At 39.0% G+C, this 144179-nt stretch overlaps 5 protein-coding genes and 1 long non-coding RNA gene across 10 annotated transcripts; all 6 read right to left on the bottom strand.

The window, feature by feature from the left end:
• Positions 1-862: 862 nt before the first annotated feature.
• On the bottom strand, positions 863-13124 carry LOC130417074 (xylosyl- and glucuronyltransferase LARGE1-like). Of its 5 annotated transcripts, none has more exons than XM_056742377.1 (15): positions 12278-13124; positions 11091-11275; positions 10716-11014; positions 9668-9750; positions 9268-9391; positions 9018-9189; positions 6301-6405; positions 6115-6227; positions 5389-5514; positions 4541-4696; positions 4260-4453; positions 3886-4164; positions 3658-3804; positions 2745-2940; positions 863-2510 (listed from the first exon to the last, which is right to left on the bottom strand). In XM_056742377.1, exons 2-15 carry the CDS (start codon positions 11194-11196, stop codon positions 2313-2315), a joined length of 2298 nt encoding a protein of 765 aa, XP_056598355.1. In that variant the 5' UTR covers positions 11197-11275; positions 12278-13124; the 3' UTR covers positions 863-2312. The 5 variants fall into 5 exon arrangements, with proteins under 5 accessions (XP_056598355.1, XP_056598353.1, XP_056598354.1 ...); XM_056742375.1 differs by having other exon boundaries at positions 12178-13124; XM_056742376.1 differs by having other exon boundaries at positions 12160-13124.
• Positions 13125-14752: 1628 nt separating this feature from the next.
• LOC130417071 (C-type mannose receptor 2-like) lies at positions 14753-30139 on the bottom strand. Its single transcript, XM_056742374.1, has 7 exons — positions 30103-30139; positions 26116-26469; positions 17855-17947; positions 16211-16346; positions 16006-16121; positions 15361-15588; positions 14753-15117 (listed from the first exon to the last, which is right to left on the bottom strand). Exons 1-7 carry the CDS (start codon positions 30137-30139, stop codon positions 14753-14755), a joined length of 1329 nt encoding a protein of 442 aa, XP_056598352.1.
• A 19546-nt stretch (positions 30140-49685) lies between these two features.
• Positions 49686-52861, bottom strand: LOC130417073 (uncharacterized). The gene is made up of 3 exons (XR_008906141.1): positions 50308-52861; positions 50093-50219; positions 49686-50003 (listed from the first exon to the last, which is right to left on the bottom strand). It is a non-coding gene; the product is annotated as an uncharacterized LOC130417073 (long non-coding RNA).
• A 1388-nt stretch (positions 52862-54249) lies between these two features.
• Positions 54250-61324, bottom strand: LOC130417076 (P-selectin-like). Its single transcript, XM_056742382.1, has 6 exons — positions 61305-61324; positions 60962-61000; positions 58264-58629; positions 56702-56755; positions 55090-55222; positions 54250-55000 (listed from the first exon to the last, which is right to left on the bottom strand). The coding sequence occupies exons 1-6, from the start codon at positions 61309-61311 to the stop codon at positions 54934-54936; spliced, it is 666 nt and encodes a 221-aa protein (XP_056598360.1). The 5' UTR covers positions 61312-61324; the 3' UTR covers positions 54250-54933.
• Positions 61325-80589: 19265 nt separating this feature from the next.
• Positions 80590-94485, bottom strand: LOC130417075 (C-type mannose receptor 2-like). Its single transcript, XM_056742381.1, has 3 exons — positions 94449-94485; positions 85630-85983; positions 80590-81105 (listed from the first exon to the last, which is right to left on the bottom strand). Exons 1-3 carry the CDS (start codon positions 94483-94485, stop codon positions 80738-80740), a joined length of 759 nt encoding a protein of 252 aa, XP_056598359.1. The 3' UTR covers positions 80590-80737.
• An 8759-nt stretch (positions 94486-103244) lies between these two features.
• On the bottom strand, positions 103245-125081 carry LOC130417067 (secretory phospholipase A2 receptor-like). Its single transcript, XM_056742370.1, has 15 exons — positions 124862-125081; positions 124593-124646; positions 124344-124476; positions 124139-124254; positions 120525-120863; positions 118206-118535; positions 117937-117990; positions 117688-117820; positions 117483-117598; positions 111988-112326; positions 109669-109998; positions 109400-109453; positions 109151-109283; positions 108946-109061; positions 103245-103315 (listed from the first exon to the last, which is right to left on the bottom strand). Exons 1-15 carry the CDS (start codon positions 125079-125081, stop codon positions 103245-103247), a joined length of 2538 nt encoding a protein of 845 aa, XP_056598348.1.
• Between the last annotated feature and the right edge of the window lie 19098 nt (positions 125082-144179).

The raw sequence follows: 144179 nt of genomic DNA on the forward strand, positions 1-144179 counted from the left end.
TGTTAGCACGGTTTTGTTCTCAAAAACTATTCTTGAAGAAACTTGTTTGCTTCTTTTCGTGCGTAGAACTAATTTGAAACATTCAAGCATAGATATTCAGATCAAAGGGAATCAAAAAGACCCTTAACGTCTTAACGCCCTGATAGCACACAAACATCTGCCAGACGTCTATTTGACATCTGTAAGATATCTGCAACACATACTATGTTCATCTACAACCTAGATAGCACGATCCATCTGCCTAACGTCTATTTGACATCTGCAATATATAGTTTGCTCATCTGCAACACGTCTCAGAGACGTCTGCAATACGTCTGCTAAAGATCTGGAGATCTGCACATCAACTCTAAATCATAAACATCTTACAGACATCTTCAAGATGTCTATATGACCTCTGACTGCAGACATCTCCGAGACGTATTGCAGATGAGCAAACTATGTATTGCAGATGTCTTGCAGACTTCAAATAGACGTATACTAGACGTATGAGTGCTATCAGGGAATACACCTCAGAGACGTATGCAGTCAGATGTATTAAAGACATCTAGAAGATGATTAAGAATGGATGTGAAAATGCTCTTTTTTAGCAGACGTCTTGGGTTGGATTGTGCTGATGTGAAAGAACTGTGAAAAAAACTACAGAACACAACACTGACATAAGATATTCAGACAGTTTGGGCATTGTAAGATGTCTATCAATGTACAATATAATAAACACAAACATTTGTCGGCCTGTTAAGGTATTGTGAGGTATATGGTGATATCCATAGGAGCACTGTAATGAGACCCTTATGATATGTACCAAAATATTACTGAAATATCTCAGCGTTACAAAGCAAAACTCAGACGTGTGTTTCCTGAAATCTTTTTTCATTGTGACTCCAGTATGGAGTTATCATAGCTTTATTTCATCTCTTTATACACAGCCTAAAACATCCTTGACACCAGTGGGTCTGAACCGCCGGGTCACAAGTTCTAATAACAGAAGCAGACTTAATAAAACCAGACCAATGAGAAAATCCTCAAAAACAAAAGCAATGTTCCGTAAAACATAAAATATGCGTCCTGAAGTGAAGCCATTTGGGAAACACTGTTCTCCGTGAAAGCACTTCCAGGTACACAAGCAGCTTATTGTTTTAACTCCGAAACGTGTAGGATATTCGAGGTAATAATCTACAAGAAGAGTTCTGTCGAAATCTCAGAATGTACAGAACGGTATTGAAATGACAATTTTAATACAGAATTATAATCTCGAAGAGAAGAAACAATCGCAGCAAATGATTCTCAGACGTCGTTGGTTTGAGTCTCGAATGACCAACCAAAAAATATACAAAAAAAAAGAAAGAGTTCATACCACACAATATCATTCACCAAAACTCTCTATAATAAAAGTAAAAACACGTACGTCTGTTAAAAAGTGCAACAAAGTTGATTTTCTAAACTACAATTGTGTATAAACATCTTAATTGTGGATGTTTTCTTGTATCCGGGCTGAATATGCAGAGACGATCACAAGGAGGCTGTTAGATGTGATTGTTTGATCTAAACTTCTGACTAAACCAATACCACAGGTTTTGGGGGACTATTATTTTGTCAAACCATGGCCGACGAGGGATTTATTGAGAACCACAACCTAACTTGTAATTCAGCAGAAAATACAGACTTTCAAAGCAGTCAGATTTACAAACATGAACGTCTCAAATACGCTGAATGTCTTTTTCAGGTCTGAGAGTGAAGACTTTAGAGACGATCATTCAGATGGAAGCAAACACCCGTCTGGTGTGGACTGTAAATCTACTTCTGACTTAACAGATAAAGATGTTGTGAGCACATTTACACCCTTTAGTTCTCAATGTGAATTGATTCTGACATGTCTCTGTGATAACATCCTCTGAACAACCGTCTGAAACGCTTGTGAAGTGTTTGCTTTGGCCCCTCTTCACGTTTTATTGCCATTTCAGTGAGTAAAGTTCCCTGTTTATTAAACATAATTCAGCTACTGTACAACACACAACAACATTCATCCTATCGCTGTCTCTTTACATGAGAACCGAACCTTTAATCCACAGACACACAGCAGACAGATTCAAGGCTTCCTTCGGACGTGAATAAATGTCGTTCTTTTCATTTGACAAAAGTTTTTATTTCAAGACAGCGTCCGTTATCGTCAGCTCGGTAGCCAGTAGTGTATTTCTCAGATCCCCGAATGAACGGATGGATCGGGACCCGTGCCACCTCACATCAGTCTCCGTCGCTGCCCGGCCGGCGCTCACGGCTGTCATCGGGACGGAGTTACTCCAGGATTATCTCGGCTAGCTGTTGTTGTCCACTGTCATGTACTTGAGCGCTGCGAAACCGTAGCGCCGGGACATGTTCTGCTGAAACTCCTCCTTCAGCGTCTTCAGACACACGCGATACTGTTTGTTCGAGCGAAACTTGGTGATGTCAAAACTGGGCGCGTGGGGCATGTGGATCATGTAGGCGTTGGGCAGAACCACAAACTCATATTCCTGAAAGTACACATACAGAAAGACCTTCGATTGTTCCCACTGTATTCCTACATTTCAAAACCCCCAAAAATCGATTTACTGCATTATAGATGCATCGCAACAGCAAATTTAACCTGAAGTTTATTTTAAAACAAGAAACAATGTTTTTGAATTGTACATACATGACACAAAGACGTGAGTAAAAAATGTGACAATTCTAGTTTCGATTAAATAAAAGATTTTACTCGATGTTACCTGAGCGTCCAGCTCCATTATGTGAGCCACTTTATTCCAGCCGAACCCAACAAATCGTCGGTCGTACTCGGGACTTTCTCGTCGGACCATCACATACGGCTCGAAATCAGGCTCCCATTGCACGCGATACGCCGTCGTGGCCGTCCGCCATTTGGCGAAGTCTGTCGGAGCGTGACCTTTTGTCCACACGTGGTATCTGTCATGAATATTTGATTTGCATAATATTTTAATTCCTAGTAAAAAGAGTCATTTACACATTTTTAAATTAAAAACTACAAATGTACTTAATAATAATCAACATACTATCAAATAAAACTGAATGCCTGATGTCTGACTTCTCGTTCGTTTTAATGTTTCCGTTCATGCTAATTCCACAGCACTTTAAATAATCAACTAAATTACTAGATACGACTTTTGAGAAATCATTCAAATTTACAGATTCTTTCTGTCAATCAAATCATCCATATCCATTTGTGATCTGTAGATTCGCTCATATCAGATTGACGGATTCATTTAGTGTTACCTAAATATTAACATGAAATGTAGCGGAGCAAGGTAGAACTAGAAACATATTTTCAACAGTAAATTTTCCAGGATTGAAAACAACAAAATTTTTACATTTTCCTGTTACTTACGGGACGATATATAGTGCAATTCTTATGCTCAGTTGCTCAACAAATTTGCGTTACATGCCGCCACATCCGAAAGCTCGCATAGAAACTCCAAATATGGGACACAGAAGAAGAACGATTTACACGTAGCTCCAGGAAATGCCAATGGTCATATTCTATCACTGCAACTTTTTTTTCTTTTTTTTTCGCAAACGTTCCATCAGAGCTACTGCTATTGTGATGTGTGAATCTCTTGCAATGAATCTTTAAAATGTATTTTTTTTTGGAAAACAACGAATCACCTGAACGTAAATAGGGTGCCCATGTCAAGCTGTGTCAGGAGCTCGGCTTTAGATTTGGGGTAGGACAGTCTGTACCGAAGCGTTTCGAACGCAGGGACCACCAGAGCCTTCTTATTGTTCGCCATGTCGAGCTGCACGACCGATTTCCTGAGACACAAACCAAAGCAATGACTCATCACAAACCACACGTTTTGATTGGTTCCTCTGTGTTAGTTTGGCGATTCTCACCTGAGGTACTCGTACAGTCCGTACATGGGCAGAAAGTCAATATCGGACAGGAACATGTAGGGAGTGTTCACCTGTCCCATCGCAACGTTCCTCAGCAGGTTAACGGGGTAAAACTGTCCTTCTTTATAGACGATGTGGTATCCAACATTACTTCTGCTCATCAGGACCTCTGAACCCTGAGCGTAACGCAGAAACTGTTGAGCTTCAGCGTCTGACAGGTAAAGAGCCAGACTGATGGGACCTTCCCAGTGTTTGCAGATGGCCTCCAGCATCTGCAGTCTGAGACACAAACACACACGTGGAACGGCTCAGACGGTTAAACGTGTTTTAGAGAAGCATTAGTACTCTGTCTTGACACATGTAAGAACCGATACCTGTCCATGGAGAGCTGGGCCACCAGCGTGACGTCAGTGTTGTCTGCGCTGGGTTCATACTCATAATGCAGGAAATAAACGTGCGTGCGGTGGACGGTGAAGCGCTCCCGACGAAACTCATAACACGGGTCATCTTCATCCAGCTCAGACAGAGTCTTCTGAAGCTGAGGAGATATCGAGGAGACCGTCATTCTCTAAAGAACCTCAGATGAATGAAAACCTGTAAGATTGCTGAGTGATATTTTGCTCATAGTCCCCAAAAATCAGTTTGGGGAACTCACGTTTTCAGAGTTGTGGTCGGTTTCGCTGGGACAGCCGAAGAGTTCCCTCCTCAAGAGATTCCCGTCATACTCCAGGAAGGTCAGGTAGAGGTTTCGGAAGAACTCCACGTGTTTGTTCTTGACGTGCAGTTTCTTCGGCGAGTTCCAGTGAATCACCTAAACATACAGAGGATCATACGTGTTATGAAACATCCGTATCCAATCCACGTGTATGTTCCTTTTCAAGAAAAAGGTTTTGGATGACACGCCAAAATAAAATAAAAATCGTTAGACAATTCAATACAAATTTCAGTTTTACTGTCTACAATTCATAGGGTTTTAAAGAGAGGAAAAACTGAATGTTTTATTTTTTAAATGAATTAATTTAAATCCTTACATTCAAGGAACATTTAAAAGGAAAATTTAAGGACATTTTTAATAAACTACAACAAAATGAATTTGTTTTCTTTATTGTCATGAAAGGGGGCTTTAAATGAAATGCATAATAATAAAAAATAGCCTACATTTATTTAATTGTCGACATTAAATGCAATGCAATATTGCTTCCTTTAAAGGAGTCATATGGCACGGCTCAAACAAATATTATCGCTTGTATTAGATTATTTAAGGTTAAAAAACGCTGTATTTTCCACATATCGTGCATGTTTGTATCTCCTCTTTGCTCCACCTCCTGAAACGTGCAGATTTTTAACAAAGCGTGGAAAGGTGGATCTGGTCCCTTATACACATTGTTCAAAACATGTTGACCAGCATCTGAGACCGAACTGTTTCTCGGTGTACAGTTAATGTAAGTGCAGATCATGTGTTATACGCGGTTAACAGCCGTATGAACGTTTTTTGGGACTTGCCTTGAGATCAGACACGTCTTTGTAGCACTTTTCAGAGCGCGTGTGATCTGACAGCTGAACGTTCCAGAAGCACGGCAGCTGGTGGACCAGGAAGGGATTCTGTTTGATGACAGCGTTGAAGATGTCCTGCAGACACAATATTATTTTATTGAACATAACAGTCCTACATACATACATACAGAAATATATACCAACAACATCGTTTTCTTTACCCAACATACCTTAAAGGGACAGTTCACCTCTGTCATCATTTACTCCCCCTCACACAGTTCCAAACCTCATTCATTTTTATCCTCATGAACACAAAGGAAGATATTTGGTAGAATGTCGGTCACCAAACAGATCTCATCCCCCATTTACTCTCATAGTATTTATTTTCCCTACTATGGCAGTAAATGGGCGATGAGATCTGTCTAGTTATTGACATTCTTTCAAATATCGTTTCATGTCACAAGACATTTATTCAGATTTGGAACATCATAAGAGCGAGTAGATCATGACAGAATTTGTATTTTTAGGTGAACTATCCCTTTAACTTTAAACATCTAATAAAGTATCAGAGTAAAACCTATTTCTCCTTCATCCTCACAAGCTGTATTTACTGTTAGTGATACTTGCTGTCATAGTTTTTTTGAACCGTAAACAATAGTTTGCATATTATTTTAATAAAGTGATAGGAAATGTAGGAACGGGAAGAGGAACAGAGATTAAAGATAAAGTGTTTACCTGATCAGCGAGTGATGTTGACAACATGCTCATGAGCTCTCGCTCCGCCGTCAGTCTCCACATCTGCTCCCACTTCAGTTTCCTCAAACGATCCAACAACAACAGAATCACACCTGTTACACACAACACAACACATTACATCCGGTTTACACAAGTCCTGTCCAATCAGAAACCTGCGTGACCCACCAGTGTTAAAGCCCCGCCCCAGTGCAGGCCACGGCCGATGGTTCTTCCACAGGTTCCCCAGATACCAGTCGCTCTGATTCTCCACCAAACCCAGAACCTGCTGACCTGAGACACACAAAGAAATAGAGAAAGATCATTGAGGGCTATTACATAATAGACACATTTGGAAAGTGACACGTGTTCATGTGAATCATAAGAACATGAAGACAAAGCTTCAGTCGATAGATCCAGAAACACAGACTAGTTTGTAATTAAAACTGTTTCCAAGCACACCTCAAACACCTCCGTCCAGACGTGAATGCCGCAATAGCATTGACCAGTCAATGAGCAGTATTGATTCTCATCTCTCACAGCTTAAAACGACCTTTTCATGAGGGTGCACGAGGAGACGAGATTCAGCTCAATGTAAACAACACATTTCCATTGTGTGTGATTCCTCCCAACTCCTAACAAGTTCTAATAACCAATAGCTTGGTCATATGAATATTTATTATAATATTTTATAATAATAATAATATGTTATATATACAGTTGTGTTCAAAATTATTCAACCCCCAATGCTGTAAATGGTTTTAGGGAATTTAGTGTAGATTTGTAATTGTATTCAGAATGAAATCCTACAAGGACTTCTTAAAGAACAATATGCAACTAAAATGACATCAATTAGTTTTGTAATACAGTAGTAAATGTTTATTTTGTGAATTCTTCATTGACATAATTATTCAACCCCTTAAAGACTACCACTCTGAAGAACAGAGGTTCAATGAAGTGTTTTCAATCAGGTATTGAAAACACCTGTGGATATCAGGGAGCAGCAATAAAGCCTAATAAGCACCAATTAGGCAGCTTTAAAATGACTGTGATACTCAGCTCCTTCTAGACATTTACTGGTGTGGTTACAAACATGGTGAGGTCAAGAGAATGGTCCAGGAAGACAAGAGAACAGGTGATTACTCTTCACAGGAAGGGCAATGGCTATAAGAAGATTGCAAAGATGTTAAACATACCAAGAGACACCATAGGAAGCATCATTTGCAAATTCAAGGCAAAGGGCACTGTTGAAACGCTACCTGGTCGTGGCAGAAGGAAGATGCTGACTTCGACTGCTGTGCGCTACCTGAAGCGTAGAGTGGAGAAAAGTCCCCGTGTGACTGCTGAGGAACTGAGAAAAGATTTGTCAGATGTGGGTACTGAAGTTTCTGCTCAGACAATACGGCGCACCCTGAGTAATGAAGGCCTCCATAACAGAACTCCCAGGCGCACCCCCTTGCTGTCCCCAAAGAATAAGAAGAGTCGACTGCAGTATGCCAAAAGTCATGTGGACAAACCACAGAAGTTTTGGGATGGTGTTCTGTGGACTGATGAAACAAAATTAGAACTGTTTGGGCTCATGGATCAACGCTATGTTTGGAGGAGGAAGAACAAGGCCTATGAAGAAAATAACACCTTGCCTACTGTGAAGCATGGCGGGGGGTCAATCATGCTTTGGGGCTGTTTTGCTTCTGCAGGTACTGGGAAGCTTCAGCGTGTGCAAGGTTCCATGAATTCTCTTCAGTACCAGGAGATATTGGATGACAATGTGATGCAGTCCGTCACAAACCTGAGGCTTGGAAGACGTTGGACCTTTCAACAGGACAATGATCCCAAGCATACCTCCAAGTCCACTAGAGCATGGTTGCAGATTAAAGGCTGGAACATTTTGAAGTGGCCATCGCAGTCACCAGATTTAAATCCGATTGATAACCTCTGGTGGGACTTAAAGAAAGCAGTTGCAGTGCGCAAGCCGAAGAATGTGACTGAACTGGAGGCTTTTGCCCATGATGAATGGGCGAAGATACCCGTAGATCGCTGCAAGACACTTGTGTCAAGCTATGCTTCACGTTTAAAAGCTGTTATAACTGTAAAAGGATGTTGTACTAAGTACTAAGATTGAATGTCACTTGGGGGTTGAATAAAACTGATAATGATGTGAGCTCAGAAAAGACATTTGTGGTTATTTCATTATAAATGTTATGTTATATTTGTCTGACCTACACGTGCCTCTTTGATTTAATTGTAAGCAGGATGACTGAATGATCATAATCAATGTCAAACCGACCAAAACAATCAATTTCAGTGGGGGTTGAATAATTTTGAACACAACTGTATATTATATTTCCTATTATTTGTCAGACACTCTTTTTTAAAGCGACTAACAGTGCATGCAAGATGTACATTGTTTTAAAACTCGAACCCATGACCTCTGCCCTGCTTACACCATGTGCTTCCAATAACAGGAACGTTAAAAAACATAAATTCCTACAAAGTTTTGATGATCTGTACCTAAAAAGCAAATGTAAAGAATAATATATGAGGGCTGTTGATTTTGTTATTAGAAAAACTAAGGAAGTTCATGGTGCATGGCCAGGGTAATTTTTGTTGCCTTACACTTAAACTATTAAAATATATCTTTTAACCATAATCAAATAAATATAAATTTTGAAAAACTACACTCTACAGACCACAATGATAAATATGCCCTTAAACAGTGTCTATGCTAGATGTGACGGAATGTAGCTAAAAAATTTTTCAATGGTATTTTTATGCTATTTATCGCAAAAGCGATACGACAAAACCTATGTATTCTATCAACTTTTGTCCATAATTCTGTAATTTTTTTCATGGTTGATTTCAGTTTCCTGTCTGACTTGACCATTTTCTTCAGATGAGAGTAGCACCTTTAAACTTGTGGAAGACGACCCACAGCTCCGCGATATCGGTGGCAAACGTGATGTCTGTGTCCAGTACGATGACCTTCTGCAGATCCGAGGGCAAAGTCTTGGTCAGCACCAGTTTCATCAAACCGTGGATACCAGAGTAATGTTTGTTAGGGATCCAGGACACCTCAGACTGACAAACACACACAGAGATTTATTATAAACAACACAGAAACCATCACAAATCAACACAATGTGCAGACACACAAACCTTGAGCTCATCTGCATCGTAGAAGTTGACGTGGATTGCCGGGACCATCCAGGTGTGAAAGAGATCAGACAGGATCTTGTGAGCGATGGAGTCCGTGATGATGTGGAAGTGAAGTGGGTTTCGTCTGATACACAGGGACAGGACACACATTTACACATGTGAAGTCAGACAATGATTTTTGTTCATCCTCTCATTACAGTGCCACCCCGCTAGCTTAGCAACATGCTAAGATAAAACTTTTGACAACTTTGCTGTGGGAAATGCTGCCAATATGAAACAGAATGTGCATGTGTGTAAAGAGAGGTTGTATGAAGATTTTATCAAAGTTTGTGAAGTGTGTTGTGTTGCTAGGCAACGGTCATGAAGTTGCAAGAGGATAAGTGTGTGTCCGTGCATTTACCTGTGAAACAGGACTGACTTGACCAGGGTGACCACATCTCTGCTCGCGTTGTAGCCAGCACACACAATGGCGATGTGAATGGTCTGTAAATGCAAATATTTCACAACACGACTGATGAAAAAGAAATAAACAAAGTTTTATATCATGATCCTCACATGTTGCTTGCTATGCGATTGCAAGGGTGTTCTGGATGGTGCTTTGAATGGTTTCTAAAATGTTGCTGTGCATTGCCATTTGCTTCTGTGTTGTGCCTAGCGCGTTGCTAGGGTATTCTGAGTTTCTTACATGTTGATATGAGGGTGTTCTGATGATTTGTTTTTAGCATTCTGTTCTGTTTTATTCATTTCAGTGCTGTTGCTAGGGTAGTTCAACAGATGTTGCTAGAATAATCTGAGCGGTTTATAGGACATTGTTATGCTGTTGCAAAGGTAATCTTGCAAAAACTAGAGTAAACTCAGGTTTGTAGAATGTACATATGATAATCTCTGTGGGTTTTAGCACGCTGCTATAGGGTTACTAAGGTATTCTGAGGGGTTTATAACACCTTGTTATACTGTTGCTAAGGTAATCTAGGTGTTTTTTAACATGTTGCTATGCAGTTGGCAAGGTACTCTCAGGGGTTCATAGCGCATATCTTTGTTGTTGCTATGGTAATCTAGGTTGTTTTAGCATGCTGCTATAGTGTTGCTAAGGTATTCTGAAGGGTTTATAACACCTTGTTATACTGTTGCTAAGGTAATCTAGGTGTTTTTTAACATGTTGCTATGCAGTTGGCAAGGTACTCTCAGGGGTTCATAGCGCATATCTTTCTTGTTGCTATGGTAGTCTAGGTTGTTTTAGCATGCTGCTATGCAGTGGCTAGTGTAAACTAGGTAATTTGTGCACATTTCTGTAGAGATGCTAATATGTTCTGGGGTGTTCATAGCATGTTACTATGAAGTTGTGATAGTAATAAATGTGTTTGTAAGTACGTTGCTATGCACTTGGCAGGTAGATTTTAATCACACTTACATTCAGTTGCTAGGGTCATACAATGTGTCGTACAAACCTCACATTTGTTCACCACAGGCTGACGCACACAGTCTGAGCTGTTGCTGGCGACGTTTCTCTTTTTCGCCTCACTATCACCTGTACCCTCTTCCGTGGAATGAGTATGTAACCGGTTGCCATGACGACCGTTGCTATGATGGCTGCTGTGGGTTGAGACATGAGGCGTCGGGCTAATTTCTCTCCGCTGGTCATGTTTACGGTCCTCAGTGTCTCGCGACCTAAGATCCAGAGCCTGATGTTCTCCGGCCGCTCCGCTCAGTGCCGATGACTGAAGCTCCAGCAGTGACAGAGGTTTCACTGGAAAGTCAAAACACCGGTGAGTGTGATTTAAACGTGTGTGTTTGACTGACATGTGTTTTGCGTGTCGTCTTACCGGTGAAGTTTTCAGATGACAGATAGATCCAGGTGAGGGCCGGAATAAAGAGCAGCGCGACAGAGGCAGCCAGGAACTTCCTGCGGCCACGGCACATTCCCAGCATCCTCTGCTGCCAGAGGGGGTCTGTTCAGAGACGTCTAGGTGGGCATCAGCTGTTTGGCTGGGGGATGCATGACACACTCCTTAAAAACAAAGAACAAACAAATAAAAATATTGTGTAAGCTTCACTCTCTAACAATACTTTACAATAATATCCTCTATATACTGTATTAAGCAAACCACAAAACAGACGACAGCAGTCACATTATCATTATTAAACTTAAAGAATGTTGATAAATGCATTTAAGGTAAAAAAAATCATAATTCTGTATTTTCAATTATTTACCAATTTTATTCAAAACAAGAACAAATGTACCACCTATGTATATGTTCTCACCCACAAATACATTCTTAAGTGAATAAACAGTTTAATGGAAAATATAATAAAAAATAGGAAAGCTATAACGTCCAAGAGAGAAATATTGTAAAGCAGTAAATGCACAAACTAAAAAAATGAAAACTTCACAACTGTATTAACACAGGTCACATGTTGACAGCTCAACCAATAGGAAGTCAAGACGTTCGTCAAAAAAATAATCCATGGCTTTAGGATACATATCCTAATTTTGTCCTTTTTTAAATTATTTCTTTAAATAAATTGATAAACAGATATTATTCTGGGATGCATATTTCAGAGTTTTTCAACTTTCATAAAGACGATTCAAACAAACATATCCAAACTATAAAGACCAATTTATTTACAATGTGTTCGTCTATTTTCACTTATAATTGCCAAGTGTTGTGCTCAAATTATTCCAAACGTGTGTTTTTATTTACTAGCATCACTTACACAAAAGCGAACCGTAACATTAACACCAAAGCAGATTTATTTTATTCAGAAAATGTAATTCCCAGCACAGAGAAGCAGACGGTGACGTTCATTGGCTTAATAATCACGTGGTTTGCACTGGAAACAGTAAAAGCAGTAACTATGGTGATTCTGTACGGTTGCCATGGTGAGACGTACATTTGCATGCGCGCTCACCTTCGGTACAGAAATGACGGCGTGACCGGACTCAAAGGAGACGGTTTATTCTCGATCATTCGATTAAATCCACGGTAAGCGAAACGTAGTCAGATTTTACCATTAGGTGCGCGGCAGTCGCTCAGCTGTCGGCACACAAAAGTCCGTTATGAGGCTCCACAGGCCGCGGGTCTGCAGAAACACGCGTGGGAGAGAAATCGCGGATGTTTCAGTCTCTCAAGACTGTCGTGTTGAATGTCGTTCCATCGCCTTAATTTAGCATCCCGGGAACAGCGCGTGCAAATGCCGCAGGATTTGACAGACATCGTACGTCTTTGACGACGATCCGCTCCTCATATCGTCTCTTGCGCCGCTAGACGCGCGTTATGAAACCACAGTCCGTCAGTCACGCATCTGCTCGACCGCTTGTGCGATATAAAATCAACGCTGAGGCCTGCGGTCGACGCGACGCTGCCTGTTTGTTTCCCAACACACTCCTCCAATCACAACCACAATCCCCGATCCAGACTCCAGTCCGGTCGACTGAGTCATCGCGAAAAGCCGGACTGGATTCTGATGCGGTTGAGTTCTTGTAGACGGCTGACAAAAATGAAGCGATTTGTTTGCATTATTGAAGTTTTTTATTATATTTTTAACGCTTCTGTGTCTTTTTGAACCTTGAGAAGAGGGTCTTAATCCAACTATGATCAGAAAACCCACAACAGCACTTTTAAAAAGATCTGTAACGTTACCTTCTACCTAGAAAGCATAGAGGGTTTGAACAACATGAGTCATATAAATATATTTCAAATATTAAATAAAAAAATACTTATCATTTCTTGACCATTAAAATAAATACATATTTTGAAGGTTTTGAAGGAAAATGTTATGGTGTTAGAAAACTGAACAATGAACAAACTCTGAGCTGTGATTGAAATGATCAGATATATGGATACAAATGAATGTCAACACAATGCTTCTGTTTGTGTAACGTCGGTTAAAGGCATTTGTTAAATGTAATGCATTTGTGTATTTGATCTGTTAAATAATAAATTAGTCATTGCTGTTGAACATGTTTGATCCATTATTGTGTTTAAGGACATTTTGGTTAGCTTGATTTAACAATTATGAACCGTGGGCCGACCGTGGACCGCCAGGATACATTATTGATAAACTAGCGGCTCAGCAGGTGACCGCCGGCAGAAATATGGTGCATATGGTGGACTGCTGGAAGAACGATGAGCAAAAAGCCGGTGGACCACAGTCGGTTGCTGCCCGTGGACCGCCAACCTTGCCACCGGTCGTCCGCCACTGGGCCGCTGGCCTTATGTTATCTGGGTATAATGACTTTTATACGCACAGAGAGAAAAACACACAGGAGATGAAAATGAAGAATAGTTTACATAAAATAAATCTAAACATTTTTAATAACTGTTATGATCGAAGATGAAGTGAAAAGTCAGGAGAGAAAATACTGTCTGTATATTAGAGTTTATTTGAACTGATCCATCACTATAACATGAATCCAACACACACAGAATTAAAGTCAACCTTCACCAGATTTCACTAAAAGTACAAAATAATCTTAAAGAGCAGGTTTAAAGGTTTTAGAAAGTGCTCTAATGTTGTATTAGAGTCCCCCTCAAAATTAAAAACACTTCCATCTATCTCCATAAACCATTCAGATTATTGTTTAGTAACAGTCTACCGCCACATTATTAGGTAAGAGTTGGATTATTAAAACGGTAACACTGTTATATATTATTTACCTGGAAAGCTACAGCTGTACTACATATACAACAAAGATTAGCACAATTACTTTATATTATAAGCACTCAATTCAACATGTACACATAACGTACTTATCATTCTATTTACATACGCTAAATTATGAGCACGTAACACAAGGTTGGAATTGTAATGCAGTGTTATCGTGGAAAAAATTATTTTTTTACCACTGATCCTTACAAATCGCCATCCTTTGGCAGCGAAAACAAAGTAGATTTGCGTTCAAGGCACAAATCACAGCGTCTCCTCGACATGTTGTATAGGCGATACTACCTGAAAATGGACAGGTCAGAGGGTCCCTGTTTCGCGGGAAGGCCGGGATTGTGCTGATGCGTTACACTATGACGTGTCGATGTTACACTCAAAAGAGTGGAAAGCCTAACGATTTGTTTGGGCGGTTCGGAGTCGACTCCTTACTTTGTAAGCCAATATCTTAATTTATCATGAACTTTTTGGATTAACAACTTTGCAGACCGTCAATATTGAAGGAAAGCTACGTTACATGCTGTGATGCCAGTAATTTTATTGGATTCATGAACCTGCTCTTTAAGGAATATTTGAAGGTGCTGTGTGAAGCAGAAAAAACCCTTAAATCATGATTTATTAATAACAAAGCACTAGTCTCAAGTACCTTATTGCAATATTTATATTAAAGCCAACGATGTGTAATTAATGCAAATTTCTTTAAATAGAATAACTTTAAGCCTTCCTTCCCTCTAAAAAAATAGTCCCTCATACCTAACGTTTAAATGCTTCCTATTGCTAAATAACAAAACCAGAAAGTTAACAAAGATACAAAAAAGGCTCTTTATTCCTCCTTTCTTCTGCAGATGAAGTTGAGTTTGTGAGATTCAGGAAGACTGATCCACTTATGATCTCCAGACTGAACCGCTCCAGATCTCACATCACGCTCACAGTCGTCCACTGCTGTTTCCTTCCCTGGAGCCCAATGATCATAACACACGATCTCTCCATTCACCCAGAACCAGATCCCCACAGAGCAGGAGTGACGTAACCCCAGCCACACCTCAGCAGTCCAGGCCTGATGAAGAACTTCAGTCACCATGAGCTGAATCTCCTGTGAATCAACTGAAACCAGATCCACATGATTCTCTCTGCAGTATCTCACAGCTTCAGTCCAGCTCAGATTCTTCTGGATCAATATCAGCTCATCTGAACACACAATAAACACAAACAACTGAACATGAGAACAAAACACAAACACTGAGACTGAACTGAGATCAGTTTCATCATGAAGAAACTTCTGTCGTCAAACACACACATTGACTTTTATTAACTCACCTTCATGACACACAAAAGTGTAAGAGTCTCTGCAAGATACATCATGCCATTTCCCCTCATTATTCATATTGGTCACTGTACAATTTTCAGAATCAGCGTAATTATTCGGTTGACCAGAGTTCCAGTCTCTGAAGGCGGAGTCGGTGTTATCTGACCACTCCCACGAGTCATTGAACAGACCAATCCAGACAGATCTCTGAGGATCATTAATGATGTTGTGGATCAGTTGATTGTCAGTCTGGTTCCTCACACTGATCAGATCAGTATGATACTGTCTGCAGAAACTCTGAGCTTCACTCCATGTTGTACTAGAAGTATTAATGATGTATGATTTACTGCTGTCTGTTGAAGAAAATAAAGATTCAAGTCTCATGATTTTCATTCATTCTCATTACACTTACAGTTCAGATGTCAATCTACACAAACATATTTCTTCTAAAAGTCTTGATAAATGCTAAACTTGTTCAGGTGCCAAAACAAAAACACGCAATGAAAACAGCACACTACTTCCAGTGTATCATCACACAAACTGACTCCATTTAAAAGAAAACAAACAATCACAACTAACCAACAAACACATTAATATAAGAGAACAAGACTCAAGAAGTCCCTGAAGGAAACACTAAACATGATGAGGGATTCTTCATCGAGATTCTTATTGTTCATGTTTTCTTCAGTGATTGTGAATGACTCAATCATTAAACTTTACTCTTGTATAGTGTTTTATAAGGTTTGGTGTCAGTTGGGTGTAAAACTCACTTGGTGGTGCTTCAACACACTCATAAGACACATTCAGGTATTTGTGAGTTCCAACACAAGGATCAGTGAAAACTGTATTGTCCACAACCATAGAACAACTCGTTTCTCCATCACATCTGTGACAATAAACACAAAAAACAGTAAAAATATATAAAGATGATCTGATAATATCTGATAACTCTTTAATAATGTTTTCTGTTCTCACCGAGTGGCCACCGCACTTAGAGATGTGTTCAGACTGCACTGAACATTTGAGATCTTGTTATCTTCTATTCCAGTAGAGCAGGTCTGTCGGTCTGTACGCCCATAATTGGCTGAAAGGACTTTAATAGTTCCCTGATCTGTTGATAAAAAGTCACATTACAGACAATTGTGTTTGACAAATCTTTATTTTCTCATCATGTTATGCAGTGTTGGTAGTAATGCGTTACAAAACTCATGTATTTCAATAACGCCAGTGTTGCCAGGGTCACGGTCTTCCTGCACAATTTGTCTATTTTGAAAATGCAGTTGCGGAATTATTATGGAGGCCCGGGGTTGCGGGTTTTTTGGGCTACTTTCCTAATGCACTGCGGCCGCGAAAATGTTTATTTATATTCTAAGGATACATATTTATTAATTGATGATATTCTTAATGTGTATAAATACTTGGATGAATACCTGGCAACTCCAGGATCAGAGCCATTTTTAAAGTGTTGGGAACGAGCGTCTGACAGGCTACAGTACAGCTCAACCAAAGAGGAAAATAGAGGCGTATTAGACAATGCATCCGAATTATGTTTTTACCAATGTTTCGTACTAAGGTGAATGTCACTTTGCACAATGAAATAAATCACGTGTAAGTGTACAACAGTTTATTCTTCCGGCTGCCAAATATCACGTTTGAGCAGCGCTACACGCAGTCTAGAACAACTAAAACATTGACGTGCTTCTGAATATGCAATACATTTAACCATGTTTATTTCTTAAGCAAGTTTTTGCATTCTCATCTATTTCCGTGGGTGGCCTCGAGGACACATGGGATCTTTTTTAAAGGGACACTCCACCCAACAATTTAAATTCTGTTATGAATTACTCACCCGCTAGTTGTTTCAAACCTGTAAACATGTCTTTGTTCAGTTGAACACAAAGATATTTAGAGTAGAATAACAACTGACAATTCTTTGGCATCATTGAGCAGCATAGCAGAAAAGATTCTAATGGTAGTCAAAGGTGGACCAGAATTGTCTGCTTTCCTAAATCCCCCAAAACATCTTTTGAGTTCAACAGAACAAAACATATAAACGATACCAAAGAAAACATTTAAATAAGTAAATATAGCAACAGTTACCAAAATCTTAGTATTTTTGTAGTTTCAAACTAAAATCCTTTTTATCAGTCAACTTTCTTATTAGACTGCATGGATGGGCAGTGTTTCAAATACATCCATTTGAAATAAAAAAAATTGTAATAGTATTTTGTATTAAAATCCATTTAATCTTAGTATTTTTATTTATTTATTTTTGTATAGCCTAGTTAATTCAAGAAATCAGCAGTCTAATAAAGAGGTTGATCGGCAAAAAAGTATTTTCTATTTTGAAAATGAAATAATATAAATACATTTTGTCATTTTAGAAAGTTAAGTTCTACTTCTGTAGTTATTTTGGTGAAAGTAACTCATAAGTAATACAGGAGTCATGTAACATATTACAATTCCGAGACAGTAATATTGTAAGGTAAGGGATTACTTTTAAATAACAGTAACAAGTAATATGTTATCTATTACAGTTTGAAAGTAACTTGCACAACACTGATGTTATGTGGCCTTTAAATCAGTGAACATGTAAATGATGAAACTTAGAGAACTCACCACAGCTGAGAAGGAAAGTCTGTGATTCACAGATAATGAAATCCTTTGAAACACCTGAAGTCAGAGATGAGAAGTGAATTGGATGTAATGATGCTACTGTGTTACATTGACTGTCTTTGAGTATTTGACTAAAGGGGTCAAATGACATGGCTTAACCCTCCTATTATCCTAGGGATCAATTTGACCCCATTCAATGTTTAACGTCTCTAAACACATAGTTGAAATCTCTTTTTTTGCTTCAGAATTAATGACTTTTCCTCATTTAATGAGGACAATTCAGTAAACCCAAAATTATCATGATGTGACTTTTTCAATGTCCTATACACATTTTCTATCATCAGTGTTCCATGGGATCAATTTGACCCCAGGTTCTTATAGCTGTAAAAAACAAAATAAATTTCAAAATTTCACACAGTATGTTTTTCGTGATATTGTGGTCACTATAACATGCCTTAATTTCATAATATTCCCTACAATTTTATATTTACTTTATAATATTCAAAAATCTAACTTAACATGGTATTGCGAGAACCACTGATTGTTCACATGATGTGGGGGTGGGGGGAATCTGAATTTTTGCAAGAACTTTGATATTTTGCGTGCCATGGGTGAATGGAAAACTAAATTATTGCGAGAACTTTTACATTTCCTGTGGTATGGGGCAGGGGAATACATATAAAAGCTTGGACAGAAGACTTCTAAACCATTTGTTTTTTTGCTCTGTGGACTCTCTTTATGCACTCAATTCAAATATGGCCTCTAAGCAAAGGTATTCTGTCAATGAGGTTTGGTCACAGGTTTTTGGCAGTGAAAGTGACATAGAGGAGAATGTGTCTGAGGTTGATGATAATGTTGAGGAGGACCCTGATTATGAGTCATCCTCCTTAGATGAGAATGAGACTGCTAGTGTTGACCCTCCAGTTGTCTCTCAACCACCTGTAGACACATTACCTTCCAAAAATGGAAAGTTATTATGGTCCCGCTCTCCACTTGAACGTCAGGGTAGACTTAATGCTGCTAATGTCATCAAAATGGTTACAGGGCCCAACAGATAGGCTGTCAGCCATATACAAGATATAAAATCAGCATTTGAGCTGTTCATTACACCATCAATTGAACGGGATATACTTGAAATGACAAACTTAGAGGGAAGCAAGGTGTATCGGGACAGCTGGAAAGACTTTGATGTGACTGACTTGCAAGCCTACATTGGGTTGCTCATTTTGGCAGGAGTAAACTCGCAGCAATACGGGATGTATGGGGCAAGTGGGTCCAGCGATTACCCTTTCTTTATAATCCAGGCCCCCCATCACTGTGGATGAATGTCTGGTTCATCTCTGGTTCATTTCTGTCCTAACAGAAATGACTCCAAGACCAGCAACACGTATCCATCCATCCATTTTCTACCGCTTATCCGGGGCCGGGTCGCGGGGGCAGCAGTCTAAGCAGGGATGCCCAGACTTCCCTCTCCCTAGCCACTTCCTCCAGCTCTTCCGGGGGGACACCGAGGCGTTCCCAGGCCAGCCGGGAGACATAGTCCCTCCAGCGTGTCCTAGGTCTTCCCCGGGGTCTTCTCCCGGTGGGACATGCCCGGAACACCTTACCGGGAAGGCGTCCAGGGGGCATCCGGAAAAGATGCCCGAGCCACCTCAGCTGGCCCCTCTCGATGTGGAGGAGCAGCGGATCTACTCTGAGCTCCTCCCGAGTGACCGAGCTTCTCACCCTATCTCTAAGGGATCGCCCGGCCACCCTGCGGAGAAAGCTCATTTCGGCCGCCTGTATCCGGGATCTTGTCCTTTCGGTCATGACCCACAGCTCATGACCATAGGTGAGAGTAGGAACGTAGATTGACCGGTAAATCGAGAGCTTCGCTTTGCGGCTCAGCTCCTTCTTCACCACGACAGACCGGTACAGCGACTGCATTACTGCAGAAGCTGCACCGATCCGTCTGTCAATCTCCCGCTCCATCCTTCCCTCACTCGTGAACAAGACCCCCAGATACTTGAACTCCTCCACTTGAGGCAGGAACTCTCCACCTACCTGAAGTGAGCAAGCCACCCTTTTCCGGCTGAGAACCATGGCCTCAGATTTGGAGGTGCTGATTCTCATCCCAGCCGCTTCACACTCGGCTGCAAACCGTCCCAGTGCATGCTGAAGGTCCTGGTCTGATGGGGCCAGCACGATGACATCATCCGCAAAGAGCAGAGATGCAATCGTGTGGTCACCAAACCCGATGCCCTCCGGCCCCTGGCTGCGCCTAGAAATTCTGTCCATAAAAATTATGAACAGAACCGGCGACAAAGGGCAGCCCTGCCGGAGTCCAACATGCACCGGAAACAAGTCTGACTTACTGCCGGCAATGCGAACCAAGCTCCTGCTCCGGTCGTACAGCAAAGGGTCCCGAATCCCATACTCCCGGAGCACCCTCCACAAGATGCCGCGAGGGACACAGTCGAATGCCTTCTCCAAATCCACAAAACACATGTGGATTGGTTGGGCAAACTCCCATGAACCCTCCAGCACCCTGAAGAGGGTATAGAGCTGGTCCAGTGTTCCACGAACGGGACGGAAACCACACTGTTCCTCCTGAATCCGAGGTTCTACCATCGGCCGGATTCTCCTCTCCAGTACCCAGGCATAGACTTTCCCGGGGAGGCTGAGAAGTGTGATCCCCGGTAATTGGAGCACACCCTCCGGTCCCCCTTCTTAAAAAGGGGGACCACCACCCCGGTCTGCCAGTCCAAGGGCACTGTCCCCGACCGCCACGCGATGCTGCAGAGGCGTGTCAGCCAAGACAGCCCCACAACATCCAGAGACTTGAGGTACTCAGGACGGATCTCATCCACCCCCGGTGCCCTGCCACCGAGGAGTTTCTTGACTACCTCGGTGACTTCATCCCGGGTGATGGGCGAGTCCGCCTCTGAGCCCTCGGCCTCTGCTTCCTCAATGGAAGACGTGACGGCGGGATTGAGGAGATCCTCGAAGTATTCCTTCCACCGCCCGATGATATCCCCGGTCGAGGTCAACAGTTGCCCCCCTCCACTGTAAACAGCGTTGGTGGGGCATTGCTTCCCCCTCCTGAGGCGTCGGACGGTTTGCCAGAATCTCTTCGAGGCCGACCGATAGTCCTTCTCCATGGCCTCGCCGAACTCCTCCCAGGCCCGAGTTTTTGCCTCCCCAACCACCCGGGCTGCAGTCCGCTTGGCCTGTCGGTACCTGTCAGCTGCCTCGGGAGTCCCACAAGCCAGCCAGGCCCGATAGGACTCCTTCTTCAGCTTGACGGCATCCCTTACTTCCGGTGTCCACCACCGGGTTCGGGGATTGCCGCCTCGACAGGCACCGGAGACCTTACGGCCACAGCTCCGAGTGGCTGCGTTGACAATGGAGGTGGAGAACATGGTCCACTCGGACTCAATATCTCCAGACTCCCTCGGGATCTGGTCGAAGCTCTGCCGGAGGTGGAAGTTGAAGATCTCTCTGACAGGCGATTCGGCCAAACGTTCCCAACAGACCCTCACAGTACGTTTGGGTCTGCCGAGTCTGTCCAGCTTCCTCCCCCGCCATCGGATCCAACTAACCACCAGGTGGTGATCGGTTGACAGCTCCGCCCCTCTCTTCACCCGAGTGTCCAAGACATATGGCCATAGGTCAGATGAAACAACAACAAAGTCGATCATTGACCTCCGGCCAAGGGTGTCCTGGTGCCATGTGCACTGATGGACACCCTTATGCTTGAACATGGTGTTCGTTATGGCCAAACTGTAACTCGCACAGAAGTCCAATAACAGAACACCACTCGGGTTCAGATCAGGGGGGCCGTTCCTCCCAATCACGCCCCTCCAGGTGTCACTGTCGCTGCCCACGTGGGCGTTGAAGTCACCCAGCAGAACGACGGAGTCCCCAGTCGGGGCGCTTTCCAGCACCCCTCCCAGAGACTCCAAGAAGGCCGGGTACTCTACACTGCCATTCGGCCCATAGGCGCAAACGACAGTGAGAGACCTATCCCCGACCCGGAGGCGCAGGGAAGCGACCCTCTCGTTCACCGGGGTAAACTCCAACACATGGCGGCTGAGCTGGGGGGCTATAAGCAAACCCACACCAGCCCGCCGCCTCTCACCCTTGGCAACTCCAGAGTGGTAAAGAGTCCATCCTCCCTCGAGGAGTATGGTTCCTGAGCCCAAGCTGTGCGTAGAGGTGATCCCGACTATCTCTAGTCGGAATCTCTGAACCTCACGCACAAGCTCCGGCTCCTTCCCCGTCAGAGAGGTGACGTTCCATGTCCCTAGAGCTAGATTCCGCGTCCAGGGATCGGGTTGTCGAGGCCCCCGCCTTCGACTACCACCCGTTCCACTTTGCACCGGCCCCTTACGGTCCCTCCTGTAGGTGGTGAATCCACGGGAGGGTGGCCCCACGTCGCTCCTTCGGGCTGAGCCCGGCCGGACCCCATGGGGGGAGGTCCGACCACCAGGCGCTCGCATACGAGCCCCAACCCCGGGCCTGGCTCCAGGGTGGGGCCCCGGCTGCGCCATACCGGGCGACGTCACGGTCCTCGAAATTGTGGTCATCATATGGGTTTTTTTGAACCGCTCTTGGTCTGACCCGTCGCCTAGGACCTGTTTGCCTTGGGAGACCCTACCAGGGGCATATAGCCCCGGACAACATAGCTCCTAGGGTCTTTCGGGTACTCAAACCCCTCCACCACGGTAAGGTGGCAGTTCAAGGAGGGGAGCAACACGTATGTGAAATGCAAACACGTATGTGAAATGCAAAAAAAACGTCTGCAAGGACAAACTTTATGCACATCATGTGCAAAGTGATAAAAGGCTGAAATGTTCCGGCTGGTGGGCTGTTCATATTCATGTTCAAATGCTGTTCATAAGCTTTTTGTATCCTGTCAAACTCATATATTCATACCAAAAAGCACATACTTTTGCATAAAACAATTACTGACACAATGCTCAAATGTACTTTTTTGTGTTTTTATGTGTTTTATATGTTCATTCTTTCTCCCTTGTCAATAAATTATTATGTGTTCCTTAATTATGTGATAATATTAAGGATGTTCTGTTTTAGAAATAATAAATTGACCACAAACATAATGCGTGTTACACTGGCGGCGGTGAGGTGTTGCGGGTTTATTTAAAGGTCTTTTTAAGGACTCACCAAAGATATATATTACCTGACACAAACCTTTTAGAAAAAAGTCCCATTCTGTAGGTTTAAATTGCTGGGGTCAAATTGACCCCAGTGGGTAAAATATGTTATCAGATTTTAGGGTAACAGGAGGGTTAAACGAATATTATCATTTGTTTAGGTGTAATGTAATGTCTATACACAATTTAAGGTTAAAAAACGCTGTATTTCCATATACAGTATATGTTTGTATCTCCTCTTTGCTTCGCCTCCCTGAAATGCGCTGATGTTTTTACAAAGCTCATCGCTCCAAAAAGCGAGGTGTGCTATGATTGGCCAGTAATGTAACGCCTCTTACCATATTCGGAACATCAGGTTCCTAAGCAATTGTACTGACAGATGATAAAAAGTCATCACTTCTTTGAATCAAATCGAGCCCGAATCTGATACATAAAATGAAGAGGATCAAACCGATACATTAACTTTGCCAGTGCGATTTGAGCAGGATGTAAAGGATTGGTAAGGTTTTATAAAAAAAAATGTTAAATAGTTATAGTATATCTTACTGATTTATCTTTTATATACAATATTATAAAGACTATAAACTAACAACCCTATACATTAAACAGACTCTGTGTGAGATAGAAACAAGCTTGCATTACAGCAGGGAATGGTAACATAATAAATGCCCTTCTTGATCAACCAGTGTTGATCAAGCATTTGTTGTCTCTATTTGGAACATTAGGACATACGTTGTCTTTTTTCACATTGCGCGTGTGTCTGCATTTGCAGATCACAACAAACTCAACCCGCTTTAGTCCGTAACAAAGTCTTTTACAATGAAGATTTGCTTACAGGCTGCGAATCTGAAGCTCCTGTCATGAGAAGTTGGAATAGTTGGAATGGCCCCACTTTTTAACCAAAGCTTTCGTGCATTCCCGGTCCTGATATCTTCCAGGTTCGTGAAGCAATTGTCTGTGAAATGCGCTCCACAAACTTGAATATTCGGATTGTACTTTTCTAGAACAGTGTTGTAAATAAAATGTAACCATTCATTTTTAGTCGTCTAATCCTTTGGAAGGGCAAACAAAGAGGCTTTCTTTTCGCAACGAGACACACAGCGTCTCCACGACATGGCTGCAGAAGTGACGATACAATGAGAATTACAAGTACGGCCACCTCACATGCGTTTACATTTGGGCGGTCTAGGTCAAATCATACCACAAAATAACGTACATTTGTGGAAATGTGGTTACACGAGGCGTTTCAGGCAGGTCTGTCTGAGCAATCGCTTTTAGATAGAATGCATCTTCTGTTTCAACACTTTCATTTTTGCAATTTTACGTGCACTGTAAAAAATGCCTGTGAAGTTAACAGTAAAATTCTGTTGTTTTCACAAAAAAAACCTGTTATCAGAAAGTGTCCGTAAAAAATACAGAAAAACACTGTAAAATTGTCTGTAAAATTAACAGGAAAATTTTAATTTTTTTATGGAAAAATCCTGTAAAAAATGCTGTGAAATTAACAGTGAAATTCTGTAGTTTTCACAGAGAAAACTGTTGTCAAAAATGTCCATAAAAATACGGATAACACTGTCAAATTCTCTGGGAAATGAACAGTGAAATTCCAAAATTTTCACAAGGAGTTTTTTTCAAACTCCACAAACACTTTTATCACCTTCACTTACTGACACCACTGTCACTTTATTTCTGTTGCACGTCTACAAAAGTTCTAATTGAAAATGAACACAAGTTTACATGTTGATGGTTTTGTTGAGTCACCATTATGGTGATGAGTGTTTGCTTTAGTTGTGGTCTTGACACTTTGCTTTCCATGTGAAGAAATCTTTCCCCAGTATTGACATCTATGAGTTGAAACACACTGACTCAGGTGGGTGGAAAGCTCAGATGAAGTTAACGCATTAAATTATTTGTGTTGGTGAGTAAGTACATGTTCAAGAGTTTATGTAATGCTTTAAAGTTTAAAGTTTAAAGTTTAAAGCTTTTTAACGGTTCAAATACTTTTTATATTGACAATTACAGGAAATGTGAAATTTAAAAATAGATTCATTGAGGCGTTTGTAACAAAAAATACAATAAATAATTAAACAACATCCCAGATAAAAAGTAAATACCTTATCACACTTTCATTTGATGTGATTTGCAACAAGACTATGTTTTATACAAAACAATGTCATAGCAGCACAAAGATAACTGTAAACTTATTTATGACGGCTGAAAGAGGCCAACTAAAGCAAACCCTGATCACAAAAACGGTGACTTTAAATACACCAATAAAGCATCAAGTCATGGCTGTTATGCTACAGTCCCTGTGAAGCCGAAGTGATGATCGTCTTCAGTATTCTGACGTATTTACAAGATGAATAGTGTGTGTGGCTCATGTTTTCTACTGTGAATTGATTGGATGAATAAAAACAGGATGTTCCCGTAATTTTACGGTAGTTTGCTGGTAACCACAGCTGCCGGTATTTTTCCGTAAAAACTACAGAATTTGTATTTTCTCTTTTCTTTTCTGATATTAAATGTTTTGTGGGTCACCACTAAGCTGAGGAGTGGAGTCTGTGTTCAACTCACGGTCAGGCAAATATATTCTGATGTCATGCTGCATGTTGCTTTGTTTAAAAGTGACTTTAATAATGAATTACAAAGAAATAAATTAAGTAAATGTAATGTTTTCACTTTTATGCATTTGGACCAAGTTTTCATTTTCTATAAAGAAATGTTCTTAATATAAAAGACTCAAATGTATTAAGTTCATTCACAGTTTGAAGTTTGTGCCCTGAAGTTTTAAACTGCAAAGCTGTTTACATTATTTTCCTGTATTTTTTAAGGAATTTTACTGGTAACCACAGCTGCCGGTATTTTTCCGTAAAAATTACGGAACATTTTTTACAGTGTGTCTAATACATGCATGGGCAACTAAAACACACCAAAGACACAGAAAAACACATATTCGCACCATATGACCCCTTTAAATCAGAAGTGTCCCTGTGGAGTTCAGCTCCAACCTGTTAATCTGACCCACATGTGTTCTGTTTCTTAACTGTGATGTTTATTATTGTTGTCTTATGATCATGTTTTGTGAAGTGAAGGTTTGCTGTCACTCACCATTGTAGCAGATGAACTGTGACGGCACATTACAGTTCTGCTGACGCCATTTTTCATTTCTCATAACAGCACAATTATTTGTGTCAGTTGATGGTTCAGTTTCCCAGTTCAGATATTTCACAGGATCACCCAGAGACCACTTCCATTCATTAACACCTGTTTTCTTCAGTCCAATCCAGACATACCCCGGATTGTTATTCACAGTGTTCTTCAGCTTGTTCATGTCATTGATGTTGTTGAGTGTGGCCAGATCTGTGTATTTCTCTCTGCAGTATCTCTGAGCTTCAGTCCAGGTCTTCTCAATGTTTATATAGTTATAGCGGCGCTGAATGCCTTCAGATAATGAACAGAGAGCTGAAAGAGAGAGTTTTTATTCAGACACATTCACTCAGAGCTGATCTAAGCAGGAGTGTGCTGACACCACACAATCATCATTTACTGACACAGAGTTTGTATTGAAGAAGCAGATTCTGACAGATTTTAGTCTGTTAGTGTCTCACAGAGATGAGCGCTCTAGTCAGCGACTCAGAATCAAATCACATTTTATAACATGTCAGACTTGCAATGTAAAAATATTTGAGAAAACAAGAAAAACAAGTCAATCTCATGCAGTAAGATTTCTGATCTGGCTCAATGTTTGATTATTTACCCAATTTAAATTTGTTAAAGTGTGCAATATATTCTGTGCTGTTTGATTTCAATCTCTAATCTATTCAATTTTATTCTATAGTCCACCATCAGCAATAGTAACTCTGCATCACGCACTTTGAACTGAACATTGAAATCACAAACCTCAACCATGATGACATTTCAAAAGCCTTGTTTGCGTTTCGTTTTTTTCAAGTTTTTACTATTTCACTATATGCAATATAATGCACTGACTTTATCTGCTAAAAAAAGTTTTTTTTCAACATCAGATTTCTTACAGTGTGACTGGTGGATAATTTCAAAACAATTTGAGTCTTTTATCCCTAACTCCTGCAACCTCTAAAAAAAAGTGTTTTATTTTATTTTCTAATAGTGTCCCATCACTCTAAAAAACAATGGGTTATTTCAATTGGGTCAAAATGAACAAACCCCACAGTTGGGTTATACATTAGCCTATGCTGGGTGGTTTTAACCCATTGTCTGCCCAGTCAACACGATGATGTCACGGTGATCTCACAGTTATGTCACCATCGGTTTTCAGAATTTTCACGATGTGCTCAAACTGTGATCTTAGAGGTTTAGATGTTATGTTTGTCATTTGAAGTCATCTTTATGTTGATGAGTGTTTGCTTTAGTTGAGCTCTTGACTCTACAGTGTTTGTCTTCTCTTCCTCTGACTTCAGTATCAGTGTATTTACTTAATAGAGTAAATCTGTTACATTGAGTAATGCCAAAGGAGTCTTGATTGTGAATATGGATGAATGTTGTTGAGAACTCTGTCTTGTGTGAGAGTAGAGAGTGAGATTCAGCTGATTTGAAGCAAACATATCTTATTAAGGTCTTAAAAGTAAAATATTCAGACAGAAATACATCAAGACTCAGTGTATGAACCTCAACAATAGAATCAACTGAGAAGCTTCATGCTGCAATGCATGCTGGGAGTCATGAATGAGTATTGAACTATGATGTTACCCAGCATGCATTGCAGCATGAAGTTCTACTCATTCTACTGATTGTCACAGTCGTTGAGTTCAATATGGTGATTCTTGATGTGGGCGTTTTATTCAATACTCTCTTAAGACCTTAAAACTAATTCAAAATATCCCATCTGCCAAACAGCTGATGCAAACATGATAGCCAGAGTTAAAATGTAACTTGAGATCAGTGGATCATTATCACTAGTTAGTCAGTACTCTCAGAGTGGGATCACTTTGGTTTATCTTTGCTACGACAATTGTGATTCACAAACCAACAATGCCAGCAGTCTGTCTGCATTCAGACCGTTCAACTCAACAATCACACTCAATTCATTTACTTCCATTTGAAAACTGAGACTTGTCTGAAAAACCATTGAAACTAGTTTACACTTTGTCCAGAGGTCCCTCAATATTAGACGTTCAGAAGATGTCATAAATAGAAGAAAAAGCTTTCACTTTAAGGGCCCTATTTTAACGATCTGAAACGCAAGTGTCAACCCAGCTAGCAGAAGTTTGTTATAAGAAAGTTCCTTAGATGTTTTTCATGTTTTTGAAAACGTTTTAATAACATTCAAAATGTCTAGTTTTTGTTATGTTTTAAGAATGTTCCCAGCTAACAAAAGTCACCATCATGGTGATCAGTGTTTCTTTGAGTTGGTCTCTTGTCCCTTCATCTCTCGTATATGAGAGCATTTGATGGTTTGTAACTCTGTGCAGGTCATGTACTATTGTCATAGCAATCCAGTCAGAATCTGATCTAAAGGAGATCGTAAATGGGCATTAAAATCGCTGTTATTGGTGGTTAGATTAATGGATCTAATCTGATTGATTGATATGCTGTTGATTATAGAAGAAAATGTTAGATTGTCTACAAGTGTCTGCCGGATGTGTCTACAAATATAAACTTATTCGACATAATGACTTTGACAAACACAGACATCAAGAGTCAGGGTATGAATCTCAACAATGGTGACAACCAACTAAACAAAACTTCATGGTGCAATGCATGCTGGGTAAATTCTTAGTACAAAACTTGTTCATGAAACCCAGCATGCAATTCACTAGATCTTTTTTTCAGAATTGGTTTGTTGATTGTCACCATTGATGAGATTCATATCCTGATTATTTAAGTCTGTCTTTGTCTAGACATTGCTGTGGTTTTTAAAACCCTTTTTACACAAATCTAATAGACTTTGAAACACAGTTTCTTCCCTAAGAGTAAAATATTCTTTCAGGATCAAGAGTACCATTTACAATTGATGTCTATACTGTAGAACGAACTGCAGGAAGTAAACGCTATATTTGGTAAGCTTTCCCATTGATTTGCTATAACTACAGTACATGACCTGCACAGAGTTACAAACCATCAAATGCTCTCATATACGAGAGATGAAGGGACAAGAGACCAACTCAAAGAAACACTGATCACCATGATGGTGACTTTTGTTAGCTGGGAACATTCTTAAAACATAACAAAAACTAGACATTTTGAATGTTTTTAAAACGTTTTCAAAAACATGAAAAACATCTAAGGAACGTTCTTATAACAAACGTCTGCTAGCTGGGAAAGCGCGAAGCGCAAGTAACTTTGTGGGCGGGTCTCGGCGCTGTTGCTATTTTCCCGGCGGGATAAATGGCTCTTGCGCCCGGCGCAAATCTAAAATGGGTTGGTCTGAAGTAGCTTCATTATTCATAGGTGTGGTTTGGGCGTAACGTGAAATAAACCAATCAGAGCGTCATCCAACATTCCCTTTAAAAGCAGGTGCGCAAGTTCCATTATGGATTGCTATTATTATGGCGTATTCACCAGGCGCACGCCAGGAGCGGTTCACAGCCGAGGAGACTGATGTTCTTGTAAGAGCAGTGAAAGACAGAGAAGTTGTGTTGTATGGGGATGGGAGAAACCCACCCAAAATAGCGTCGGTTAAACAGGCGTGGGAGGAAATAGCCACAATTGTTTCTGTCATCTCATGTGTTAATATTTTTTTAGTGTAACAATTTATGATTTGCAAAAATAACTGTTGCATCTGTGTAGATTACATGAGCAAAGTGTATGCGCGTTGTGCACGCTATACATTATGGTCAAGCATGCGCCCTTAAAATAGCATAATGAACAACGCGCAACGCGCCACTGACTTTAGACTAGGTTTTTTCTGGTCAGTGGCGCAATTGTTTAATGGAACAGCAAAATAGCACCAGAGATTGTTTGCGCCGGAACACGACTCCTTTTTTGCGCTGAACCGCCCAGGGAGCGCAAGTTCATTCACTAGTTTAGCTAGTTTTATTAATAGACAGACGGATCACTCTGGTGTCAATTCTCTTGACATTTAAATCAAACATAAAAGCAGAAACACAAACTCACCAATGACAAGAAGACTGAAATATAGAATCTGAGCCATTTCTGAGGAAGAAACACATTGAAAAGCTCAAATGTTAAACTTCTGTTTGTTCAAAATTTTGGTTTCAGAAACAAATTAAATTGCAACATTTAAAATCAAATCAATCTGTGAGTAAGACATAAAAGTTTAAATCTATAAATGTCATTAAAGTTAAAAGTCAACATTTCCATCACTTAGTGTATTTCTACAGTTTATTTCAAGTCAGTTTCTTGATAAAGTTTCATTAGAAGTTATTTTTACATACAATGTTTATAAAACAGAGTCATATCAAAAGGATAATATTAATAGAAATGAGAATGTAATAGTTTTTACTTTTCACGTGTGTTTCTCTCCTGAATCTGCTGCTGTTTCTCTCTCTCTGTGTGTTTATATGTCATTATATTACATCTGATCTTCAGCACCTCCCATCATTTGGGTATTTATCTAGAAAGACTTATTTTCATATTTTACATCCTGCTTATTTGTATAATAGTTTACCTACTGTCCTGTTGTCTATTATGTAATGGAAAAAGGTGTGCGTTCTCTTATTTGCATGTGTGATGTGTGTCAGCCAGCGAATACATGTTTAAGAAGGTTCAACATGTCTCTCCTTCCTCCCGGATTTCGGCACCACTGTAATAAGGTTCAATAAAAGGAACAGGCGAACATTAAATACAATTTTAATAAAATAAACAAACAAATACAGGAAGTTAAATGCCGGCAGCCCCTCACAGACGACTGCCGGCGACACACACAAACCACAACTAAAAGCCAGGCCTGGTCCTCTCTCCTCAGCAGTCCCGTTGCTCGTCCTCTTATGCTCCTGATCTCCTCCGTGAGAAATGTGTGACCGGTGTGCGCACAGCCCAGATAGCAAATTTTTGCGGCCCAAATCTGGCCCACACCTTACTCCCCATACTTTACTCATCTGGCCCACATATGGCGTGGAATGATGGCACTTGTGCGGTCCGCTCCTGTTTGCCAGATTTGGGCCACAGGCATGCCAAAGCTATGCCACATGTCAAACATCAAAACAAATAAAGCAGAACTGACCCAAATATAAACAACAGTTCATTTCAATTCTGGCCCAGATTTATCCCAAAACCAACACCTTTCTGTGCTCCAGTTTGACAGAATTTGTATTGAGTTTCATTATTATTATAGTGATGATTGAGTTATTAGTGATGAACATCTGCTGTTAACAAACAGCATCACTGCAGAAAAGTTCAACAAAAACTACAAAAAAAGTATTTACCCAGAGAAACACAAAAACTACAACCTGAAATACAGCCTGAAATACAACCCAGCTAACAAACATTTGTTATAAGAACGTTCCTTAGAGGTTTTTCACATGTTTTAAATGTTTTAAGAATGTTACCATCATGGTGATCAATGTTTCCTTGGGTTGGGATCTTGACCCCTGAGCAAAGGTATGTTTGACCTGCTGAAACTGGGTGCTTATAAAGTTCACTTGTCATGGCAGAGCAAATAGGAACAAAACCAAATGATATTGGTGAAACCTCTGTGATGTTAAAGCTTGATTCAGTACTCATTTAGGTTGAGTGCTATTTTACAGATCCTGAAAGGACATTATAAAATCAGGAAATATGACTGTTTTTAGATATCTTTAAAGATTTGTGAAAAACGGATGTATTTTTATCAAACAACATTTTAGAATCACACAGATATCAAGAATCAATGTATGAATCTCAGCAATGGTGAGAAACAACCAACTTACTCAGATAAGTGGATCAACCGCAATGCATGCTGGGAATTATTCATTAGTTTTGTGCTATGATGTTACCCAGCATGCATCACAGCATGAAGTTCTCTTTTGTTTATTCTCACCATTGTTGAGATTCATAAACTGATTCTTCATGTCTGTGTGTCTAAATTCTGAGTATTTTTTTATTTCAAAAAAGCTTTAAAGACTGAAAAATGTAATCAAACTCCCAGATGTTTTAATGTAATTTCAAGATCAGCAGGACAGTAATTTATTCAAATGAAAACATGGTAGATATCTCACTGACCACCAAACAACACCATTGCTCAGAGCATCGTTTCAATTTCTTTGACAAATGTCCTTTATAAGTACATCTATTTTCATGTGTAAAGGTCAAGGGTCACGAGCCCAACTCAAGGAAACACTGATCACCATGATGGTGACTTTTGTCAGCTGGAAATGATCTTAAAACATAAAAAACTGACATTTTGAATATTTTAAAAGGAACATTCTTATAACAAACTTTTGTTAGCTGGGTTGTATTTCAGGTTGTAGTTGTTGTATTCGTCTGGGTAAATATCTTTTTTATTTTAAAAAGCCGATGTTCATCACTAATAACTCAATCATCACTATAATAATATTGAAACTCAATACAAATTCTGTCAAACTGGAGCACAGAAAGGTGTTGGTTTTGGGATAAATCTGGGTCAGAATTGAAATGAACTGTTGTTTATATTTGGGTCAGTTCTTCTTTATTTGTTTTGATGTTTGACATGTGGCATAGCTTTGGCATGCCTGTGGCCCAAATCTGGCAAACAGGAGCGGACCGCACAAGTGCCATCATTCCACGCCATATGTGGGCCAGATGAGTAAAGTATGGGGAGTAAGGTGTGGGCCAGATTTGGGCCGCAAAAATTTGCTATCTGGGTAGTACATCACACTGCTTGTGATATCGTGATAAATGAGATGTAAATGAGGATGTGACTTTGAAAGTCTTTGTACATCCGTTGTAAGGACATGTCACTTCAAGACCCCTCTTGCAAATGATGCTTAAGGTGAGCTAAAAGACCTTTCATGCTTTCACATTCTTTGCCACAAAACTGCCAAGAACACTTCAACTGAAAAGCCGTACGTTTAGCTATTGTACGGCTTTGGTGCTAAAAGGTCTGCAACACGAGTTGTGTTTAATGCTTTTGTTAGTTTGTTCAATAAATACCTGTGACTACTTTTATTTGTGTGTTGTGTTTTATATGGCTGAGAAGTGTTTGGGGTTAGGTTCAGTGTAGGGTTACGTACTACAGAATATTTAAACCATAAATAACTCTGAAATGCTAAAAATGGCACGCATCTCGTTCTGGAGCATTTAGTGAACAGCAACGTGGTTCCTTGTTGGTCTAAAAACTACGTCAAAGGGGTCAAAAGTGACGCCGATGTTCGCTGACCGAGCGTCAATGTGTGACGAGTTGGGAGTGAAAACGGGTTGGTCTGATTTCACTCCGCTGCCATGTTGAAATCGAAAAGGAAACCTTACGTGTGTGTATTTCCCCTCTATAGCGTTTGCGTCACACAGTGTCTACAGTTCACTCGAGTCTTTTCCCACTGGAACTTTGCCTCACAGACTTGACAAGTCCCTCTATCTAACTACAGCGAACAGTAGATTATGTAATTAAATATAAAGTAAGTTATTAATATGCAAACAGAGACACAGAGGGCCTGATGTATGCGTAACGTTTAAAGTAACGTTCATTTTAATTCATCTGAAATACACCACCAGCACAACAACTGTCAACCAAACTAATATCGCTATCTTTCAAAGCCATCATTAATTGTATAGTACAATGCAAACAGTAATTTTATATTTCCAATAAATAGTTAACATATCTTTTACAAACCGAGCCGATGTCTGTCACACAGTGCAGTGGGGAATGGGAGGGACATTTCTACCCGCGCACCAAGCAGATAAAGAATACTGACAAATAATCTGTAAATTGATGAGGAGCAGTCATAAACACATAAAAATAAATACGTTAATGCTCATTTGTACACAAATAATCACTCATTGTTCAGTTAAGAAAAAAATCTGTTCTTGTTAACAATATTTAACGAAATTCACTGTTGCAATTTACATGACTGGTTCAGTTAAAAAATAAAAATAGCAGTCGCTTAATTGACATTTCGTGTTGATTTCTATTAACATTACTTACCAGTGGAAACAACTTGGGAAAAAATGCTTTGTTGGCTGTGCTTATGCGTCCATGACCATCAAAAGTTGTCGGAGCCTCGATCACGGTCCCAAAATGGAATTCGAAAATGTAAATGAACGGAAAACGTCTCAGGTTACTTTCGTAACCTTGGTTCCCTGAGAAGCGGGAATGAGACATTGCGGAGAACCGCATATGAAACTCCTCCCCTTTCTCACTTTTCCTGAAATCTAATTGGATAACGCCAGTAAAAAAAACAGGCCAATTGTCGCAAGAATGCAACAGTATGCAAATACTGACAAATCCAGACAGTATAACAGTGCATGTGACGACAATCCTTAGAATACGTAAGAACGCCTGCAAGGTGATGAGCGGCGAACACGGAGATCACCGCAATGTCTCGTTCCCGCTTCTCAGGGAACCGAGGTTACGAAAGTAAACTGAGACGTTCCCTTTCGAGAGCGGTCACTTCGACATTGGGAGAACCGCATATGGAACAGTAGTACAATCCCCCACAAATGGAGGGTGTTTGTTAAATGGTGCAGTAGTAACAGTATCGACCTGACGTCCTTCCCCGTGTCTGATATTTTATGCTTCCTGCAGCACCGGCTGGACAACAGCGGCCTCCCGTCAATGCTGAAGGTTTATGTGGCTGCTATCGCATCGTTACGTTCCCCGGTTGATGGGCAATCGATTGGTAGGCACATGCTGGTGGTCAGATTCCTCAGAGGAGCGAGGAGACTTTTTGCCGCAATCCCCTTCGGTGCCGCCTTGGGACTTTTTTGACAGTGTAGTCTGTGCACAAATGTTTTATATTGATTTTATAGTAATCTTGTTGTTTTGTCTAATCTTCTAAGTAGTCATCATCATGGTGATCAGTGTTTCCTTGTTTTGGGCTCTCCACCCTCAATATCCTTTGGTAAGGATTATAACAAAGCGTGTTTTAACTGTGTGCTTTTAAAATCTTCCAAGTTGTGTCAAATTGTTTGCAATAGAAGCGCCGTACCTTTAGAAATCACAACTATACGTCTTTCACAGCGTTTTTCACATAAACCATTGTTCGGATCTACCGTATATCCTCTGTATACCCACTTGTTTTGCTGTTTAAAAGGTCTTCAATCTGCTTCTGTTGTAGCTTTCCTCTAAGGGTTTCCCTTTTTCTGTGTTTTTTGCGATTCTTTGCAATTTCTTATTAAACAAAGCAATATTTCCTGCAAGCCCCGCCTCTCGACAGCCACATTCAGCACAGCATCAGTGTCTCTGCAGCACACCAGAGAGGAGTTTGTTCTGACAATGACTGAAAGAGATACTGGCCTCCTCAAGTCTTTCCTTTATTTTATTGGATAGATTCGATAAGTTTGCATACAGTTTACTACACTACTTCCTATATTTTTAGTCAAAATTGACTGATTTTAAACAATAAAACTCTTTCAGACATTGCATTGAAAAGTAAAGACCTTGTGTAATCTAATGTGTTAAAAAGATATGATGCTCGGTAAAATATATTGTATGTGATGGGTTTGATTGTTTCATCATTAAAGCTGTTGTTCTATAAATGTTGGTAATTTTAATTAAAATAGTTTTGTCATTTTTGAACACCAGGTCTGCACTTCTTGTTGCAAACATTTAATATCTGATGATGATGAACCTCCAATTTCACCGTTCAACCAGACAGATCTGTAAAGACCTGGACAAGACATCCCAGCAGGCACCTTGACTTAAAACTGACATCAGAAAAAGGTCAAATATGCAAATTAAACTAATGTTGTTAACTTGAAACTTGTAAATCACAACACCTTTTGCACAAATGTTCTTTAGGACACACAGGTTGCTAAAAAACGTAATATTAAAGAACAAGAGTCACGAGCCATAATAAAGTTTGTTCGTGATCCGTGTTCATCATGTCTAGAACATGTGCTCTAGGTTGTGAAACTAAGTGCGTCTTATTTAAACTACCAAAGGAAGAAATTCTGAGGAAACAATGGCTACAATTCATTTTCAATGCAGGATATGTTAAAAGACTTTCCTTGAAAGAGGGGAAATACCAATCTTATTTGGACCTGTTAGCTCCACCGAATCACAACCTGTAAGTGTGACTATTTTTTTGGTCTGAACTTCAAGAAATATTTGTGTACCTTATGTCTGTGTTTAGCTAATGCTTATAACGAATATGTTAACATGTACCGTTAATTCTGGGGTATTACAGTTTATTTATCTATGAAACCGGCTAATTTAAGTGTTCAATCTATTATCGTCTATCTATAATCTACTATCGTCTTCGGATGTTTCTTCCACAGACTCGGGCTCAAACTGGTAAAGTGAAATCCCCTCCATCTGTATCTATACACTGTATATATAACCTGTAAATCCTTATCCAGCATTGATGGTAGGCGTTCCATTTGCGACACATGATGAACGCTATAACAAGTTCTTATGACATAATAGTGTTTTTACACCTTCTATGTACATAAACATGTTGTTGGACACTCCATAATCCAAAGTAGGACCTTAAAAATCATACGCTACTTACTCTTTTATAGAACATAAGTTAGAAAATATGCATACATATGAATAAGTGGCTTATTTAACGGTATTCATTTGACATGATACTAGAAAACAAACACCTGACTTTTTTGGCCACCTGGGGTCAGGGATTTACACTTTTAGTTCCTGCTTGAGATCACACACACTTAGATGATAAAATGGAACAAAAATATATGGGAATACACTGCAAAATGTAATGCGATATATTACAAAGTACATTTCCATATATTGGAAGCTGGTGCTAATATTTTTCAATATGCAGCAGTATATGCATTGACAATGTATGGCTAAATATTGAACATATATATTTATTTTGAAACCAAGACAGAAATAAATCTAAGATTCATTAGATTTTCGTATATATTGCTGATAGATGTTCCCATATAAGTGTGACTGTGTAGAATATAAAGAAGTTAATATACTTCTTTATTTAAAAAGTAAAGACTGTGTGCTCTTCAGTTCAGTGAGTGTTAGTTCACTAAGTGCTTTAGTTTGAGTAGGTGTGCTTATGCTATTGTAAACTAGCTACGTTTTAAAATATTTAACATGTATATTGTAAAGAAATATATATTTATATGTATATGTGTTTATATATGGCATTAGTAAATATATTATGGTCAATATATCATTACACATCCAGTACCATATCTTATCACATGTAAATTAATATATTATTAAGTATATTACTGATTATAAAATAACATATATGCGGACATATAAGTAAATATATTGTCATATATTTTTCAATATATGAAAAGCGGCAATTCCTTATGTATTATTCAATATATTTACATAAACACAATATATTATTCTTTATATTTTCTGATATACCATTATATCTTTAATATATTTTAAATTCATATATAAGGAAATACATTTTCTTTCCGTAAGGTAACTCTACTTAATGAAACAAAAAAAAAACATTTGATTCATTTTAAACTATATTTTCAATAAATGCATTTTTAAAGTTTGTTGTGGTTTCGTTTTTGTCTGCATGATGTAATGTTTAGTTTACTGAGTTGTTTCGGTTAATTCCAGTCTAGTCTACATTTATTTAGACAGTATCTAAGATGTCACTGTCACAGTTGTAGTATGTTTTGTTTGCTTTTTTCCTCCCATTGTTAATTTCATTATTAGTTCATTAGTTTTCACTTGTGTTTTGTTATTAGTTAATTGTTCCCTTGCCTGTTTTCACTTGTCTCATTATTAGTTTATTCCCAGCACCTGTTGATCCCTTGTTATATGTTGTATTAAAGTTCTCCCCTAAAGTGTATTCCTTGTCTGCTATTGTTTAATGTCAACGTGTGTGCTTGTTCCTGGTTTCCTGTTAGTTGTGTTTTTATTAAAGTTCATTTTTATTTGTACCCTGGTGTCAGGTGCTCCTGTATCATCTTACACGTGACAGAATAGCAGACCAAAGAAAGTAATGGATTACCTGCAGCTCAACATTTGAGGACATTGGAGGACTATGTGGAGGACTTCAGGTTACTGAGCCGTGAGGTGAGTTTGAATGACCAATCTCTCAAGGCGTGTTTTGTAGACAGACCCGTAAGGGAGTTTATAGATCTTATCTGGTTGATAATGTCTCGCCTATGTGTCAGCGAGGCTATGCCGGATGGGATCAAGCCTCATTTACCTCCATTTGATCACGCGCTTAGAGACCCTTCTCACCTCGCTATCAGCCTGGAGTTCTCCACATATGTTGATGCTCAGTGTAATCCAGAGCTTGTAGTTCCTCTTGAGCCGGTTCCGTCCGACCATATGTTGCTCTCTAAGCTGGTCCCCTCCGGCCTTCCAGAGGCCCTCCAGCCGGTCCCCTCCGGCCTTCCAGAGGCCCTCCAGCCGGTCCCGTCCGGCCTTCCAGAGGCCCTCCAGCCGGTCCCGTCCGGCCTTCCAGAGGCCCTCCAGCCGGTCCCGTCCGGCCTTCCAGAGGCCCTCCAGCCGATCCCGTCCGGCCAATCAGAGCCCGCTGCCCAGCCGCCAGAGCCCGCTGCCCAGCCGGTCCTATCCGGACTCCCTGTATCCTCCCGGACTAAGCCCAAATATTTATTTGGGGGAGCCATATGGGAGGGATAGCCCGATCGGCTAGACCGGTCGGCAGGCTCTCGGAACGACCGGCGCCCTCCAGGCCTCCCGAGCGGCCGGCGCCCTCCAGAGTCCCTGAGCCGGACGTATCGTCCTGGAGGACTCCCACCCTTTCATGTCCAGTGTTCCCTGCACCGGCCTCCAGGACGCCCACCCTCCCCTTCCCCCTTTGGTACTGTTTTGGCATGAGGACCCGCCTTTTGGAGGGGGGGCTAATGTCACAGTTGTTGTATGTTTTGTTTGTTTTTTTTCCTCCCATTGTTAATTTCATTATTAGTTCATTAATTTTCACTTGCGTTTTGTTATTAATTAATTGTTCCCTTGCCTGTTTTCACTTGTCTGATTATAAGTTTATCCCCAGCACCTGTTGATCCCTCGTTATATGTTGTATTTAAGTTCTCGTTCCTCTTCAGCCTCTCCTTAGTGCTAATCCCCAGCACCTGTTGCTCGTTATGATCCTGTGTTTGTTCCCCTATAAAACACCCTCGTGTTCTGTGTCTTGTGCTCGTGCATTGTACCTGTACTTGTATGCTGTGTGTATACCTGGTCCTCGTCTGAGTTGTTCTAAGTGTTCGAAGTGTTCTAAGTAAGTGTCAGTTCAGTGTCTAATCTAGTGTTTGTTTTTGTACCCAGTTTTAGTGAGTCAGTGTTCTTGTTTAAGTTTATTATTTACCCTGTTTTCCAACCCTTAGTTTATCCCCAGCACCTGTTGATCCCTTGTTATATGTTGTATTTAAGTTATCCCCTAAAGTGTATTCCTTGTCTGCTATTGTTTAATGTCAACGTGTGTTCTTGTTTCTGGTTTCCTGTTAGTAGTGGTTTTTGTTATTAAAGTTCCTTTTCATTTGTATCCTGGTCTCGTGTGCTCCTGTATCCTGTTACACGTGACAGTCACTTTCATTTAATACAAGTAAACATAATTCTCTGCGGGGAGACCCGAGGACTGGAGTTAAAACCCCAGACTTAAACTTAGACTACACTTAAAAGTCTACTTTCATAAACTTAGAAGAAGCCAGTTTAGTCCCCAGCAGTATTAAAATAATACACCTACAGGTTTACTACTAGCACTGTTAATTATGTACTTACTAAATAAATAAATAACACTTAAAATACACTTAAACTTTACTCTTGTATAGTGTTTTATAAGGTTTGGTGTCAGTTGGGTGTAACACTCACTTGGTGGTGCTTCAACACACTCATAAGACACATTCAGGTATTAGTGAGTGCCACCACAAGGATCAGTGATGTTCACAACTATAGAACAACTCGTTTGTCCATCACATCTGTGACAATAAATACAAAAAACAGCCAAAAATATACAAAGATGATCTGATAATATCTGATAGCTCTTTAATAACGTTGTCTGTTCTCACCGAGTGGCCACCGCACTTAGAGATGTGATCAGACTGCACTGAACATTTGAGATCTGGTCATCTGGTCTTCCAGTAGAGCAGGTCTGTCGGTCTTTACGCCCATAATTGGCTGAAAGGACTTTAATAGTTCCCTGATCTGTTGATAAAAAGTCACATTACAGACATTTGTGTTTGATAAATCTTTATTTTCTCATGTTATGTGGCTTTTAAATCAGTGAACATGTAAATGATGAAACTCAGAGAACTCACCACAGCTGAGAAGGAAAGTCTGTGATTGACAGATAATGAAATCCTTTGAAACACCTGAAGTCAGAGATGAGAAGTGAATCAGATGTAATGATGCTACTGTGTTACATTGACTGTCTTTGAGTATTTGTTTAAATCAGAAGTGTCCAATCCTGTAGAGTTCAGCTCCAACCTGTTCATCTGACCCACATGTGTTCTGTTTCTTAACTGTGATGTTTATTATTGTTGTCTTATGATCATGTTTTGTGAAGTGAAGGTTTGCTGTCACTCACCATTGTAGCAGATGAATCCCAGCTTATCAATACACTTCTGCTGATGCCATTTTCCATTTCTCATAACAGTACAATTATTTGTGACATTTGATGGTTCAGTTTCCCAGTTCAGATATTTCACAGGATCACCCAGAGACCACTTCCATTCATTAACACCTTGTCATGGTTCCACTATCATGTCATGTTTTATTCCTGTCTCGAGTGGAGCCATGGCATTGCCTGATGGTTTTCTGTGAGAAAGACTTAGTTCTTTCTCGTGTCTCGTCTTTGGCCCCGCCCTTCTCGTTTCTCGTCAGCCTCTCCTTAGTGCTAATCCCCAGCACCTGTTGCTCGTTATGATCCTGTGTTTGTTCCCCTATAAAACACCCTCGTGTTCTTTGTCTTGTGCTCGTGTATTGTACCTGTACTTGTATGCTGTGTGTATACCTGGTCCTCGTCTGAGTTGTTCTAAGTGTTCGAAGTGTTCTAAGTAAGTGTCAGTTCAGTGTCTAATCAAGTGTTTGTTTTTGTACCCAGTTTTAGTGAGTCAGTGTTCTTGTTTAAGTTTATTATTTACCCTGTTTTCCCCATTGTGGGTTTTGTTTTGCCTTTTTGTCTGTTAAATAAATATCTTTGTTAAAACCCCTTCATCCGTCTTGTCTTGTGCTTGCACTTGGGTTCTTCTGCCTAGTCCTGTCTCGAGATTCATGACAGAATGCACGAGAGCCAAAGTCGAACCCAGCAGGCATGGAAGCGAGACGCGCAAGTCAGGCCCGTCGCCTGTGCGAGGTTCGTCAGGGAAACGGCGACGTGCTTGACTTCGCGGATCGCTTCTTCGAGGCTGCAGGGGAGATGGTCCATGATGAGCAGGAACAGATGGTCCTGTTCAATGGCGGCCTCAACTACCCTCTGACGCGGGGGGAGATGCAGACGCTGAGACTGCTGGGCTTCACCGAACTGATCAGGTACGCCATGAATCGGCCGGAGCCCAGGGTCTCAGTTGAGTCCTACTCTCCTTCTCCGCTGGCTGTCATCCCCGAGGGTCATTCCCTACAAATCGGGGTCATGGGCCTCTCCCCATCATCCAGTTTCCGTGGACGGCGTCAACGGAGGGAGTCATGGGACTCCCTGTCCGACTCCTCTGCCACGGAAAACTCAAGAGAGGAGTGCTGTCCAGGCCCATTCAGCAACCCGTGGTCCCGTGTCCGGAGGTGTCAAGCCCCAAAGTCCCGAGTCCGGAGGTCCCGAGTCCGGAGGTTTCTAGCCCCAAAGTCCCGAGTCCAGAGGTCCCGAGTCCGGAGGTCCCGAGTCCAGAGGTCCTGAGTCCGGAGGTGTCAAGCCCCAAATATTTTTTTGGGGGGGCGCCGTGGGGATGTGACGGTCCGAGCGGCCAGCCAGGTCCAGCAACCGGCACCAAGCCCGGTCCAGCAACCGGCACAGAACGCTGCCCAGCTGCCAGAACGCGCTGCCCAGCCGGCAGAACGCGCTGCCCAGCCCGTGTCAAGTCGGTCATCCGACCGGCGCCAAGCCCTGTCCAGCCGGCCGTCCGACCGGCGCCAAGCCCTGTCCAGCCGGCCGTCCGACCGGCGCCAAGCCCTGTCCAGCCGGCCGTCCGACCGGCGCCAAGCCCTGTCCAGCCGGCCGTCCGACCGGCGCCAAGCCCTGTCCAGCCGGCCGTCCGACCGGCGCCAAGCCCTGTCCAGCCGGCCGTCCGACCGGCGCCAAGCCCTGTCCAGCCGGCCGTCCGACCGGCGCCAAGCCCTGTCCAGCCGGCCGTCCGACCGGCGCCAAGCCCTGTCCAGCCGACTATCCAGTCGGGGTCCAGCCCAGCAGTCCTGCAGGGGACTAGGACAGTTCCCCCCAGGACTACCCCTGTCAAGCCCCCTGGGGCTCCGCGCCCTGGCGCGTCCCCAAGGGCTGGAACTTCCCCACCCAACCCTGCCCCTTCTGGACTTCCCATGTTTCCTCGTTTGCCCCCGCCCCCCCTCCCTTGTTTGTTATTTTTGTTGTCTCACCCCAACCCATTTGTTATCATATCTTGTATGCCCCTTTTCATGTTCACCTTGTCTGTCTGGTTTTTGTCTGTTTCCCAGTCGGTCTTGTCTTGTTAGTTACCTCTTGATGAACACCTGGAGGTGTTCATTTAAGGGGGGGCTTATGTCATGGTTCCACTATCATGTCATGTTTTATTCCTGTCTCGAGTGGAGCCATGGCATTGCCTGATGGTTTTCTGTGAGAAAGACTTAGTTCTTTCTCGTGTCTCGTCTTTGGCCCCGCCCTTCTCGTTCCTCGTCAAACTCTCCTTAGTGCTAATCCCCAGCACCTGTTGCTCGTTATGATCCTGTGTTTGTTCCCCTATAAAACACCCTCGTTTTCTTTGTCTTGTGCTCGTGCATTGTACCTGTACTTGTATGCTGTGTGTATACCTGGTCCTCATCTGAGTTGTTCTAAGTGTTCGAAGTGTTCTAAGTAAGTGTCAGTTCAGTGTCTAATCAAGTGTTTGTTTTTGTACCCAGTTTTAGTGAGTCAGTGTTCTTGTTTAAGTTTATTATTTACCCTGTTTTCCCCATTGTGGGTTTTGTTTTGCCTTTTTGTCTGTTAAATAAATATCTTTGTTAAAACCCCTTCATCCGTCTTGTCTTGTGCCTGCACTTGGGTTCTCCTGCCTAGTCCTGTCTCGAGATTCATGAAAACACCTGTTCTCTTCAGTCCAATCCAGACAAACTCCAGATTGTTATTCACAGTCTTCTTCAGCTCGTTCATGTCATTGATGTTGTTGACTTTGGCCATTTCACATAAATCAAACATAAAACTAGAAACAAAAACTCACCAATGACAAGAAGACTGAAATATAGAGTCTGAGCCATTTCTGAGGAAGAAACACATTGAAAACACACATTGTAAAAAAAACACATTTTGGTAACAAGTATTTACAAAATGTAACTTGTTTAATCTATATTTCAAAAAATATATCAAATAAATGTGATATGAAAGGTTGTTATACTGCGTCTGTCATGTTTTATAAATGTCTCTTAGTTCTAAAACGATCATAATGTTTATAAAACAGAGTCATATCAAAAGGATAATATTAATAGAAATGAGAATGTAAATAGTTCTTACTTTTCATCTCTTGTGTGTTTCTCTCCTGAATCTGCTGCTGTTTCTCTCTCTCTGTGTGTTTATATGTCATTATATTACATCTGATCTTCAGCACCTCACATCATTTGGGTTTTTCTCTAGGAAGACTTATTTTCATATTTTACATCCTGCTTATTTGTATATTTTCCACCTGTTGATATAATAAACAGAACTGAAATGAGGATAAATGAGGTGTCTGTTCTCATCTTGTTTGCATAGTGTCACATACGAGTCACGAGTCAGCGTCAGTAAAACACAGTGAATAAAAGATATTAGGAGGCTGGTGTGATGTGGGTCTTCAATTCATATATTTAAAACACTTATAATTCACTTGAAATATTATTTTTTTACTAGACATATTTAATGACCTACAGGTGTAATACGGGTTCACAGGATCACGAGAGAAAGAAAATAATCACAGAATTGACATTTTTCTCTTTAAGGGAATGTATGAAAGAAAAATAAAGTGAAAGTGGTCTGTTATATGTGAAGGTGAAGTTGAATCTTGATGTCTTTGTGTGTCTGATTCAGATGTTTAAAATGTTTCAGCTCTATACATAACTAAAGCAAGCACTGATCATAATAATGAAGATGATTTATTTCAATATCAATTATTGCAAACACAAAAGTAATATTGATTAAATGGTTCTCATCTGCTCTCTTGTGGTGGTTATCACGTGTGTTGAATATGTAAATATCATTTTCTAGTGAAATTCTGTTCAAACCAGAGACAGAAAACACAAATGAGAAAAGATAACATCAGATGTTGACGTCAATGTGGAAATGAAGTTTCAAAACACACGTTTCCTAGAACGTGAAAAGATGACAAATATCAATATCCACAGCAACATCTTCACTATTTCATCATGTACATTTTGTGCATTTCCCACTGACGTCATGTAAAGCTCAGAGAAAGAGATTCCAGTTGAAGAGCGCCGGGCTTGGAACCGGCTTGAGCTCAGAAAACCCCCCCCAATGCAGATAAAACTGAGCAGCCGCCAAAGTACGCATACACCCCCCAAAAAGCCATGCAAAACATTTGTGTGTAATTTTAATATAATCGTGCGTAATTTAAAACTATTGTACGTAATTCTGTTTTTTGTCAAAGTTGGATTCCAAAATCTACTGCCACGACAGTTTACAGATACGCGATTTTGTGTGTTTTTTAGAGTACAACTCTAAAATGTACGACTGTGACAGTTTACAGACGGCGCTTGTTTTCACAATAGCTCTGTTACACACACGACATGCGAAATTACGACCACGAAGTGCGGTGTGCGAAACGGCTGTCAAAAATACGTCATCAAGGTCACAGGCATTACTATCCGAGGGAAGATGAATCGATTCAACAAAGTGCGCATGCGCCCCACCAAAGTTTAAACCACTGGCGCCAAAATGGCGGATCAGCAGCCAAGCGCTCACACCTCGTCTCAGGTAAGTTAATTATTATTATTATTTTTAATCTGACTTGTACGTTCGCCTCACACCTCCAGGGCTGGGGGTTCGATTCCCGCTTCCGACTTGTGTGTGTGGAGTTTGCATGTTCTCCCCGTGCCTCGGGGGTTTCCTCCGGGTACTCCGGTTTCCTCCCCTGGTCCAAAGACATGCATGGTAGGTTGATTGGCATGTCTGGAAAAATTGTCCGTAGGGTGTGAGTGCGTGCGTGAATGAATGAATGAGTGTGTGTGCCCTGCGATGGGTTGGCACTCCATCCAGGGTGTATCCTGCCTTGATGCCCAATGACTCCCGAGATAGGCACAGGCTCCCCGTGACCCGAGGTAGTTCGGATAAGCGGTAGAAAATGGAATGGAATCTGACTTGTTTAAGCAGTGGTCATCAAACTTGTTCCTGGCGGTCATGAGGTCGGAGCTAAACTCTGAAGGACACGGGCCCTCCAGGACCGAACTTGACGACCCTTGTGTTTAAGGGTTAACGTTAGTTATAACTAATAACAGAGAGTAGCAATATTACAGAGACAGTATAGTAGGTAAGATAAGCTCTCAGAGTAAATGTAACGTTAGGTGCTTAAAGAAGACAGTTGTTTAGGAGGTCATCACTGCAGCCTGTAGCGCCATGAGATAGAGTTACATAAAAGAATGAGCAATTTTAAGTGTTGACTTCCTAACAGCCGTGTTACGTGCACTGTACGTTAATACACAGGTCATTTTATATAAGTGTTCACTGTTTAAGTATTGAAGTCATATTTCATTTATCACTAATAGTCTAGTCAATTTAGGAAAAAAGGTTGAACAAATTGCAACAGAAGCAAACTGATTTTGTATCAATATGTCCTTAGTAAGGAAAAACTCAATTAAAAAGAAGTACTTTGGTTCCTACTTAGGCTGGTTCCTTTATTAATTTTTAAAAGATTATATTTGGGGCTGTTTCTGGGGGACAAGTCTGAGGCAAGAACCTGAGACAATAGTAAGGAGAATGCAGAAGACAAAAGGTATGCAAAATAAAAAGTAAATCCCCAGAAACAGTCCCACGGATCAAACCCAAAACCCCATCTCTGCATTAGTAATTAATAAAGGCTGGTTTCTAAAGTACTTCTTCCTGCCTCTCTGTATTAATGCTCATGGGTAGCCTAAATGGGTTCCACTCAGATCTTAATATTAAGTATTTTACTGTTATCAACAAGATTGGACCTGTTGTGGTATTTATGCAAATTAGCACATAGGTAATTAGATTATGCACTGTTTGTCCATGTTAACAAACCATAAAAAAAACTTGTAATACATTTTTTGCTTGTCTTGATGTAAGTAATCAACTCATTTTCATGGTGATATCTAAAGGTTAAAAATGTTACCCTATTCACATGAGAAAATAATGAATAGGCTATATTTGGGTCTTTTTCGAAACTTTCCCCTAATGGGATTCTTCTGGGCTTTTTTTTTCCTTACTCAGGACATATTGATACAAAATCAGTTTGCTTCTGTTGCAATTTGTTCAAGGTTGACCCCCATTTTGGCTTAAAATGACTGGACTATAATAAAAAATAGAATTTTGTCTGAAGTAATATTAATGTCAGTGTAATTTGACTTACAGGGGCCGCTGCTGACGCACCTACTAGAACGCCTCAGGTCACGAATAAGTGCATTTTTAGATGGACATCAGCTGGACTTGGACTATTTTCAGTATGTTATCAATCAAGAGGTGTTTATTTTGTCATCAGCCGCCACTATCTTTGATATGCCAAATGATATTTTGGAGACCCTCATCGATTTACAAAAAAAATTCAAGCAGCTCTTTCCCAAGAGGTGGCCCCAGTTCTTACGAGGGAATGTGGTGGTGGACGAGGTCGACCTAAGTTTATTGTTTCAGAGGAAGTGCTGTCCCATCTCATAGAGATGTCTTTACCAGTTTCTTGTATTGCGAACATTTTATGAGTAAGTCAGTCAACTATCTTTCGCCGAATGAGTGACTTGGGTTTGTCTGTAAAAACTACGTATAGCACCATGTCTGACAATTAATTGGATAATGCCATTTTGGCCATCAAAAGAAGACTACCAAATGCTGGATATAGGATGATAAAAGGCTGCCTGCAAGCAGACGGACAAAGAGTGCAATGGAACCGCATAAAAGAATCCATGCACAGAGTGGATGCCCCTGGAATATTGGAAAGGATGACACAGCTGGGATGTATTGTCAGGAGGTCATATTTTGTTCAAAGTCCACTTTCCTTAGTCCATATTGACACGAATCACAAGCTCATAAGGTATGTTCTTATATTATACCTACGAAAGTGTAATGTTATGCAATATTACGTTTAACATGGTTTTACTTTGAAGGTACAACATCATCATATTTGGTGGGATAGACGGTTTCTCACGAAAGGTAAACACATTTATTTAGAACCCAGTGGAATCTATCTATCAATCAATACTATTACTTATCTATCTATAATCTGACTATCTATCTGTGTTTGAATGTAATACATTAAAGCATTCAATACATTCATTCTTTTTTTGGTATAGATCATGTTCCTGGGACCAGCAACAAACAACTGTTCAAGCACTGCCTTATCATTCTTTCTCCAGTCTGTGCAAAAACATGGCTGGCCTTCAAGGTAGGAGAATTTTTTTTTTCTGCTCACTTCCTTGCATTTAGTTAAACCCTCATCCGTCCCTCAGGTCATTTTGACCCAAAACTGATTTTCCAAAAAATTATAAAAATTGTGTGTTGATCGTACCGGTCCAAGATTTTTTTACTTTTGTCATACTTGCACCAGGAATACACACACAGACAAAAACTGAGTGGATTTGAGGAGTTTAAATGGGTGCAATAAAAAAAGTAACAAAAGTGTCCCTAATGGGTCATTTTGACCCACAAAGGAATGAATGGAATTTACGAGGAAACAGCATTTTTTTATTTAAAGATTTATACCCAAATGAAGGGCTGAGACAACAGAATATCCCCAATGCAGAAAATGAACACACGATACACACTCTCCAATAGAACATATTATAATGTTTCTGCTGGGATATGAATGTCATTTTTCCTTTTTTTTTTGGACTTAATGGTTACATTTGAGAGTTTATATAATAGCTGATTTTTTTATAGATTTTTTTTTTTTTGCAAAATACAGATTTTTTTAATTAATTACTAAATAAAAATGTGGCAGTTGCAGAAACCATGTTTCGTGTGAAAGGGACTGGAAGAGGAAGCTTCATTGCTGGGAAAAGCGTACATAATCAGAGGTAATAAACAAGTAAGGATGTCACACTATCGTGTAATTTATAATTTTTAATTGATACATTTTGTATTTTCTAGAATTGAACGCCTCTGGCGAGACGTCTGGGTCAGCGTAACACAGCTGTATTACGAAATACTTCACAGCCTTGAGGAAGATGGCTTGTTGGACTTGTCAGATTCCCTTCATTTGTTTTGTGCACATTATGTCTTCCTCCCACGTCTGAAGCGTGACCTCCACAGTTTTTCTGAAGGCTGGGACAATCATCCATTACGGTCTGAAAATGGGCTTACCCCTAACCAGATGTGGATAATGGGACACATGCACACCTCATCTGGAGACAATGAAGAGAGTTTTCAGGTTTGTTTTTTTTAATTGATTTTCTATCCCTTCAAGTTATACAGGGCGTGCATAATTATTAGGCACGTTGATTTTCTGATCATATTTTATTCCCAGGCACATTTTGTCAATTCCAAACCATATTAATCTTAACTACTATTTATTTTGTATTTAATCATTTATAACTGATATATAATTGCTCACAAAGGCTGAAAATGAAAAATGCCTTTAATTCAGGTGCGCAGAATTATTAGGCACATTTTATTTTAGATAAAACAAGCCAAAAAAGAGATTTAACTCAGACTGAAAAGTCAAAAATTATTAAATCCCCATGAGAATGCAATAATGCATTTTTCATTTCCAGCCGTCGTGAACAATTATATATCAGTTATAAGTGATTAAATACAAAATTAATAGTAGTTAAGATTAATATGGTTTGGAATTGACAAAATGTGCCTGGGAATAAAATATGATCAGAAAATCAACGTGCCTAATAATTATGCACGCCCTGTACTGTCAAATTGTGCTTTTGCATGATGCGTGAAGTAAATTTATTTATTTCATTTAAGAATTTGGAACTGTTTGGAACAGACTGGGAGACGTTTGATAGTGTGACAGAAGATGATGTTGGAGTTCATGTTCCAGAAATTGAGTGCCCACTCACTCCTGCTCTGATGGAAACCGTAAAATCCATCTTTAATCCTCTTGCAACATCTGACTGTTATGGCAGAGATATTTATACATCATTGGTTCAATATTTTGAAAGTCTTTGAAATACACAAACAACTGTGTGAGACCATTTTAAACATTTATTTTGCAAATTTTGAAAACGTACAAAGCAGCACAATGAATGAATTATGAAAACTAATTTGTAAATAAATTCAGAACTGTTAATGATTTTGAGTTGTTGTTTTTTTTAAAAATTATTTCAACAAATATAGTCACAGGAAAAGTTTTACTCAGTGATTCAAAGAGAAGCTTAAAGTTGCTGTTTCAACATGCTTTCACCACCAAATACATTTAAACATTGTCAAATGACTCCCCATATTTCATAGCTATTTCCATTATGTTTTTAAATTCATCCAGTGTTTTCAGGTGAGCTGTAGGAAACGTAATCGTGCGAGTACATGCGCTTACAGTTGGAAAACACACACTTGGTTTTGTGTCACAGTCGTGATTGAACTCCACAGTGATGCTGAAATCCTTCTGGTCACTGGGGAGAATAGGCTTATGTCTCTGGCCTGTCATCCACTGCATAACTTTACCTGCAGTCATTTGTTCAGCTTCACCGTCTTAATAACAGGGAGGGAGGGAGGGTTAAAATTCTGATAATCTTGTTTTCATTCCACTAAGTATGTTTTGCTATTATGATAATACATACCACGATCCTCAACTTCCTGTAGGAAATCCTGCAAAAAGTTCATTACATTTACTTCTTTGGTGTATTTCACAGAACCTTTGTCACTAAAGACAGGTTGGCAATTCTCCAGAATGAAGCCTGCATCCACCTTAAATAAAAGAGATAGTGTTAGCATTTCTATAGCATTTAAAGGGATAGTTCACTTTGAAATTAAATGTTGGTATGTTTTAGCTTACCTCAAGGGCATCCAAGATGTAGGTGTCTTTTTTCCAGCAGTAGTTTCAATTTTGATATTTTTAGGTCAAACCGTTCTTGTCTGTCAGTCGTATAATGCAGGTCTATGGTCACAATCTCAAAGAGCATGCACAGTGAAGTCCAAATTAAACAATTCCCCATCGTAAGGACACATTGATGGCCTAAGACACGAAACAAGCAGTTTGTGTGAGAAAACGAACAGTATTTATATCGTATACCTCTTGTACAGGCTGCAGTGATGACCTCCTAAACAACTGTCTTCTTTAAGCACCTAACGTTACATGTACTCTGAGAGCTTATCTTACCTACTATACTGTCTCTGTAATATTGCTACTCTCTGTTATTAGTTATAACTAACGTTAACCCTTAAACACAAGGGTCGTCAAGTTCGGTCCTGGAGGGCCCGTGTCCTTCAGAGTTTAGCTCCGACCTCATGACCGCCAGGAACAAGTTTGATGACCACTGCTTAAACATGTCAGATTAAAAAATAATAATTAACTTACCTGAGACGAGGTGTGAGCGCTTGGCTGCTGATCCGCCATTTTGGCGCCAGTGGTTTAAACTTTGGTGGGGCGCATGCGCACTTTGTTGAATCGATTCATCTTCCCTCGGATAGTAATGCCTGTGACCTTGATGACGTATTTTTGACAGCCGTTTCGCACACCGCACTTCGTGGTCGTAATTTCGCATGTCGTGTGTGTAACAGAGCTATTGTGAAAACAAGCGCCGTCTGTAAACTGTCACAGTCGTACATTTTAGAGTTGTACTCTAAAAAACACACAAAATCGCGTATCTGTAAACTGTCGTGGCAGTAGATTTTGGAATCCAACTTTGACAAAAAACAGAATTACGTACAATAGTTTTAAATTACGCACGATTAGGCAGTCGTGGCCTAATGGTTAGAGGGTTGGACTCGTGACCAGAAGGTTGCCGGTTCAATCCTCAGGTCAGGCGGGTAACGATTGAGGTTCCCTTGAGCAAGGCACCTAACCCCTACTTGCTCCCCGGGCGCTGCAGCAATAGCTGCCCACTGCTCTGGGTGTATGTGTGTTCACCACTTGCTGTGCGTGTGTTCACTACTCTCTGGATGGGTTAAAAGCAGAGGTATATCTCGGATATGGGTCACCATAACTGACAAATTAGTCACTTTCACTTTCATTATATTAAAATTACACACAAATGTTTTGAATTACGTACGATTATTTTTGAAAGTGATTTTATTCCATAGAACATGTGCTCTAGGTTGTGAAACTAAGTGCGTCTTATTTAAACTACCAAAGGAAGAAATTCTGAGGAAACAATGGCTACAATTCATTTTCAATGCAGGATATGTTAAAAGACTTTCCTTGAAAGAGGGGAAATACCAATCTTATTTGGACCTGTTAGCTCCACCGAATCACAACCTGTAAGTGTGACTGTTTTTTTGGTCTGAACTTCAAGAAATATTTGTGTACCTTATGTCTGTGTTTAGCTAATGCTTATAACGAATATGTTAACATGTACCGTTAATTCTGGGGTATTACAGTTTATTTATCTATGAAACCGGCTAATTTAAGTGTTCAATCTATTATCGTCTATCTATAATCTACTATCGTCTTCGGATGTTTCTTCCACAGACTCGGGCTCAAACTAGTAAAGTGAAATCCCCTCCATCTGTATCTATACACTGTATATATAACCTCTAAATCCTTATCCAGCATTGATGGTAGGCGTTCCATTTGCGACACATGATGAACGCTATAACAAGTTCTTATGACATAATAGTGTTTTTACACCTTCTATGTACATAAACATGTTGTTGGACACTCCATAATCCAAAGTAGGACCTTAAAAATCATACGCTACTTACTCTTTTATAGAACATAAGTTAGAAAATATGCATACATATGAATAAGTGGCTTATTTAACGGTATTCATTTGACATGATACTAGAAAACAAACACCTGACTTTTTTGGCCACCTGGGGTCAGGGATTTACACTTTTAGTTCCTGCTTGAGATCACACACACTTAGATGATAAAATGGAACAAAAATATATGGGAATACACTGCAAAATGTAATGCGATATATTACAAAGTACATTTCCATATATTGGAAGCTGGTGCTAATATTTTTCAATATGCAGCAGTATATGCATTGACAATGTATGGCTAAATATTGAACATATATATTTATTTTGAAACCAAGACAGAAATAAATCTAAGATTCATTAGATTTGGGTATATATTGCTGATAGATGTTCCCATATAAGTGTGACTGTGTAGAATATCAAGAAGTTTATATACTTCTTTATTTAAAAAGTAAAGACTGTGTGCTCTTCAGTTCAGTGAGTGTTAGTTCACTAAGTGCTTTAGTTTGAGTAGGTGTGCTTATGCTATTGTAAACTAGCTACGTTTTAAAATATTTAACATGTATATTGTAAAGAAATTTATATGTATATGTGTTTATATATGGCATTTGTAAATATATTATGGTCAATATATCTTTACACATCCAGTACCATATCTTATCACATGTAAATTAATATATTATAAAGTATATTACTGATTATAAAATAACATATATGCGGACATATAAGTAAATATATTGTCATATATTTTTCAATATATGAAAAGCGGTAATTCCTTATGTATTATTCAATATATTTACATTTACACAATATATTATTCTTTATATTTTCTAATATACCATTATATCTTTAATATATTTTAAATTCATATATAAGGAAATACATTTTCTTTCCGTAAGGTAACTCTACTTAATAAAACAAAAAAAAACATTTGATTAATTTTAAACTATATTTTCAATAAATGCATTTTTAAAGTTTGTTGTGGTTTCGTTTTTGTCTGCATGATGTAATGTTTAGTTTACTGAGTTGTTTCGGTTAATTCCAGTCTAGTCTACATTTATTTAGACAGTATCTAAGATGTCACTGTCACAGTTGTAGTATGTTTTGTTTGCTTTTTTCCTCCCATTGTTAATTTCATTATTAGTTCATTAGTTTTCACTTGTGTTTTGTTATTAGTTAATTGTTCCCTTGCCTGTTTTCACTTGTCTCATTATTAGTTTATTCCCAGCACCTGTTGATCCCTTGTTATATGTTGTATTAAAGTTCTCCCCTAAAGTGTATTCCTTGTCTGCTATTGTTTAATGTCAACGTGTATTCTTGTTCCTGGTTTCCTGTTAGTTGTGGTTTTTGTTATTAAAGTTCCTTTTCATTTGTATCCTGGTGTCGTGTGTGCCTGTATCCTGTTACACGTGACAGAATAGCAAAACAAAGAAAGTAATGGATTACCTGGAGCTCAACATTTGAGGACATTGGAGGACTATGTGGAGGACTTCAGGTTACTGAGCCGTGAGGTGAGTTTGAATGACCAATCTCTCAACGTGTGTTTTGTAGACAGACCCGTAAGGGAGTTTATAGATCTTATCCGGTTGATAATGTCTCGCCTATGTGTCAGCGAGGCTATGCCGGATGGGATCAAGCCTCATCTAGCTCCATTGGATCACGCACTGAGAGACCCTTCTCACCTCGCTATCAGCCTGGAGTTCTCCACATATGTTGATGCTCAGTGTAATCCAGAGCTTGTAGTTCCTCTTGAGCCGGTTCCGTCCGACCATATGTTGCTCTCTGAGCTGGTCCCCTCCGGCCTTCCAGAGGCCCTCCAGCCGGTCCCGTCCAGCCAATCAGAGCCCGCTGCCCAGCCGGTCCTATCCGGACTCCCTGTATCCTCCCGGACTAAGCCCAAATATTTTTTGGGGGGAGCCATATGGGAGGGATAGCCCGATCGGCTAGACCGGTCGTCGGGCTCTCGGAGCGACCGGCGCCCTCCAGGGCTCCCACCCCTTCATGTCCAGTGTTCCCTGCACCGGCCTCCAGGACGCCCACCCTCCCCTTCCCCCTTTGGTACTGTTTTTGGCATGAGGACGCGGCTTATGGAGGGGGGGTTAATGTCACAGTTGTTGTATGTTTTGTCTGTTTTTTTCCTCCCATTGTTAATTTCATTATTAGTTCATTAGTTTTCACTTGTGTTTTGTTATTAGTTAATTGTTCCCTTGCCTGTTTTCACTTGTCTCATTATTAGTTTATTCCCAGCACCTGTTGATCCCTCGTTATATGTTGTATTAAAGTTCTCCCCTAAAGTGTATTCCTTGTCTGCTATTGTTTTATGTCAACGTGTATTCTTGTTCCTGGTTTCCTGTTAGTTGTGGTTTTTGTTGTTAAAATTCCTTTTCATTTGTATCCTGGTGTCGTGTGTGCCTGTATCCTGTTACACGTGACAGTCACTTTCATTTAATACAAGTAAACATAATTCTCTGCGGGGAGACCCGAGGACTGGAGTTAAAACCCCAGACTTAAACTTAGACTACACTTAAAAGTCTACTTTCATAAACTTAGAAGAAGCCAGTTTAGTCCCCAGCAGTATTAAAATAATACACCTACAGGTTTACTACTAGCACTGTTAATTATGTACTTACTAAATAAATAAATAACACTTGAATACACTTAAACTTTACTCTGTATAGTGTTTTATAAGGTTTGGTGTCAGTTGGGTGTAAAACTCACTTGGTGGTGCTTCAACACACTCATAAGACACATTCAGGTATTAGTGAGTGCCACCACAAGGATCAGTGATGTTCACAACTATAGAACAACTCGTTTGTCCATCACATCTGTGATAATAAATATAAAGAACAGCAAAAATATATAAAGATGATGTGATAATATCTGATAACTCTTTAATAATGTTTTCTGTTCTCACCGAGTGGCCACCGTTAGAGATGTGTTCAGACTGCACTGAACATTTGAGGTCTGGTTATCGGATCTTCCAGTAGAGCAGGTCTGTCGGTCTGTACGCCCATAATTGGCTGAAAGGACTTTAATAGTTCCCTGATCTGTTGATAAAAAGTCACATTACAGACAATTGTGTTTGACAAATCTTTATTTTCTCATCATGTTATGCAGGGTGATGCGTTTCAAAAGTCATGTATTTCAATAACGCCAGTGTTGACAGGGTCGCCTATTCCTGCAAAATTTGTCTATTTAGAAAATGCAGTTGCGGGAAACATTATGGAGGCCCGGGGGTTGCGGGTTTTTTGGGCTACTTTCCTAATGCACTGCGGCCGCGAAAATGTTTATTTATATTCTAAGGATACATATTTATTAATTGATGATATTCTTAATGTGTATAAATACTCGGATGAATACCTGGCAACTCCAGGACCGGAGCCGTTTTTAAAGTGTTGGGAACGAGCGTCTGACAGGCTACAGTACAGCTCAACCAAAGAGGAAAATAGAGGCGTATTAGACAATGCATCTGAATTATGTTTTTACCAATGTTTCGTACTAAGGTGAATGTCACTTTGCACAATGAAATAAATCACGTGTAAGTGTACAACAGTTTATTCTTCCGGCTGCCAAATATCACGTTTGAGCAGCGCTACACACAGTCTAGAACAACTAAAACATTGACGTGCTTCTGAATATGCAAAACATTTAACCATGTTTATTTCTTAAGCAAGTTTTTGCAAGTCTTTCTCATCCATTTCTATGGGTGGCCTCGAGGACACATGGGATCTTTTTTAAAGGGACACTCCACCCAACAATTTAAATTCTGTTATGGATTACTCACCCGCTAGTTGTTCTAAACCTGTAAACATGTCTTTGTTCAGTTGAACACAAAGATATTTAGAGTAGAATAACAACTGACAATTCTTTGGCATCATTGAGCAGCATAGCAGGAAAGATTCTAATGGTAGTCAAAGGTGGACCAGAATTGTCTGCTTTCCTAAATCCCCCAAAACATCTTTTGAGTTCAACAGAACAAAACATATATACGATACCAAACAAAACATTCAAATAAGTAAATATAGCAACAGTTACCCAAATCTTAGTATTTTTGTAGTTTCAAACTAAAATCATTTTTGCCAGTCAACTTCCTTATTAGACTGCATGGATGGGCAGTGTTTCAAATACATCCATTTGAAATACATTTTTTTTGTAATAGTATTTTGTATTAAAATCCATTTAATTTTATTTTTGTATAGTTGATTCAAGAAATCAGCAGTCTAATAAAGAGGTTGATTGGCAAAAAAGTATTATGAAAATAACATAATACAAAGACATTTTGTCATTTTAGAAAGTTAAGTTCTACTTCTGTAGTTATTTTGGTTAAAGTAACTTATAAGTAATACAGGAGTCATGTAACGTATTACAATTCCGAGACAGTAATATTGTAAGGTAAGGGATTACTTTTAAATAACAGTAACAAGTAATATGTTATCTATTACAGTTTGAAAGTAACTTGCACAACACTGATGTTATGTGGCCTTTAAATCAGTGAACATGTAAATGATGAAACTCAGAGAACTCACCACAGCTGAGAAGGAAAGTCTGTGATTGACAGATAATGAAATCCTTTGAAACACCTGAAGTCAGAGATGAGAAGTGAATCAGATGTAATGATGCTACTGTGTTACATTGACTGTCTTTGTGTATTTGCTTTAAGGGGTCAAATGACATGGCTTAAACGAATATTATCGTTTGTTTTAGGTGTAATGTAATGTGTATACATGATTTAAGGTTAAAAGACGCTGTATTTCCATATACCGTGTATGTTTGTATCTCCTATTTGCTCCGCCTCCCTTTTTTACAAAACTCATCGCTCCGAAAAGCGAGGTGTGCTATGATTGGCCAGTAATGTAACGCCTCTTACCATATTCGGAACATCAGGTTCCTAAGCAATTGTAGCGACAGATGATAAAATGACATCACTTCTTTGAATCAATTCGACCCCGAATCTTATACGGAAAATGAAGATGATCAAACCGATACATTAACATTGCTAGAGCGATTTGAGCAGGATGTAAAGGATTGGAAGGTTTTATAAAAAATAGTTATAGTAAAGCTTACTGATTTACCTTTTATATACAATATTATAAAGACTATAAACTAACAACCCTATACATTATACAGACTTTGTGTGAGATAGAAACAAGCTCGCATTATAGCAGGGAATGGTAACATAATAAATGCCCTTCTTGATCAACCAGTGTTACGCCACATCTCGTCGCGACTCAGCAAAGACAATAAACCCCATTATAAACACAACATTTGTTGTCTCTAGCTGGAACATTAGGACATACGTTGTCTTTTTTCACATTGCGCGTGTGTCTGCATTTGCAGATCACAACAAACTCAACCCGCTTTAGTCCATAACAAAGTCTTTTACAATAAAGATTTGCTTACAGACTGCGAATCCGAAGCTCCTGTCATGAGAAGTTGGAATGGTTGGAATGGCCCCACTTTTTAACCAAAGCTTTCGTGCATTGCCGATCTTGATATCTTCCAGGTTTGTGAAGCAATTGTCAGTGAAATGCGCTGCACAAACTTGAATATTCGGATTGTTCTTTTCTAGAACAGTGTTGTAAATAAAACGTAATCATTCATTTTTAGTCGTCTCATCCTTTAGAAGGGCAAACAAAGAGGCTTTCTTTTCGCAACGAGACACACAGAGTCTCCACGACATGGCTGCAGAAGTGACGATACAATGAGAATTACAAGTACGGCCACCTCACATGCATTTACATTTGGGCGGTCTTAGTCAAATCATACCACGAAATGACGTACATTTGTGGAAATGTGGTTACACGAGGCGTTTCAGGCAGGTCTGTCTGAGCAATCGCTTTTAGATAGAATGCATCTTCTGTTTCATCACTTTAATTTTTGCAATTTTACATGTCTAATACATGCATGGGCAACTAAAACACACCAAAAAAACACATATATGACCCCTTTAAATCAGAAGTGTCCAATCCTGTAGAGTTCAGCTCCAACCTGTTCATCTGACCCACATGTGTTCTGTTTCTTAACTGTGATGTTTATTATTGTTGTTTTATGATCATGTTTTGTGAAGTGAAGGTTTGCTGTCACTCACCATTGTAGCAGATGAATCCCAGCTTATCAGTACACTTCTGCCGATGCCATGTTCCATTTCTCATAAAAGCACAATTATTTGTGTCAGTTGATGGTTGAGTTTCCCAGTTCAGATATTTCACAGGATCACCCAGAGACCACTTCCATTTATAAACATCTGTTCTCTTCAGTCCAATCCAGACAAACTCCTGATTGTTATTCACAGTCTTCATCACAGTCTTCTTCAGCTCGTTCATGTCATTCTTGTTTTTGACTGTGGCCAGATCTGTGTAGTTCTCTCTGCAGTATTTCTGAGCTTCAGTCCAGGTCTTCTCAATGTTTATATGGTGATAGCGGCGCTGAATGCCTTCAGATAATGAACAGAGAGCTGAAAGAGAGAGTTTTTATTCAAACACATTCACTCAGAGCTGATCTAAGCAGGAGTGTGCTGACACCACACAATCATCATTTACTGACACAGAGTTTGTATTGAAGAAGCAGATTCTGACAGATTTTAGTCTGTTAGTGTCTCACAGAGATGAGCGCTTGAGTCGGAAACTCAGTATCAAATCACAGTTTATAACACGTCAGACTTGCACCATAAAAATGTTTGAGAAAACAAGAAAAACAAGTCAATCTCATGCAGTAAGATTTCTGATCTGGCTGAATGATTGAATATTTACCCGATTTACATTTGTTTAAGTGTGCAATATATTCTGTGCTGTTTGATTTCAATCTCTAATCTATTCAATTTTATTCTATAGTCCACCATCAGCAATAGTTACTCTGCATCACGCACTTTGACCTGAACATTGAAATCACAAACCTCAACCATGATGACATTTCAAAACCATTGTTTGGGTTTACTAATTTTTATTTTACATTTTTAGTAACAAGTTTTGGACTATTTCACTATAAGCAATATAATGCACTGACTTTATCTACTAAAAGATTTCTAACAGTGTGACTCGTGGATAATTTAAAAACAATTTGAGTCTTTTATCCCTAACTGCTGCTACCTCTAAAAAATGAGTTTTATTTTATTTCCTAATAGTGTCCATTCCCCATAAAAACAATGGGTTATTTCAATTGGGTCAAAATGAACAAACCCCACAGTTGGGTTATACACTGGGTACGGAAAGTATTCAGACCCCCTTAAATTTTTAACTCTTTGTTATATTGCAGCCATTTGCTAAGATCCTTTGACCTTGAACTTAAATGATTTTAGCAAATGGCTTTAATATATCAAAGAGTGAAAAATGTAAGAGGGTCGGAATACTTTTTGTACCCACTGTACATTAGCATATGGTGGGTGGTTTTAACCCATTGTCTGCCCAGTCAACACGATGATGTCACAGTGATGTCACCATCAACTTTCAGAATACTCATGATGTGCTCAAACTGTGATCTAAGAGGTTTAGATGTGACTGTTTGTCATTTGAAGTCATCATTATGATGATGAGTGTTTGCTTTAGTTGAGCTCTTGACTCTACAGCGTTTGACTTCTCTTCCTCTGACTGCTGTATCAAGTGTATTTACTTAATAGAGTAAATCTGTTACATTGAGTAATGCTAAAGGAGTCTTGAATGTGAATATATGGATGCGTGACTGTTGATGAGAACTCTGTCAATTTGTGTGAGAATAGAGAGTGAGATTCAGCTGATTTCAGACCAACATATCTTATTAAGGTCTTAAAAGTAAAATATTCATGACAGAAATACATCAAGACTCAGTGTATGAACCTCAACAATGGTAAGAATCAACTGAGAAGCTTCATGCTGCAATGCATGCTGGGAGTCTTGAATGAGTATTGAACTTTGGTGTTACCCATCATGCATTGCAGCATGAAGTTTTCATTCTACTGATTGTCAATGTCCTTGAGTTTAATATGTTGATTCTTGATGTGGGAGTTTAATCAATAATCTCTTAAGACCTTATAGCATATAATGGTTAAAAAATAATTCAAAATATCCCATCTGCCAAAAAGCTGATGCAAACATGATATTCAGAGTTAAAATGTAACTTGAGATCAGTGGATCATTATCACTAGTTAGTCAGTACTTTCAGCGTGGGATCACTTTGGTTTATCTTTGCTAAGACAATTGTGATTCAAAAAACCAACAATGCCAGCAGGCAAAGTCAAACTAGTTTCTAAAAGTTAAGGGTCCTTCTAAAGCAAACACTGTTCAGCATAATGGTGACTAAATACAATAAATTCAAATTAAGCTCACATATTACTTACACTTTCACTGTATTAGAATGGTGTGATCTCACATGTTGACTGGGATTGATTCAATGGTTTCTTGCTATCTGGGCAAATAAACAGTCTGTCTGCATTCAGACCATTCAACTCAACAATCTCACTCAATTCATTTACTTCCATTTGAAAACTGAGACTTGTCTGAAAAACCATTCAAACTAGTTTAAACTTTGTCCTGAGGTCTCTCAATATTAGGCGTTCAGAAGATGTCATAAATAGAAGAAGAAAAACCTTTCACTTTTGACCCCTCAAGGGACATCTATTCAACATCAACACAGACGCAGAAAAGACGTCTTTTGGACACATTGCCTTAGATTGTTGGTGGGATATATTTCCTAAAGTAATTATTACAAAATGCCTCTTTTTCCTCAGAAGAACAGTTATTAATAGACAGCAGATAACTCTGGTGTCAATTCTCCTGACATTTAAATCAAACATAAAAGCAGAAACACAAACTCACCAATGACAAGAAGACTGAAATATAGAATCTGAGCCATTTCTGAGGAAGAAACACATTGAAAAGCTCAAATGTTAAACTTCTGTTTGTTCACAATTTTGGTTTCAGAAACAAATTAAATTGCAACATTTAAAATCAAATCATTCTGTGAGTATGACATAAAAGTTTAAATCTATAAATGTCAATGAAGTTAAAAGTCAACATTTCCATCACTTAGTGTATTTCTACAGAAAGTCAGTTTCTTGATAAAGTTTCATTAGAAGTTATTTTTAGATACAATGTTTATAAAACAAAGTCATATCAAAAGGATAATATTAATAGAAATGAGAATGAAAATAGTTCTTACTTTTCATCTCTTGTGTGTTTCTCTCCTGAATCTGCTGCTGTTTCTCTCTCTCTGTGTGTTTATATGTCATTATATTACATCTGATCTTCAGCACCTCCCATCATTTGGGTTTTTCTGTAGAAAGACTTATTTTCATATTTTACATCCTGCTTATTTGTATAATAGTTTACCTACTGTCCTGTTTTCTATTATGTAATGGAAACAAGGTGTGCGTTCTCTTATTTGCATGTGTGATGTGTGTCAGCCAGCGAATACAAGTGTAAGAAGGTTCAATAAAAGGAAAGAAGGAGGCGGGAACCGGCGAACATTATATACAGTTTTAATAAAATAAACAAACAAATACAGGAAGTTAAATGCCGGCAGCCCCTCACAGACGACTGCCGGCGACACACAGTGAGATGCGGGACCGGTGTGCACACAGCTGATTCCAACTATCAATCACGCCACCGGGCCCGCCTCACGGCTCCCGTCACATCTTCCTGACCACAACATGATATATACAGACACAGCGGGGGTTGATCTGGTGTATTTCTTAAATAGATATATTTAAAACAACAAACATATAGATTTTAGGCATAACTATAAAAAACAGGTCTGGTAGACTTTCATACTACTGTCGACGGGTTGTTCAGTCGTTCCCTTTTGAGAGAACTCCACGCTGCGTCAATGACCACACTGAGGGGAACATCTCTGTGCTGGGGGTCTCATGCTTCCAGAGGGATATTGAAGCCTGTGATGCGACTTCCCCCGCACGGACTTAAGGTCATATTTGAGGAAGGAGGTCACATTGAAGAGTGGCCCTGCGTGTGAAAACAGATGTGTGGCGTGAGAGCGTGACACCAGAGTCAAATGAGTGAGTCTTACGCCCAATGTGTGACAGCCGGCGGCCCTGAAACATCAAAGTAAATATTGATGTCAACATCTGATGTTATCTCATCTCATTTGTGTTTTCTGTTTCTGGGTCAGAACAATGACGTCAGAGAAGCAAAAAGTGATGATTCTTATATGATGAGGCTCTCAGATCGTGTCCCTGGACTCACTTAGCTTTATTCCTCTTTATTCCATCAGTCCATTATTAATATATTAATAGAAGTTTGAATTTTTATTATTTCATATGACAATAAATATATTTTTAAATGTCTTACAGTGAATAAATTGAATGATTACCAAATATTGCTACCAAACATTAAATCCTCCTCAGACCTTCACTACAACATATATGTGTCTCAGAAGTGTGTTTATAGGTTGTGGTTAGACAATCTTTAATGCAAATAGTTGAATGTTAATATAAGTTAATATTTTTTATCTTTACTCGTCTATTTGCTCGAAATTTAAAGGGACATCTCACCTAAAATTGAATGTAAGTTTATTTTAAAAAGAAACGTTCACGTGTTCAGCTCTCTTCCTCATTCAAATGAAGTTTGCCTGAAGCTCTTGGTTAACAAAAGTGTTGTGTACTAAAACTCTTTCCAGGATATCTGCACTCCTCCTGTATCCAAATGTTGGTGTGACAGGGGTCCTTTCATGCTTATTTTTGTGATGGTGGTTTAAATTATAATCTTTACAAATGTTGTTTCCAAATAAACCAAGCGCACATGTATTCTCTTGAAGTATGAATGTACACTGTAAAAAAAAATCCGGAAAATCCCGGAAAAAGTACTGGCAGAAAATTACACAGACTTTTTACCTTAATTTAACAGAGTGGCCACATTAAAATAACAAACAAAAATATCTGTTTTTTTAAAGGTATAACTACTGTAAAAACACGAAACATTTTCTATTATTTAAAAGTTTATGTAAAAAATAAATATTTTTTTAATGGAATACCTACTGTAGAAAAGTGGACAATTTCAATAATTTAATGGTATACCAACTGTATAGAAACGGCGAATGTTAATTATATCTGTAAAGTAATGGAAAAATTACTGGCAGCTCACTGACTTGTAATTACAGTTTTTTTGGATTGCTTACACACTAAAATTAAAAGTAGTACACTATAAGCAAAACCTTACACTCAAGAAGCAAAACATCAGCCCATATTTGCACAACTATAAGCACATTGTCAACCTCACACTTGTTGCAAAACACTAAACACACTTAACATACATTACACACAAAAATCTATCATGAAGTCACTTCCTTGCAGTATCAAAGCACTGACTGTCAAATTACTGCACTGTCCAAACAATTGGTTCAACACAGTCATCACGTGTGAAAACACTTGTTTGCTTAATTGAAGACACTCCAATCAGGTGTATAAGCACTATAAAAAGCAGCAGGTGAGTCAGAGAAAGAGTAAGACAAGGAGGAGAACGAGGAGGAGGACAAGGAGGAGGAGGAAAGGGAGGAAGAGGAAACAACAGAGGAGGAATCAACAGAGGAAGAGATTGAGGCCATGCTGGAGGTAGAGGTAGAGGAAGACAAGAAGGTGCTCAAAGAGGACCGAATCTGACAAATGAGATCAGACCATCAGGTCTCAACATCAACACTGGCACGCATCCTAAAAAAAAAACATATTCACATGAAGCAAATTTATCGAGTGCCTTTTCGAGCGCAATTCCGAAAGGGTGAAACGATTGCAGCATGATTATGCAGGTATGTATTCACTTTAGCAGTGTGATCTTGCATTCTGTCTCATAATATTTTACTGTACTCTAATATGTAAACTAGATCTACACTGAACTACACAATTTTACCTGACACTGTTCTTCAGGGAGTTTTACGAATGGATGGAGAGGAGATCCAGCATGAGTTCATTGACGTAGATGAGGCTGGGTTCAACCTGACGAGAACACAAAGGAGGGCAAGAAACATCATTGGCCACAGGGCTATAGTCAATGTCCCAGGGCAACGTGGGGGTAATATAACACTCTGTGCAGCTATTACACAGAATGGGGTCTTCCACCGCCATGCCCATATGGGCCCTTACAACACAGCACTCATACTTACATTCTTGGACCAATTGCACAACATAACAGCAGCAAATCAAATCAATCATATGCAATACATTGTTGTCTGGGACAATGTGTCTTTCCACCGCTCTGCTCTGGTTCAGAACTGGTTTCAGCAACATCCACATTTCACCGTCCTATATCTTCCACCATACTCTCCATTCCTCAACCCTATAGAAGAATTTTTCTCGGCATGGCGGTGGAAGGTATATGATCTCCAGCTCCAGGCTGAGGTACCCCTCATCCAAGCCATGGAGGAGGCCTGTGACCAGATGGAGGTAGCAGCAATGCAAGGATGGATTCGTCATTCAAGATGTTTCTTTCCAAGGTGTCTTGCTAATGACAACATTGCCTGCGATGTTGATGAAATTCTCTGGCCAGATCCAGCTAGGCGAAGAGACAATGTCTAGTTTTTTTTTTTTACAGTAAACTTAAGTAAACAGTACAATATGTAAAGTGACATTTTGTTACAGTATTATGAATCTCCATGTCAACATTTTGGGGCGTGTTGAGAAATAAATGAGTTTCTTCAGTCTGCAACATTGCTCTTGTGTAGTGTTTGGTGGATTTACATTATATTTGTACTTTGTTGATGGTAGCCTACTCTTATCATAGGGAAGTAGAAGTGCTAAAAGTGTTTTAGGTTTATCACAGCAGAATGTAACTCGTGCAAACAGAGTATAGTAATGTGAAACGTGTGTGTTTCATATTGTAACAAAGTGTGGTTATTAAACAGAAGTGTATAGTTTTTACAAGAGTGTTTAATTATGCAAAGGATCTGTAGTGTTTTGCTAATTGGGTGTGTAGTTGTGCCTATTGTGTGTAGTGTTTTGAAAACACGGCCCTGTTTTGAAAATCGTGCTAAAGCAATCCAAAAAAACTGTAAAGAGATTATATTACAGTTTTTGCCCATTGCTTACACACTAAAACCAAATGCTTACACCAAAGCCACAAAACCCTAACTTCTTGTAGCATAACTTAAACACAGTGTAACCATAGCTTAAACACATTGTCAACTTTATACTTTGTTTGCAATTCTGTAACACACTTACTCCTTTATGCAACACACTTAGTTCTGCATACTACACTCTATTTCATACATAAGACACTTCGTTCAATGAAATCTCAGGGTGCCATTTGGAAAACACATATATCCAAAATACAAAACACATCGGGTAATTGCAACCACTCAAATACACACCTGAAGGCATTACTTGCAAAACTGAACACCAATCAGCCAAATACAAAAAAGCCCTCAGTTTAGCCATTTCAAGAACTTTTTACAGTTTTTTCCAACTGCTTACACACAAAATCTTTTCATGTCACATGCTTTTTGAAACCTCTCACTCAAAGTGCAAAACTACACACCAAATCTCCAAAACCATAAGCTATTTCTCAGCCTTTGACTCAGTGTTCATTGCATAATACACTTTTTTCAAAACACTACACACAATTCTCTACCTAAAACACAAAAATCTAACAGGAAGTGACTTGCTTGCCTTTTCCAAACACAACCAATCAAAATTCTACACGTATTCACCAGGTCACACACAAACTCCTCACATGTGGAAACACTAATTGCTTAACTGATCACAATCCAATCACTGCTTGATGGTAGTATTGGCCTATAAATAGATCGAAGGTCAGATTACCTGTTTTGAACAATGGATGCCAACAATGGACAGAGAGCAAGAGGAGTAGGAGGAGTTGGAGAAGTAGGAGGAGTAGGAGGAGTAGGAGGAGTAGGAGGAAGAGGAGGAAGAGGAAGAGGAGGAAGAGAAGGAAGAGGAAGAGGAGGAAAAGAAGGAAGAGGAAGAGGAGGAAGAGGGCGAGGGCAAAGAAGAGAAGGAAGGAGAGCAATCTCTGATGAGATTAGGGCAACACTTGTTGATCATGTGATCAACCACGGTTTGACCATGAGAGAGGCTGGAATGATAGTCCAGCCCAACTTGAGTCGATTTACAGTGGCGTCAATCATTCGAACCTTCAGAAATGAGAACAGGTGTGGAACTATCTAATGACTATTTTAGCTATAAAGTAATGTACAGTAAAAATACCTATGACTACATAGTATTGCATAAACATTTGTAATTCTAAACCATCCATTTACTGCACTGCATTGAATGAATGAGGTTTGTTATCATGCTGTACTACAGTTTGTTTTGTAAGTTGTTTGAAGTTCCTATGCTGAACACATACTGTGTTTCAATTCTGTACAGAGTGGAAAGGCAAAGATATCATGGAGGACGAAGACGCTTGTTTACAGATGTTTATGGTTTTGTTGAATTCTACTGTATAAAACAGTAATCTTTGGCCTAATAAATATTTTCTGTTGGTACATTGCAATTGTGTTTACAGTGTACTTGTTACCACTCTCAGCGGATTACTTTCACTGTAGAACATTGTATTGAAATATAGATATAAACCCATGAAAGACCAAAGACCTTTAAATTAAGAACAACAGTGTTTACATGGTATATCGAAACTATTCAGTATTATGAAAGAAGTGTTTGCCATTTGATGCAAATGCTTCATTCTGACATGTGTTTATGGTATTTTGAATGCAGTGTTACATTTTGAAGGAGATGTGAGGCATTTTGCATTTTGTGTGTTCATTTTTGGGAATTGTGTTTAGAGTTTTGAGAAAAGGTGACATAGTTTTGAAAACGTGTGTAAGCCATAAGAAAAAACTGTAAGCAACGATGGAGGGAGAGCAAGAGGCAGAGGTAGAGGAGGAGGGGGAACATTTCTAGATGCTCTCCATAATATAGTTGTACAGAATAGACCAGATCATTCCAGGTTTGTGGTGGTATGGGATAATGTCAGTTTCCATCGGTCTGCTCTGGTCCAGGCCTGGTTCACCAACCACAATCAATTTGAAGTGGTATACTTGCCCCCTTACTCGCCATTTTTAAACCCTATAGAGGAATTCTTTTTGGCTTGGAGATGGTGTGTATATGACCGCCAACCACATGCTTCTTCTGATGCTTCTGATGCCAGAAATGCTTCTTCTGCAGGCAATGGAACAGGCCTGCGGCGACATTCAGGTGACAGCAATCCATGGATGGTTTCGACATGCAAGGGGATATTTTCCCCGGTGCCTAGCGCGAGAACACATTGCTTGCGATGTTGATGAGATCCTGTGGCCAGTGTTTTTCTATTTTAATTTTTTTTGCTTTATCTGAATTCATGTTACTGCAATGTACAATATTGATTAGGCCTATTTTCTTTTTTGGTTGTTTGAAAATGTGCCTCCTGAAAATATGCCTTCTGAATAAACAGTGAAAATCAAAGACTGCAGTGTTTTATATAAACTAGACTAGAGTGTTCCCCTGATCTGAAAGTGTATGCATATGATGCAAGTATGTGTCATTTTGTCATTAGAGTTACATTTTGACAAAGGAATGTTAGGTTTTGATAGTAGAGTTTCAATTTGACACTGATGTGAATGGTATATTTCCCAGTTTTGTGTCATGTTTACTTGTGTTTAGAGTTTTGGCAAAATGAGCAAAGTTTTGCAAAATGTGTTCAAGCAACGGGTAAAAACTGTAATTATTATTAAAAAACATCAACTTTGTAATAAAAACAAATTTTTTAATTAAAACAAATCAATTATAATTCCAAATACTGTAATGAATAAACAAGTAAAATAGTAAAATGTACTCTAATAGGTCTTGAACAAATAACTTAATTTCAAATTGTTTTATGTATATTCTGAATGTTATATATGTTAGAGATGCAGAAAGTGAGTTGGTGTGTGTGTGTGTTCGATATAAAGAGAATGTGAGTGTGTGCATGTGTCTGTGTGTGTTAAAGATGCAGGAAGAGTGTCAATTAGGACTCAAAATTTACTCTAAGAGGTCTTGAACAGGTAACTTATTATCAAATTGGCTTAAAATTTAAAATAGTAAATATTTTTTTTAAGACACGGATACTTCAAGTTATCCAAATGAAAAAATAAAAACACTACACTTCACCTAATACATTTACAATAACATATAACAACAGCAATAATGAACATGCAAAAGGATGTTTTTAAAACAAACTGACAGGAAAACGTCTTGGTTACGTATGTAACCTCAGTTCCCTGATGGAGGGAACGAGACGTTGTGTCGAGAACGACAGATGGGGTTCGCCCTTGAGAACCAATCAACTCTGACTACTATAGAAAAGGCCAATGAAATTTGGCGAATGCAATTTGCATGCCGGGCTCCGCCCCCGGAAATCCGGTATAAAAGGAGGCCGGCGTGCAGCATTCACTTACCTTTGTTCTGAAGAGCCTGAGACCTCTCAAACTGCAGCAGAATACGATACGTGTTTGTGGCATAAGGGACACAACGTCTCGTTCCCTCCATCAGGGAACTGAGGTTACATACGTAACCAAGACGTTCCCTTTCTGTCGGTCTCTCGACGTTGTGTCGAGAACGACAGATGGGGTTGCCTATGGAAAACGCCACAACGCTGTATCGCGTCACAATCTCTAGCGAAGCGACGGTAACAAGCCTGGGCGTGTCATCTCGAAGCTTTCGTGAGACTGTAACCTTCCAGTGTGGTGGTCGGGGGGTTCCAGAGCTTTCTTGGAGAAAGATGGGTACAGCCCTGACCGGTAACTTTCACGGACGGGGCCTTAGCTCTCTATAGGCGAGAGGCCGTCCAGATCAGTTTACACCGGGTAAGCGCGACTCTTAATCAGGGAAGCGCTACAGAGGCCACCTCCTACCCGTGGGGAGGAATATGGTGGATATAGGTATGGTCTCGTCCTTGGAGGAGAACGCATGGAACGTGCGGACTGAGTAGTTAACCGCGAGGTGGAGGCCCACCTGGGGAAGCTCATGGGTTACCAGGAGTGGGAACCATTCTCATGAGGATACATCAGACGGTACAGCCCACGGAGGGGGTGTTACAGACGTCCGGTAGCACTAGGTCCGGTTAGAGCTATTTGTGATAGCTCACATGGTATCCCGGCCTAAGGGGGAAGGCTGCTCTGCCCAGCCAGCCCCCAGGGGGTGCTTGTTTGGTGATGGATGGAATGCCTATTCTTAACCAGTGTCTGGGTAAGAAGGGAGGCTGGTGAGGTACCAGTTTCTTAGCGATGTGTTCGGGTAAGAAGAAAAGGTAAATAGCACACTGACCCAACCTGTTAGAGGGTGGAAAGGTGCTTTCGCAGGCATACGCCCCCCCGGATGCCAGTCCTACATGTCGCCACGCAGGACGTGGGCTGACACCGGGTTTACGCGAAGGTTGTTAACCCTTGCGAAGGTGTTTGGGCATAGCCCAACCCGCAGCTCTACAGATGTCTGCTAGAGAGGCGCTTCTACCAGTGTCCAGGAGGTGGCTAAACTCCGTGTGGAGTGAGCCCTCACTGCCAATGGGCATGGGAGATTCTGAGATCGGAATGCCGTCGTAACGGCGTCCACGACCCAGTGCGCCAGCCTCTGTTTGGAGACAGCCTTCCCCTTCTGCTGTCCTCCAACAGACACGGAGCTGGTCAGAGCTTCAGAGCTCTGCGTGCGGTCCAGTACGTACTGGACACAACACTAGTCGGGTTGGGTCTTCCTCCCCTATGGGGAGCGCCTGCAAGTTCACCACTTGGCCCCGGAGGGAGTAGTGGGAACTTCTTGGGCACGCATCCGGGCCTGGGTCTCAAGATAACGTGAGAGTTTCCAGGGCCGAGTTTAAGGCAATCCAGGGACACGGAGGATGCTCGGTGGTCCCCTACCCTCTTGAAGGAAGTGAGCGCCGTCAGGAGGGCCGTCTTACTCTATGAGGAAGATCGGAACCTCCGAGGGGCTCTTTGGGGGGCCCTGAGGCCCCCCAGGACCACTTAGGGTCCCAAGAGGGTATGGAGCGGAGATGAGGCGGATTCCGCCCTCTCGCTGCTTAGGAACCTGGTGACCAGGTCGTGTTGCCCTAGAAACTTTCCACCGACTGAGTCGTGATGAGTGGCAATAGCGACTACATACACTTTCAGTGTGGAAGGGAGATGTTAGTCTCCAGTCTAGTGAGAAGGGGAACACAATCCTGATCAAGCACCTCAGTGGGTCTTTCTCGTTGAGAAAGACACCAGGACGAGAAGAGGCACCGTCTAGAGGCGTGTAACCGCCTAGTAGATGGGGCCCTAGCCTGGGTGATGGTCTCAGCCGTATAGGGGGAGTAGCCATCTTAGGATCTTCTCGTCCCGTCTAGAGACCAGACATGGGTGTTCCAGAGGTCTGATCTGGGATGCCAGAACGTGTCCTTCCCCTGAGAGAGCAGGTCCTCTGTCAGGGGAATGGTTCAGGGGGAGTCGCTGTCCAGAGCATGAGGCCAAGTGCGGTTAGACCGGTGTGGTGTAACCAATAACACTTGGTGCTCCTGCTCCCTGACCTTGCACAGAGTCTGTACAAGAAGGCTCCTGGGGGGGGGAAGGTGTGCTTCCGCCCATCCCGCGGCCAGCTGTGCGCAAGGATATCCGTGCCGAGGGCAGGGACTATCAAGCGGGCAAATGGTGGTGTTACGGGAGGTGAACAGGTTTTACCTGGGCCTACCCGAACAGCCTCCAAATGAGCTGGACTGCACGGGGGTGGAGTCGCCACTATCCACGAGGCATTAACTGGCGAGAAAGCACGTCGGCTGTCTAGTTCAGTTTGCCCGGGGTGTGTGGCCTGCAGGGAACGAGTCACCTGTTGACTCCACCGGAGGAGGCGTCGAGCAAGTTGTGTTTAGCTGCTGTGTGCGAACGCCACCCTGACGATCAGTATTCGCTACAGCTATAGTGCTGTCCTCGGAACAGCACGTGCATGTCTCGCACGAGAGGCCGTAGCCTGCTCAGTGCAAGTAGCATAGCCCACAACTCTTGGCAATTGATATGCCAGCGCAGGCGGGGGTTCGTCCAACACCCCACCTGCGTGCCCGTTGCACACTACACCGCACCCCTGCAGGGAGACTTCAGTCGTCACCACGACCTGCCTCATAACCTGCTCAGAGGGACCTGAGTCCGTCGAAAAAGTCATAAAGACTAGGGGTTATGGTGCGTCGGCAGCAGGGCGGCATCACCATGCGCCTGCTGCCGGTGTGCCACGCTCTCCTCGGAACTCGACTCTGAAACCAGTGTTGGAGCGGTGTCATGTGCATCAACTCGAGGGGTATTAACCCGCGAGGACGCCATGTGTCCCAGGAGCCTCTGAATTGTTTCAGGGGGACCGCTGTCTGTCTAAAATGTTCATTTCAGACAGTTCAACACTGGTTGGGCACAACTGCGGACAGGTGTGCCGACATGGTGACAGAGTTGAGTTCCATACCGAGAAAGAGGATGCTCTGCACTGGGGAGAGCTTGCCCCTCTCTTGGTTGACCTGGAGTCCCAATCGACCTAGGTGCCGGAGCACCAGGTCCCTTTGTGTACATAACAGATCTCGCGAGTGTGCCAAGATAGGCCAGTCGCTGAGATAGTTTAGTACCCGCTCACCTTCCTCCTCTCAGGGAGAAAGGGCGGTCAGGGACAGACCGAAAGGGAGGACTCTGTACTGATATGCCCGCCTCTCGCACGCGAACCGTGGGAACGGCCGGTGTCGAGGAGGATCGAGACATGAAAGTAAGCGTCCTTCAGGTCGATTGCCACGAACCAATCCTGACACCTCATAGATGTCAGGACGCGCCTCTGTGTGAGCACCCTGAATGGCAGCTTGTGAAGGTGCTCTGTTCAGGGTACGCAGCCTTTGGGGGCAACCCGCCGTCTTTCTTGGGAACGATGAAGTGCGGGTGGTGACCCACTGAACATCTTGGTTTTGAGGGACGAACTCGATGCCTGTTTTGCCAGAAGGGTGGTGACCTCTACCCGAAGTACGGATGCGTCCCTGCCTCTGACAGAGGGAGAGATGATGCCCCGAAACTTGGGTGAGTCTCTGGCGAACTGGATCGAGTAACCAAGACGGACCGCCCTCATTAGCCAGCGAGACAGTGTGGGCAGCTCTCGAGCTCCCAGGGACTGTGACAGGGTGACCAAGGGGACGGTCTGCTTCATCATTCCCACGGGGGGTGGTTCGTCGGCTGGCGGAGCTAACCATGTCGTGGGGAGTCCCCGGAGGGAAGGTTTGCTCCGCCTACTTACCTGCCTGGCGGGACAACGGCACGCACTGTCGGTTTGAGAGTGGTGACGGCTGTCGTATGTGTACGACCTCACGCCTCGCCAGGGTGTGAGGTCGGTTCGCCGAGCACAGTCCAGTGGAGTGTGCGATCGGCTGCAAGTAAACCCGGGGAGAACAGAAAACTCAGTGAGTAAGTGGGCGCCAAGCCCTAACAAGGGCCCGGCTTTGGTGACGAGGCAGGAGTCGTCCCGTACCGACCGATCAGAGCCGTGGCTGTGAAGGTTCGGGCCCGATGTTGTTCTCCCAGGGGTCTTCCCGTCAGTGTCCCTTCTCGCGAGGAGGTTGCTGACGGGGTGGAGGTTTCCCCCTCGACCTCTGCTTCCGGGGTGCCGCCTGTGGGGGCACAGGAACCGGAGCCGATGTCGAAAGGGTCCTGGGTTGCAGGGAAGCAGACGTCACGTGAGATCTCGGAGGCCTGTAGGCGGCCGAGTCGCGGCGTGAAAAAAAAATGTGGTTAATTGCCACTGTCTGCTTCGCCGTCAAAAAACTGCTGAGCGCAGTCCTCGACGGTGTTACCAACAACCCACCCTGCGAGATGAGTGCATCAAGAAAGCGGACTTCCTTGCTGTCACTCTTCTGCACAAGGTATAGCCGGGGGTGTCTCTCCTGGACCACTACCGTGGACATCGTCCGACCCAGGGCCCGTGCCGCCGCCTTAGTCGCCCGTAGAGCGCTGTCAGCGGTGGCACGGAGATCCTGCATTATACCCGGGTCGGCCTTACCCTCGTGGAGCCCTCTCAACGCCCTGGCCTGGCGGACCTGCAGGATGGCCAAGGCAAAGAGAGACGAGGCAGCCTGGCCCGCAACATCGCAAGCTTTCGACACCAGTGATGCCGAAGTCTTACGTGCTTTGGACGGTAGGAGTGGTCGGTCCCCCCCCAGGCGGTAGCCGTCCGCGGCACAGGTGCACCGCGGGCGGATGTTCCACCCGGGGGATCTCGACGCAGTCCTTGGCTGCCTCACCATCGAGGGAAGTAAGGGAGCCAGAGCTGGTTTCACTGGAACGGTCCGTGAGTGGAGCGTTCCAAGTTTTACACAGCTCCTCATGCACCTCCGGGAAAAACATGGCACCCGGGGTGGGCGCGGTTTGCACCGCGCACCGACCTCGGGAACCACGTATCCCCGGGTTAGCACGAATGACATCACTTCTGCTTCCTCCTGAACTCGACCGCTGGGGGTGGAGTTTGGATTCGGCAGAGTCGGATGCCAGTCTCCCTCCGATGCTGCGAGCGACATCTCATCTACGTCACACATCGTTTCCGAGTGTGTGCGTGAGGATCCGGACGGTATGCCACCGCCGGTTGGGGAACGTTCAGAAGAGCGAATCGGGGTGCGATCGGCCCGTGAGCACTTGGCTGGCGGGTTTACGTTCACAGAGTTCCCCATATCACTAACGCTGCTAACGTGGGTGGTCATCGGGGCCGTAGCCACAGATGTCACAGCCCGGGTAGCAGACGAAATGGTGGCTGGTTCCCGTAGGAAGACAGCCACCCGTGACCGCAACTTCTGAATGACAATCTGCCCGCAGTGCAGGCAGATGTGTCAACGAACGCTGCTTCAGTGTGGTGGACGCCCAGACACCTAATGCAGCGATCGTGTCCATCCCCCTCCTCGATGAGGGTGCCGCACCCAAGAGAACAGCGGGACATGCCGCGCTGGAGAATGCTCAGTCAGTCCTGAAAAGGACTTTTAGAAAAAATCTCTAACACCTCCGGAACCGCCGAGACGCCCAGGGGAAGGTCGCTGCAGGAAGGGACGATCCGCTGTAACACGTCGTAGCACCAGCGTGTAGTTGTAGAGGATTGAATCCTGAGTTGTACTCATGAGCGATGGCTCTGAAGAACAAAAGGTAAGTGAATGCTGCACGCCGGCCTCCTTTTATACCGGATTTCCGGGGGCGGAGCCCGGCATGCAAATTGCATTCGCCAAATTTCATTGGCCTTTTCTATAGTAGTCAGAGTTGATTGGTTCTCAAGGGCGAACCCCATCTGTCGTTCTCGACACAACGTCGAGAGACCGACAGAAAGGGAACCAATGGAAGTCAATGGGTGCCACCACTAGTCAGTTTCCAACATTCTTCAGAACATCTTATTTTGTGTGTTGCAGAAGGAAAGTCATACAGGTTTGATACGTTAAGAGCTTGATTAAATGATGACATAATTACCTTTGCTGTATAAAATATAGCTACTTTTTACAACAGTACATGGAACAAGTTAGGTGAAAAGAGAGAAGCAGTATGATGAAAGAAGTGTGCATACTGACCTTTAAAGCTTCCAAGGATTCTGAAAGTCATTTAGCTCATTCAGGAATCGAAGGAGTTTAGGAGCAATGTTATAGTGCTGGGCTCCATTCTTTTCAGCTTTGGACCCACGTTGTGGATTAATAACCAATAGGCTCCTGTTAAAAACACAACAAAAATGTTTCACCTTACTTGGCTTGGAGAAAAATAATAAACTTTAATGGTCAAAACATACCTTTGGATAAATTCCAGAGTCAGGGCCTCTCCCTTTGGATACATGATGTTCAGCACATAAAAGAGGCTGAACATGTAGCTGAGAGCAATCAGAGGACAGCCATTTATTTTGTTTACTGTGACTTCGTCAACAGTTATTTGATACATCCCTTCATCTGCAATACAACAAATATGCACCACTTGTGAGAGAGAAAGAGAGAAAAATAGTTTAGGAGTAGACATGCATGTCCTTAGCTACAACTACGATATGCATAGCCTTACGTACTACTAGAATACATGGTGTGGTTGGCAGCTCTGATAAAGCCTCCTGTGAGAAAGAATATGCAGAAGGGTGAAATGTAAATATAGAAACTGCTAGATGCAGAGCACATTTTTTTAAGGAAGTTTTTATTCAGATGCATTGATTGCTAATTAGGACAAAACAAATAAAGCTATTATGCTGTGCACTTACATCTTTGTTTAGAAGCAGCACCTTTGGGTCCTCTGCAAGGTATTCCATTAGGCCCTGGATGAGTTTTAATGGGTCTGTTGTCACTGTGATTCCCTTGCTCATCAGAAAGTCTGTGATGGCCTTGTCCTTATTCTCAATCTGGTTGATCAATTTAGTTTGGACTGGAAACCCCACTAGTTTCTCTGTGTGATCTAGCAGATGGGTGGTTTCAAAGAGGTAAGGCCATTGTTCCATGACTTTAATTACATTAACTTCATTATTCAGAGTGATACGCTGGGCATAATATGTATCAGACATTAATGTTTTAATGTCACTCTCGGGTAGAGGTTTTCCTTTAAATGCTTCTTGCAGCATTTTCTTTTTTCCCTCATGGTTGTGACAGTCATTCGGTGAGTCTGGTTCCCACTGACTACAACCATAACGGTCAGATAATCTTGATTTTTTCTTTGGCCTCTCTACGGGGGATGTGCTGAAAGCATATTGTCGTCTGACGTTCTCAACTCTGTTCTCTATTTGTATTACAAGGGAGGCAAAACCTTGACCCACAACATTTGTACCACATTTATCCAAGAAGGAATCTGGGTGTTTCTCAGCTAGTTCTTGTGCAATCTGCTTCAACTTGCTTCTTCCTAGTGTGGTGTCAGTAGCCATCAGGTCTTCAATGATGATCCTGATCATTTGTCTTCTATCTCTTGGAAGGGGTCTTGTCTTTTCCTTGAGTGCATTCAATAATTCAACTGAGAACTTATGCCATGGGACTTGAAACTTCTGTGGAGTCACAGTTGGTGTTACGGTTGGTTATACAGCTGGTGTCACTTGTTCAGTAAAACTAGACATGTTAGGAGCGCATGACTCAACCACAGTGCTCTGAGATGCTAAGTGGAAAAAACAATTAAAACAAATAAATATTGAGAGGTTTTAATTTACAGCAAACAAAACATCACTGAAGAGGCAAAGTGACTTAACTTTTACAGAGAGAGAGATAAGTGTTGAGTAGTATCAATGTACAAACTCTGTGTATGTGTGAGTGTATGACAGAGAAAAGAGAGAAGGTAAAAATGTGTTGCAGAAAATAAGTGTGTGTAAGCGACTGAGAAAGAAAAATAGAGAGTGACAGTGCCTGTTAGGCAGAAATCTGTATGCGTGTAAGAGAGAGACAAAATATAGTGTGTGTATGGGTGTTATTGTGTAATAGAGAGAAACAGAGTTTTGTTTAACAAAAAAAAGAGTGTGTTTGAGATACATTACATACCTGAGCAGAATGCACTGATCAAACGTCTGGACTGTATTGGTGGCAAAACCCCATCCAAGTCTGCTGCTGTTAGGTATGTGCAGTCATCAACACTCCAAGGTCCGTTAGCTTTGTGATAACTGTTTCCAATTGCTCTTCTTCTAGTGCAGGCAGTGTACTTCTGATCTTCTCTCTTACATGCTCCATAGCGGACAGTGCTTAAGAGCATCCAGCAGTCTGCCGCCTTTATGGTATAGTGTCTAAGTGGGATGTAGTCAAGAAGCTCATAAAGTCTTTTGCATAGAAAAGGATCACTATCTACTTCATTTACACCGAGATCTGGATCAAGACATGCTCTTTTCTGTCTAAGAACAAGAAGTACAATGTTTTGTTCTTTGACTACAATGCACACAATCATTCCAAGAATTAGCTCTCCATTTGCATAAGATGTGCCTCGCACAGTAATTTTGACTGCTACTACCGCATTTGGTGTTGACAACTTAAATGCTTTCAACGCATCCTTCAACTGGCTATCATAGAACTGAGGGTAAAACCTTGTAGAGCAGGTCATAATATCCTCAGGGGAGAACACATTACCCCTGCTTTGGTAAGCCTGCAGCAATTGATGCCTCTCTGAAAGTGATTTTGTGATGTTTTTGAAGATTTTACTTGATCGAATACACCTCTTAAAGTAACTGTGCTTGCTTTCATAACGCATTGTCCATGTGTGAATTAATGGGCCAAACTGCAATGTGAGATCTGCATTATGCAAAAGGTACACTGTAAAAAATGTTCCGTCATTTTTACGAAAAAATACCGGCAGCTGTGGTTGCCCGTAAAATTCCGTAAAAAATACAGGAAAAGAATGTAAACAGCTTTGCAGTTTAAAACTTCAGGGCACAAACTTCAAACAGTGAATGAACTTAATACATTTGAGTATTTTATATCAACAACATTTCTTTATAGAAAATGAAAACTTGGTCGAAATGCATAAAAGTGATAACATTACATTTACTTAATTTATTTCTTTGTAATTTATTATTAAAGTCACTTTTAAATAAAGCAACATGCAGCATGACATCAGAATATCTTTGCCTGACCTTGAGTTAAACAGAGACTCCACTCTTCAGCTTAGTGGTGACCCACAAAACATTTACACTGTAAAAAATGCCTGTGAAATTAACGGTAAAATCCTGTTGTTTTCACACAAAAAAACTGTTATCAGAAAGTGTCCGTAAATAAATACAGAAAAACACTGTACAATTGTCTGTAAAATTAACAGCAAAAATTCCATTGTTTTTACGGAAAAACCCTGTAAAAAAATGCTGTGAAATTAACAGTGAAATTCTGTAGTTTTCACAGAGAAAACTGTTGTCAAAAAACGTTTATAAAATACGGATAACACTGTCAAATTCTCTGGGAAATGAACAGTGAAATTCCAAAGTTTTCACAAGGAGTTTTTTTTCAACTCCACAAACACTTTTATCACCTTCACTTACAGACACCACTGTCACTTTATTTCTGTTGAATGTCTACAAAAGTTCTAATTGAAAATGAACACAAGTTTACATGTTGATGGTTTTGTTGAGTCACCATTATGGTGAAGAGTATTTGCTTTAGTTGTGGTCTTGAACATTTGCTTTCCATGTGAAGAAGTCTTTTCCCAGTATTGACATCTATGAGTTGAAACACACTGACTCAGGTGGGTGGAAAGCTCAGATAAAGCTTGTGTTGGTGAGTAAGTACATGTTCAAGAGTGTAGATAGTGCTTTAAAGTTACTTGTTGTCCTCATTTATGATATTGACTGAAATTAATTAATATACTGAAAGTCTTTAACAGCACATCTAACACATGATAAATGTTCTAGCAGACATCAAGAATATAACAGTTTGTCTCAACAATGGTGACAACTGAAAAAACCTCTAAAGATAAACGCAATGCATTCTGGGTATTATCAAAGCACAAAACTCATTAATGACTCCCAGCATGCATTGCGGCTGTAAGCTTTTCATTTGTTAGTCACCACTGTTGAGATTCATACACTGAATTTTGATGTCTGAGTCAAAGACAAAATGCAAACTTTTTAATGGTTCAAATACTTTATATATTGACAATTGCAGGAAATGTTACTTTTAAAAGTAGATTCATTGAGGCGTTTGTAACAAAAAATACAATAAGTAATTAAAGAACATCCTAGATAAAGAGTAAATACCTAATCACACTTTCATTTGATGTGCTACAAAACTATGTTTTATATAAAACAATGTCACAGCAGCACAAAGAAAACTGTAAACGTATTCATGACGGCTGAAAGAGGCCAACTAAAGCAAACACTGATCACAATAACGGTGACTTTAATACACCAATAAAACATCATGTCATGGCTGTTATGCTGCAGTCCCTGTGAAGCAGAAGTGATGATCGTCTTCAGTATTCTGACGTATTTACAAGATGAATAGTGGGTGTGCCTCATGTTTTCCACTGCGAATTGATTGGATGAATAAAAACAGGATGTTCCCGTAATTTTACGGTAGTTTGCTGGTAACCACAGCTGCCGGTATTTTTCCGTAAAAACTACGGAATTTGTATTTTCTCTTTTCTTTTCTGATATTAAATGTTTTGTGGGTCACCACTAAGCTGAAGAGTGGAGTCTGTGTTTAACTCAAGGTCAGACAAAGATATTCTGATGTCATGTTTGCATGATGCTTTGTTTAAAAGTGACTTTAATAATGAATTACAAAGAAATAAATTAAGTAAATGTAATGTTATCACTTTTATGCATTTGGACCAAGTTTTAATTTTCTATAAAGAAATGTTGTTAATATAAAAGAATCAAATGTATTAAGTTCATTCACATCTTGAAGTTTGTGCCCTGAAGTTTTAAACTGCAAGACTGTTTACGTTCTTTTCCGGTATTTTTTACGGAATTTTACTGGCAACCACAGCTGCCGGTATTTTTCCGTAAAATTGACGGAACATTTTTTACAGTGTAGCCGTATTTTCTCTGTGAAAACTACAGAAAACTACAGCATTTTTTACAGGATTTTTCCGTAAAAATAATGTAATTTTTGCTGTTAATTTTACAGACAATTTTACAGTGTTTCTCCGTATTTTTTACGGACACTTTCTGATAACAGGATTTTACTGTTAATTTCATAGGGATTTTTTACAGTGTAGGATTAATGATTTTAGTCTTGTTGTCCACTTGGGGTCAGTGTGTTACACCTCTTGTTTTGTTGAGACCACATCACTGAGTGATTCTGCTCATTCCTGCATTTATTAATGTGTATAAAAACAAATGATGTCTAGTTTTCAGCATTTATTCAGATAGTCAGTATCTAACACCTTCATTGATTAAATCTAAACATTATTAATAACTGTTATGATTGCAGATGAAGTGAAAAGTCAGGAGAGAAAATACTGTCTGTATATTAGAGTTTATTTGAACTGATCCATCACCATTACATGAATCCAACACACACAGAATTAAAGTCAACCTTCACCAGATTTCATTTTTATATTTCATTTTCATTGCTGAAAGAGCTTAAGCAGTAAACAAACACACATCACTATCAACTGTTAATAATTCACTTAAATGATATATTATCCAAAATAAGAGTCATAAGATAAGAACTCTGAATATTAACAAATCACATATGAAGCAATAAAAGTGTTCCCTGACAGCAAAAAAATCATTAAAATAATGTTAGAAAATGTTGATTTTTCAATGTTAATGGCATTGAATCCATTTGCAATTAATGTTGAATAAACATTGAACAAACATTTTCATCAGAGTTTCCTTTAGTTGAGCTCTTGACAAAGTAAAAGATGTTGCTAAACATGACAGTCAATCAATATTAAAATAAAGAATCTTCCTTAGAGAACTAATGTAAAAGTTTACAAAGATGTAAAACAAAAATATACTACGCAAGCCTATACAGGTTCTCTGTCAGACACACTTAAACATCAACACTCGTAACACAAACCTCAACAATGGTGACAATCATCAAACTAATTCAGATCAACTGCAATGCATGCTGGGAGTCATGAAAGTTTGATGCAAGTTTGTATTTGTAGTGTGCCTTTAGATGAACCCTATTCCTAAACAAAACAAAACAAAAAAGGAAAACCAGAGAATGAACAAAGGAAGAAAAATGGTTGTTTATCAGGAAGTGAAAGACTTATATCTGTTTAATATCTGTTTATTTCTCTTTTCTTCTGCAGATGAAGTTTAGTTGTTTAGATTCAGGATGGCTGATCCAGAGATAATCTCCTCCAGACTGAACCGCTCCAGATCTCACATCACGCTCACAGTCGTCCACTGCTGTTTCATTCCCCGGAGCCCAATGATCATAACACACGATCTCTCCATTCACCCAGAACCAGATCCCCACAGAGCAGGAGTGACGTAACCCCAGCCACACCTCAGCAGTCCAGGCCTGATGAACCACTGATGTCACCCAGAGCTGAATCTTCTCTGAATCAACTGAAACCAGATCCACATGATTCTCTCTGCAGTATCTCACAGCTTCAGTCCAGCTCAGATTCTTCTGGATCAATATCAGCTCATCTGAACACACAATAAACACAAACAACTGAACATGAGAACAAAACACAAACACTGAGACTGAACTGAGATCAGTTTCATCATGAAGAAACTTCTGTTGTCAAACACACACATTGACTTTTATTAACTCACCTTCATGACACACAAAAGTGTGAGAGTCACTGCAAGATACATCATGCCATTTCCCCTCCTTATTCACTTTGGTTGCTGTACAATTTTCAGAACCAGAATTATCAGGTTGACCAGAGTCCCAGTATCTGAAGGCGGAGTCAGTGTTATCTGACCACTCCCACCAGTCTCTGAACAGACCAATCCAGACAGATGTCTCAGTATTATTAATGATGTTGTGGATCAGTTGATTGTCAGTCTGGTTCCTCACACTAGTCAGATCAGTATGATACTGTCTGCAGAAACTCTGAGCTTCACTCCATGTTCTATTAGAAGTATTAATGATGTATGATTTACTGCTGTCTGTTGAAGAAAATAAAGATTCAAGTCTCATGATTTTTATTCATTCTCATTACACTTACAGTTCAGATGTCAATCTACAGGAACATATTTTCCTCTAAAATTAATACTCAACTTGTTTTGTTCCAGAACAGCATGTCATCAACACAAACTGACTACATTTACAATAAAACACACAATCACATCTAAGCATAAAACACATTAATATAAGAGAACAAGAGTCAAGAAGTCCACTGAAGGAAACACTAAACACGATGAGGGTTTTTCTTCTTATTGTTCATGTTTTCCTAGTATGAGTTTGAGTAGGTTGGAGAAATGGGCGTTCTGAAAGGTCTTGACAATTGGTTGCTGAAGCTGCTGTTTACTATACAGGCACAGATGCTTAAAAACTATCGGCCTACAGATTAACTGAAGTCAACAATTCAGAATGACTCTAGGTTTCATCCTTTTCATCATCTGTTAACCCATTTCATTCATTTACTTTAAAAACGTCTCCAATAAACGTTAAATATGAACTTAAAGTAAGAAGTGTATTTTGTCAGTTATGAAAGCATCATCACACTTTGTTTTGGTCTTACTGTAGAAGCAATGTACTTAATCCAGGACATCACTGATGAGGATAAATGTAAATGATCAGAAACAAATGACTCTTACTGTTCAAATCACACCTCTGAAATGAAGAGGTGGACAATCCTGGGGCCAAAGAGTAAAAGTCCTGCCATATTTTTGTTTCACCCATGAACTCAGCAGCTGATTTCACCAGCGGAGGAACCAAAACATTCCTTTCAAGTCAAAAGCCAAGTCTCAAGTCAAATCTCAAGTCCTCAAAGAGTTAATGTTAATGAGATGATTAAGTGAGTAATTTAATGATGATTGAGTGATGAACACCTGCTGTTAACAATCAACATCACTGAAGAAAAGAGAAACACAAGAACTACAACTGACTTCAGCCACAGCCTTGGATGACATCAGCTGAAAAAACATTTTCACCATAATTGTGGTCAGTGTTTGCTTTAGTTGTGCTCTTGAGTCATTCAGTAATAGGTTGTGGGTCTTTTTCTGTCTCTTCTCTCAACCGAATGCTGGTATGTCGTGAGCACACTGGTGTTCTCACAGACTCCCCACTTATGGTTATAAAGCACTTTAGGTGTACAGGAATACACAACCGAGCGTTATATAAATGGCTTATTTATTCAAAGATACTTGCTTCTTAAATAATTACAATATTTTTTTCATGGTAAACATTTGTTCAATGCTGAATCAAATCTTGAAGGAACTGAATAGTTTGTATTTCTGGTTTAAATCTCTCTAGGTTTATGATCTGCATTTGGATATAAAAACCTCCTAAATCAATTGCACAATAAAGCTTCAATATTGGGATCAGTCTTTTAGACATGAACATTTATCATATGAACCTCAACAGTGGTGACAATTATAAGTCATACTGCATTGCATGATGGGAGTTTTTCATGCATTGCAGCTTGAAGCATTTTGTTGAGCATCACCATTGTTGAGCTTCATATGTTGGTTCTTGATGTCTGTCTAGAAGTTTTAATTTAGCATGTGTTTTTTTGCTATTGAACTTTCTCAATGATACTTTTAGATAAACAGTTTGTTTAAACAACGAGTGTACTGGGTTCATTATGCTAAACATTAACATGATTATGATCTAAAAGAAATATCTCGCCTGTAAACATTTCAGTGTTAGATCAACTCTTCATATAAAATAAGTGAAGAATTACACACGTCACAGAACTGATCTCTCTGCTTTATAACAGTACATGAACTGATACAGTGCAAAATCTAACTATAGGGTCAAGAGTCCAACAAAAGCAAACACTGATCTCCATGATGGTGACATCATATAACCAATAAAACGTCAACATCTCAATTACAGCAGGTGTTCATCACTAATGCTCAATCATCATTTAATTACTCACTTAATGATCTCATTAACATTAACTCTTTGAGGACTTGAGACTTGCTTGTGACTTGAAAGGAATGTTTTGGTTCCTCCGCTGGTGAAATCAGCTGCTGAGTTCATGGGTGAAACAAAAATATGGCAGGACTTTTACTTTATGGCACCAGGATTGTCCGCCTCTGCTGAAATGTGCCTTTACTAGAAATTCATTTGATTTCCTCAAAGTTACACCACATTTCAATTGTTGATTCAATGATGTAAGAACACTGATAACTTCTTTTAGGATTACAACAAATAATAATGACCTCAATTTTGTGTCTATGTTGGATATGTTTTTGTTATTAGATTAGGACCCTCACTCTTTCATGTAGTATTAATATATACATTTGTTTCTCTTTTACTTTTCTCTTTTGTTAAAAGAATGCTTTTTGAACACTAATACATCTGTTTAATAATTGTATTGTAATATGGCATAAATATTTGTATTGAGCTTTATAAATTAAAAAATATAACTGCAAAAACGCATCTGTCACAATTAGTCTAATACAGCAATTCTTTACAAGTGTATGTTTTTCTGTAATTTCACTTCAAGTTCATTTAAACTAGTGACATTAAAGTTTTGTTTCATGCAAACGCTATAATTTTGATTATTAAACTAAACATTTAAATGTACTCATAATTTCTGGGTTTGTTCGGTCAGAGTATCCAGTTGTGTCTTTATAGACGTGTCCACATCCATCACACTTTGTGATCTTTAACTCAACTCTGTACTATTTTTTGGAACTTTACACTCTAAAGTGTTTTATAAGGTTTGGTGTCAGTTGGGTGTAAAACTCACTTGGTGGTGCTTCAACACACTCATAAGACACATTCAGGTATTTGTAAGTTCCAGAACAAGGATCAGTGAAAACTGCATTGTTCACAACCATAGAACAATTAGTTTCTCCATCACATCTGTGATAATAAATACAAAAAACAGCAAAAATATATAAAGATGATGTGATAATATCTGATAACTCTTTAATAATGTTTTCTGGTCTCACCGAGTGGCCACCGTTAGAGATGTGTTCAGACTGCACTGAACATTTGAGGTCTGGTTATCTGGTCTTCCAGTAGAGCAGGTCTGTCGGTCTGTAAGCCCATAATTGGCTGAAAGGACTTTAATAAATCCCTGATCTGTTGATAAAAAGTCACATTACAGACAATTGTGTTTGACAAATCTTTATTTTCTCATCATGTTATGTGGCCTTTAAATCAGTGAACATGTAAATGATGAAACTCAGAGAACTCACCACAGCTGAGAAGGAAAGTCTGTGATTGACAGATAATGAAATCCTTTGAAACACCTGAAGTCACAGATGAGAAGTGAATCAGATGTTTTCAGGGGTGGGCATGTATTTCAAATACAGAATCCTTAACCCTTAACATGTACAGGGCCTACGGTAACAAACAATAACAACAAAACTTCATGATGCAATGCATGCTGGGTAACATCCTAGTTCAAAACTCATTTATGACTCCCAGTCTGCATTGAAGCATGATGTTTTTTGTTGTTGTTGTTTTTCACCATTGTTGAGATTCAAATATTGATTCTTCATGTCTGTGTGATTCTGTGGTATAATTTTAATTTTGCATGAAATAATTTTTTCACATCAAAATAATACCACACTATTATGTTCTTTCAAGATAAATTAAACGAAATGAGGATTATTTCACAGACCAACAATATTTGATTTGATTTATATTTGCATTTGCAAAACAAATAAACTTTGAAACCATAGAGTTACAGAATGGCAAAATAAACATCAAGAGTCAAGAGCCTAACTCAAGGAAACACTGATCATCATGATGGTGAGTTTCAACTGAATTAGAACAAATATTTAGTGATGACCCGCCCATGGGCCATGTGGATATTAAGGGTTAAGTATTTGAAATGCATGCCCACCCCTGGATGTATTGATGCTACTGTGTTACATTGACTGTCTTTGTGTATTTGTTTAAATCAGAAGTGTCCAAACCTGTAGAGTTCAGCTCCAACCTGTTCATCTGACCCACATGTGTTCTGTTTCTTAACTGTGATGTTTATTATTGTTGTCTTATGATCATGTTTTGTGAAGTGAAGGTTTGCTGTCACTCACCATTGTAGCAGATGAATCCCAGATTATCTTTACACTTCTGCTGATGCCATGTTCCATTTCTCATAACAGCACAATTATTTGTGTCAGTTGATGGTTCAGTTTCCCAGTTCAGATATTTCACAGGATCACCCAGAGACCACTTCCATTTATAAACATCTGTTCTCTTCAGTCCAATCCAGATATACACCTGACTGTTATTCACAATCTTCTTCAGCTCGTTCATGTCATTGATGTTGTTGACTGTGGCCAGATCTGTGTAGTTCTCTCTGCAGTATCTCTGAGCTTCAGTCCAGGTCTTATTAATGTTTATATAGTGATAGCGGCGCTGAATGCCTTCAGATAATGAACAGAGAGCTGAAAGAGAGAGTTTTTATTCAAACACATTCACTCAGAGCTGATCTAAGCAGGAGTGTGCTGACACCACACAATCATCATTTACTGACACAGAGTTTGTAATGAAGAAGCAGATTCTGACAGATTTTAGTCTGTTATTGTCTCACAGAGATGAGCGCTCGAGTCGGCGACTTGGAATCAAATCACATTTACTTAAAAATAAAACAGAAAACAAGAAAAATAAGTCAACTCATGCAGTAAGATTTCTGAGCTGGTAATAAAATTATAATAAAATATTTTATTTTTTCCATTCCATTCCATTTTCTACCGCTTATCCGAACTACCTCGGGTCACGGGGAGCCTGCGCCTATCTCGGGAGTCATTGGGCATCAAGGCATGATACACCCTGGATGGAGACACACTCACACACACACACACACTCACTCATTCACTCACGCACTCACACCCTACGGACAATTTTTTCCAGAGATACCAATCAACCTACCATGCATGTCTTTGGACCAGGGGAGGAAACCGGAGTACCCGGAGGAAACCCCCGAGGCACGGGGAGAACATGCAAACTCCACACACAAGTCAGAAGCAGGAATCGAACCCCCAACCTTGGAGGTGTGAGGCGAACGTGCTAACCACTAAGCCACCTATTTTTTTTTTTAACCAACTTAATTTTTTTAAAGTGTGCAATATATTCTGTGCTGTTTGATTTCAATCTCTAATCTATTCAACTCATATCAATTAGATTTTATTCTACTTTCTCATCTTTACTTCACCATCATTAGCAATAATAACTCTTTATTGTGCACTTAGACCTGAACATTGAAATCCCGAAACTCAATCATGAGGACATTTCGAAACCCTTGTTTGTTAACTCATTCGCCACCAGCCTCTTTAAAAAAAAGTTGCCAGCCTACGCCAGCGATTTTAAACATTTTCACCCAATTTTAATTGCTCACAGTAAATTTTTTGTAAATAAAAGATCACTGAACAATATGTCAAATGAAAGAACAGAGTCTCAGCTTTTAAACAAAAGAAACCGTATTCTTCTATCTTCATTTGTTCGTTTTTTATCACTCCATAGATGTGGGTAGGTTTCTTCAGAAATTCATCACTCTGATTAAACAGTTGAGATAATTAAAGTTTTTTGTCAAAGATTCCGTATAAAACATATACGTTCTAGGTTCTGGGATTCTGTACTTTTTCCTCAAAGGTGTGTAATAGCGCCACCTGCTGTACAACAGTACAAACACTGATCTCCATAATAACTCGTCAATGGCAGTGAATACCAAATATTTTGTCTATTCAACAAAAAAGTTTTTATTTACAAGTTTGGACCATTTTTTTCACTATAAGCAATATAATGCACTGACTTTATCTACTACAAATATTTTACAGCGTGATTCGTTGATATTTAAAAAAACATTTGAGTCTTTTATCCCTAACTGCTTCTACCTCTAAGAATAAAATGTGTTTTGTTTTATTTCCTAATAGTGTCCCATCACTCTAAAAAACAATGGGTTATTTACATTATTGTAAAACACAAATGTGTTCATTTTGACCCAGTCTATGCTGGGTTGTTTAACTCATTGTCTGGTCAAATCTAAACATTTGTGGGTTAATTTAAACCAAGCAGTTGAGTTTATCCATTTCTGATGCAACGATGAGTTGAAATAAACCATCATTTTTTATGTTTTTTCTTTTTTTTTGACATACAGAGACGTTTTGGAGAAGGTTGATTTGGGCTTATTTGCTTTTTCTAGTAAGTGTTGAATAGTAAAACTCCTGGTTTAAATAATATATTTTGAATATATTTGATAAAAAACTGTTGATTTATCAATTTTTAAGGTATAGAATCAATATCAATTTAAAATGAAAATAATGAAGACAAAATCCAGTGGGATGAAGTGATGATGGTTATTTCTTAGATGTGATGTCATCAATATGAAATCACTTAACAACTGCTCTTAAAGGGACAATTCTGTTATTATTCACTCACCCTCAGATTACTCTAAATGACATATTGTGAAAAAAAATCACAGATAACAACAGTAAGATAACAAAAGTCGCTGTTAAAGCAATGTATGTTATTTACAGCAATAATTTGACATTAAATCGATCTGAATGTATTTATTAGTAGACATCATTACTCCACCACATGTGTGACGTCATCAACTAGATTACTGAACCAACTTGATTCAAACGATTGATCTCTTACAGAATAACTACGACTTGGGAAACAGTCTTAACTACATTGTTCATTTCCCCATCATAGTCTCAACTAACCAATAATGAACCCTCAGGGTCCTCTAGACCCTCAGAGATGAACAAAAATGAGGTAAAATATTTTAAAACTGGCAGATATTATTTTTAATAAAAATAAAGTCTTTTTTCCATTAGAACAGGTCTGTTTGACCTCCTGCAGCGCTGCTCAGTGTTTGACTGTAAAGTATCATGAGAGTAGTTAGAGAGAACGGAGCAGTCTGCTCTTGTGATACTGTGATGTCATCCGCTGAACAGTCACTGCTCTGACGTAGAGGTCTAGCTATGAATGAAACATGAATAAAGTCATTGTAAATCAATAAGAGATTCATTTTGAGTGACAGTAAAACTAAACAATCGTATGGTCTTTCTAAACAGGGACTTTGTTTTCACTAACTTTATGACACATTTCTGCTCTCTGTGGACCGCCAGCCTCATGGTAACATTATGGAAAAAAGTAAAAGCTCAAAAACTTTATTCTGGTTGTTGTATGTTTTGTAATGTTATGTGTTTAGCTTTAAGACGAGTCATTATTTCCTGCATAATAATATAATTTTTAAGTTGATCACGATGTGTTGTAGGTACATCGAGGTAAAAGGCACACCTTCAGAAGAAATGTGCTTTTCACCAGAGGTGGACAATCCTGGGGCCAAAGAGTAAAAGTCCTGCCATATTTTTGTTTCACCCATGAACTCAGCAGCTGATTTCACCAGCGGAGGAACCAAAACATTCCTTTCAAGTCACAAGCAAGTGTCAAGTCCTCAAAGAGTTAAAGTTAATGAGATCATTAAGTGAGTAATTAAATGATGATTGAGCATTAGTGATGAACACCTGCTGTTATTGAGATGTGGATGTTTTATTGGTTAAATGATGTCACCATCATGGAGATCAGTGTTTGCTTTTGTTGGACTCTTGAACCTATAGTTAGATTTTTCACTGTATCAGTTCATGTACTGTTATTAAGCAGAGAGATCAGTTCTGTGAAGTGTGTAATTCTTCACTTATTTTATATGATAAGTTGATCTAACACTTGATCTAATGTTTACAGGCGAGATATTTCTTTTAGATCATAATCATGTTAATGTTTAGCATAATGAACCCAGTACACTCGTTGTTTAAACAAACTGTTTATCTAAAAGTACCATTGAGAAAGTTCAATAACAAAAAAACACATACTAAAATAAAACTTCTAGACAGACATCAAGAACAAGCATATGAAGCTCAACAATGGTGACGCTCAACAAAATGCTTCAAGCTGCAATGCATGAAAAACTCCCATCATGCAATGCAGTATGACTTATAATTGTCACCACTGTTGAGGTTCAAATGATAAATGTTCATGTCTAAAAGACTGAATATTGAAGCTTTATTGTGCCATTGATTTAGGAGGTTTTTATATCCAAATTCAGATTAAAACCCAGAGAGATTTAAACCAGAAATACAAACTATTCTGTTCCTTCAATATTTGATTTAGCATTGAACAAATGTTTGCCATGAAAAAAATATTGTAATTATTTAAGCAAGTATCTTTGAATAAATAAGCCATTTATATAGCGCTCGGTTGTGTATTCCTGTACACCTAAAGTGCTTTATAACCATAAGTGGGGAGTCTGTGAGACCACCAGCGCGCTCACGACATACCAGCATTCGGTTGAGAGAAGAGACAGAAAGAGACCCACAACCTATTACTGAACGACTCAAGAGCACAACTAAAGCAAACACTGACCACAATTATGGTGAAAATGTTTTTTTTTTCAGCTGATGTCATCCAAGGCTGTGGCTGAAGTCAGTTGTAGTTCTTGTGTTTCTCTTTTCTTCAGTGATGTTGATTGTTAACAGCAGGTGTTCATCACTCAATCATCATTAAATTACTCACTTAATCATCTCATTAACATTAACTCTTTGAGGACTTGAGACTTGACTTGAGACTTGCTTGTGACTTGAAAGGAATGTTTTGGTTCCTCCGCTGGTGAAATCAGCTGCTGAGTTCATGGGTGAAACAAAAATATGGCAGGACTTTTACTTTATGGCCCCAGGATTGTCCGCCTCTGCTTTTCACTACACACATAATGTATGATTGAAGAAAAATATATATGTTTGTATTTAAATGTATGGAGCGACAGATTCTGTGTGAAAATAAATCATAAGGGGTCAATTGTGTTTAAAAATCATATATATGTACATTTACATTACAGTAGGTGAATACAGTATTGATACAAATACTTATAAAACAATATGACTTTAACAATGTTTAAGCAAATACTTTTACAAAATAATCACTTTAGCAAAGTTTGTACTATTTTTTGTTGATTATAATGAATAAAACAAGGATATTTTGTTCAATAAATATACTGTCATTAAAATATGTTAATATCACAATATATAAAAAAACAGAAAAAAGAAGATTTTTGAAAGTTAAAGATTTACAGTAGTAACAATAAATTATTTTAGAAATATAATGTTTTCGTGATAAATATGGGGATTATCTCTAAAGTAGAAAAATTAATATGAGGTTTACTCTCTGAATCTAATCATGTCAGCCAGCTGTTGTCTGTAATGTTCATTTATTGTGAGGGGGGAGTAAGTTGGTATCAAAGGACCTTCGCTCGGAACAAACAACACTATAAGTTCAGAAATCAATGAACAGATATCAAGAATCCGTGTATGAAACTCATCAATGGTGACAATCAACAAATGAACACTTCATGCTGCAGTGTATGCTGGGTAACATCATAGGACAAAACTGATTCATGACTCCCATCATGCATTGCAGTTGATCAGAATTGGTTTGATGATTGTCACCATTGATGAGGTTTTTATGATGAGTGTTGAACTCTAAGTGTGTCAACAGAATAGTACTACAAAGTACTTTTACATGAATGAACAAGAACCTTTGTATGAAATATGAAAGCTTAATATATTTCATAGCAGTTTCTTCTATTTTTTTTTAAACAATAACTATTTAAACAGCACTTCTTCTGTAATGTACTCATTGTGTTACACAATATTCACAAATCAACAACACAAAGGTTACATTTTTTTGTGTGATTTCATAATGGTTATATCATCATTTCAAAATCATCACCATCATATGATCCCACTGGATCCTAGTTCTCTTTTCCACAACAAACATATTTCAATATACATGGATGGCCAATGAACACCTAACATTAAAACACTGATCACTATAATGGTGGTTTGTTGAAATAAAAAAAAAACGACATTAACCTTCTAAGCGGCAAAGTCGCAGAATTGCGACAAGATGTCATACTTAATGAAATAGGCTGTAGATCCTAATATGGTGTAATATCTCATTTGTGTCGCATATCACTAGATGTCAGACATGTGCCACTTCGATTCTAGACCAAAATGACGTCATGTTCCTATTCAAAGTGTTCGAGCAAATAGCAGAGCAAGTGAGCTATAGTGTCATTGAAGCGGGAGCAGTTCAGTTCAGAGCATCAGAGTAAATTGTGAGATTTGTGAGAGAAAATTGGCAAATTGCTAATAAAAGGTTGTAGTGTGAGGATCTGTTGCGAATGTTATTCGCCGATTCTGACTCTGAAGGGGAATATATGCCTTTTGGAAATCACGATCGGTCGTGTGATGACCGCTCTTCTCCCGGTATATCTGTGAGTGATGGTGCCGCCGTGCAAGGCGTGAATGTTCACTAAGCACACAGCAAAACCTCCAGTGTTAAATGAACACTTTTAGTATTTATATTAGTCTCTCTCAGAATGTTAAAAGTATCTTTTTTTAAGAAGGGGGACCGAAGGGTGTGCCCCAACTATCGGGGATCACACTTCTCAGCCTCCCCGGGAAAGTCTTTATACCCTCTCCAGGGTGCTGGAGGGTTCATGGGAGTTTGCCCAACCAATCCACATGTGTTTTGTGGATTTGGAGAAGGAATCCGACTGTGTCCCTCGCGGCATCTTTTGGAGGGTGCTCTGGGAGTATGGGATTCGGCACCCTTTGCTAAGGGCTATCCGGTCCCTGTAAGACCGGAGCAGGAGCTTGGTTCGCATTGCCGGCAGTAAGTCAGACTTGTTCCCGGTGCATGTTGGACTCTGGCAGGGCTGCCCTTTGTCGCCGGTTCTGTTCATAATTTTTATGGACAAAATTTCTAGGCGTAGCCAGGGGCCGGAGGGCATTGGGTTTGGGGACCACATGATTTCATCTCTGCTCTTTGCGAATGATGTTGTCGTGCTGGCCCCATCAGACCAGGACCTCCAGAATGCACTGGGACAGTTTGCAGCCAAGCGTGAAGTGGCTGAGATGAGAATCAGCACCTCCAAAACCGAGACCATGGTTCTCAGTCAGAAAAGGTTGGCTTGCCCACTTCAGGTGGGTGGAGAGTCCCTGCCTCAGTTGGAGGAGTTCAAGTATCTGGGGGTCTTGTTCACGAGTGAGGGAAGGATGGTACGGGAGATTGACAGACGGATTGGTGCAGCTTCTGCAGTAATGCGGTCACTGTACCGGTCTGTCGTGGTGAAGAAGGAGCTGAGCCGCAAGGCGAAGCTCTCGATTTACCGGTCAATCTACGTTCCCACTCTCACCTATGGTCATGAGCTGTGGGTCATGACCGAAAGGACAAGATCCCGGATACAGGCGGCCGAAATGAGCTTTCTCCGCAGGGTGGCTGGGCGATCCCTTAGAGAGAGGGTGAGAAGCTCGGTCACTCGGGAGGAGCTCAGAGTAGATCCGCTGCTCCTCCACTGCTCCTCCACATCACTAATAACTCAATCATCACTATAATAATAATGAAACTCATTATAAATTCTGTCAAACTGGAGCACAGAAAGGTGTTGGTTTTGTGATAAATCTGGGCCAGAATTGAAATGAACGGTTGTTTATATTTGGTTCAGTTCTGCTTTATTTGTTTTGATGTTTTACATGTGGCATAGCTTTGGCATGCCTGTGGCCCAAATCTGGCAAACAGGAGCGGACCGCACAAGTGCCATCATTCCACGCCATATGTGGGCCAGATGAGTAAAGTATGGGGAGTAAAGTGTGGGCCAGATTTGGGCCGCAAAAATTTGCTATCTGGGTTAAAATGCAATCAAGTTCAAACATCAATTCAATATCTACGATTTCCTGAATATTATGAAATTCAAGATGGCCACCCCTGATGTTGTCATAATATGTAAATTAGATGAGAATATTTACACCCCATATAAACTTTCAGTCATGCCCAACATTTTTCTATTTACAGAAGATCTATATCTTTAAGCCCTTAATGCCACAAGCTTTTGAATCTTGATGTCAAAATCCAGCCAAACCCTGAAGCCTAAAGTTTATACCTATTCACTGCCATTAACTTTGACAAATCAACCATTTTTAACATTGATTCAATGGCTGCTTGCTATCTGGGCAATAAACAGTCTGTCTGCATTCAGACCATTTAACTCAACAATCTTACACAATTCATTTACTTCCATTTGAAAACTGAAAGTTGTCTGAAAAAACATTGAAACTAGTTTAAACTTTGTCCAGAGGTCCCTGAATATTAGATGTTCAGAAGATGTTATAAATAGAAGAAGAAAAACCTTTCACTTTTGATCCCTCAAGGGCCATCTATTCAACATCAACACAGACGCAGAAAAGACGTCTTTTGGACACATATCCTTAGCTTGTTGGTGTGTGTGACGAGTCTCCCTTACCGCAATCAGGGTTGCCATAGAAACAGAGGGTTGCAACGAGGCGCAGCTGCCGGTCGTCGGAGATTGATGAGAGGCAGCATAAAAGCCAGACCAACCAAAGGCATGGTGAGCTATGACTCCATAGCATGAGTTACCTGACGTGTCTCTCCCGTTCTCTCAAACAGGTTCTGACGACTGACGACCGGCAGCAAGCCTGGAACACTGGAACACGGGATACAGCACGAGGGAACACCAGATCGTCACCCCATCTGCGAGCACATCACACCCCACCACCTCCCGGACCGAAAGCACGAAGTCATGGACACTTGGGAAAACCCCACGGCCACGGGAGAACTAATTCATTTAATTAAAATCCCCTCCGGGGTGTGTGTTTTTGAGATCTGGTGTACGTGTCGTTTCTCCACTCGCCACAATGTGATATATTTAATAAAGTAATTATTACAAAATGCCTCTTTCTCTTCAATATAACAGTTATTAATAGACAGACAGATAACTCTGGTGTCAATTCTCCTGACATTTAAATCAAACATAAAAGCAGAAACACAAACTCACCAATGACAAGAAGACTGAAATATAGAATCTGAGCCATTTCTGAGGAAGAAACACATTGAAAAGCTCAAATGTTAAACTTCTGTTTGTTCACAATTTTGGTGTCAGAAATGAATTAAATTGCAACATTTAAAATCAAATCAATCTGTGAGTAAGACATAAAAGTTTAAATCTATAAATGTCAATGAAGTTAAAAGTCAACATTTCCATCACTTAGTGTATTTCTACAGAAAGTCAGTTTCTTGATAAAGTTTCATTAGAAGTTATTTTTAGATACAATGTTTATAAAACAGAGTCATATCAAAAGGATAATATTAATAGAAATGAGAATGTAAATAGTTCTTACTTTTCATCTCTTGTGTGTTTCTCTCCTGAATCTGCTGCTGTTTCTCTCTCTCTCTTTGTGTTTATATGTCATTATATTACATCTGATCTTCAGCACCTCCCATCATTTGGGTTTTTCTGTAGGAAGACTTATTTTCATATTTTACAACCTGCTTATTTGTATAATAGTTTACCTACTGTCCTGTTGTCTATTATGTAATGGAAGAACTGAAATGAGAAGAAACAAGGTGTGCGTTCTCTTATTTGAATGCGTGATGCGTGTTAGCCAGCGAATACAAGATAACAGACACAGCTGAGGTTGATGTGGTGTATTTCTTAAATACATATATTTAAAACTGCAGACTTATAGATTTTAGGTCATATTTGAGGAAGGAGGTCAAACTCAAGAGCGGGTACGGCTCTGTGTGAAAACTGATGTGTGGCATGAGAGGGTGAGTCCAATGAGTGAGTCTTACCAATTCCACTACAAGGCTGCTTAAGAAAGATTGGATCAGAGGAAAGGATCAACAGACGGTAGACAAAGAGCTTGCCACTGTTGCTGAGAGAAGTAGCCTCTGGTTAAAACAGAAGGACGCAATATGGGCTGCCAAATGACCACTTAATAAAATGGTGTTGTATGTTGGAATGTTATGCCATGCGGGGGGAAACTGAGCATGCATTAACGGTGCCAGTGGGGCTATAACAGCCTCAACCTACGGGTTGGCGCATATAACACCTAGTCCTATTAAGCAAATCTTTTACTTCATATGTTGTAAATCAACAGGTCAAATACACAAATTAAACTGAAGTTGTCAGATGTGCACTTTAGCCTCATTCAATGTTTCATAAGACACCCTCAGCCAATGGAGACTCACTGCAGGATGATCAGACCTGGGTGTGTGTCGCATTGTTACAATCTCACACAGGGCCGTACCTGCTCTTGAGTTTGACCTCCTTCCTCAAATATGACCTAAAATCTATAATTTTGTTGTTTTAAATATATATGTTTAAGAAATACACCACATCAACCTCAGCTGTGTCGTTATCTTGTATTCGATGGCTGACACACATCACACATGCAAATAAGAGAACGCACACCTTGTTTCCATTACATAATAGACAACAGGACAGTAGGTAAACTATTATACAAATAAGCAGGTTGTAAAATATGAAAATAAGTCTTTCTACAGAAAAACCCAAATGATGGGAGGTGCTGAAGATCAGATGTAATATAATGACACATAAACACACAGAGAGAGAGAAACAGCAGCAGATTCAGGAGAGAAACACACAAGAGATGAAAAGTAAGAACTATTTACATTCTCATTTCTATTAATATTATCCTTTTGATATGACTCTGTTTTATAAACATTGTATCTAAAAATAACTTCTAATGAAACTTTATCAAGAAACTGACTTTCTGTAGAAATACACTAAGTGATGGAAATGTTGACTTTTAACTTCATTGACATTTATAGATTTAAACTTTTATGTCATACAGATTGATTTGATTTACAATTTGGCAATTTAATTTGTTTCTGACACCAAACTTGTGAACAAACAGAAGTTTAACATTTGAGCTTTTCAATGTGTTTCTTCCTCAGAAATGGCTCAGATTCTATATTTCAGTCTTCTTGTCATTGGTGAGTTTGTGTTTCTGCTTTTATGTTTGATTTAAATGTCAGGAGAATTGACACCAGAGTTATCTGTCTGTCTATTAATAACTGTTCTATTGAAGAAAAAGAGGCATTTTGTAATAATTACTTTATGAAATATATCACACCAACAATCTAAGGCGATGTGTCCAAAAGACGTCTTTTCTGCGTCTGTGTTGATGTTGAATAGATGTCCCTTGAGGGATCAAAAGTGAAAGGTTTTACTTCTTCTATTTATGACATCTTCTGAACGCCTAATATTGAGGGACCTCTGGACAAAGTTTAAACTAGTTTCAATGGTTTTTCAGACAAGACTCAGTTTACAATTAGAAAAATGTTGGGCATGACTGAAAGTTTATATGAGGTGTAAAAATACTCATCTAATTTGCATATTATGACAACATCAGGGGCAGCCATCTTGAATTTCATAATATTCAGGAAATAATAGATATTGAATTGATATTTAAACTTATTTACATGTTGTTGTTCATTCCAAATGATCAGGAAAAGAGGAAATCAGCAGTAAAACTATTAGTAACTAGAGTAAATTATTATTATAATACTGTGCCATAGTGAAATGCATGTGTCCGATTTTTTGATCAGTTGACCAGCTATCTGCCCATTCAGCTGTCTCTACCTCAAGCAACAGCTCTCCTATGGACACTACGACCACGTTCAACCCTGCCACCCACATCTCCCCCATCTCCTTTAGCCAAAGGCTCGAAACAATCGCTCGTTTGTGCTCAGTGAACATTCATGCCTTGCACGGCGGCACCATTGCGCTTCACAGATATACCGGGAGAAGCACGGTCATTAGATGACCGATCGTGATTTTCAAAAGGCAAATATATTAACAACACTTCTTTATATAAAATGAAAACCTGATCCAAATTAATAAAAGTGAAAACATAACATTTACTTAATATATTTCCTTGTAAGTCATTATTAACAAAATCAAAGTCACATTAAAACAAAGCAATATGCAGCATGACATCAGCATCTCATTGCCTGACAGATTCCACACTTCAGCTTAGTGGTGACCCACAAACCATTTAATATCAGAAAAGAAAAGAAAAGAAAAGAGAAAATACAAATTCCGTAGTTTTTACGGAAAAATACCGGCAGCTGTGGTTGCCAGCAAACTACCGTAAAATTACGGGAACATCCTGTTTTTATTCATCCAATCAATTCACAGTAGAAAACATGAGCCACACCCACTATTCATCTTGTAAATACGTCAGAATACTGAAGACGATCATCACTTCTGCTTCACAGGGACTGCAGCAAAACAGCCATGACTTGATGCTTTATTGGTTTATTTAAAGTCACCGTTTTTGTGATCAGGGTTTGCTTTAGTTGGCCTCTTTCATCCTTCTTATGTAAAATTCCAGTTTTCTTTGGGCTGCTATAACAGTGTTTTATATAAAATAAAAAAATAGCTTTATAGCAAATAACATCAAAAGAAAAATATTCTTTTATAAGCTTTTTCTCTGATGTTGTTTAATTTCTCATTGGGTTTTTGTTACAATAGTCTGAGAGAATTTACATTCAACATTCACATTTCCTGCAACAATCAATATAAAGAGTTTTTGAACAGTTAAAAGGTTAATATTTGGTCTTTGACTTTTCGACATACCTCCGCCAACATTCTCGCCCATGTGATCTGATTAGTTAAATAGATTTGAGTGAACTAACATTCAGCCAATCACAAGTGAGTGTTATGCAGAGGCGGACAATCCTGGGGCCAAAGAGTAAAAGTCCTGCCATATTTTTGTTTCACCCATGAACTCAGCAGCTGATTTCACCAGCGGAGGAACCAGAACATTCCTTTCAAGTCACAAGCCAAGTCTCAAGTCAAATCTCAAGTCCTCAAAGTGTTAAAGTTAATGAGATGATTAAGTGAGTAATTTAATGATGATTGAGTGATGAACACCTGCTGTTAACAATCAACATCACTGAAGAAAAGAGAAACACAAGAACTACAACTGACTTCAGCCACAGCCTTGGATGACATCAGCTGAAAAAAAAAACATTTTCACCATAATTGTGGTCAGTGTTTGCTTTAGTTGTGCTCTTGAGTCGTTCATTAATAGGTTGTGGGTCTTTTTCTGTCTCTTCTCTCAACCGAATGCTGGTATGTCGTGAGCGCGCTGGTGGTCTCACAGACTCCCCACTTATGGTTATAAAGCACTTTAGGTGTACAGGAATACACAACCGAGCGTTATATAAATGGCTTATTTATTCAAAGATACTTGCTTCTTAAATAATTACAATATTTTTTTCATGGCAAACATTTGTTCAATGCTGAATCAAATCTTGAAGGAACAGAAAAGTTTGTATTTCTGGTTTAAATCTCTCTAGGTTTATGATCTGCATTTGGATATAAAAACCTCCTAAATCAATGGCACAATAAAGCTTCAATATTGGGATCAGTCTTTTAGACATGAACATTTATCATATGAACCTCAACAGTGGTGACAATTATAAGTCATACTGCATTGCATGATGGGAGTTTTTCATGCATTGCAGCTTGAAGCATTTTGTTGAGCGTCACCATTGTTGAGCTTCATATGTTGGTTCTTGATGTCTGTCTAGAAGTTTTAATTTAGCATGTGTTTTTTTGCTATTGAATTTTCTCAATGATACTTTTAGATAAACAGTTTGTTTAAACACCGAGTGTACTGGGTTCATTATGATAAACATTAACATGATTATGATCTAAAAGAAATATCTCGCCTGTAAACATTTCAGTGTTAGATCAACTCATCATCTAAAATAAGTGAAGAATTACACACTTCACAGAACTGATCTCTCTGCTTTATAACAGTACATGAACTGATACAGTGCTAAATCTAACTATAGGGTCAAGAGTCCAACAAAAGCAAACACTGATCTCCATGATGGTGACATCATTTAACCAATAAAACGTCAACATCTCAATTACAGCAGGTGTTCATCACTAATGCTCAATCATCATTTAATTACTCACTTAATGATCTCATTAACATTAACTCTTTGAGGACTTGAGATTTGCTTGTGACTTGCTTGTGACTTGAAAGAAATGTTTTGGTTCCTCCGCTGATGAAATCAGCTTCTGAGTTCATGGTTGAAACAAAAATATGGCAGGACTTTTACTCTTTGGCCCCAGGATTGTCCGCCTCTGGTGTTATGAGGCCAGAAAGTCTTTGGTGTACACTTTAAGCTTCAAACACATCGAAGCAGGAACTGTGCAGAGCGCATCCGTGTAGCAACGACAAAAAATACGGGTTTGAGCACTGATTAATAAAGATATATAAACATGACAAACGGTCAGAAATAAGATTGTAGATCTTGTATCAGTGGGCAGATCATTCCACATAGGTGGAACAGATCCGGAGAAGGTGCGCGAGAGAGATTTTTTACCTTTATGGGATGGCACCACAAGACGTTGTTCATTTGCAGAGCGTAGGGATCTTGCGGGTACATATGTCCTCATTAGCGATTTAAGATAAGGTGGTGCCCAACCAGTAGTGGTCTTGTAGGCCAGGAGCAGAGTCTTGAATTTGATGCGAGAGACTACGGGAAGCCAATGTAGCTTAATGAGTAGAGGAGTGACGTGTGCTCTCTTTGGTTCATTAAAGATAACTCTTGCTGCAGCATTCTGGATAAAACTGAACTTCTATGTAATATATCAAATATTCCCTTCAGGTTCATTTGATTAATAATGTTGCATCAAATGTATTAAATTGTTACTTGAGAAAATGTTGGATCCATGGCATAAAACAAGAAATGTAACATTACAACAGAAAGCAGTTGCCCTTTAACAACAATAGGACTAATTGTTAAAAATACTTGATGAAGAGTTGTTTTTTGTGTTCTTTTTTTTTACAAAAGTGTCATGTTAATGTGTAATTCTATAAAATAATATATGGCTCATGGCTGAGTTTCATTCTTATAAATATTTTAATAAATAAATCTTTTAATGAGTGGATTCTTGCGTGTGGGTAGGTGGGTGGATGGGGGGCACCTCGGGGCTGTTGCCCAGGGTAACCATGAGGTCTTAAAACGCCTCTGGATCCAACATATTCTCAAGTAACAATTTAATACATTTGATGCAACATTATTAATCAAATGAACCTGAAGGGAATATTTGATATATTACATAGAAGTTCTGTTTTATGCCCTGAACTTCTGGAACACTGAATCCAGAACACTTACGGTGTCTTTCTGCTAATGCATTAAATGCATAACCAAATAGATATAGAATATTATATGATATCTCCAAATCGGTTACTATATTTGAAAATAAAATGCTGAAATAATCTAAAATCATCACTTTGATCATTTATGAGTGTGAAGCTGACCTCATGCACTATGTTGCATGTTGCGCTGCCATCTTGGGAGATTCATACTCCACTAATATTATTGTTTTGATATGTACCGTAACTTGTAATAAATATTATTTTAGAATAAAGCTAACTTAAGACACCACTCAAAATTTTTATGTAATCAATTCAGTACTATTTTGACAAAACAATTTTGAGTGTACGACATGCATTAGGACCACATGAACTAGATGGATGTTGGCCTGTTTTGTCTGAATGACGTGATAGTTAAACTGACTAGGATGTTTATATGTAGCCTACAAAGCATCCTAACGCCCCCTTCATTTCTAATATACATTTGATTAATAACTATCCCACCGCGTAAGCCTATACCTGATTGGTTGACTTCTTTATGAAGTAAGTTGACTTCTTTATGAAGCAAGAGTACCAAAGGATGCGTGAACGCATGGCAGGCATTTTGAGTGCGCACACACTCACTGAGCGACAGCAGATAACATTCATAAGAGAGCATTAGTTCAGTCCAGGTTTTTGCATGAGCAAAGAAAATCGGCCTGAGAGCGGAGAGATTCGCGCGCTTCTATTGCATAAATGCGCTCTCGCTTCGTAATAATGCGCTCGTGACATTTGTCATTAAAATAACACAATATCTAACTACTCTCACGATACTTTACAGTCAAACACTGAGCAGCGCTGCAGGAGGTCAAACAGACCTGTTCTAATGGAGAAAATACATTTATTTTCATTAAAAACAATATCTGCCAGTTTTAAAATATTTACCTCAGTTTTGTTCATGTCTGAGGGTCTAGAGGACCCTGAGGGTTCATTATTGGTTAGTTGAGACTATGATGTCATAGCACTGGATTATCACAAAACACTCACACATTAATCACACAGCAGTTAAAGGGATAGTTCACCCCAAATATTAGAATTATTTCATTTACTCGCCCTTAATCCAAACCTGTATGAATTTCATGGTTCTTCTAAGCACAAATTAAAATATTTGTAAGAATGTCAGTTATCAAAGAGGGACGAGTTTCCGGACGCTTTCCATATTCAAATATTTCATTAGTATTATTATTATTATTTTATTACCAGCTCAGTGAGATATCTACCGTGTTTACATTTGAATAAATTACTGTCATATTGATCTTGTAATTACATTAAAACATCTGGGAGTTTGATTACATTTTTCAGTCTCCAAAGCTTCTTTAAAAAAGAAAATACTCCGAATTTAGACACACAGACATGAAGATTCCGTTTATGAATCTCAACAATGGTGAGAATAAACAAAAGAAAACTTCATGCTGTGATGCATGCTGGGTAACATCATAGCACAAAACGAATTAATAATTCCCAGCATGCATTGCGGTTGATCCACTAATCTGAGTTAGTTGGTTGTTTCTCACCATTGCTGAGATTCATACATTGATTCTTGATATCTGTGTGATTCTAAAATGTTGTTTGATAAAAATACATCCGTTTTTCCCAAATCTTTAAAGATATCTAAGAACAGTCATATTTCCTGATTTTATAATGTCCTTTCAGGATCTTTAGCATAGCACTCAACCTAAATGAGTACTGAATTAAACTATAACATAACTGAGGTTTTACCAATACCATTTGGTTAGGTTCATATTTGTTCTGCCATGACAAGTGAACTTTATGAGCACCCAGTTTCAGCAGTTCAAACATACATTTGTTCAGGGGTCAAGATCCCAACCCAAGGAAACACTGATCACCATGATGGTAACATTCTTAAAACGCTTAAAACATTTTTTTACGTATTCAAACATGTGAAAAACCTCCAATGAACGTTCTTATAACATTTTTTTGTTAGCTGGGTTGTATTTCAGGTTGTAGTTGTTATGTTTCTCTGGGTAAATACTTTTTTTGTAGTTTTTGTTGAACTTTTCTGCAGTGACGCTGTTTGTTAACAGCAGATGTTCATCACTAATAACTCAATCATCACTATAATAATAATGAAACTCAATACAAATTCTGTCAAACTTGACCACAGAAAGGTGTTGGTTTTGGGATAAATCTGGGCTAGAATTGAAATGAACTGTTGTTTATATTTGGTTCAGTTCTGCTTTATTTGTTTTGATGTTTGACATGTGGCATAGCTTTGGCATGCCTGTGGCCCAAATCTGGCAAACAGGAGTGGACCGCACAAGTCCCATCATTCCACGCCATATGTGGGCCAGATGAGTAAAGTATGGGGAGTAAGGTGTGGGCCAGATTTGGGCCGCAAAAATTCGCTATCTGGGTTAGCTCAACTTGATTTTGTTGCGTTTGTATTAAGTAATAATAAAGTGTTTATTATACTTAAAAAAGGCTGCAAGTTGATTCAACTTAAAAAGTTCAATGCAGCCACTTGCCTCATTTTTTATAAGTTAGATCGAGGTATTACTTTTTACAGTGCAGCCCACTCCTGCTTAGATCAGCTCTGAGTGAATGTGTTTGAATAAAAACTCTCTCTTTCAGCTCTCTGTTCATTATCTGAAGGCATTCAGCGCCGCTATCACTATATAAACATGACGATGACCTGGACTGAAGCTCAGACATACTGCAGAGAGAAATACACAGATCTGGCCACAGTCAACAACATCAATGACATGAACGAGCTGAAGAAGACTGTGAATAACAAACCTAAGTATGTCTGGATTGGACTGAAGAGAACAGATGTGTATAACTGGAGGTGGTCTCTGGGTGATCCTGTGAAATATCTGAACTGGGAAACTGAACCATCAAATGATACAAATAATTGTGCTTTTATGAGAAATGGAAAATGGCATCGGCAGATGTGTAAAGGTAATCTGGGATTCATCTGCTACAATGGTGAGTGACAGCAAACCATCACTTCACAAAACATGATCATAAGACAACAATAATAAACATCACAGTTAAGAAACAGAACACATGTGGGTCAGATGAACAGGTTGGAGCTGAACTCTACAGGATTGGACACTTCTGATTTAAGCAAATACACAAAGACAGTCAATGTAACACAGTAGCATCATTACATCTGATTCACTTCTCATCTCTGACTTCAGGTGTTTCAAAGGATTTCATTATCTGTGAATTACAGACTTTCCTTCTCAGCTGTGGTGAGTTCTCTGAGTTTCATCATTTACATGTTCACTGATTTAAAGGCCACATAACATGATGAGAAAATAAAGATTTGTCAAACACAATTGTCTGTAATGTGACTTTTTATCAACAGATCAGGGAACTATTAAAGTCCTTTCAGCCAATTATGGGCGTACAGACCGACAGACCTGCTCTACTGGAAGACCAGATAACCAGATCTCAAATGTTCAGTGCAGTCTGAACACATCTCTAACGGTGGCCACTCGGTGAGAACAGAAAACATTATTAAAGAGTTATCAGATATTATCAGATCATCTTTATATATTTTTGCTGTTCTTTGTATTTATTGTCACAGATGTGATGGAGAAACTAATTGTTCTATGGTTCTGAACAATACAGTTTTCACTGATCCTTGTGATGGAACTTACAAATACCTGAATGTGTCTTATGAGTGTGTTGAAGCACCACCAAGTGAGTTTTACACCCAACTGACACCAAACCTTATAAAACACTATACAGAGTAAAGTTTAAGTGTATTTAAGTGTTATTTATTTATTTAGTAAGTATATAAGTAACAGTCTGCTAGTAGTGAACCTGTAGGTGTATTATTTTAATACTGCTGGGGACTAAACTGACCTCTTCTAAGTTTATGAAAGTAGACTTTTAAGTGTAGTCTTAGTTTAAGTCTGGGGTTTTAACTCCAGTCCTCGGGTCTCTCTGCACAGATTCATTTAGACATCTCCCTATTGAACACATGAACGAGTGAAGAAGTCAAATCAGATTCAGTCAACGAGATAATGAAGTGAAGATTGAGTCATTCACAATCACTGAAGAAAACATGAGACAGGGATAAGAGGGGTCACATAAGGTAACCTAGTTCTATGAATAAGGTCAACACGCCACAGTATGGGTCAGCCTAGCTAAGGATGAGGTGTCAGGAGATGGTATATCAATTAAGCCACGCCCCGCTTGCTACCCCGGCTATAAATATGGGCGTGAGTCTACACCCATTCTCTTTTGCCTAGTAGCGAAAAGTACTCCCCGAGTGACCGCGCCGTGTGGCGTGTTGACCTTATTCATAGAACTACACTGTAAAAAATGTTCCGTAATTTTTGCGGAAAAATTACCGGCAGCTGTGGTTGCCAGTAAAATTCCGTAAAAAATACAGGAAAAGAATATAAACAGCTTTGCAGTTTAAAACTTCAGGGCACAAACTTCAAGCTGTGAATGAACTTAATACATTTGAGTCTTTTATATCAACAACATTTCTTTATAGAAAATGAAAACTTGGTCCAAATCAGAGGTGGACAATCCTGGGCCATAAAGTAAAAGTCCTGCCATATTTTTGTTTCACCCATGAACTCAGAAGCTGATTTCATCAGCGGAGGAACCAAAACATTCCTTTCAAGTCACAAGTCAAGTCTCAAGTCCTCAAAGAGTTAAAGTTAATGAGATGATTAAGTGAGTAATTAAATGATGATTGAGTGATGACCTGCTGTTAACAATCAACATCACTGAAGAAAAGAGAAACACAAGAACTACAACTGACTTCAGCCACAGCCTTGGATGACATCAGCTGAAAAAAAAAACATTTTCACCATAATTGTGGTCAGTGTTTGCTTTAGTTGTGCTCTTGAGCCTTTCAGGAAGTGGATCTGTTTCTCCTCTACACCTATAGCTGGTATGTCTTGAGCGCACTGGAGGTCTCATAGACTCCCCACATATGATTATTAAGCGCTTTAGGTGTACAGTAATACACAACCGAGCGTTATATAAATGTCTTATTCCTTCAAAGATAATTGCTTAAATAATTACAATATTTTTTTCACAGCAAACATTTGTTCAATGCTGAATCAAATCTTGAATAGTTTGTGTTTCTGGTTTAAATCTCTCTAGGTTTATGATCTGCATTTGGATATAAAAACCTCCTTTTACACATGAACATTTATCATATGAACCTCAACAGTGGTGACAATAATTAGTCATACTGCATTGCATGATGGGAGTTTTTCCAAGCATTGCAGCTTGAAGTATTTTGTTGAGCGTGCGTCACCATTGTTGAGCTTCATATGTTGGTTCTTCATGTATGACTTGAAGATTTTAAGTTAGCATTTGTTTCGCTGCTTTAAAAGTTTCTCACTGATAATGTTAGATAAACGTGAATGTTTTTAAACACTGAGTGTACAGGATTCATTATGTTCTACATAAACATGATCAAAAATAAATATCTTTCCTGTGAACTTTTCAATGTTGGATCAACTCATCATAATAAACAGTGAAGAGTTAAACACTTCACAGAACTGATCTCTCTGCTCAACAAAAGTGCATGAATTGATACAGTGCAAAATCTAACAATAGTTGGTCAAGAGTCCAACTAAAGCAAACACTGATCTCCATGATGGTGACATCATATAACCAATAAAACGTCAACATCTCAATTACAGCAGGTGTTCATCACTAATGCTCAATCATCATTAAATTACTCACTTAATCATCTCATTAACTTTAACTCTTTGAGGACTTGAGATTTGACTTGAGACTTGCTTGTGACTTGAAAGGAATGTTTTGGTTCCTCAGCTGGTGAAATCAGCTGCTGAGTTCATGGGTGAAACAAAAATATGGCAGGACTTTTACTTTATGGCACCAGGATTGTCCACCTCTGGTCCAAATGCATGAAAGTGATAACATTACATTTACTTAAATTATTTCTTTGTAATTCATTATTAAAGTCACTTTTAAACAAAGTAACATGCAGCATGACATCAGAATATCTTTGCCTGACCATGAGTTAAACACAGACTCAACTCTTCAGCTTAGTGGTGACCCACAAAACATTTAATATCAGAAAAGAAAAGAGAAAATTACAAATTCTGTAGTTTTTACGGAAAAATACCGGCAGCTGTGGTTGCCAGTAAACTACCGTCAAATTACGGGAACATCCTGTTTTTATTCATCCAATCAATTCACAGTAGAAAACATGAGCCACACCCACTATTCATTTTGGAAACTAGACATAATACTGAAGACGATCATCACTTCTGCTTCACAGGCACTGCAGCATAACAGTCATGACTTGATGCTTTATTGGTTTATTCAAAGTCACCGTTTTTGTGATCAGTGTTTGCTTTAGTTGGCGTCTTTCAGCCGTCATAAATAAGTTTACAGTTATCATTGGGCTGCTATATCATTGTTTTATATAAAACATAGTCTTGTAGCAAATCACATCAAATGAAAGTGTGATAAGGTATTTACTCTTTATCTGGGATGTTGTTTAATTACTTATTGTATTTTTTGTTACAAACGCCTCACTGAATTTAGTTTTAAAATTCGCATTTCATGCAACAATCAATCTAAAAAGTTTTTGAACCATTAAAAAGCTTGCATTTGGTCTTTGACTCAGACATCAAGAATCAGTGTATGAATCTCAACAGTGGTGACTAACAAATGAAAAGCTTACAGCCGCAATGCATGCTGGGAGTCATTGATGAGTTTTGTGCTTTGATGATACCCAGAATGCATTGCGTTTATCTTTAGAAGTTTTTTTCTGTTGTCACCATCTTTGAGACAAACTGTTATATTCTAGATATCTGCTAGAACATTAATCATGTGTTAGACGTGCTGTTAAAGACATTCAGTATATTAATTAATTTCATTCAATATCATAAATGAGGACAACATGTAACTTTAAAGCACTACCTAAACTCTTAAACATGTACTTACTCACCAACACAAATAATTGAAAGCGTTAGCTTTATCTGAGCTTTCCATCCACTTGCATCAGTGTGTTTCAACTCATAGATGTCAATACTGGGGAAAGACTTCTTCACATGGAAAGCAAAGGGTCAAGACCACAACTAAAGCAAACACTCATCACTATAATGGTGACTCAACAAAACCATCAACATGTAAACTTGTGTTCATTTTTAATTAGAACTTTTGTAGACGTGCAACAGAAATAAAGTGACAGTGGTGTCTGTAAGTGAAGGTGATAAAAGTGTTTGTGGAGTTAAAAAAAACTCCTTGTGAAAACTTTGGAATTTCATTGTTCATTTCCCAGAGAATTTGACAGTGTTATCCGTATTTTATGGACGTTTTTTGACAACAGTTTTCTCTGTGAAAACTACAGAATTTTACTGTTAATTTCACAGCATTTTTTACAGGGTTTTTCCGTAAAAACTATGGAATTTTTGCTGTTAATTTTACAGACAATTTTACAGTGTTTCTCCGTATTTTTTACGGACACTTTCTGATAACAGGTTTTTTGTGTGAAAACAACAGGATTTTACCGTTAATTTCACAGCCATTTTTTACAGTGTAACAAAGCAATAGTGATCCAAATGTTTCATTCACATAAGATTGCTGCAGCTTTCCTATCGGATCCAATATTGAAGGCACAGCACTGCTTTTTAACCTTTTTGCCTTTTTCACGATAGAATCCTGGAAATGATCAAACGCTCCTTGTTTTTCCCATATGAGCTGGAATGTCTTTAAAAATAAACTTTAACTGCGCATTCCTAATTCAAAATCTGAAGGAAGGTTATGCAAAGACTGTATTCTTCCACAACCAGGGGTTGCACAATATTTAGCTATCTTTAACGGCATATTTGTTTATTGCTTGCTCGCTCTACCTGGTTCCGCGCCACTTGTGTTACTTCAGTGGGAGTGGCTAGAGAAGTAGTCGTTGATATTCTTTCTGTGTGGAGGCGGTGTTCAACCTGTCATACATAAGTGCATTCCAGAACCTGCCGTTCGCTAGGCCTCGTGTCAATAACAGATGTTATCTCAATAACAAGGGGGTTTTCAGATCTGAAACTTACATGATATTCGCGTGAATACGATTCCCTCTTAAATAACAAAAGCTCAGATTGAAATTGTGATTTTATTTCATACCTCCTTTAAACTTAGACAACACTTAAAAGTCTACTTTCATGAACTTAGAAGAGGTCAGTTTAGTCCCCAGCAGTATTAAAATAATACACCTACAGGTTCACTACTAGCAGACTGTTAATGATATACTTACTAAATAAATAACACTTAAAATACACTTAAACTTTACTCTTGTATAGTGTTTTATAAGGTTTGGTGTCATTTGGGTGTAAAACTCACTTGGTGGTGCTTCAACACACTCATAAGACACATTCAGGTATTTGTAAGTTCCATCACAAGGATCAGTGAAAACTGTATTGTTCACAACCATAGAACAACTCGTTTCTCCATCACATCTGTGATAATAAATACAAAAAACAGAAAAAATATATAAAGATGATCTGATAATATCTGATAGCTCTTTAATAATGTTTTCTGTTCTCACCGAGTGGCCACCGTTAGAGATGTGTTCAGACTGCACTGAACATTTGAGGTCTGGTTAGCTGGTCTTCCAGTAGAGCAGGTCTGTCGGTCTGTAAGCCCGTAATTGGCTGAAAGGACTTTAATAGTTCCCTGATCTGTTGATAAAAAGTCACATTACAGACAATTGTGTTTGACAAATCTTTATTTTCTCATCATGTTATGTGGCCTTTAAATCAGTGAACATGTAAATGATGAAACTCAGAGAACTCACCACAGCTGAGAAGGAAAGTCTGTGATTGACAGATAATGAAATCCTTTGAAACACCTGAAGTCAGAGATGAGAAGTGAATCAGATGTAATGATGCTACTGTGTTACATTGACTGTCTTTGTGTATTTGTTTAAATCAGAAGTGTCCAATCCTGTAGAGTTCAGCTCCAACCTGTTCATCTGACCCACATGTGTTCTGTTTCTTAACTGTGATGTTTATTATTGTTGTTTTATGATCATGTTTTGTGAAGTGAAGGTTTGCTGTCACTCACCATTGTAGCAGATGAATCCCAGATTATCATCACACTTCTGCCGATGCCATTTTCCATTTCTCATAACAGCACAATTATTTGTGTCAGTTGATGGTTCAGTTTCCCAGTTCAGATATTTCACATTATCACCCAGAGACCACTTCCAGTTATACACATCTGTTCTCTTCAGTCCAATCCAGACCTTCTGATTGTTATTCACAGTCTTCTTCAGCTCGTTCATGTCATTGATGTTGTTGACTGTGGCCAGATCTGTGTAGTTCTCTCTGCAGTATCTCTGAGCTTCAGTCCAGGTCTTCTCAATGTTTATATAGTGATAGCGGCGCTGAATACCTTCAGATAATGAACAGAGAGCCTTAAGAGAGAGTTTGAGTTTTCAATGAAATAATATGTAATATCTAATTATATAGTCAAATCAAGTCAAATTTATTTTACAGCGCTTTATTTGTATTGTATCAAAGCAACTGTACCCAAAAAAACAAAAGAAAAAAAACATATTTAATGATTATGAAGTGATGAACACAAACGCTATCACTGAAGAAAACTTGAAGAAGAACAGAAGATAAGACAGTGTCAGAAGTAAATCAAACAAATCTGAACAAGCTCATCAATGTCTTCAAAAATGGTTCCCAACTCCAGTCCTTATGACCCTCTGACAGAATACTTTAGATGTCTCCCAAAGGAACGTATGGACAAGTTTAAGAGATAATGAAGTGAAGATTTAGTCATTAATGATGAACACCTGCTGTTAACAAACACAATCACTAAAGAAAACATCATCAATAAAAAGTCACCATAATAGTGTTTAGTGTTTCCTTTAGTTGTGCTTTACCCTTGATTTGTATGGTAAGCTTTATGTTAGATGTAATACTGTGATTCTGAAACACATTTATAACAGCCAGACGAAAGACAAGAGAGTTTGACTTTTGAAAAACAGTGTTGGAATTTTAGATACGTGTAAATGTGTTTTTTCATTGTCTGACTCAATGTTGCACCTTTCTATGTGATATGTTTTTAAACAGCAGATAATTCTCATGGATGACTCACTATCTGAATTCACATGAAATCACATGATTCATTTGATGTGTTCCACTAAATACAGGGTAACAACCACCAATCAGTGAATGACATCAAAGTGTCTCAAGAGTGAATAACAGCATTCCTGAAAATGCTGTGTAAAAATGTTCCACCAATATTGCATTGAATTTTAAAGTATGACCCTGTATGTCATTAATACAGCAGAATACTGTAGAATTTCTCCCTTAATTTACATTCAAGTTTTACAGTGTAGGCTGAAAAGTCTGTCAAAGCAAACAGAGTATATTAGTTATGCGTATAACTTAGATTTACATTTCATTACATTTACATTTAGGCATTTGGCAGACGCTTTTATCCAAATGTAATGGAGGCAAGCTAGTGTAGAGCTGTGCAGTATGTAAACCTCACTCCTGTGCCTCAAGGACTCTCTAGCAACAGACTGCGGTCTATAGCCTCCTCGCTAGAGCACCCGACGCCCATGCAGAACCTCGAGGCCCGCCTGGTGTAGGTGTGGTTCGTTCCGGTTTCACAAAGTGACTTACATTGCTTTATGCTATACATTTTACATAGGTATTTGCAATCCCCTGGTATCGAACTCACAACCTTGCGTTGTTAACGCAATGCTCTTACCACTGAGCTACAGGAAAACTTGTCAATGAAAAGCGCGTAAATCCACGTAATTCCGCAGAGATCTGCATGTGCGCATTCTGTGGATTTTAGGTAATCATTCACGCAAAATGTGAGCACATTACTAGGATGCGCTGTCTCAGGACGAATGATTTGAGAAGTTTAAAATGAAACTAACCGGAGAGGAGTTTAGGAAATATCATTTAGCTAAACGATTGTCATGGCAGTACTACACGTGTGTTGTGTTGACACACAGTGTTGCCAAATTTGGTGGACAATTTCCAGCCCGAAGGCTCACTAAAACCCGGTCACTCCAACAAAAACCAGCCCAAATTTTAACTGCCAAAGTAAAGTGAGAGAAATTTTGTCAATCAATGATGATAATGATCATTTTATTCCCTTAAAACGTATGAAAATATAATAAAAACAGATCTTAAAACAGGTGTTTTAAGAAATGAGCGAAAAAGAAGATATCAGCCCATCCAAGCTGAGGCATCTAATATTTATAATTGATCAAAATCAGCTCATCTGAACACACAATAAACCTAAAAAGCTGAACATGAGAACAAAACACAAACACTGAGACTGAACTGAGATCAGTTTCAACATGAAGAAACTTCTGTGGTCAAACACACACATTGACTTTTATTAACTCACCTTCATGACACACAAAAGTGTGAGAGTGACTGCAAGATACATCATGCCATTTTTCTGTATTCAAATGAACCGCTGTACAATCTTTAGAACCACCGTGATTATCAGATTTAGCAGAATCCCAGTCTCTGAAGGCGGAGTCAGTGTTATCTGACCACTCCCACGAGTCTCTGAACAGACCAATCCAGACAGATGTCTCAGTATTATTAATGATGTTGTGGATCAGTTGATTGTCAGTCTGGTTCCTCACACTGATCAGATCAGTATGATACTGTCTGCAGAAACTCTGAGCTTCACTCCATGTTTTATTAGAAGTATTAATGATGTATGATTTACTGCTGTCTGTTGAAGAACATAAAGATTCAAATCTCATGATTTTCATTCATTCTCATTACACTTACAGTTCAGATGTCAATCTACACAAACATATTTCTTCTAAAAGTCTTGATAAATGCTTAACTTGTTCAGGTGTCAGAACAGAAAACACATATGAAAGTGGAGGAGTGATGTCACAGGTTACAAACAGTGATGAAAACAGCACACTATACACACAGTGTATCATCTACACAAACTGACTCCATTTACAACAAAACAAAGAATCACAACTAACCAACAAACACATTAATATAAGAGAACAAGAGTCAGGAAGTCCACTGAAGGAAACACTAAACACGATGAGGGGCTTTTGTGATTGTGAATGACTCAATCTCCACTTCATTATCTCATTGACTGAATCTGATTTGACCTATGGAGCTTTCACACTTGTAGATTTGTTTGGAACGGGGTGCGGTTCGCATGAAAAAACGTTAATGTGTAAGCTGTCAAGCGAACCAGGATGCACTTGGCTACCGAACTCAAGACCACAAGGAGGTGGTCTGAATTTGGTTGCTCTCGAACTGTGGTGGGTTTCGCATGAATATGAAAGCAACGTGGACCTGGGTGCCCACTTGATGAGGAAGTAAAGTGACCTGCGCATTGCGTTTAAGCCGATTGCGATGTATTGCCTTCAATAAAACACATGTAAGAGACGATAATGTTGATGATTTACCTTGGATTCGAGCAAGAGTGCAGGCTGCATCTTATTTCAGCATTGCACGTGTAATCAGAGTGGCAGGGCAATGCTAATACACTGTATCCTCAAAATAGTCTGTTTGCAAGCAGCAGAAAGCCAACAGCATGCACAAGCATACAGTAAACCCAAATCTCATTACCTCTAGTGCATAATAGCATCAAATGAAGAAAAACACAATATATTGATCCGTGTTTAGTTTTCTTTAATGCACAGTGCACATTTTTGATGACGTCAGACAAACGCAAACGCACCAGGGTTTCCTCAGAATTCAAGTTGAGTCTGAAACCAAACCAACGCTGCGGGGGGTGCCGGGAACAGTCGCACTCAAGTTCGTAGCGCAGCAAATGAGCCAAGTCTGAAAACGGCCTTATTCATATGTTCATGTGGGAGACATATAAATCATTCTGTGTGGGGAGACCCGTGTACTGGAGTTAAAACCCAGAGACTTCAAGATGTGATGAACTGGGCTTGTTTGTTGTTTTATACTGTTGTATGAGGTCTACTTGTGACATTTGTGTGATTTTCACATTCAAAAACATCAAAATCAATAAGAAATAGGCTATTTTCTACACAGGTTTTGAGGCCAGCTCTGCAAACGCTCGTTTTTAATGGGCATTGAAGACACTTGAAATCCTGATCTTAAGAAAGGTGGGAAGCCTAAAGCAGTGGTTCTCAACTCTGGCCCGTGAGATCCACTTTCCTTCCGAGTTCAGCACCAACTCTGATAAAACACCTGAAGAGGCTAATTAGTGACTTCAGGAACAGACGCGTTCAACTTAATGTTAGGTGCCGCAGATTGTTTGGCATATCGCAAACCGCGAGAGCGATTCAAATGCTTACCGCGCAATCTGAATTTGAATCTCTTTTGCGGTACTTAAACGTCATACGATGATAGATTTGCGCAGCACCGCATTAAGTTGAACGCATCTATTCTAAAGATACTGTTAGCTTGTTCAGGTTTTATTTCAGAGTTGGGGATAAACTCTGCAGGAAAATGGATCTCGCGGGCGGAGTTGAGAACCACTGGCCTATAGTCTGTGAGTGGTAGTAAACTGTTGGCTTAATGTCCATAGTGAAATAAGCTAGCTAACAAAAGTTTAGTGTTGGCTTACATTTAATCACCATTTAATCAATGCAGTGAAACGTTTAGCACTATAATAACCCTGGTGTGGAAATTCCATTTTACATGTCCACTTTATTTTCTTGTTGGCATATATGTGCATCTAAGTAAATAAAATCTGCCATTTTCAAATCTTTCATTAATAATTATAATAATAATGAATAATAATTTTGTTAAGAGAATTTTCCACTTTGTCAAATTTTACAAAAAAAATACATTGATACTGTAAAAGATGGCCTTCAGCACATTTTTATGGTTGCTTTTAATCTTGCATCAAATAGTGAACTGCATACTAGACTTGCATGCATGTACAAATCACCAGCAGTAAATAGTGTGCTAGTACTAGTATTGAACTACAAGAAGCAGGACAGTTGCAAGGCTTTAATAAGAGTTATGTAAAACTTTTGATGGGACAGTTATGTCCTAGAGATGTTATGACCACACCTGCGCAGAGGGGACCCAATAAGATTTTTTCTCATAGGGCCCAAAATTCCTGGCGGCGCCCCTGCACAGAGATCCCATTCGCATGGGCTTAAGATCACAGACAAGCTCTGCAAGATTTACAAATGACTAGAGGTCCCCAGGTAATAATAATCTCATGCAAATAGTGCTCAGGGCACATCAAGCCATCTCTACACTGTAAAAAATGTTCCGTAATTTTTTTATTTTTATTATTATAATTTTTTATTATTTCAATACCGGCAGCTGTGGTTGCCAGTAAAATTCTGTAAAAAATACAGGAAAAGAATGTAAACAGTCTTGCAGTTTAACACTTCAGGGCACAAACTTCAAACAGTGAATGAACTTAATACATTTGAGTATTTTATATCAACAACATTTCTTTATAGAAAATGAAAACTTGGTCCAAATGCATAAAAGTGATAACATTACATTTACTTAATTTATTTCTTTGTAATTCATTATTAAAGTCACTTTTAAACAAAGCAACATGCAAGCATGACATCAGAATATCTTTGCCTGACTGTGAGTTAAACACAGACTCCAGTCTTCAGCTTAGTGGTGACCCACAAAACATTTAATATCAGAAAAGAAAAGAGAAAATACAAATTCCGTAGTTTTTACGGAAAAATACCGGCAGCTGTGGTTGCCAGCAAACTACCGTAAAATTACGGGAACATCCTGTTTTTATTCATCCAATCAATTCACAGTAGAAAACATGAGCCACACCCACTATTCATTTTGGAAACTAGACATAATACTGAAGACGATCATCACTTCTGCTTCACAGGCACTGCAGCATAACAGTCATGACTTGATGCTTTATTGGTTTATTCAAAGTCACCGTTTTTGTGATCAGTGTTTGCTTTAGTTGGCGTCTTTCAGCCGTCATAAATAAGTTTACAGTTATCATTGGGCTGCTATATCATTGTTTTATATAAAACATAGTCTTGTAGCAAATCACATCAAATGAAAGTGTGATAAGGTATTTACTCTTTATCTGGGATGTTGTTTAATTACTTATTGTATTTTTTGTTACAAACGCCTCACTGAATTTAGTTTTAAAATTCGCATTTCATGCAACAATCAATCTAAAAAGTTTTTGAACCATTAAAAAGCTTGCATTTGGTCTTTGACTCAGACATCAAGAATCAGTGTATGAATCTCAACAGTGGTGACTAACAAATGAAAAGCTTACAGCCGCAATGCATGCTGGGAGTCATTGATGAGTTTTGTGCTTTGATGATACCCAGAATGCATTGCGTTTATCTTTAGAAGTTTTTTTCTGTTGTCACCATCTTTGAGACAAACTGTTATATTCTAGATATCTGCTAGAACATTAATCATGTGTTAGACGTGCTGTTAAAGACATTCAGTATATTAATTAATTTCATTCAATATCATAAATGAGGACAACATGTAACTTTAAAGCACTACCTAAACTCTTAAACATGTACTTACTCACCAACACAAATAATTGAAAGCGTTAGCTTTATCTGAGCTTTCCACCCACTTGCATCAGTGTGTTTCAACTCATAGATGTCAATACTGGGGAAAGACTTCTTCACATGGAAAGCAAAGGGTCAAGACCACAACTAAAGCAAACACTCATCACTATAATGGTGACTCAACAAAACCATCAACATGTAAACTTGTGTTCATTTTCAATTAGAACTTTTGTAGACGTGCAACAGAAATAAAGTGACAGTGGTGTCTGTAAGTGAAGGTGATAAAAGTGTTTGTGGAGTTAAAAAAAACTCCTTGTGAAAACTTTGGAATTTCACTGTTCATTTCCCAGAGAATTTGACAGTGTTATCCGTATTTTATGGACGTTTTTTGACAACAGTTTTCTCTGTGAAAACTACAGAATTTTACTGTTAATTTCACAGCATTTTTTACAGGGTTTTTCCGTAAAAACTATGGAATTTTTGCTGTTAATTTTACAGACAATTTTACAGTGTTTCTCCGTATTTTTTACGGACACTTTCTGATAACAGGTTTTTTGTGTGAAAACAACAGGATTTTACCGTTAATTTCACAGCCATTTTTTACAGTGTAACAAAGCAATAGTGATCCAAATGTTTCATTCACATAAGATTGCTGCAGCTTTCCTATCGGATCCAATATTGAAGGCACAGCACTGCTTTTTAACCTTTTTGCCTTTTTCACGATAGAATCCTGGAAATGATCAAACGCTCCTTGTTTTTCCCAAATGAGCTGGAATGTCTTTAAAAATAAACTTTAACTGCGCATTCCTAATTCAAAATCTGAAGGAAGGTTATGCAAAGACTGTATTCTTCCACAACCAGGGGTTGCACAATATTTAGCTATCTTTAACGGCATATTTGTTTATTGCTTGCTCGCTCTACCTGGTTCCGCGCCACTTGTGTTACTTCAGTGGGAGTGGCTAGAGAAGTAGTCGTTGATATTCTTTCTGTGTGGAGGCGGTGTTCAACCTGTCATACATAAGTGCATTCCAGAACCTGCCGTTCGCTAGGCCTCGTGTCAATAACAGATGTTATCTCAATAACAAGGGGGTTTTCAGATCTGAAACTTACATGATATTCGCGTGAATACGATTCCCTCTTAAATAACAAAAGCTCAGATTGAAATTGTGATTTTATTTCATACCTCCTTTAAACTTAGACAACACTTAAAAGTCTACTTTCATGAACTTAGAAGAGGTCAGTTTAGTCCCCAGCAGTATTAAAATAATACACCTACAGGTTCACTACTAGCAGACTGTTAATGATATACTTACTAAATAAATAACACTTAAAATACACTTAAACTTTACTCTTGTATAGTGTTTTATAAGGTTTGGTGTCATTTGGGTGTAAAACTCACTTGGTGGTGCTTCAACACACTCATAAGACACATTCAGGTATTTGTAAGTTCCATCACAAGGATCAGTGAAAACTGTATTGTTCACAACCATAGAACAACTCGTTTCTCCATCACATCTGTGATAATAAATACAAAAAACAGAAAAAATATATAAAGATGATCTGATAATATCTGATAGCTCTTTAATAATGTTTTCTGTTCTCACCGAGTGGCCACCGTTAGAGATGTGTTCAGACTGCACTGAACATTTGAGGTCTGGTTAGCTGGTCTTCCAGTAGAGCAGGTCTGTCGGTCTGTAAGCCCGTAATTGGCTGAAAGGACTTTAATAGTTCCCTGATCTGTTGATAAAAAGTCACATTACAGACAATTGTGTTTGACAAATCTTTATTTTCTCATCATGTTATGTGGCCTTTAAATCAGTGAACATGTAAATGATGAAACTCAGAGAACTCACCACAGCTGAGAAGGAAAGTCTGTGATTGACAGATAATGAAATCCATTGAAACACCTGAAGTCAGAGATGAGAAGTGAATCAGATGTAATGATGCTACTGTGTTACATTGACTGTCTTTGTGTATTTGTTTAAATCAGAAGTGTCCAATCCTGTAGAGTTCAGCTCCAACCTGTTCATCTGACCCACATGTGTTCTGTTTCTTAACTGTGATGTTTATTATTGTTGTTTTATGATCATGTTTTGTGAAGTGAAGGTTTGCTGTCACTCACCATTGTAGCAGATGAATCCCAGATTATCATCACACTTCTGCCGATGCCATTTTCCATTTCTCATAACAGCACAATTATTTGTGTCAGTTGATGGTTCAGTTTCCCAGTTCAGATATTTCACATTATCACCCAGAGACCACTTCCAGTTATACACATCTGTTCTCTTCAGTCCAATCCAGACCTTCTGATTGTTATTCACAGTCTTCTTCAGCTCGTTCATGTCATTGATGTTGTTGACTGTGGCCAGATCTGTGTAGTTCTCTCTGCAGTATCTCTGAGCTTCAGTCCAGGTCTTCTCAATGTTTATATAGTGATAGCGGCGCTGAATACCTTCAGATAATGAACAGAGAGCCTTAAGAGAGAGTTTGAGTTTTCAATGAAATAATATGTAATATCTAATTATATAGTCAAATCAAGTCAAATTTATTTTACAGCGCTTTATTTGTATTGTATCAAAGCAACTGTACCCAAAAAAACAAAAGAAAAAAAACATATTTAATGATTATGAAGTGATGAACACAAACGCTATCACTGAAGAAAACTTGAAGAAGAACAGAAGATAAGACAGTGTCAGAAGTAAATCAAACAAATCTGAACAAGCTCATCAATGTCTTCAAAAATGGTTCCCAACTCCAGTCCTTATGACCCTCTGACAGAATACTTTAGATGTCTCCCAAAGGAACGTATGGACAAGTTTAAGAGATAATGAAGTGAAGATTTAGTCATTAATGATGAACACCTGCTGTTAACAAACACAATCACTAAAGAAAACATCATCAATAAAAAGTCACCATAATAGTGTTTAGTGTTTCCTTTAGTTGTGCTTTACCCTTGATTTGTATGGTAAGCTTTATGTTAGATGTAATACTGTGATTCTGAAACACATTTATAACAGCCAGACGAAAGACAAGAGAGTTTGACTTTTGAAAAACAGTGTTGGAATTTTAGATACGTGTAAATGTGTTTTTTCATTGTCTGACTCAATGTTGCACCTTTCTATGTGATATGTTTTTAAACAGCAGATAATTCTCATGGATGACTCACTATCTGAATTCACATGAAATCACATGATTCATTTGATGTGTTCCACTAAATACAGGGTAACAACCACCAATCAGTGAATGACATCAAAGTGTCTCAAGAGTGAATAACAGCATTCCTGAAAATGCTGTGTAAAAATGTTCCACCAATATTGCATTGAATTTTAAAGTATGACCCTGTATGTCATTAATACAGCAGAATACTGTAGAATTTCTCCCTTAATTTACATTCAAGTTTTACAGTGTAGGCTGAAAAGTCTGTCAAAGCAAACAGAGTATATTAGTTATGCGTATAACTTAGATTTACATTTCATTACATTTACATTTAGGCATTTGGCAGACGCTTTTATCCAAATGTAATGGAGGCAAGCTAGTGTAGAGCTGTGCAGTATGTAAACCTCACTCCTGTGCCTCAAGGACTCTCTAGCAACAGACTGCGGTCTATAGCCTCCTCGCTAGAGCACCCGACTCCCATGCAGAACCTCGAGGCCCGCCTGGTGTAGGTGTGGTTCGTTCCGGTTTCACAAAGTGACTTACATTGCTTTATCCTATACATTTTACATAGGTATTTGCAATCCCCTGGTATCGAACTCACAACCTTGCGTTGTTAACGCAATGCTCTTACCACTGAGCTACAGGAAAACTTGTCAATGAAAAGCGCGTAAATCCACGTAATTCCGCAGAGATCTGCATGTGCGCATTCTGTGGATTTTAGGTAATCATTCACGCAAAATGTGAGCACATTACTAGGATGCGCTGTCTCAGGACGAATGATTTGAGAAGTTTAAAATGAAACTAACCGGAGAGGAGTTTAGGAAATATCATTTAGCTAAACGATTGTCATGGCAGTACTACACGTGTGTTGTGTTGACACACAGTGTTGCCAAATTTGGTGGACAATTTCCAGCCCGAAGGCTCACTAAAACCCGGTCACTCCAACAAAAACCAGCCCAAATTTTAACTGCCAAAGTAAAGTGAGAGAAATTTTGTCAATCAATGATGATAATGATCATTTTATTCCCTTAAAACGTATGAAAATATAATAAAAACAGATCTTAAAACAGGTGTTTTAAGAAATGAGCGAAAAAGAAGATATCAGCCCATCCAAGCTGAGGCATCTAATATTTATAATTGATCAAAATCAGCTCATCTGAACACACAATAAACCTAAAAAGCTGAACATGAGAACAAAACACAAACACTGAGACTGAACTGAGATCAGTTTCAACATGAAGAAACTTCTGTCGTCAAACACACACATTGACTTTTATTAACTCACCTTCATGACACACAAAAGTGTGAGAGTGACTGCAAGATACATCATGCCATTTTTCTGTATTCAAATGAACCGCTGTACAATCTTTAGAACCACCGTGATTATCAGATTTAGCAGAATCCCAGTCTCTGAAGGCGGAGTCAGTGTTATCTGACCACTCCCACGAGTCATTGAACAGACCAATCCAGACAGATGTGAGAGGATCATTAATGATGTTGTGGATCAGTTGATTGTCAGTCTGGTTCCTCACACTGATCAGATCAGTATGATACTGTCTGCAGAAACTCTGAGCTTCACTCCATGTTGTATTAGAAGTATTAATGATGTATGATTTACTGCTGTCTGTTGAAGAAAATAAAGATTCAAGTCTCATGATTTTCATTCATTCTCATTACACTTACAGTTCAGATGTCAATCTACACAAACATATTTCTTCTAAAAGTCTTGATAAATGCTTAACTTGTTCAGGTGTCAGAACAGAAAACACATATGAAAGTGGAGGAGTGATGTCACAGGTTACAAACAGTGATGAAAACAGCACACTACTTCCAGTGTATCATCTACACAAACTGACTCCATTTACAACAAAACAAAGAATCACAACTAACCAACAAACACATTAATAGAAGAGAACAAGAGTCAAGAAGTCCACTGAAGGAAACACTAAACACGATGAGGGTCTTTTGTGATTGTGAATGACTCAATCTCCACTTCATTATCTCATTGACTGAATCTGATTTGACCTATGGAGCTTTCACACTTGTAGATTTGTTTGGAACGGGGTGCGGTTCGCATGAAAAAACGATAATGTGTAAGCTGTCAAGCGAACCAGGATGCACTTGGCTACCGAACTCAAGACCACAAGGAGGTGGTCTGAATTTGGTTGCTCTCGAACTGTGGTGGGGTTCGCATGAATATGAAAGCAACGTGGACCTGGGTGCCCACTTGATGAGGAAGTAAAGTGACCTGCGCATTGCGTTTAAGCCGATTGCGATGTATTTCCTTCAATAAAACACATGTAAGAGACGATAATGTTGATGATTTACCTTGGATTCGAGCAAGAGTGCAGGCTGCATCTTATTTCAGCATTACAAGTGTAATCAGAGTGGCAGGGCAATGCTAATACACTGTATCCTCAAAATAGTCTGTTTGCAAGCAGCAGAAAGCCAACAGCATGCACAAGCATACAGTAAACCCAAATCTCATTACCTCTAGTGCATAATAGCATCAAATGAAGAAAAACACAATATATTGATCCGTGTTTAGTTTTCTTTAATGCACAGTGCACATTTTTGATGACGTCAGACGAACGCTAACGTACCAGGGTTTCCTCAGAATTCAAGTTGAGTCTGAAACCAAACCAACGCTGCGGGGGGCGCCGGGAACAGTCGCACTCAAGTTCGTAGCGCAGCAAATGAGCCAAGTCTGAAAACGGCCTTATTCATATGTTCATGTGGGAGACATATAAATCATTCTGTGTGGGGAGACCCGTGTACTGGAGTTAAAACCCAGAGACTTCAAGATGTGATGAACTGGGCTTGTTTGTTGTTTTATACTGTTGTATGAGGTCTACTTATGGAATTTGTGTGATTTTCACATTCAAAAACATCAAAATCAATAAGAAATAGGCTATTTTCTACACAGGTTTTGAGGCCAGCTCTGCAAACGCTCGTTTTTAATGGGCATTGAAGACACTTGAAATCCTGATCTTAAGAAAGGTGGGAAGCCTAAAGCAGTGGTTCTCAACTCTGGCCCGTGAGATCCACTTTCCTTCCGAGTTCAGCACCAACTCTGATAAAACACCTGAAGAGGCTAATTAGTGACTTCAGGAACAGACGCGTTCAACTTAATGTTAGGTGCCGCAGATTGTTTGGCATATCGCAAACCGCGAGAGCGATTCAAATGCTTACCGCGCAATCTGAATTTGAATCTCTTTTGCGGTACTTAAACGTCATACGATGATAGATTTGCGCAGCACCGCATTAAGTTGAACGCATCTATTCTAAAGATACTGTTAGCTTGTTCAGGTTTTATTTCAGAGTTGGGGATAAACTCTGCAGGAAAATGGATCTCGCGGGCGGAGTTGAGAACCACTGGCCTATAGTCTGTGAGTGGTAGTAAACTGTTGGCTTAATGTCCATAGTGAAATAAGCTAGCTAACAAAAGTTTAGTGTTGGCTTACATTTAATCACCATTTAATCAATGCAGTGAAACGTTTAGCACTATAATAACCCTGGTGTGGAAATTCCATTTTACATGTCCACTTTATTTTCTTGTTGGCATATATGTGCATCTAAGTAAATAAAATCTGCCATTTTCAAATCTTTCATTAATAATTATAATAATAATGAATAATAATTTTGTTAAGAGAATTTTCCACTTTGTCAAATTTTACAAAAAAAATACATTGATACTGTAAAAGATGGCCTTCAGCACATTTTTATGGTTGCTTTTAATCTTGCATCAAATAGTGAACTGCATACTAGACTTGCATGCATGTACAAATCACCAGCAGTAAATAGTGTGCTAGTACTAGTATTGAACTACAAGAAGCAGGACAGTTGCAAGGCTTTAATAAGAGTTATGTAAAGCTTTTGATGGGACAGTTATGTCCTAGAGATGTTATGACCACACCTGCGCAGAGGGGACCCAATAAGATTTTTTCTCATAGGGCCCAAAATTCCTGGCGCCGCCCCTGCACAGAGATCCCATTCGCATGGGCTTAAGATCACAGACAAGCTCTGCAAGATTTACAAATGACTAGAGGTCCCCAGGTAATAATAATCTCATGCAAATAGTGCTCAGGGCACATCAAGCCATCTCTAACAAAGCAATAGTGATCCAAATGTTTCATTCACATAAGATTGCTGCAGCTTTCCTATCGGATCCAATATTGAAGGCACAGCACTGCTTTTTAACCTTTTTGCCTTTTTCACGATAGAATCCTGGAAATGATCAAACGCTCCTTGTTTTTCCCAAATGAGCTGGAATGTCTTTAAAAATAAACTTTAACTGCGCATTCCTAATTCAAAATCTGAAGGTAGGTTATGCAAAGACTGTATTCTTCCACAACCAGGGGTTGCACAATATTTAGCTATCTTTAACGGCATATTTGTTTATTGCTTGCTCGCTCTACCTGGTTCCGCGCCACTTGTGTTACTTCAGTGGGAGTGGCTAGAGAAGTAGTCGTTGATATTCTTTCTGTGTGGAGGCGGTGTTCAACCTGTCATACATAAGTGCATTCCAGAACCTGCCGTTCGCTAGGCCTCGTGTCAATAACAGATGTTATCTCAATAACAAGGGGGTTTTCAGATCTGAAACTTACATGATATTCGCGTGAATACGATTCCCTCTTAAATAACAAAAGCTCAGATTGAAATTGTGATTTTATTTCATACCTCCTTTAAATTTGGACAACACTTAAAAGTCTACTTTCATGAACTTAGAAGAGGTCAGTTTAGTCCCCAGCAGTATTAAAATAATACACCTACAGGTTCACTACTAGCAGACTGTTAATTATATACTTACTAAATAAATAAATAACACTTAAAATACACTTAAACTTTACTCTGTATAGTGTTTTATAAGGTTTGGTGTCAGTTGGGTGTAAAACTCACTTGGTGGTGCTTCAACACACTCATAAGACACATTCAGGTATTTGTGAGTTCCAGAACAAGTTCCAGTGAAAACTGTATTGTCCACAACCATAGAACAACTCGTTTGTCCATCACATCTGTGATAATAAATATAAAAAACAGCAAAAATATATAAAGATGATGTGATAATATCTGATAGCTCTTTAATAATGTTTTCTGTTCTCACCGAGTGGCCACCGTTAGAGATGTGTTCAGACTGCACTGAACATTTGAGATCTGGTTATCTGGTCTTCCAGTAGAGCAGGTCTGTCGGTCTGTAAGCCCATAATTGGCTGAAAGGACTTTAATAGTTCCCTGATCTGTTGATAAAAAGTCACATTACAGACAATTGTGTTTGACAAATCTTTATTTTCTCATCATGTTATGTGGCCTTTAAATCAGTGAACATGTAAATGATGAAACTCAGAGAACTCACCACAGCTGAGAAGAAAAGTCTGTGATTGACAGATAATGAAATCCTTTGAAACACCTGAAGTCAGAGATGAGAAGTGAATCAGATGTAATGATGTTACTGTGTTACATTGAATGTCTTTGTGTATGTGTTTAAATCAGAAGTGTCCAATCCTGTAGAGTTCAGCTCCAACCTGTTCATCTGACCCACATGTGTTCTGTTTCTTAACTGTGATGTTTATTATTGTTGTCTTATGATCATGTTTTGTGAAGTGAAGGTTTGCTGTCACTCACCATTGTAGCAGATGAATCCCAGCTTATCTTTACACTTCTGCTGACGCCATTTTCCATTTCTCATAACAGCACAATTATTTGTGTCAGTTGATGGTTCAGTTTCTCGGTTCAGATATTTGACAGGATCACCCAGAGACCACTTCCAGTTATACACATCTGTTCTCTTCAGTCCAATCCAGACACGGAGACTTCCATTCACAGTCTTGTTCAGCTCGTTCATGTCATTGATGTTGTTGACTGTGGCCAGATCTGTGTATTTCTCTCTGCAGTATCTCTGAGCTTCAATCCAGGTCATCGTCATGTTTATATAGTGATAGCGGCGCTGAATGCCTTCAGATAATGAACTGAGAGCTGAAAGAGAATTTGAGTTTTTGGTAGCACTTTAGTAACACTGAGTCCAAATTCTCAGTATTAACTAGTTGATTATTAGATGCCTATTTTAGCATATTGGGTGTTTATTAGTACATACATATTCAACATGACCCTAATACCTAAACCTAACAACTACCTTACTAACTATTAATAAGCAACAAATTAGTTGTTTACTAAGGAAAATGTCACAGTTAACTCTTTCCCCGCCAGCCTATTATAAAAAAAATTGCCAGCGGCAGCTTTTTTTTTACATTTTCACAAAATCTTTTTGGCTCACAGAACATTTTCTGTAATCAATTTATGGACAAACAATATATCAAATGAAAGAACAGTCTCAGCTTTCAAACAAAAAAACTGTATTCTTCTATCTTCATTTGCATTCTTTTTTTATTAAACTGCTGAGATAATTAAAAAAATTGTTAAAAGACTCCGCCTAGATTACACTCAGAACAGTCATTAAAAAACATATATGCTCGTCTTTGGCGGGGAAATAGTTAATGGTTTATCAATACCTTGAAATGGACCTTAAAATAAAGTGTGACCGAGTTTTTATTCAAACACATGAACTCAGAGCTGAGCCTAAGCTCGAGCGGGCTGAGGCCACTTAATAACCCCAACCCCTTCATAGTTATGTCGGCCCTGCCCCTAGTTTGTTGTGTTTTGTCTGTGTGGTGTCTGTCTTCGTTCTTGTCTATTTTGTCCCGCTGATTTTTTGTTTTTTTTGGCCGCTCGGTGATCGGCTCTTGGAGCGGGGGTACTGTGACGATCCTGTCCTTTCTGTTCTTGGATTTCGTGCCATGGGACAGGGTTGCTACAGTATCATGTCTTGTGTGTATGTTTTGTTTTATGTGGAGACACGTGGCGGTATGTTTGGATAATTCGCCGCGTGTCATCCTGTGTTCCGTTAAGCTCCGCCCCCTTGTTTCTCCGTTAGGCTCCCTTAGTGTGTTATCTCCGTCACCTGTCTCCCATTAGTGTTTAGTCTTGTCACCTGCCCTTCTCCGTCCCTGTGCAATCTCCCCTAGTTATTATGTCCCTATTTAATATCTCTGTTTCCCCTCACACCTTGTTCGGTTCATTGTATTGTATTTGTCTTTCTTGCCTTGCCCCATGTTCCGGATTGAATTTGGATTACCCTGAGTGCTTTTCCTCCCCGTGAGTTCTGTCCTAGTATTTCGTGTTTTGGACTTATTATTTTATTTGCTATCATGTTTAATTTCTTCCCCTCGTGGAGAGTTTTCTGTTTGTGAGTACTAGTATCTGTTTTGCCCCATCGTGGGTTTTGTTTTATTTAAATAAAATTCTTTGCTTTAACTTCGTCTGCCTGCATCTGGGTTCTGCTCATACGTTTCGTGACAACACACTTGCGCTCTTCCTTCCTGTCATGTGCATGCACTCTCAAGTGGCCAAGACTGCAAGTCGGGGTATTTGAACGCACCCATTGTGTGTGTGACCATACTCGGGGGTTTGTTTTTCTAGGAACATGTCAAATGAATACAGTCAAATAAGCCACTTATTCATAAGAAGGGATGTTTTCTAACATGTGTTTGAGTTGTATTAACTTTCCTCATAAAATGGAAAGATTTCCAGAGTTACATTGCTGACTCTGGTTCATGACACATGTCAGCAATGTAACTCTGTTAATCTAACCATCTTATTCGTAAAGTTTTTTTTGTTATTGAGATGACTCATGAAAACAAAAGGAAAAAAAAAAAAACAATTAAAAATATTCTGATCTCTTTTACATATTTATGATAATAATTAGAAAAGGAAAACAATAAAATATATATTTTTAAATCACAATAAATTAGAAAGGAGGTTAGGAGAACCAATAAACAACTGACATGTAAGAACAAAATGTTTAGAAGGACATCTAATCTTATACACGTGCATACAAATAAATGTAAGTAGCGTTTGTATGTGTCTGTCTTCCTAAAAGTCGTCACACAGCAAATTGGCCAGTGTTAAATGAAGACTGCTGGGAGTATATATGTTCCACACTATATAGGGTTTTAAAAGTAACACTAAAACAGTGTTGAAGATAATGAGATAATGAAGTGATTCATTAACTGATGATTGATCATTAATGATGAACACCTGCTGTTAACAAACACAATCGCTGAAGAAAACATGAACAAGAACAATTGATTTTGAAGTCACCATTATGGCAAAAAGTTTTTCCTTCAGTTAAGGTCATAGCCTGACACTTGCACATTGTTGAAAAAAGAGATAAACTACAACATTTATAAATAGGGTTTATTTAGGAGCTTTACTTTGTAGGTTTCAATGTGTATGTAAAATGATAAATATACCTCATAAATAATGCTCCTGTTGGAAAAAGATTCAAATCAATTTGGAGAAGCAGCCTCCGTCTACAATGTGAAGTAAAGCATCCAAATAATCAAAAACCGGTAAAAAATCGAATGTACTGCATGACCTCTGCCAAAAGGTATACGCCAAAAAATGGGCGAAGCCTTCCTTTAAGAAGATGAAGCGCGCTGGAATAGAGTTTGGTTTCTGGGTATCATCAAAGCACAAAACAAAACTCATCAAAGCATTGCGCTGTAAGCTTTTCTTTTGTTTGTCACCACTGTTGAGATTCATGCACTGGTTATTGATGTCTGAGTAAAAGACCACATGCAGATACAGTTCTAAAACTCTTTATATTGATTGTTGCAGGAAATGAGGATCTTAAATGTAAATTCACTCAGACTGTTGTAACAAAAAGCCAATGAGAAATTAAACAACAACAGAGATAAACCTTGTGAAAGGATGTTATCACATTTTCTTTGATGTTGTTCGTTACAAAACTATGTTTATATTAAAAAAAAGTCTTCGAGTCATCTATCACCACAAGTGTAATCCACGTTGTGAGATTTTAGTTACTCTCCCATAACCATGCAACATGTATTTGGACCACTCTGGCATTGAGATTGCTTCAATATATAGAATCTTGTCCTTTATAGCGCAAAAACCCTCTCACTCACGAGTCATCACATCTCAACGGCAGAATGATTGACAAGTCTCCCTATCCCTGACCTTTTCCCCGAGTGTTTGCATCTGTATTTAAGCCTTGTATGTTTCTCAGTTCAGTGTCGGTAATTGCAATGTCAATGGCTCAACGTCCTTTTTCGTGGAGAGATACGTGGAGGACTTCCTCGTTCTGAGTCGCAAGGTGAGCTGGAATGATCGCTCGCTTAATGCGTGTTTTTTGATGGGGTTGGATGATAACTCCCGTCAGGGTCTTGGTCCTGAGTTCGGGGACAAACCTGTTGCGGAGTTTATCGATCTCATCTGATGGATATTGGGTTCTCGACTTCATTTGAGCGAGACCATCATGAGATCGATCATCATCTGATCCCGTCCATGCACGCGACGAGCGATCCATCTCACCTCGCGACCTCCCCGAGAACCTCCACAAGAGACAGAGCGCGCAGAAATCTGGGGTCTGCGAAGGCCGCTGCCCAGCCTCTGAAGCCGGAGCGCCTTCCAGTATTTATGGAAGGCCATATGGGTCAAAAAGGCCCTGACTTGATTGACATCTCTTCTACCGATGGACTATGTCCCTACTTCTGTGGGGATCCTAGAGTCAACCCTAACCTCAGTCTGGTGGACAGGATGCTGCTGGACTTTACCCAGCCACCGGAGAACACAGTCCCATCCGGCCCTCCAGTGGTCCCCGAGCCGGTCCTGTCCGGCCTCTCTTTGGTCCCCGAGCCGATCCTGTCCGGCATTCCAGTGGTCTCTGAGCCAGCCTGCCCAAAGCTCCACCTTAAAGACTGCACCTGGACTCAGCCCAAATATTTTTTGAGGGGGCGTCATATGGGCAGGATGGCCTGATCGGCCAGGCACCCTTCAGGCCTCCCGAACGGCTGGCACCCTCAAGGCATCCGGTTCCGCCGGCACATTCCAGGCCTCCTGTATGGCTGGCACCCTCAAGGTGTCCGTTGCGGCCGGCACCCTCCAGGCCTCCCAAACGGCTGGCACCCTCAAGGCGTCCGGTACAGCAGTCACCCTCAAGACCTCCCAAGCCTCCCGGCACCAGAGTGGACCCCCAGCGTCGGAGGCAACGTCCTGCAGACCCTCTGTACTCTCCCCTGTGTCCCGCACGGGTCTCCAGGACGCCTACCCCCCATTTGTTTTTCGGCGCGAGGTCGCGCCCGTGTGGAGGGATGGGGTACTGTAACACTTCAGCCTGTCCCCTGCCTGTGTTTCCCACATGTTTTGCATTGTCAACTGTTTCTCCTGTCCCTCGTTATTGCCAATTAGTCCCACACCTGATTCTGTTTCTCCCGAGTGTTTGCATCTGTATTTAAGCCCTGTATGTTTCTCAGTTTAGTGTCGGTTATTGTAATGTCAACATAGTTTTGTCTTCCCCGATTTTACTGTTCCTGGTTTTTTCTGTTTTTGATGCGTGGTTACTGGGGTGCGCAGTAACTCATTATCTTTTAAAGAGACATACACCAAAAAGGGGTTGCTTATAACATATGTGTTTTTGACAATGCAAAAAGGGTTTTGTTTATACAGCCATTTCATGAAAACCCTAATAAATCATACCAACTTGTTGAAAGTGCTCATACGATGAGCCCCTTGAAAAGTTAGCAGGCAGAGGGACAGCACAGTAGTATTTCGCCAGAGGTCGCGTTGTGTGTTCCACTACAAAACGAAGCTGCTCACAGATGCACCTGCTGGTTAATCGTCTATATTTGCGATACAATCGGCCGATGCCGATTAATTCAAAAATCCCAAATATATAAAATCGTCCAACCTTTAGTTAATGGCACTCCGTCGTACCCCAGTATTGTTCTCAAGTTTAACTTTTAACTATTTACTTTGTTGTCAGTATATTTATTTAATTTCACAATTGCGGAAAATCTGATCTATTTGCAACATAGTAACGAAAGCATGCTTGGAAAAAATTCAAGCCGGCAAATTCGGACATTAACCGAGTGCGCAAAGAAATCCATGCACTGCCTATTTGTTGATTAATGTTTTGAACTAAAACACGCCTGCAAACAAAGTCAAGTCCAAAATAATTATTTTCTACGTCAGTCTACTTTGTTTGCTGGGACAGAATAAAAAAAGTTCAATCCTGCCCATCGTCCATCAGGAGTGTCAAATGTCAAATGTCAAAACAAAGATTATACAACGTGAGCCATGTAGAAATTTAAAACAGCACTTTCAGATTTAGGCATCAACATTCATCATAACAACCTCAACCAACAAAGGTGACAATCATCAAACTTTTTGATTTCATATGGTATTTCTAAAAAAAAAATGATTTCTGGAATTCCTCTTGCGACCACATCCCCACGGCCTTGCGATCCCCACTTTGGGAAGCCCTGGGCTAGATGAACCTTTGTTTTAAGCAGTGCATCCAGAAACGTTGCCGGTGGACGCAAGCAGCCATTTAGCTTGTGTTTTTAAACAAGGCACGTAAATGTACTGCACTGTTGTCTTTGAAGTCTATATCTCCTCTTTAACCTCTGCTCTTGATGCCTCTTTAAATAATACTCACCAAATTCATATTCCAAACCTTTATAAAATGAATTCGTTTGCGATACGCCACTGGTTAGAGATTAATATCTGCTGCAGACTTGATAGTTGCAGTTTGATTCTATTCTTTCCAAATTCCATATCAATTCCATTCTAAATCCCATTGAGCTGAGTTGACCTGTGTCCCTTACATATCATACAATCTAAAAACAATCGTGTTGTCTGAACACATTTTGTGTCCCTTTTATTAAGTTAACAAAACATGAACACAAAACGACACATAATGTGTTAAAACAGTGTAACACAAACAATGTCTTAACAATGAACACATCCTTTGGGGAGTTCGGTGACTTTAGCAAGTATGCTGTAAATGAGGTGAATATGAAAAGCTTGCTTTCAAAGTGTTTAAAAAAATCACAAAATCATGTTTTTATTTTGTTTTGTTATGTAAGTTAGCTGTTTTTAGTTGTTATGATTTAAATTAAAACAAACTTACCGTTCTTTGATTGACGGTAATTGGAATGCACCATAAAAAAATATGATTATATAAAAAAATATCTCATTTTGGAACCAAAATTATTATATACATATATCAGTAATGCCTCTATAGAAGTGCTTACGGAAATGCTTCTTGTCTCTTAATATAACCATTAATAATAGACAAAAATATCCTGATTTTGGAGTAAATTGTCATGACGTTATAAAACAAACCAGAAACAGGAACTCACCAATCACGAGAAGACTGAAATACAGAGTTTGAGCCATTTCTGAGGAAGAGACACATTGAAATCATCAGACCTTAAAATTCTTCTGATTGCTCGCAATTTTTGTAACCAAAATTAATTCATTCACAAAATTGAAAATGTCTCCGCTATACATAAATGTGCATCAAATATATATTTGAGTATGACGTCAAAGTTTGTTTTTCGTGTCTGTCATGTTTTCTTAAAGTTAAAACACTCTTCAGTAAGTTTATCAATTCTTCATAAAGATTCATTAGAAGTTATTGAGTCATATCAAAATATTTTTTTAATAGGAATGAAAAAGTAAACCGTTCTTACTTTTCATCTCTTGTGTGTTTCTCTCCTGAATCTGCTGCTGTTTCTCTCTCTCTCTGTGTTTATGTGTCATTATATTACATCTGATCTTCAGTACCTCCCATCATTTGGGTATTTCTCTAGAAAGACTTATTTTCATATTTTACATCCTGCTTATTTGTTTAATGGCTCCCCTGCTGTCTTGTTGTCTAGTGTTAATGTTATGAAAGAATTCAAATGAGAGAAACAAGATGTGCCTTCTCTTATTTGCATGTGTGATGTGTGTCAGCCAGCGAAAACAACATTTGTGACCCAAACCTGCGAATCTTCTAAGAATCGTTTTGGATAAAATATAAAGTATCTTTGGTCTGACTTTTATCGCATATCGTTTTTTTTCCAATAAAACTTAAACTTGAGCAAACGGCTGATGATTCTCTCTAAGATCTTTTGTACACATATGAAAAAAGTGTAGGTGGTAGTAGTGTTTGCTTTTATTTCTCTCTTGTAAGATCTTGACAGCAACAATATGATTCTGAGTCAAGTTGAGTAAATGATTCTTTTTCAGTTCATCAGTGAGTGGTATAGATCTGGGCCAGGGGGCCACCAGTACCAGGCCAGACACTACCATGTGGCCCACAAGTGCGGCAAAACAAACTTTGCCATTTGGGTTGTGCCACCGTCTCTGGGCAGCCACAGCAAGACTACGGTCCTATTTACTTAAATTGAGGAAGACAGATATTTATAAAATCATTGGCAAAAAAAAATCACAGTTAAAACACATATATATCAATAATTGAACCTAACAACAACTGTACCAACTTTTGTTTTTTTAAGCTTAATTCATACCTTTTTTAATGTCGTTCTCGAGGGCTCTGTGGCTTTAAAAGGGTGTTCATTAGTTGTGGTTCAAATAAAATAAATATCATTTTAAGAAATAAAATCTTTGCAAATACTTAAATTTTCCACAACCTTTGTCTGGTCTGTGTTCCTAATTTAAAGGGACAATTAACCTAAATTTGGAAGTAATGAAATGATCAAATGTTTATGGGTTCTTGCTTTTATGACATTCCTACATCCCAAACACCGCCACACTAATAGAATTGCGTGTGTTAGGTTTACAGTGTGTGTGCAAATAATCGAACATTGACAATAGTCGAATGTATTGGGGAAAAGGTGTCCCCCAAATGAAATTCTGCTAGGGCCCCATAAAGGCTTGTTCCTGCCCTGCGTATACATGCCGTTGTGCTATTTGAAACGAAAAAGAGCAACTCGGAGTAATCGTGTCAACTAACCATCACATATTAGCGTGGATAAGAACTGGTTTGCTTGAACGACCCAGTCAACACGATGATGTCACCATGAGTTTACAGAAAGCACACGATGAGGTCAAAATGTAACATCACATCAAACTCACATCAAATTACACACGTAAACATTGCAACACGTTATAAATAAGACACAAAAACATCAATTAACTCAAGTGTATGAACCTCAACAATGGTAAGAATAAACTGAGGAGATTCATGCTGCAATGCATGCTGGGAGTCATGAATGAGTTTTGAACTATGGTTTTACCCAGCATGCATTGCAGCATGAAGGTTTCATTCTCCTGATTGTGACCATTGTTGAGTTTAATATCCTGATTCTTGATGTATTTGTATGAAAAACTTTTGTTTTAAATATGTGCGCATAATTCTTTGAAAAGACCTAAAACATCATCGTGTTGCCTGGGATGCGTACTGTGTGAATCAACCCTTTGTGCTTCTCTAAACGTCACTGTTCCTACCCAGAAGCAAAAAACAAATGTGATGAGATAACATCTGATGTTGATGTCAATATTTACTTTGATGTTTCCATGGCAGCCAACTCTCACGCGATTGGCGTGAGACTTACTCGTTCTATAATGATCGCACTCTCACGCCACACATCCATTTTTTCCATAGTGTGTGATAAAAATGTTAAATAGTTGCTTAAAACAGGGCTCAACTTGGCTCCTGGCGGTCCGGTGTCCTGCAGAGTTTAGTTTCGATCCTGATCAAACACTCCTGACCAAACTAAACAAAGTATTGAGGACTAATTGATAAGAATGAACAGGTGTGTTAGATTTGGGCTCCCTCATAGAAATGTGTCTTAACACCCAAAACTATTTTATCTGGACTCATAACCTGTCAACAGAGCACACAAATAACACACAAAAAGGCTTTGTAGTCTTCTCCAATGTCTGGTCATTCTGACTGTCTTCTTTTTATTCAAACAAAACAGGCACGTGGATTCCTTCCGTCACCGATTAGGTCACATGACCTACACCTGGCAGTGTGATTGACTAGAGTAATAATAAAAAATAAAGCAAAAAACAGTACAGATGAAAGCATGTTACATTAACATATTAACCATTTCGTCTCCTAAATATCCTGCAAATGTTTTGAGAATGACCTGAATGGTCCCCTAAACGTTTAGAGAACACCTTGTTCTGTGAAAGTCCACCAAATAACATCTCCCCCACCATTTCTAAAAATCCACATTGTGACCGTCTGGTAACATTTACATTAAGTCAGCAGACGCTTTTATCCAAAGTGACTTACAAATGAGGTAAACAATTTGGAACATCATAAGGAAAACAAGGACATATAATACGGTTGCAGTAAATAATAAGTGCAGTAAAAACTGGTCACACATGTAGCCCATCACAGTATACAAGTTGTCATATACAAGTAAATATCAGTTATTTTCTAAGGATAGAAAAAGTAGAAAAGAAATGAAAGTCGGATGTACTCGGTAAGGTGTTGATGGAAGAGATGTGTTTTATGTCGATTCTTAAAGAAGCAGGCTAAAATATACAACACTACAAAAAATCTATTATTATTTAGTAACTAGTTCCACGGAAATTTTTACGTTCACTCAATTTCTGTCTCCAATGTGTTACTGGAATATTTTTTTTTTAATTGGCCCAAACTTGACTTAATATATATTAATATAAAGTTTTTTAATAAGTTGATATTTCAAAACGTACATGCAAGATTCTGTCCAGTAAAATGTATTTACCCCGTTTTACTTCAATTAATTTATTAAATTATTATGGAAGTGAAAAACAAGTGGAACTACTAAATAATTGCATGCTGTTAACATAAAAGGATTAATCTTTATCTTTTGCATCTTTCAGTCAAATTGTGTCAGGGGAGGCGTGGCCTAGCGAAGTCTGGAGAGAGAGACAAATAAGTAGGTCATAGGCTGATTGTAAACACCTGTCTCCGGTTACAGTGTTTGGTGAGAAGAATACAAAAGCCAGCATAAGGGGAGGACCGAGTGAGAGAGTTTTTGAAAGAACACGAAGGCAAGTAGAGGACGTATGCTGGGAAAGACAAAGACAAAAGAAACCCTGTGTGCCAGGAGTCCATATTTAAGTATTATTTACTTTTGATTTATGTTGTGTTTGGCGAATAAAAAAAGAATCTCCTCAGCCACGCCGACCCTATCTCCTTACTTCCTTGTATTGAACCTCACCAAACACATAAAGAATTAACCAACACAGCTTATAATTCATAAGCACTTCTCATACACACTGAATATATGAAGTCCTCTTGTTGACAGACATTGCATTTATAATACAACAGAACATTTTTTGCTCTGGCAGTTTCTTTAACTCATTTTTGTTAACTGTTTTAAATGGGCTTTATTGTCATCAGTGCTTTTTTTCTCAGAGTTAAAAGTGGAAGTACAAAATTTCATAGGCATACAAACATACTCAAGTAAATAAAAACAAGAATGCCGGAAACATGCATCAGTCACATAATATGAGGTCAACTGCTTCATGTATTAAAAGTATAAGTAACAGAATATTGCTTGGAATAATCTGACCTCAACATTACATCTTGGAAAACCATAATTCATCTAGTTTTATGACTGCAAGAGTCTGGTTCTCAATGAACACTTTTCACTATCGAGACCAACGTAGACCTTCTGCACAGCTTTAAAAAGCAACTTTCATTGTTTTGGGTACTAAAAATAAATAGAGAGCATAAAGCAGTCCCAGAGGTAGTCGGAACCTCTGCAAGGCCATTTAGGATAACTTGTTCCTCCACATCTACAGCCGCATCCACTGAGTTCCGACCTTCAGTGTAAATAGAAGTCTCGAGAAGAACCTTATGCTTCCGTTTGATCTGCCTCTGCACATCATCGCCGCTCTGGTTTGATGAACAAACTAATATTTAAAAATAAATACAAACACACAAATACATGTTTGCACTGTCAGGAAGCTCTAATCTTTAAAACCATTTCTTTTGAGGATACACAAAAAAATGATAAACAAGTATATACTTCACAAAAAAACTTCCCTTTTTCAGGATACTGTTTTAAAGACGTCTAAAAAGGTTTTTAAACAATAATTATTTTGTTTGTTCAATAAACCCATGATTATTACATTTCTTTAGACAACCCAGACACATTTTGTTAAATAAATTACTTTAAAAAGTGAAAGTAAAATATGTTTCGCCGCTGACCTTCGACCCATGGCGATATCTGCACTGAAAGAAATGATTCTTGAGTGTTAGTAAATATTACCCATGCAAATCAGAATCATTGTACTCACATATATTAGGTAGCAAAGTTAACTTTGTGCAACTTCCTGAATCTACTCAATAAAATTGAGGCAAGGATTTAATCTACTCAATTAGATTGAGTAGATTTTATTCTATGTTTTTAAGTAGAGTACATAAATTTATCAGATTTGTATCATGACACACTAAAGGAAATTAGATAAAGTCTACCTAATATTTCTCAATAATAATTATAAAAATGGAGTAATAATAGTTTATATAACCGACAACAGATCATCTGCTTATTATGAATGATACATATTGAAAAATTAAACACAAAATATGACTTATTCAGAGAAGCTTGAATTGACCTAAAAATGGTCTGAAACAGGAGACCACATCATTTGCTTTTATTGACCAAATAATAAACGTCTACAAAACCCATTAGTGACAATGAACACATTATTCATTTTATGTCACTATTATTGTGGTCAGTGTTCACTTTAGCTGATCTCTTGATTCTTAAATTTATGCATTTAGCAGACGCCTTCAATTGCATTATACTATGCATTGCATCTGGATATATGCAATCTCTTGGCATTTAACTCTTGACTTTGGCGTTACTAGTGCCATACTCTTACCACTGAGCCACAGAAAAGCACACATTAAGACTCAATAATCTCTGACTGTTTTGATATTATTTAGATATAAACATATTTTCGGTAGCAAATGAAAGTGTTAATAGACTAGCTGTTGAGTTATGATTTTCTGAGCATTACTGAGTGGAGTTCATTTTATATTTGATTAATAGCTTTAGTCCTGCCACGTAAATTATATTCTGGTATACATTCTGGGTATCATCAAAGCACAAAACTCCTCCATGACTCCTGGCATTCATTGCAGCGGTAAGATTTTCATTTGTTTGCAGATTCATTGAGCTGGTGTGATGTTACATGCAAGCATACACAACTTTGTAAATATAGAGGATTTCCTGCGATCCTTTTTTAAAGGACTTCATCTGGTTTTCCAATTGGGTCAATCTCAACACAATACACTGCTCGAACAGGATGGCCTGCAAATTATCAATTACCAAACTTTCCTCTGCCAATACAAAGAAAACTTGAAGAGAACAGTGGTTTTTTTTTTCTTCGACTGGGTGAAACAAATGGAGATACAAAATAATCCAAACATTATTTGATCAGATGTGCACAAGTACATTTTAATACAAGTTAAAACTGCCATGTCGTTCCAATTAGTGCAGAAAATGTATGTTTATTATATGTAGAAACCCATTGTGTACAATGATGAGCCAGTGATGTGTACACTTCCTTGTGGAAGGTCTGCATTTGTTACAAGTAAGCTAATCAATTATTTCCATTTTCAGGTATCCAACAAGTGCTCAATATAACAAGGTGTGCGTATCCCTTGTTACCAATTACCCCTTCTTGAGAGACAAAACTGGAAAATGATACTTAAGAGAATGTCAAACAGCTTTTTATTAAACTTTAAACTATTCATTAAACTACATTGTTATCTTGTGATACATGTTACAATTAATAATATTATTTTTCCACTCAAGGAGTCATGGCATGAAATGCTAAAAAAACAAAATAAAAAAGAGAGTCACTTAAGCCAAGTTTTAGTAGTGCGTAGGACCTATGCCGTAACCTATGGTGTAGCTTATGCAGAGCTGCATACCCTATGTGTTTCGGTTTGAAATGACAAGAGGGTGAATAAATATTGACAGAATGTTCATTTTTGAGTGAACTATCACTTTAATGGACTCTTACTGTTTTGGTGAACTTGTTTTGTTTTTATTTTTTAACACAGAGCTAATCACAAACATAGGAAGAGTTCTACACTGTAAAAAATACATGTATTTTTACTGGAAAATGCAGTATAACGTAACAGCATTTTCCCTTTTTTTTGTAAAATAGTAAAATTCCATAAATGCCATACATTTACACATTTCTCCATGTTACTGAAAAAAATGTTTTTAAAGAAAAGTAATTATCATGAAATCTGAAAATGCACTTCTGACCTCTAGTGGTGATCTTTCTCTGATGAAGTGAGTTTAACGGCTTGAGCAGAACATGTTGTTATTATTCATCCAATCAATCACAGTAGAAAACATGAACCACAGCCACTATTCTTCCTAATTCATTATGAAATATGTTAGAAGACAGAAGGGACAGGGACTTTCCCAAATCAACATGCTGCAGAACATGTATGACTTGATTTTTCATTGTTTTTAAGTCACCATTAATGTGATCAGTGTTTCCTTTGTTGGACCCTTGATTCTTTTACCTTAATGTTAACAATGGAGGCTTTTGATTGTTGTAACTGTTAACCTGCATTTGCTGGGCCAAAGAAAGTTTAAGCAAAAGCTTAAGGAGTAGTTCACTTCAAAGTGACTTTTCATAATAAGCGTAAAATTTACTATAGAAAATCAATTATGGACCCATTATGAAGTCAACTACCCCGTTAATGCTGATTTACGATCTACTCAATTTAAGGTTGAATATGGGAGTCAAGAATTTATGTTACTTTTGTCTGCTGGGAATGCTCTTGAGCATTGAACATTTTGAATATTTTAAAAATGTGAAAGGGATGTTTTTTTAACAAACTTTTGTTAGCTGGCTTGTATTTCAGGCTGTTTTTCAGGTTGTAGTTGTTTCTCTGGGTAAATAATTTTTTTGTAGTTTTTGTTGAACTTTGCTGCAGTGATGCTGTTTGTTAACAGCAGATGTTCATCACTAATAACTCAATCATCACTATAATAATAATGAAACTCAATACAAATTCTGTCAAACTTGACCACAGAAAGGTGTTGGTTTTGGGATAAATCTGGGCCAGAATTGAAATGAACTGTTGTTTATATGTGGGCGAGCTCTGCTTTATTTGTTTTGATTTTGGCTGACATGCGGCATTGCTTTGGTATGCCTACGACCCAAATCTGGGAAAACGGAGCGGGCCGCCCAAGGGCCTTCATTCCAAGCGATATGTGGGCCAGGTGAGGTGATATGGGGAAAAAGGTGTGGGCCACAGAAATTTGTTATCTGGGGAGATCTAGCGAGATTAAAACACGACGAGATTTTGAGTTGTGATGTCAGCATGATGGAGCGTGAGGGTGAAATTAGCATTGAAGATCCCCCTGCCACTTCGTAAATCACATTTAATTATAGTTACAGTGAAACATTGTGATGGACGAAGACATCGGAGGATGTGGTTATATCAGTTTGCTATAGATGGCCATCTGCCAAAACATTAAAAGCAATTATATCAGGTCTCCATACTGCCACCAGATCGCATTTTGCGATCACTTTTCAAGACAGCTTACTTTTCAACAAGTATTTGCGCATGTACAACCTGCACATTTTGAATGTCATCGTCTATCAGCCCAACCCTGGAACACAATATGTAAACATTGTAAGAAAACCGTCAAGTGCAGTTGAATCAAATGCTTTGTTCAATTCACACATTTCATCATTGAGGATTTCTTAAAATTGTGGCGGCTGCAAGAAGTGATGTGATGTGCATTTGTTTTCTTTGGCTGGTCTGTGGGCTTTAGACGACCTTTTAAAATCCATTTTATTTTCTCTGATTTTTTTTCTTTGATTCTGTTTTTAGGACTGTAATAGTTCAATCATTTTTTTGCTATCAAATTTAATTCATTAAGATTTTAGTAAAAGTGCGTCTAAATACTTAAAATATGTAACCACAATTAATTAAACGCTTAAAATGTATCATTACCCACCCAGCACTAGACGTCATTTGGACGTCTTTTTTTGGGCTAAATCAAGTCGGCCCGTCCTGGCCGTCTTTTAGCCCAAAAATCGACGTCGAAATTTGGTCTTTTTTTGGTCTGTCGAAATCTGGTTGAAATTAGTGCAAAAATCGCCGGCGAAATTTGGTCTTTTTTTGGTCCGTCGAAATTTGGTCGAAATTAGCCCAAAAATCGACGCCGAAATGTGGTCTTATTGGTCCGTCGAAATCTGGTCGAAATTAGCCCAAAAATCGACGGCGAAATTTGGTCTTTTTTTGGTCCGTCGAAATTTGGTCGAAATTAGCCCAAAGATCGACGCCGAAATGTGGTCTTATTGGTCCGTCGAAATTTGGTCGAAATTAGCCCAAAGATCGACGTATATTACTAATATTGACATGAAAAGAAAATCACATTGCAGTAGTTTCTTGATAAAAACGTGTGTTGCGACTATTTCTTAAGATGTAATTTAACTAGTTCAACAATGTGGCTAAAGCACACAAATATTTATAATGAGCCGATATGCTTATAATGGAAGCCGTAATATATTCAATATAAAATATCCATAAAAATAACGTTGTGACTGCTAATTCAATTTTATAAAGTGTTTTCCCCGCTTCTTCGTGATGCACATACCTTTCAGACGTTTCTGAAGGTTGGTCGATTTGTTGTTAATAGTTGCTCATAATGTTGCATTCGGGAGAATTTTCCTTATTTATCACGCAACCGTTCTCCGCAATTTACAGAGTGCATTAGTTTTTTCTGGGTTTTGTTATACAAAATTACAGCTTTTACAGCGCCAAAAACAAGCATTAATGTTATGCCTGATCATCATTGTCAATCAATATTGACAAAGTCGTTGACCAAAGCACAAAAATTTTCTTTTCTCATCCAAAAGCAAACTCCTGAATCTTCAGTTGCTGCACATTAATGGAACTTTACAAAAAACTGGGTTCTATGTTTAGATGAAACTACAAAATTAGCTTCGTTGAGGCAAATTCAGAATAGTTAATCCAAAAATTATGATTCTGTCATAATTTACTAATTGTCCCAAACCTGTGTTAATGTCTTTGTTCTGCTGAACACAAGGGGAGAAATTTTGAATAAGGTTTGTGACATGGCCACGATTGCAGTGGATTTGAGAAAATGAAAACTTGATTTAAAAATAAGTTCATTTCAAATTTCAAAACCAATGCCTTCATTCTGCAACAATTAAATTTTGATGCCATTGAAGAAAAAGATCATTGGGTGAGAAGGTTCTTCACTGCACATCTCATTGAAAAAAGGTACGATTTTTAATCTCATATTAAATAATTATAAATGTTTTCGTTTTCTTAAGGAAATCAATTTTTATTTAAGGTCATATCTATAAAATGAACATAAGACAATTATACAGCCGGGCGAAGGACTCATTGAGTATTTACGATACCACAATATCAAGAAATGTATGTGATAAAAACTAAACATTATTTACTGAATGCTAAAAAAAAACATAATTTAAAATGTATTAATTAAATTTATATCTAGCCTAGTCAGATGATAAAAAGTACACTTACATTATGTACTTATAGTGCTCTCCTTTTGTACACTAATTTTATACTTTTTAGTAATTATACAATTTGTATTAAATGTATTGCTACTTGAGATAATCTTAAAAACATAAGTGTACTCAGCCAATCTAAAATCTTGTCTAGGGCACAAACACAGGCTGGGTCGGCCCTGTTTTAAGACACCACGAATATGAAATGTGATCAAATTTTATTTAGTTGGCACTTAGTTACGGGTGGTAATTAAATACATTTTAAATATGCCTACATGAATAGTATGTTAAAAGCACATAAATCAATAAACAGGAAGTGTGAACTATAACTTCTCCAGGAGCAGGAAAGCTCCGCTACATTAACTTATGACTAGATAGAGCGGAACTGTTACTATAGCAACGATTTCAACTTAAGAGTTTGTCTCTGAGGAGGCTTAAATACTAAAGCAGAATTTTTAGAATACAACTATAAATTTAGTGTGCGGAAAAGAGCAATTTAAGTATATTTTGAAAGTGTACTTTTTAGCAAAGAGCCACACACACCACTATAGTCAGCCTAGGCTTACGGAGCCGCACTGCAAATTTTTTCTAATCTATCTACTTTTTTGTCATAAGGTAGTATAACGCAAGGTATCTGCTCACACATGGTTTCCTGTCTTTTATGTGCTGTTTACATCTGAACCGTATAATGTTAAAGGCCGCTGTCGTATAATGTAAAATACCTTTTCCGGGTCCAATGTTATTGTACGGAAGGCGCCGTAAATCTATATTCCTGCGAATCAAGGCATTTCATTTATGCTATTTGCGAACTGAACCATCTTTACAACAAATGAATTATTCCTTTTGAGTAACAAACTGAGAACAAATGTGTTTTTCTTTGTCATTGCAGATGGAGTCAAAATGTGAAACATCAAGGCCACCGACCACATCATAGTCAAAGCCATGGGAGACGACACGGCTCCTGAGCGATCTGGCGGTAGCGGGCATCGTGCAAACTAAAGTGTACTTATTACATTTTGTTATTCAAATGTTTTGATTATTTGTGTGTTATGTAACTGACAATAAATGTTTCGTAGTACTTTTAGTCAGTTGTCTTATTTTGAGAAATATAATATAATATTGAATACATAAAAATGATTTTATGCTTAAAATTAAGTAAAATTCAAGTCTGGAAAAAGACAAAACTTTTTATAGACGTCTTTCAACAACCCGAAAAAGACGTCTTCTCAAAGACCGGAAAAAGACGTCTTATCACGACGCGAAAAAGACGTCGTTTCACTTTTCAACCACATTTCGACGTTGTTTGGACGTCTGGCACTGACGTCTTTTCGACGTCTTTTCGACGACTTTTTGCTGGGTGGGTATTTATTTAAATGTTAATGAAAAAAACATTGCTTTTTTAATTATGTCGCAATTTAATGCAAGCATTATGATGGGAGGAAAGTTGGCTCAATATTTGTGAACATGGTCTGAGGAATCTGCACAGACTCTGCAAGGGCCCCACAGACAACAGTGCTAAGCGATCACGTTTATTCAAGCCCTTTTTTGTGATAAACATTCTAATTTTTGTGAATCTAGAAGCTGTGACATTCTCATCTTCGTTTTATTTTGTGTTCTCAAGATGCATTCACCGCATTTTACAGCTCATTCTGCCATCAATGTCAAATCCTTCTTTCATACATTAAATTATAAATATGAAAATATGTATATTCATAATTAAGTTGTTGTTAACATAACTGTATGTAGTTTAATTATTAGCTACTTTGATATCATACAGTTTGTTTAAAACCTACACATTTAGCCCATGTGCACCGGTTAAACAAACGACAGATTAAACTAAATTATGGTATACAAAACCATGATAAAATATACACATAAGACAATATCACCAGTATAACTAAAACAGAGCATAAAATAATGACTTAACCAATTATAACACAAATTGCTCAGAGCTCAACAGGAACCTACCTCTCCCATGCACAGCCAGTGCGAAAAGGTAAGAGGAGGTGAACAGACTGGAAGTAAGGTAAAACACCGTTCACAGAATATTTAAAGGGGAAGGCGCACATAGACAGAATATCAGGTTAACATAATAAATAAACTTTTTGTCTAATTATAATATAAGAAATAAACAAGCTACATTCTGTACCCGTGACACTAGATCTGACCAAAAATCAAACATTTCGTTCCTCATACACTTTTAAAAACGATTCATAATGCTTTTTTCAAACATTGTGTCATGTTTCTGCCACTTGTCCGGTTTTTCCAGTCTTGGGGCAGGATCATGACAGTGTCACGTGTTTTGTGTGTGTGTCATTGTTCCTGTTTTTCTAGTCGTGTCTCAGCTTAGTCTAGTCCGGTCAGTAAGTGTCAAGAGTTATGTTAGTTTAGTCCAGTCCAGTTCATTGTTCCTGTCAAGTTTGTGTTATTATATGTCAGTGTTGTTTTACCCCCTCGTGGCATTTTGCTTTATTTATTAAATTACTGTTTCTCCCGTACTGACTGCCTGCGTTTGAGTTCTGTACTTCTCTGATCGTGACACACTGGTTTATTTCAAATGTTTTTAAACAAAACATTA

This window comes from Triplophysa dalaica, unplaced genomic scaffold, assembly GCF_015846415.1.
Source record: "Triplophysa dalaica isolate WHDGS20190420 unplaced genomic scaffold, ASM1584641v1 Contig11, whole genome shotgun sequence".
NCBI classification, from domain to species: Eukaryota; Metazoa; Chordata; class Actinopteri; order Cypriniformes; family Nemacheilidae; genus Triplophysa; species Triplophysa dalaica.

What these genes read in the sequence shown, in the direction of transcription:
- LOC130417074 (XM_056742377.1), bottom strand. Translation starts at nt 11,196, where the DNA reads ATGCTGGGAATGTGCCGTGGCCGCAGGAAGTTCCTGGCTGCCTCTGTC. An exon ending in GTCATCTGAAAACTTCACCG is followed by an intron (nt 11,015 to 11,090) that starts GTAAGACGACAC and finishes TTGACTTTCCAG; the next exon opens with TGAAACCTCTGTCACTGCTG. An exon ending in CTGTGGTGAACAAATGTGAG is followed by an intron (nt 9,751 to 10,715) that starts GTTTGTACGACA and finishes TTGCATTTACAG; the next exon opens with ACCATTCACATCGCCATTGT.
- LOC130417071 (XM_056742374.1), bottom strand. Translation starts at nt 30,139, where the DNA reads ATGGCTCAGATTCTATATTTCAGTCTTCTTGTCATTG. An exon ending in ACAGTTCATCTGCTACAATG is followed by an intron (nt 17,948 to 26,115) that starts GTGAGTGACAGC and finishes GTAACACAGTAG; the next exon opens with CATCATTACATCCAATTCAC. An exon ending in GTGTGTTGAAGCACCACCAA is followed by an intron (nt 15,589 to 16,005) that starts GTGAGTTTTACA and finishes TTTCTTCAACAG; the next exon opens with ACAGCAGTAAATCATACATC.
- LOC130417076 (XM_056742382.1), bottom strand. An exon ending in TTTCAGTCTTCTTGTCATTG is followed by an intron (nt 58,630 to 60,961) that starts GTGAGTTTGTGT and finishes TCTCTCTTTCAG; the next exon opens with CTCTCTGTTCATTATCTGAA. An exon ending in TCTCTAACGGTGGCCACTCG is followed by an intron (nt 55,001 to 55,089) that starts GTGAGAACAGAA and finishes TTATTATCACAG; the next exon opens with ATGTGATGGACAAACGAGTT.
- LOC130417075 (XM_056742381.1), bottom strand. Translation starts at nt 94,485, where the DNA reads ATGGCTCAGATTCTATATTTCAGTCTTCTTGTCATTG. An exon ending in TTTCAGTCTTCTTGTCATTG is followed by an intron (nt 85,984 to 94,448) that starts GTGAGTTTGTGT and finishes TCTCTCTTTCAG; the next exon opens with CTCTCTGTTCATTATCTGAA. An exon ending in GGGATTCATCTGCTACAATG is followed by an intron (nt 81,106 to 85,629) that starts GTGAGTGACAGC and finishes TTGTGTGTTCAG; the next exon opens with ATGAGCTGATATTGATCCAG.
- LOC130417067 (XM_056742370.1), bottom strand. Translation starts at nt 125,081, where the DNA reads ATGAACGAGCTGAACAAGACTGTGAATGGAAGTCTCCGTGTCTGGATT. An exon ending in TCTCTAACGGTGGCCACTCG is followed by an intron (nt 124,255 to 124,343) that starts GTGAGAACAGAA and finishes TTATTATCACAG; the next exon opens with ATGTGATGGACAAACGAGTT. An exon ending in GTGTGTTGAAGCACCACCAA is followed by an intron (nt 120,864 to 124,138) that starts GTGAGTTTTACA and finishes TTTCTTCAACAG; the next exon opens with ACAGCAGTAAATCATACATC.